The sequence below is a fragment of the Zootoca vivipara genome, chromosome 8 (genome assembly GCF_965207765.1).
Source record: "Zootoca vivipara chromosome 8, rZooViv2.hap1.1, whole genome shotgun sequence".
Classification (NCBI taxonomy): Eukaryota; Metazoa; Chordata; class Lepidosauria; order Squamata; family Lacertidae; genus Zootoca; species Zootoca vivipara.
The window spans coordinates 87,414,641-87,542,068 of NC_142591.1; the positions used below are offsets into that span (position 1 = coordinate 87,414,641).

At 53.0% G+C, this 127,428-nt stretch overlaps 7 protein-coding genes and 1 long non-coding RNA gene across 14 annotated transcripts; 2 read left to right on the plus strand and 6 right to left on the minus strand.

Annotated features, from left to right (window-relative positions):
* Positions 1-640: 640 nt before the first annotated feature.
* Positions 641-6,397, minus strand: MAF1 (MAF1 negative regulator of RNA polymerase III). Its single transcript, XM_035124649.3, has 8 exons — positions 6,056-6,397; positions 4,715-4,859; positions 4,466-4,594; positions 3,778-3,943; positions 2,906-3,027; positions 2,487-2,606; positions 2,220-2,345; positions 641-1,991 (listed from the first exon to the last, which is right to left on the minus strand). Exons 2-8 carry the CDS (start codon positions 4,795-4,797, stop codon positions 1,970-1,972), a joined length of 768 nt encoding a protein of 255 aa, XP_034980540.1. The 5' UTR covers positions 4,798-4,859; positions 6,056-6,397; the 3' UTR covers positions 641-1,969.
* A 2,519-nt stretch (positions 6,398-8,916) lies between these two features.
* SHARPIN (SHANK associated RH domain interactor) lies at positions 8,917-25,518 on the plus strand. 2 transcript variants are annotated; one of them, XM_060278206.2, is made up of 14 exons: positions 8,917-9,184; positions 11,537-11,711; positions 12,428-12,538; positions 13,763-13,904; positions 14,060-14,150; positions 14,310-14,586; positions 15,706-15,830; positions 16,091-16,264; positions 21,991-22,151; positions 22,249-22,360; positions 22,665-22,844; positions 23,881-23,979; positions 24,290-24,433; positions 24,897-25,518. In XM_060278206.2, the coding sequence occupies exons 1-14, from the start codon at positions 8,948-8,950 to the stop codon at positions 24,975-24,977; spliced, it is 2,109 nt and encodes a 702-aa protein (XP_060134189.2). In that variant the 5' UTR covers positions 8,917-8,947; the 3' UTR covers positions 24,978-25,518. The 2 variants fall into 2 exon arrangements, 1 of the variants encoding a protein (XP_060134189.2); XR_015951620.1 differs by lacking the exon at positions 22,249-22,360.
* A 111-nt stretch (positions 25,519-25,629) lies between these two features.
* Positions 25,630-31,137, minus strand: CYC1 (cytochrome c1). The gene is made up of 7 exons (XM_035124648.3): positions 31,025-31,137; positions 28,340-28,533; positions 27,109-27,235; positions 26,668-26,825; positions 26,399-26,559; positions 26,204-26,304; positions 25,630-25,961 (listed from the first exon to the last, which is right to left on the minus strand). The coding sequence occupies exons 1-7, from the start codon at positions 31,112-31,114 to the stop codon at positions 25,857-25,859; spliced, it is 936 nt and encodes a 311-aa protein (XP_034980539.1). The 5' UTR covers positions 31,115-31,137; the 3' UTR covers positions 25,630-25,856.
* Positions 31,138-33,742: 2,605 nt separating this feature from the next.
* On the minus strand, positions 33,743-47,588 carry GPAA1 (glycosylphosphatidylinositol anchor attachment 1). 3 transcript variants are annotated; one of them, XM_035124615.3, is made up of 13 exons: positions 47,461-47,588; positions 47,045-47,141; positions 46,157-46,336; positions 41,739-41,850; positions 41,485-41,632; positions 40,951-41,052; positions 40,381-40,577; positions 39,941-40,137; positions 39,252-39,405; positions 38,252-38,347; positions 37,539-37,738; positions 37,157-37,327; positions 33,743-34,564 (listed from the first exon to the last, which is right to left on the minus strand). In XM_035124615.3, exons 2-13 carry the CDS (start codon positions 47,116-47,118, stop codon positions 34,321-34,323), a joined length of 1,875 nt encoding a protein of 624 aa, XP_034980506.2. In that variant the 5' UTR covers positions 47,119-47,141; positions 47,461-47,588; the 3' UTR covers positions 33,743-34,320. The 3 variants fall into 3 exon arrangements, with proteins under 3 accessions (XP_034980506.2, XP_088532258.1, XP_060134190.2); XM_088676132.1 differs by lacking the exon at positions 47,461-47,588 and adding an exon at positions 47,242-47,431; XM_060278207.2 differs by lacking the exon at positions 47,461-47,588 and adding an exon at positions 47,253-47,392.
* A 2,642-nt stretch (positions 47,589-50,230) lies between these two features.
* EXOSC4 (exosome component 4) lies at positions 50,231-55,587 on the minus strand. Of its 2 annotated transcripts, none has more exons than XM_088676147.1 (3): positions 55,452-55,587; positions 53,529-53,735; positions 50,231-50,829 (listed from the first exon to the last, which is right to left on the minus strand). In XM_088676147.1, exons 1-3 carry the CDS (start codon positions 55,527-55,529, stop codon positions 50,470-50,472), a joined length of 645 nt encoding a protein of 214 aa, XP_088532273.1. In that variant the 5' UTR covers positions 55,530-55,587; the 3' UTR covers positions 50,231-50,469. The 2 variants fall into 2 exon arrangements, with proteins under 2 accessions (XP_088532273.1, XP_034980545.1); XM_035124654.3 differs by lacking the exon at positions 55,452-55,587 and adding an exon at positions 54,315-55,240.
* On the plus strand, positions 55,492-74,197 carry OPLAH (5-oxoprolinase, ATP-hydrolysing). The gene is made up of 26 exons (XM_035124612.3): positions 55,492-55,665; positions 56,627-56,818; positions 58,064-58,172; positions 58,301-58,424; positions 59,721-59,916; positions 60,112-60,277; positions 60,510-60,648; positions 61,205-61,272; positions 61,372-61,625; positions 62,160-62,272; positions 62,394-62,564; positions 62,765-62,902; positions 63,030-63,168; positions 64,374-64,486; positions 64,615-64,766; positions 64,946-65,106; positions 66,301-66,402; positions 66,657-66,831; positions 66,950-67,134; positions 68,315-68,461; positions 69,182-69,316; positions 70,882-71,031; positions 71,898-72,055; positions 72,557-72,717; positions 72,968-73,065; positions 73,242-74,197. The coding sequence occupies exons 1-26, from the start codon at positions 55,492-55,494 to the stop codon at positions 73,395-73,397; spliced, it is 3,876 nt and encodes a 1,291-aa protein (XP_034980503.2). The 3' UTR covers positions 73,398-74,197.
* Positions 74,198-86,286: 12,089 nt separating this feature from the next.
* On the minus strand, positions 86,287-90,944 carry LOC148684939 (uncharacterized). The gene is made up of 2 exons (XR_015951618.1): positions 86,840-90,944; positions 86,287-86,729 (listed from the first exon to the last, which is right to left on the minus strand). It is a non-coding gene; the product is annotated as an uncharacterized LOC148684939 (long non-coding RNA).
* Positions 90,945-94,317: 3,373 nt separating this feature from the next.
* On the minus strand, positions 94,318-106,350 carry LOC118089761 (sphingomyelin phosphodiesterase 5). Of its 3 annotated transcripts, XR_015951619.1 has the most exons (9): positions 101,774-101,904; positions 100,120-101,152; positions 97,659-97,731; positions 96,410-96,550; positions 96,216-96,305; positions 95,868-95,931; positions 95,348-95,498; positions 94,831-95,149; positions 94,318-94,794 (listed from the first exon to the last, which is right to left on the minus strand). XR_015951619.1 is itself a non-coding variant. In XM_035124633.3 (8 exons), the coding sequence occupies exons 2-8, from the start codon at positions 101,053-101,055 to the stop codon at positions 95,051-95,053; spliced, it is 1,554 nt and encodes a 517-aa protein (XP_034980524.1). In that variant the 5' UTR covers positions 101,056-101,152; positions 105,925-106,350; the 3' UTR covers positions 94,318-95,050. The 3 variants fall into 3 exon arrangements, 2 of the variants coding, with proteins under 2 accessions (XP_034980524.1, XP_060133517.1); XM_035124633.3 differs by lacking the exon at positions 101,774-101,904 and adding an exon at positions 105,925-106,350 and having other exon boundaries at positions 94,318-95,149; XM_060277534.2 differs by having other exon boundaries at positions 94,318-95,149.
* Between the last annotated feature and the right edge of the window lie 21,078 nt (positions 106,351-127,428).

Genomic DNA, 127,428 nt, shown 5'->3' on the forward strand with positions numbered 1-127,428 from the left:
ATAAATAACACACACACACAAACATACACACACACAAACCAGTTAGATTGAAGGCTTGAGTCAGCCCTTCCGGTCACCATCTAGGCTCAGTGAAGCGACAACTGCCCCACGTCCCTCTTCCAAGGTGTGAGCCAGGACTGGCTGCCCTTTGCATGTTGTTGGCAGGGTGGAGGAAGAGGCCACAGGGTACTGGCGCATGTGGATGATGTCACAACACCCCAAGCCATGAGCCACACTGTGGTCCAGACCCAGACCCCTGAAGTTGTGCCAGTTCAGGGGCAAGACTGCTATTTCTCAACCCTCCAAAACTGCCTGTCCACACATACAATTCACCACTGGGATATCAAGGCAGACTTACCAGGGACAGGGAGAGAATTCTAGAATTCATTTTGCTCTGTTGTTCTTTGCCTGCCCCAAAGGGAGTGAAAGAGGCTGGGCCAGAAATGCAAGAGCAGTCCTGAAGGATGAGGCTGGCCCACAGAAGCGCACAAAGCCCCACCTGTTGCGCTCACAGCTACAGCTTCCTGGGCAACAGATAAGTTCTGAGGGGGCTGTGGGGGGCAGTCACAAAGCAGACCCTTCCCCTCTGGCACCCTCTCCCCATCCAGATGCTCCTTCGAGGAAACAGAACGATGTCAAGTCGCAGAGAGAAAAACGTTTATAACTGCAACAATAAAATTGCTAGGCAACAGAGTTAAACAGGAGGTGGCAAACAGGCCAATGGATCTAAAGGGAATGAGGCAAAGGGGTGCTCCAAAATCACTTGCTGCCTAGCACAGGGGCAAGGGAAGCAGGGGGAAACAGCTGCGGGGAAGCCTCAAGGGGACCAAAGGCAGGCTCCTTCTCAACCCAACCTTTTGGCGGAGGGGTGGTGAACAGGGGACCAGGCCTGTTGTTCTGGGCAGGCTGCTCCAAATGGTGGGCCTGGAGTGATTTTGCCCAGATGAGAAGCCAAAGGATAGAGGCCCCTACAGCCATAGCCCTCTGGAATCAGACCACAAGACTGCAGAAAAGACGGCAAGACCCCCCCCCCCGAGGGAATCCAAGTCAGTGCAAGAGAAAGGGGGGAGCGAGAAAGGGGGGGCCACTTTCATGGCCCCATACTACGATGGCAAGGGAATGAGAGCAGCCCCCTTCTGCTCTGCCAGCGCCAATGTTCCTTCAGCTCTTGAGCAGAGGAGGTACCAAGTGCTCCCTCCTATCAACCTAGAAATGAGTTCGTTGGGCTATGGAGTGGAGCCTGAAAGGTGGAAGGAGGCTGGCATCAGAAAGTGCGCAGGGAGGGTGGGTGGGGGAGACACGAGCACAGAGGTTTGGGCCGGAATACAAAAATAAAACTCTATGAGCTCTTGGGGAAAAGCAAAGCAGCCAAACTACCAAGGTGCTCAAACCCCGACTTCTGCCAGTCCAGGACACTCGGCACCAATGTCTTTTGCAGTCAAAAACAAGGGAGGGGGAGATGCCACCATCAGGAAATCCAGCTTCTGCATGTTGTGCAGTCTTTAGCAGGTTGTAGCATCTGGAAGTCAGCAGAGGCCAACTCTGGGGCAAAAAGGGGCCCACAGACACTTGAAACTGACGGACAAATCTCCAGGGAGGGTCAGTCTGAGCGGGTCCAGCGTCCTGAGGAAAGAGAGGCACAGCCCCAAACCCAGACAGGTGCAGCCTCCTCACCATGGTGGCTGCTGCTGCTGCTGCTGCTGCAGATGAACGGAGGGCATTTGCTCTGACGCCACTTGGAACAGAAAAGTGCTTCTCGGGGGCTGGACAAAGTTTCCAGTGCTGCAGGGGTGCCAAAGCCTGCAGGCAGACAAAGGGACTGGCTGGCAGCATCCTTGGGAGTCTGGAGGCACCAGCTGGTCAGGCAGCAACCACAGGGCCAATAGGCAGAGCAACGCAACGCTGGGCTAGTCTGGGGGAACACGCTGGAGGAGCCGTCTTCAGAGGGGGCGCAAAAGAGCCCAAGAAGTCACATGCAGATCACTTGTCTCCTGCAGACAGGAAAGGAAGTCCTCAGCACCCCACAGCCTTTGTCTCCAGCCACAGGGAGAAGCAAAGCCCACCCAGCACCTCGCTCCCGGGAGGGGCCACCACCTGGGCTGCAGGCCACAAAGAGGTTGCTGCTGTCCCCAGCTGGGATCCCTAGGCCTTTTCAAGCTCTGGCCAACGCCAGTGGGGGAAGCGGGCACACAGGGGCTTCTTACACCAAGCCCCCTCACCTATCCTCCTCGATGCTGGCCCCGTCCTCGTCGCAGCGGCCGGCTGCCTCCTCCTCCTCCGCATCATCCTCGCTCAGATCCATGTTCAGCTCATTTCCCGCTTCGGGGTGAGGGTATGTGGAGCCACTGCAGAAAGAGAAGCCCACCACGTTATGGCTCCCGACGCCACAAGCTGCCCTTTGGACCAGGAAGGGGACCCAGGGAGCAGTGGGGGTGGGGAGGGATGGAGAAGGCCTCAAAACCTGCCATTTTGGCAGGGGCCCTGACCTGATGGAACGGCAGGTGAAAAAGACGATTCGCTTCAACCGCTTGTTGTAGAAGAAATAGTTGAAGGACCACAGGCTGCCCTCTTCTCCAAAGGGGTCCGAGTCCAGGTCCGGGTTGTAGCTACAGGGGCATAAAAAGTGGAATAATAATAATAATAATAATAATTTATTATTTATACCCCGCCCATCTGGTTGGGTTTCCCTAGCCACCCTGGGCAGCTTCCAACAGAATATTAACAATGCAATAAAACATGAAACATTAAAAACTTCCCTAAGCAGGGCTGCCTTCAGATGCCTTCTAAAAGTCAGATAGTTGTTTATTTCCTTGACATCTGATGGGAGGGTGTTCCACAGGGCAGGCTGCTAGCAAAGCAGCACCCACCCACCCCTTGGTGCCCGAGATCAGCACTGGGAGCCCACCTGTAGATGTCACACTCCGAGAGGCAGATCTCCTGGTCCACAGCGTCCCACAGGTGGGGCTTCAAGGCGCTGAAATCCTCCCGCACAGCAGAAAAGAGGCTGCAGTTCACAGCGTTGACGACCTGAAACAGACCCAGAGGGGAGCTTGGTGAGGGCCTGGTGCTGCAAAGAGAGAGGGGGCGCAGGTGTACGTTTGCCCCCCCACCATCCCTGCACCGTCCCCAGGCGGCTACAGCATGGCCCTGCAGCAGCTCACGTGTGGGAGGCTTCAGGTAGACAGAAAGGATGCAGCTCCCCCCAGTCCTAGACTAGGTGAAGGGGCCAGGGAAGCCCCAGCCTTGAGATGGACTGAAGGGGGGCATCCTCCAAGAGATGGACAGGTGGGGCCTGTCTAGGACAGCAGATGCAGGTTCCAGCAGGAGAGCTGGGTGGGATCCAGGGGCATCCAAGCTGGAAAAGGGACCAGATCTGCCAACGGATTCGCCTTATCCATCCCATACAGGTAAGCTTTAAGTAGCATGCACCACCAACCGCAGGGAGGGGTTTCATTACAGACGGATGTTTCCCCACCCCAAGCATCTCAGGGGCAAAAGATGCCCCTTCCTCTGTGGGAAGAGGGTAAAAAATGGGAGGGAGATGGAGCCTTTGGGTCAACGTGAAGGAAATCCTGCTCCACCTTCTCTAGAAGCCACTCCCTGGGACCCTGGCACTTTTCAATGCGGGGGGGGGGGGAGAAGCAGAATTAGCAGGCACCCACGCAAAAAGCAGTGCTGGAGAACTGCTATCATATGTGGGGCTATGAGACAAGGAGGGTCAAGAGATCTGCTGACTTGTGTGGCAGGCCAGATTATGGTAGCGGGGTGGGGACTTACCCAGTTGAGACTCGGCTCCCGGCTGAATTCGTGGCTCTTGGCAGCACTGAAGTCGTAGTCAGGACGGAAGGACTCGTTGAGGGTGGCTATCAGGTAGAAGAGGGTCTTCCGACTGCATTTGTCGCTGAGGGGGCCCTCCTCGTCGCCACTTTGGCTCTTGCTGAGCCTAGCACACAAGGGACAGGACTCGGTCTGTTACCTCCTCCTGGAGGAAGCCGTGGGCATCAGGCCGTGGGCCTTGGAATCTGCCATGCACTCCCCCCACTGCTAAGTTGCAGGAAGATCTGGGCAGCAGTGCGGAACGATCTCGACACAACAGCCTCAAAGCACCAGCTGAGAAAGGGCAGGGCCTGGGATGCTCCACAGAGAACAGAAGCAGCATTTCATGTAGCATTAAACCAAGAATGGGCGACTTGAGTGTTACTGGACTCCCAACTCCCATCGGCCCCAAAGGAGAACCTGGGAACAGGAAGTTCTGAGTTCCCCCTGGCAATATTTTTAATATTTTGTTGGAAGCTGCCCAGAGTGGCTGGAGAAACCCAGCCAGATTGGGGGGGGGATATAAATAATGAATTATTATTATAATTATAGGGTGAGACCCGCCTAGCCGAGAGAACTCTGATCCAGCCCACCGATGATGAGCCAGTTCTGCCTCCTCTGTGTGGGGTGAGGCAGGGACAGCACATACCTGCTGGGGCTGATCCCGGTGGTCTGAGGTGGGGACAGGGCCTCAAGCACGTGGGGCTGCCCTTCCTGGCAGAACTGCTTGAAGAGGTGCTTGTCGTCACCGGCCATCTTGCAAGAGTAGCTCTCAATCCTGAGGGAAGACAGGCAAGAGGAGGTGGGGGGTGTCTCTCAATTTGGAGAGGCCTCTGAGCTGCAGAAAGGCACCCTTGGGGGCCACATGACCCAGTTCAGGAGCTGCCTTGCCACTCACCTGCCAATGATGTGTGCATCTCCTGTTTCCACCGTCAACTGGGAGTTTAGGGCTTCAAAACTAGAGTTTTCCAACAGCTTCATTTTTTGTACCTCCTGGCGCTGGACTAAATTCTCAGTATTTACCGCTTCAAGGTTGGAACTTCCTGGCAGTGACAGAGAGAGAAGGGCCCGTTAACAGACACCTCTGAGGAACAGAAGACCTTGGGCTCTGCTGCTGCCCACCCACAAGGAGGCACTATACTCAAAGCATATCAAAAAAGCTGACAGGGAAGGAGGCCAGCACTGGCTCTGGAAGACCAGCAAGGCAGAGACTCATACAGGGATGCAGCTGACACCCCCCCCCAGCTCTAGTCAGCACCTGTGAAATACTTCAGTGGAAAAGGTGAGTGTCATTTCCTGACATTTCCTGTCTTGACCTCAACTCCCCAAATGCCACCCAACTCAGAGCTCACCATAATTCCACTTGGCCTCTTGATCTCTAAGTTAACTAAAATAACAGTCTCTGTGGAGGAGGCAGCTGGAAAATTATCAGAGGGGAACAGTGAGGTTAAGAAGCAAGCGGATGTGGTGCAGCTGGATGTGACAGCATTAAAAGAGGAGAGAGAAAAGTTACATGATCAAACGGTGACCCTAGAAATGTTTCCAAAGAATCCTCCTTGAGATTTTGTGGGGTCCCTGCTGTTTTTATTTTCTAAGGAAAATGTGGTTTACGAGAAACGTTCTCCGGTGCTAGCGAGCATTTACTTTGCGCTCCCCCACCTTCGGGAAAATTCCCGCGGACGCTCATGCATAGCCTGGGTGAGAGGCAAACACTAGTCCTAAAGTCACCTCTGGCTGGAATGGGAAAGAGGGTACACAGAAGAACGGGGGATTTAGAAGGGACCCCCAGAGTCATCTAGTCCAATCCCCGCGGTGCAGGAATCAGAAGACCGGCCAGGCCCCCCGATGAGCTTGGGTTGTTGCTTCAACCTCGGGGGAGGAACGCCCGCCCCGCCCTCGAGATTGGGGGGGGGGACTCCGACTCCCAGCCGCCCCAGGGAGGGCCCGGGAGCTGCGGCACAGCGCCGCCCTTCCCGCGAGGCCCGCCCCTCGCCCGCCCTCCGGCTCACCCCCCCCCCCCCGCGAAGGAGACGGGAAGCAAACACCACTTCCCGTCCTGCCCAGCGCCCCGCCGCCAAGCCTTTCTTCCCCAGGCCGGGCCTCCGAGAGACTCGGCTTCCCATGACGCCCCGCGGCACCAACGACGGCGCCTGCCGAGGCTGCCCCCGCGCGGGGCATGCCGGGAAGCGCAGTCCCGCCCCTCGAGGCCCTGACAGGCCCCCGGGGCCCCGTTACCCACCTGCCGCCGCCGCCGCTTTCCGGGCCTTCAGGGGTTGCGCGCCGTCGAGCAGCGCAGGCCGCGGGGGGAACTCGAACCGGGCGTCGCCGCCTCAGCCACCGCCGCCTCAGCCGCCGCCTCGGCCCCTCTCCGCCAGGCGGCCCTCAGGGGCCCCACCAACCCTGCCATGGCCCCGCTTGTTTGGCACGACGAGGCCTGCTAGTCGAGCGCCCGATTCTGAGTCGCCCTTCCGGCCTCCTTCCCTCCCTTCCTTCCTTCTGTCTTTCTTTCCTTCCTTCCTTCCTTCTTTCCTGCCAAGCGAAGCGACCGACTTGACTCTTCGGGCTTTGAGCAGAGGACGACAACAAGAGCGAGCGGCTCCGCCCCGCGCGGGCAGCGATTGGGCGCCAGCCAGTTTCGCCGTCTCTATTGGAGGAAACGGGTGCCCATCACTAGGGCTGACGCATCCCAGTGGCTCACCTACACGCTAATCAACGGCATGGGTCCAGCCCCACCCGTAGGGATAGAGCCGGGCTGTCATGGGCGGCCGCCTCAAGGCGCTGTTGAGCCGAGTGGGGAACAAAGAAGGGGCGGGGCAGCTGTCACTCAAGGGGAGGGGCCACGCCCCCTTTCCCTAAGGGCGGGGGAGGGCGCCGTCTCTCAGACACATACTATACTGTATTGCGCGTGTGTCTTGTTTGTTGTTGTTTAGTCGTCTAGTCGTGTCCGACTCTTCGTGACCCCATGGACCAGAGCACGCCAGGCACTCCTGTCTTGCACTGCCTCCCGCAGTTTGGTCAAACTCATGTTCGTAGCTTCGAGAACACTGTCCAACCATCTTGTCCTCTGTCGTCCCCATCTCCTTGTGCCCTCCATCTTTCCCAACATCAGGGTCTTTTCCAAGGATTCTTCTCTTCTCATGAGGTGGCCAAAGTATTGGAGCCTCAGCTTCACGATCTGTCCTTCCAGGGAGCACTCAGGGCTGATTTCCTTAAGAATGGATAGGTTTGATCTTCTTGCAGTCCATGGGACTCTCAAGAGTCTCCTCCAGCACCATAATTCAAAAGCATCAATTCTTCGGCGATCAGCCTTCTTTATGGTCCAGCTCTCACTTCCATACATCACTACTGGGAAAACCATAGCTTTAACTATACGGACCTTTGTCGGCAAGGTGATGTCTCTGCTTTTTAAGATGCTGTCTAGGTTTGTCATTGCTTTTCTCCCAAGAAGCAGGCGTCTTTTAATTTCGTGACTGCTGTCACCATCTGCAGTGATCAAGGAGCCCAAGAAAGTAAAATCTCTCACTGCCTCCATTTCTTCCCCTTCTATTTGCCAGGAGGTGATGGGACCAGCATGTGTCTAGCAGCAGAATTTGGATATGCTTTTCCAATGCAGCCGCAATTCTTTTCCTTTTGGGAACGCCAAGCATTTAATGCAATCTTCTAAATGACCAGGATTATTCATTTCATTTTTAAAATTGCTCGCTGCTTTTTCCATATGAAGCAGCCACAAGAAAGATGATAATAATTTAAAACCAAATCTAGAATATCTCCGCAAAACCAGCGCAAATTCATCGAAAGGAATAATAAAGCACAATTCTGCTCCAGATGGCTCACTAGTCCAAAAGCATTATAGAGTGACACAGCCCTAGCCACTGTATTGGGATACCAGAGAAGGAACATTAGGCTCGCATCCCTCAGGAGGGAGTTCTACAAAATTGGCACCACCACCACCGACAAGCCCATGGGTCTTGTCAGGGGTGAGTATGTGGCAGCAAGCCTCTGAGGAAGGATTTAGCATGGAAGTCGGCTCCCCTGGTAGAAGGCCATCCTTCAAGCCTGCGAGATGTGTCTATTGTGGGCAAACATATTGCGATCAGTTTTGGTTGCCCTCTTTCCTAGAAGTCATAGCAGTCAGTCACTTATTATTATTATTATTATTATTATTATTATTATTATTATTATATTTATACCCCACCCATCTGGCTGGGTTTCCCCAGCCACTCTGGGCGGCTTCCAACAGAAGTATTAAAATACAATAATTTATTAAACATTCAAAGCTTCCCTAAACAGGGCTGCCTATTAATAAACACGACAGGACACTAGAACTAGATCTCTCCTGTGGCAATTTGGATTGCAAACAAATGCAGGTGTTAAGTTCTTTCAGAGGGCTGTACTAACCAGAAAGCCCAGCTGCAGAGGGGTTCTTGGAGGTGACAGAAGTCTCCTTTGGTGTAACTCCCCAAACACGCTCCTTTGCCAATGGGCAGAAAAGTGTGGTGCTGGCGGAAGGAGCCTACTGTAGTGCAGAGGGGGCACAGCCCATGCTCCCTGTTGACAGTGCTGCTCCACACCAGCCTGAGAGCTTGGCACAAGGCCTGCCCTCCCAAGGGGGTAGCAGATTTTGCTCACAAGGTGCTAGCATAGCATCGTAGAATTGTAGGGTTGGAAGGGTTCCCAAGGGCCATCTAGGTAGCCTTGGACTACAACTCCCATCAGCCCCAGCCAGGAGGGCTGGGCGTTGAAATGCGGAAGGCAGGCGAGTTCTTTCCAGGCTGCAGCAACTCCAGGGGGTGGCCGCAACCATCTTTTAAGAAGCCCAAGTGCCGCATCGAACATGCTGTCCATATATATATATATATATAGGAAGGCCAGAGCCGGATTTAGGTTTGATGAGGCCCTAAGCTCCTGAAGGTAATGGGGCCCTTTATATGTCCTTTGTCAGCAACAAATTGTTGCTGTTTTTTGTGCTGAATATATGCTATATGGTAATTTATGGACCTAATTGGTCCAAAATATATCTCCTGGCCCGGAACCTTGGAGTCGGGCGGCAGTTTCCCTCCGGCGGCGGGGAAGCGGATGGAGCCGAGCCGGAAGCGTCCGCGCTCGGCTTCCGGTTCCGGGCGGCGACTCGATGGCGGCGGCGCCGGGCTGCTCGCCGTCCCCGTCGGGCCTGGTGCTGCTGGCCTCGGCGAAGGCCTGGGTGCCGCGCTCGCCGGATGCGCCCTCTCCGCCGCCGTCGGCCTTGTCCGCGGCCTCGCCGGGCGGCCGGGAAGCGCGGCGCCTCTTCCGGCTCCAGCTGAGCGCGGCGCCCGGCCCCGAGCGCTTTCGATTCGGCTTGAGGAGCGCGGCGGAGTCGGGAGGCGAAGGGGTGAGAGGGGACGGGGAGGGGAGGGGCTCCGGGTCTCGGGCGGAGGCAGCGACATCGTGGAGCGGGGAGGCAGCAGGATACCTTCGGGGAGGTTGCTCCGCGGGCGCCTTGGGCCGCCCTTGGCTTTGCGTCGCGCCTTCCTTCTCCAAGGAGCTCAACGGGGGCATATGGGCCTCCTCCTCCTCCTCCTCCTCCTCCTCCTCCTCCTCCTCTCATTACCCCAACAACAACCCTGCGAGGTAGGGATAGGCCGACTGGCCCCCAAGGTCACGCCCACTGAGCTCTGTGGCCCAACGGGAATTTGAACCCAGGCCCTGGTCCGACCCTCTGGCCCTGCCACACAGGCTTGTCTCGCCAGCTTCCCAGAGGCGGCTGCCTCCTCCTCCTCTTCCTCCTCCTCCTCCCTGCCTTTCTTCCTCACAGGCTGTTGAAGCTCAGGGGCCGGCAGCTGCCCCAACCCGTCAGACTGGAGTGGGTGCATTTCAGCTGCTGGAGGGGGCTGCCCAGCCATGGGGAAGCAACGCCAGGGGCAAAGCCCAGGCTGTTTGGGGCCTTTGGGCCGCTGTTGGCCTTTGCTGAAAAATGTCCCTCTTCTCTGAGTGGCGCTGACTGCTTTGCCTCTTTCACAAGAGGTGCCCAAGAGGCCGGCAAAGTCACCCCTTCTTTTACAAGATCTGTTTCTCCCCACCCACCCCGCATTTTACAGGATGTCTCAATGTATGAACAATGCTTAGAAAAAGAATTAGCTGCCTCCTAAGTGTTTGTTAATTAACAACAACAACAAACAACATCCAGGGATTTGATCATATGATATCCAGCTCATATAGCCAAGCAAGGATCATGGTAGCAACCTGTTTCCGTTTCCCTTGCACTTCCATTTGTTAAATGCACTGATTTATTGGATTAAGTAGAAAGGCCAGGTCCGTTCCTCAACATGCCTTGGTCCATTGTGTGCTTCAAGTATACCTGCTCATAAGGTAAAGCTAAAGGTAAAAGGACCCCTGACCATTAGGTCCAGTCACGAACGACTCTGGGGTTGCGGCGCTCATCTCGCTTTACTGTCCGAAGGAGCCGGCGTACAGCTTCTGGGTCATGTGGCCAGCATGACTAAGCTGTTTCTGGCGAGCCAGAGTAGTGCACGGAAACGCAGTTTACCTCCCCGCCAGAGCGGTACCTATTTATTTTCTTGCACTTTGATGTGACGGCTAGGTTGGCAGGAGCAGGGACCGAGCAACAGGAGCTCACCCTGTTGCGGGGATTCGAACCACCAACTTTCTGATTGGCAAGCCCTAGGCTCTATGGCTTAGACCACAGCGCCACCCGCGTCCCATAATGTACTATTCATTAAAAACAGTTACATCCCCACCTTTCCATCGCATACAGCAGTACCCAAAATGGCTTGCAGTCAACATGTTGAAGAGTCCTTGAGACGGTATTGGTGGTCCAGCTCAAGGCATACTTGGAGGAAACGGATTATCTGGACCCATTTAAGTCTGGCTTTGGGTCTGGGCACAGCACTGAAACTGCTTTGGTTAGTGGTGTTTGGGGATTGTGCCTCGTATACCTCCTTGTATACCTCCGTATACCCTGCCCACCATACACAGGCCTTGCACTCATCATGAGGGGCTGTAAACAAATAGGGCAGAACAGTAAGGGACAGGCAGGCTCCTCTTGCTTCTTCCAGTGAAGTTCTAAAGACATCCCCACCCTGAGGCAGTATCCAGTGTTCCTGCAAGAGACTTGGGTGTTTTTGAAAGAGGACTGGACAAATTAACAAAGGAGAGGGCTATCGATGGCTACTAGTCATCATGGCTAAGCTCTGCCTTTGCAGTCAGAGGCAGCCATGCTTCTGAATAGCAGGTGCTGGAAACCACAGGAGGGGACGGGGCTCTTGGGCTTGAATCCTGCTTGTGGCTTTCCTGCAGGCATCTAGTTGGCCACTGTAAGAACCAGATTTTGGACTAGATGGGCCATTGGCCCGATTCAGCAGGTTCTCCTTCTGTTCTTAGGAGTTCCACTTGTAGAATGGAACTTTCCCCTCCTCCCTCTCTCCCCTGCCGTCCACTAGACACCCTCAAAATCAGCTCTGGAGGGATGAGAGAACGTCTCGAGCAGCTTTGCACCGAGGGGGGAGAGGAAGGGGGGAAGTCCTGTTGTTCAAGGAGAGGTCCATCCTTTGAGCTATTTAACAGGGGAAACAGCTTTCAGCATGAGCACTGATGAGGGGGAGCCTGATGAGACTTGTCTGAAGAATGAAACGGGTGCTTTCACCCCTGTGTTGCTTGAGGTAAAGAGGCCTCAACAGGAGCTATAGGACTTTGCACTCGCCCACTAATGTTTTTCTACTCCTAGGGCCTTGTTGAGTACAACCTCAGAGACATTTGCTATGAGGTGAAGACTGCCACTTGTCATGAGCTGAAGTTCTTGGCCCGCCCAGACGACCCCCTTGTTTTCCACTTTGAAGATGAGCATGAGGCACAGAAGTGGTGGACAGTCGTCAGCAGCTCCCTCCAGGAGCTCCAGAAAGGTCAGCTCCTGCCCCAGAAGGCACTTACCATGCCAGGGTCCAGCTTGCAGCTTCTGGGAGCGAGAGAGGGCATGACTCTTCTACAAGCCATGGCCTGTCAGTTCTGAAGAGGTGGTCAGCAGAGGAGAGGCCTGCCCTCTCGATGCAATCAGATGCACCTGCCTTGATCTGTAGGGCCGTTAGTATAGCAAGAAGGTGGAGAAAATGGGTTGTTGTGGCTGAACAGCTCTGGCGTGGGGGAAACAATGTGCCTCTGTGCCGCCCCCAGGCTCTCGCATCCAGCTACCCACGTGAGCTGTGCCATAGTCTCCTTTTCCAGGGCTGATTCTGCTCCTAAGTAAGCTGTGCTATAGCCACCTGATGTCTAGCTGCATTTGCAATGCTGACCAAGAGTGATGAAACCTGGTGGGGCAGGAGGGTGGAGACAGACTTGCTGTGCCCTCGAGAAAACCCCTGAGGGAAACGGGTTACCGGTAATTCTGCATCTTTATTCTTTCGTAAACCCTCCTGCTTATTACTGTATTCTGAAGCATAATCATTTCCTGTGTCAATGGAGTAGTCTCTGAATAGGCTCTGGTGCTCGAATCCTGCTTGTGGGTTTCCCACTGGCATCTGATTGGCCACTGTGAGAACAGGATGCTGGACTAGATGGGCCATCAGCCTGATCCAGCAGGCTAGTTTTATCTTCTTATGTTCTGTGTCTTTTCTCTCCCCAGCTACTGAGAGAAGCGGTTTGCTGACAGGACGGCCTTCTCCCCTTCCCTTGGCACTTTTCAACTCTCTGTCAGACACCAATGTCTCTCTGCCCTTGGAGCTTGCCAGGAAAGGTGGGTGGCTGATGGCACAGGACAGTGTGCCCTTGAAGACGCATCATAAAAGCTACACAGCTGCCAGGAAATGTGATGTTTGCATACTTGAAATTTCCCTCTGCCTGTATCAGGTTAGGCATCTGGTTTTGTTGCACCGTGGTAATGAGGAATGGGGGCATTTCGTGACGTATTGTTGAGAAGGTGAATTGAGAGAGAACTTGGTTTCAGTAATTGCCCAAAATCTCCCCCATATTTCTATGGCTCAGAAGCCATTTTGGCAAGCAAGAGGTAAACAGAGGAATAAATAATATCTATTTAAAAAGCAAGCTATGTTTATACTTCCTGTTGAACCTTTCCTTCCCATTGATGGTAATCCACTGGGGTGGGGGTTTCATTTGGTGCCCATGCAAGTCTTCATTTATTGATTGCATTAAACGCACTTGGTTGGTTTTATTTCCTTTTCTGTTGACCTCTTCCCTGAGTGCCTGCTTGATCCACCCCCTCAGTGGTGAGGAGTTGCTGGAAATACCCAGGGGCCAGATGCAGTTAAGTAGGAGGCCGCATCCAATGCTTGGGTTGGAGGTTCCCCAGCCATGCTTTGGGGCTTGCCACCAGAGCAGCATATATGCCCTGAAAGAGCGGCTGCTTGAGCTGGATGAGGAAGAGGGGGCTGCCCTTGCAAGCCCCTCCAACTGCCCCAGCTTTTTTTCATTTTTTTAAAAAGGTAAAAAACCAACCAGTCAACATAAATGAAGAGAAGAGTGTCATTTATTGCAGGTCCCCTCCTCCCCATTTTATCCTCACAGGAACCCTTTGAGGTAGGCTAGTCTGAGGGTGGATGACTGGCCTAGGTCCACACCCAGTGAGCTTTGTGGCTGACTGGGGATTCGAACCCTGGCCTCCCAGGTCCTAGTCCAAGTTCTACTGGAACTGAAGACAACGAAAACCAATCCAATAGCTGCACGAGGCCTCTGTGTGACTAAGAAAAGAGCAGGGTGCAAATGCTCAAAATCAGAATAAGAGAAGAAAGCTTCTACAACTCACTTGAAAGGAAGTCTTGGGCCAGGTTTGGGGCAGGGGGTGGGGCTGCTTTGGAGAGCTCTTGCTCAACAGTAGGTGGCTCCCTAGGAGGATTTCCATCACAGACCTTAGAGAACGGGGGTGGGGGGGGGAGGCTTGCCTGAGACGGGTGGCGCAAAACTTGACCTGGCCAGCTCATGCCTGGCTTTGTCTCCTCCTCAGAGGACCTGGCGCTCCACCTGTCCACTGCTATTGAGCTCGGGGACGAGGAGGAGGCCATGCGCTGTGCCACGCTGCTCGCCCAGCAACACGCTGCTCTGCGGATCCTGCTGAAGGAGTCCTGCTACCCCACGAGCGAGATCAGGTATGAGAGGAGGGAGGGCTGGGCAGGGAGCAGGTGTCTTTGGAGAAGGCTGGGTTATTTGGGGCCGGTTCCCTGCACGCCTCCTCTTCTGAAGATGGCCGATTGCGGGACGTGCTGTGCTTGTCTCACTGGCCGATTGATTCCCTCCCTTTTAGCATGAAGGTGCAGGTGGAAGACGCCACTTGCTCGACGAGCATCACCACCCGGGTCCACACCTACACCACCATTGCAGGGCTCAGGCAGAAGGTAACCCGGGCACAGCTTTTCAGGGGCAGGGAGGCCGTCTTCTGGCTCCTTCCCTGGGGCAGCTTCTGGGGGGAAAGGGCCCACAACTGCCTGGCTGCTTGGCCTGCTGCGGAGGCCTTCAGAGCTAACTCCCACTGAGCCCGTCTCTGCTTCCCCCAGGTCTTCCAGGATTACGGATTCCACCCCAGCGTCCAGCGCTGGATTATTGGCCAGTGTCTCTGTGTGGCTGACCGAACCGTTGGCTCTTACGGGATCCAGAAGGACGGCGACACGGCCTTCCTCTACCTGCTCTCGGCAAAGGGCGCCCACCTCTCTGAGCAGCGCTTCAAGGAGGACAGGGACTGGGTGTTGTTGCAGCCGCCTCCCTCGCCCCTCGCAGACAACACAGACGCCAGGCACAAATGCAGCACCTTGCCCACCTGCCTGCCCAAGAAAAGTGAGCAGGCAGGGAGCGCTTTGGGGGATGGCGGGGGCTCCTTAGGAAAAAAGGGGAAGAGCTTGCATCTGGCTAGAAGCAGGGGGTTCATTTCGGGACCCTCAGAACCTCTCTGGAAGGAGGTTACACCTCTCCCCAACAGCTTGTCTGCCTGCAAGTCAAGGCAATTTAAATCAGGAAGACAAAAGGCCACATTCAGTTACTAAAGTCCAGCTCCTCATTTATTCATATCTTTCCTACTCTGTGGTGCAAATCTGACCACTAATTTACAACTAAATGACAGATGGTTAACGTTTCATCCTTACATAGAATCATAGAATCGTAGAGTTGGAAGAGACCACAAGGGTCATCCAGTCCAACCCCCTGCCAAGCAGGAAACACCATCAAAGCATTCTTGACATATGCCTGTCAAGCCTCTGCTTAAAGACCTCCAAAGAAGGAGACTCCACCACACTCCTTGGTAGCAAATTCCACTGCCGAACAGCTCTTACTGTCGCCAAGCTTTGCATCTCTTTGTTACATCTGGATACATAGCTTGTGACAGTGTGTGGTTAACGGTCTAATCCTAAAACGGTATAAATCCATAAATGATGCTAATAGGAATCTTTCCCCTTTGTGCTGGGGAGGGGCTTAGGCTTGGCTGAGGGAGGGAGGGACATAGGAACTTGTGTGCTGAGCACTCTTCGCTCCTCCCTCTTCTTGTCCCTGGTGCTCTTTCTTGTTTTGCTCTGCCTTGGCCCACCCCCCCCCCACCCCGTCACCCCAAAAAGAGGAAACAAACAGCAACAAAAATGACCTTCCTGTGACCACTAGGTGGCAGTCAGGCTTGATGGCTTCTGGGAGTCGGGAGGACTTTATTTCCTGAAAAGGAAACGGATATGATTTTTGTTAGAGTGCAAATTTGCATACCAGTTTTTCATGTTCCTAAAAAAGCCTCCTTTAATGTATCTGGAAGAGTTTAGAGGTTAACCATAGGGACAACATTTATTTGTTTAAACAAAGCTTGTGAACAATCATTAATCAGACTGATCAATATTAACCTGGCTTTTGTTTAAGAGAAACTTTGCAATAGTGACGTTCTTAGACCTCCTTCTTCTAAGCCTTCTTTTTCTGTTGCAGGTGTGAAAAATTCTAACAGGAAGAGGGATGTGGGCGAGAGCAGCCACTTCCTGGGGAAATTCCTCCCTGGCCACTCTCGAGCCCCTCCGCCCCCGGCTGCCGCCCCTCCTCCCTCTCCTGTGCCGGTACGTACTCCCTCTGCTAAGTGGCAAAACTCAAGGCAGCCGTCTCCCCATAGATACGCCCCCCCCCTCTCTTTCCCAGTCCCTGGGCTTCCCATTCCCCTGGGCTCCCTGTAGTCTGCTCAAGAAAGGGGCCAGAGCGCCTTCTGGGGTGGGCCTCATCGCGTGGCTGCATCCTGGCCCACGGCCTCTTGGACAGGGGCTATCCTTGCAGGCGCCACGTCTAGCAGCCTCCTCTTCCTGCTCCTCGTCTCCCATTGCAGACTGGCTGGTCTTGCCCCACCTGCACCTTCATCAACAAGCCCACCCGGCCCGGCTGTGAGATGTGCAGCACAGACCGGCCTGCCAACTATGTGGTTCCCGGGAGCTACAGGCCGGATGAGGTGGAGCTGTGGCGGATGCAGCAGGAGAAGGAGGGCATCTTGCAGTACCAGAAGGTAGGTGTCTGGGTGTAGCTCCCTTCCTGTGCCTCACAGGCTGCTGGAGAAGCTCCCTGCAGGGGTCTGAAGCTCCCAGCTTTGTTGGCTCTCTTCTCCAGCTCCCTCTCCTTATTCAGCTCCTTAAGAACCCCAGAAGTCTCCTGCCAAGGGGAGCCTGTCCAGCTCAGCCAGCTGTTGCCCTAGTGGACAACCAGCTGCCTCTTCTGGGAAGCCCACAGGCAGGATCTGAAGGCGGCAGCAACACTCTCCCCACTTGCGATTCCTCCCAGCACCTGGTGTTATTCTGAGGGCAGGAAACATCGTCCTTGTGGCTGGTAGCAATCCAGGAAGCCAGCTTCCCAACTGTGTTCTGGAGGCTTTCAAAAGGATTCCCCATTTGAGAGGCACTTGCCGTTTCAAATTTCCTCGTAGAGTCTTCATGCAGATTCTTCTTAATTCTGGCATTTCTAGTTAGATGATGATGATGATGATGGTAAGTTCAGCTTATTAAATTTATTGATCACTTCACACAACCAAAGAGCTATTTACAAGAGAGGTGCTATAAATTTACATAATAAGAAATATGCTTTAAAAAGTGTTCATCCAAAATCACTTAAGTTCTGCACTGGCCAGAAGCCATTGTGGTTTACAAGTGGAGTATAAATTACGGAATAAAACTGCTGAATGGGGTGGAAGCAGGGTGGAAATGAACACGTCCTGCTTCCGAGGCTGCAGGTGCCTGGAGTCCACTTCCAGGAGGCCTGGTTCCCCCTTCCCCTCTGTCATGGCCGACGTCACACCTTTGAGTTTAAACATCTTTGGGCACAATCTCTGCCTGCAAAGGGAGGGAGGAAAAAGCCCCATGTCAGTATCTCCCCCTCCCTCCCCATGAAGTGGTCTCCCAACGTCATGGTGACGTCAGCTGGTTGACAGATGGGGAGCTAAGGGTCTAGCATACTGGCCAACTCCTGCTCCCCAACTATGTAGCTGATGTTTATATAATAATAATAATAAATAATTTAGTTCTTGCTTGATTCATTTTCTGAAATAATGAGATACTAATTATGATTTGGTTGACCCTTTTAATGTTTCGCCGGTGGTATTTTTTTAGTGCATTGTTTTCATCACATTCTAAGTACAGTAAATAGGCAAAACATGTTGTAGAGTGCACCAGAAAAATAGAATTTCAAAATCTCTTGGGCTCTGCCCTTCACCTCCTGTGCTTTCTAGGGAGGTTGGGCCTGGCCTGGCCTGGCCTGAGGGAGGGAGGGCTGCAGTCCATTCTGGGGTGGGTGTGGGTGAGGGGGAAGGTGCAGGAGGCTCCAGGCAGCAATCTCTGGCGGCAGCAGCAGTGGTGGCGGCAGCACCTGACGACTCTCTTCTCTTCTTTCTTCTTTCTCTTGTGGCAGGAAAAAGGAAGGAGAGAAGACGGTTCCGCTGTGCCCTGTGCCCACAGCCTGGGAACCCCGGACGACTTTATCCACCTCTCCTCGGAGTTCTCATAGCCACCTCAGAGCTGGGCCGCCATCGCCACCACTGCCTCTCCCAGCCTCGCAGGGGGGATATGTCTTAGTCCCGGCTGCAGCACCAAGGGCTGCCAAGATGAGCCAAGCGGACAGTGAAGCACAAGGGGCATGGCAGGGCAGGGGCGGGCTTCTGTGGCTGCCCCCCCACCTTCCCCTTCTGAGAACAAGCAGCTGAGAGTCTTTGCTGCCTGCTGGCCCTTGGCGGCTTCACTGGCTGGCCGGCCTTTGAGCAAGCTGGGGGGTGCAAAGCCATATGGGGGTGTGTGGGCTTTGAGAGCCCCCTGTGACGGCAGCGAGAGCTGCGTCCCACCTGAGCAGCTTTGGGGGCGCAGCCATGCAATGCTTGTGGGTTTGCCTAGCCTCCCCCCTTGCCTCTCCATTCCACCTGGGTCTTGGAACTCAGCCCTCTTCCTGGCTCAACTGGCAGCAGCCCAGAGCCCCCCTGCCTCTCTCTCTCGCTCATGGAAGACTGGAGCTGTGTGAGCCTTGGAGGTTGGAGCCACGAGAGCCCCTGCAGTGGGGCCGCCGCCTGAATCCCATGAGCTGTTCATAGGTTGTGATCCCCACCATGGAAAGGTGTTTTTGTGTGTGTGCTGCTTGCCCAGTGGAGGCAGTCGATCTGCGTTCTTTAACGCTGTGCAACCCACGGAGCCTGTTGCCCTGCGGGGGCTTCCTTCCTTTTTGCCCCCTGGTGCCTTCCTCCCTCAGTTGCCTTTGGCTCTCCTCCGCTCTGTCCTCAGGCCTGCACAGCCAGGGGGTCGTTGCTGCTTGCCGGGAGCCTCCCGGCTGCTGGCGTTGCGCTCCTAGCTCCGCTGGGGCCTGCGTTGAAGGTCTCTCCCCCCACTCCGCCCCCCCATGGAGGCTGCTCTCCCCGTGTGCCTTTGACCAGGAGAAGCCATGGCCTGCCTGGCCTCGCTGCTGGAGGCAGAAATGCCCCAAAGGTCAGGCAGCGTTTGAACCCCAAGGCCAGGCTCTGCCTTGGGGACTTGCTTATGCTGAAGCTGGACTAGAAAGAGAGACCCTCTGCGTTGCCCAGGACCTCTGCCGTGATAGCACTTTGAAAGAGAAATGCTGTAAACCCTCATCTCAAGGTGGTTGTTTCTCAGTGGGCCAGGGGGGGTTTCCACTTGAGCGTCGGGGGTCTGCCCCAGCTCCTGCTCGCCCCAGCCAGCAGATCTTGGAGGAGGTGGCTCCCCTCGCCGTGGGGCAGGTGTTGCTGCCCTGGCCGCTGATGGGACAGCAAACACCCTTCTCTCTCTCTCTGTACTGAACACTGATTATTCAGCAGCAGAAGTTTTGGGACCTGTTTTGAAATGGCTTGATTTCTGCATAACGTGTTTGTAAATTTGATTTCTTTTTTAAAAAAAATGAATTGGAGAGCAAATCCTTTGTTCTATTAAACGATTCATTTGGGCTTGACAGTCCACCCTGGTACTTCTCTGTAGCGTCATTGATGGGGAAAGGGGACAGGGGCTCTTCAGGGGGTATGCATGTGGGTGGGGGGGATGAGAGAGGGGGGTGGCTGAGGGGTCTCTGCTGTGAGCTGCCCCTCAAGAGAACTTCGGCGAGGCTCTCTTTGCCACAGGTGGCCCTTTTGCCTGCAAAGGAGTTGCTACAGCCACTTTAAGGGTTGGAGCAGCCTCATTGCCCCCCCCCCCAGCTGATTTCATGGGTGTCTCATGTCTGGGGAACTGCAGGAGGTTTGCATTCCTTGCTTTAGTGGGGTACATAAAAACAAGCCACCAAAAATGGGACAGCAAAAGAATAAAAATGTATCATAAAACTGAAGACTACCTTAAAATGTTTGCTGGAACAAGGAAGTCTTAGCCATGTGCCTAATTTCAACTAGCAGGGAGTTCCACAGGTTCAGGCCCGCTGCACGGAAGGGGCAGGAATTAAGTTGTTGCATGGACAAGGAGGTCTGCTTGCACATGGAGTTTTTTTTCCTCGCTTCACATCCCTCACCTGCTAAATCTCTGAAGGTTGGGTGATACCCCAGAATGGGTTCAGCAGCCCTACAGAGGCGTGAGGGGAGAAGTCCTGCTGTGCAAGCAGACCCCCACACCTACCGGTAGCACTACACTGAATTCCACCCAGGGTTTTATTCTGTTGCAGCTTTTAAATCTTTGCGAAGTTCTGCATATTAAATATTTTATGAATTGCTTTGAGACATTTTGCAAAAAGTGAGGCACAATTAAACAAGCATAGAGGAGGAGGAGCGAGGCAGCCAAAAGCTCCTTCCATTGCAGGGGGTTGGACTAGATGACCCTTGGGTTCCAACTCGCTCAGTTCCTTAATTCTGTGAATGCTGCTGTGATGTGCTTGCCAGACATCTCAGGATCCCGATTCCCCAAGAGTTGGGAGAATGAAAGCAGGAAAAAGCTGTCCTTCCCCTCTGTCGTTTCTAGAGCAGAGAGCCTCTTGGAATGTAAACAAGCCCTAGAATAAAATTGCAGGACAATAAAGCACACCATTGGAAAGATCCTGCAGGTGCCCTGGTCAGGGGCGGGTCTTCCGCAGGTGGTTAGGTCACCCCTTTGACCAAGTCTCACTTCGCCTTGCCCCCCCCCAAAAAATAGGCATGCAGTTGCTGGACTGCCTTAGACGGGGTGTAGCAAAAGGGCTCCTGAGATCAGGCACCCAAAGTCTGCATTATCTTCCAACATTCTTGCTGCTCTTCAGAAGGTGATGCTTTGGGACACCTCTTTGGGATCACCACCTTCCTTTTATGCCTCTTCCCAGAGTGTTTGTTCCAGAGTCTTGTATCCTACTTTTCCCATCAGGCTTTTTGGGGGCGGGCGGGCATTTTCACTCCATTTCTGTCACGGACCAGCGGCTGGATGCAGAGGAGTGGTGCGAGGCACCAGCCGAGGAACCCCCAGGGGAAGAAGGCTCAGAGCCCAGGAACTGGTGGTTGGACAACGATGCCTGGTCAGAGGGAACAGGCTGGGAGGTGAAGAGGCAACCGGGTTTAGTGAGCAGGAAGAGGCTGTGGCAGAGGGCAGTCCAGACTCAGAGGCAGGAGACAGAGGGGAGACCAGCTGCTGAAGAATCCAGGCGGTCTCTCCCTCCTGCGGCAACCAGCTCCCTTCCCTGCTGGTCTCCCAGAACATGCAGAGAAATGAAAAGGGCAGAGGAGGAGAGCTGCCACAGTCCATGGGCAGGGGGGGCAGCTGCCCCCCTAGAAGCAGGGCCGGCGGCGCTGCCGGCGGGGATGGTGGGCAGAGGCGGAGGCGGAGCACAGCCCGGCAGAGCGCGAGTTCGGCGTTCTCGCCCACTGCACTGCGCCCTCCCTCCAGCTCCCCGTTGCGCCCTCCGGCAAGACCAAGCGCGGCGGGGAACCAGAGAGTGCAACGGGAAGCTGGAGGGCGCGGCGGGCAGGAATGTCGAACTCGCGCTCCGCTGGGCTGTGCTCCGCCTCCGCCTCTGCCCACCAGCCCCGCCAGCAGCGCCGCTCTCACCCATGGCTGCGCGCTCCACCTGGGCTCTGTAGCCCCGCCCATGTTCCCACTTTGTGGCCCCTCCCCTCCCATGCCTTGGGCCCCCCTTGCCCCCCCTAGTTTTGATCCTGGGTACGCCCCTGCCACAGTCTCCGCTTGCTTGAAACAAACTCTGGAGAGGAGGGGACTTAGGCAGCTGCGGGAAGGCAGGGGGCCTCCAGTCCTTGCAACTGCCTTATTGGGGCAAGACCTACTGGGAACAGTTGCTGGGATCACTGGGCCTGAACTGTTTTGGTTCCTTTGATTAAAGAGTTAACTTCAACTATACTGGTGGGCTTTTTAAATTGCTGGCTCTGGCTCATGATAATATCTTTATGCACCAGGCAAAAATGTTCCTCTTTCACTGTTAAAACAATCTGCGGCCTTTTAAATGTGCTTGGGGGTGGGCAGGTTGGGTTTTTTTCCCCTTATTATGTTACGCATTTTGCATTTTTATGTTGTAAACCACCCTCTGATCTTTGGAGGAAAATAACAACAACAACAACAACAACAACAACAACAACAACAACAACAATAATAATAGGGCTTCTGCCCCTTTTTGCAGAGTTAGGAGGGTCTCCAACGAGTTACAGCTGACCCTCCAAATCTCACCCGGCAGGCCATGCAAGAGAGCCTGGGTGGTGGGTGTGCCCAGGCCGAGCCCCCTACCCACCTTTAACCAGGGCACTCTGGCCTGGCTGCTGGGCAACCACCACCTGCCCCTATTTGCCCCCTCCAGGCCCAGGAGCAAGAGCGGCTGCAGAACTTCCAGCAGTTGCAGCAGCTGGATGAGGCGGCGCTGGTGCCCAACCGGGAGGAGATCGAGTGCCGCATCTGCTACCTGAATGTGGAGCCTGGCGAGGGCGTCTTGCTTCGGGAGTGCCTGCACAGCTTCTGCAGGTAACCTGGCCTGCCTGGTGCGGGAGGGACCGGGGGTGGGGGTGGGGGAAGGGTGCTGTGACCTGACCCCCCCCTGCCACCCCTCCTCCATTTCTAGGGACTGCCTGCGCCAACTGATCAACTGCAGCGAGGAGCCCCAGGTGGCCTGTCCCTTCCGGGACGACTCCTACGCCTGCAGCAGCCACCTCCAGGACAGGGAGATCCGGGCGGTGAGTCCGCAGGGGTCAGGGATCCCTAGCTCCCCCTTGCCCTGCCACGGTCCTTCATCGAGAGCGTTTGGAGGTGCAAAGTGGCATTTTGAGCAGGCCAGCTCCGGCTGGCAGACAGCTCCGGAGGTCTTTTTTGTAGAGCTGTCCTCCTGCAGACGGAGGGAGTGGAGGAGGCTGCCATGGCCCGAAGCTCCTTTGATTTCCACCCCCTTCCGGCTACAGAAGCCAGGGGGTGCCCCAAGGCCAGCCCATGCCCTGCCCTCCCTATCTCAGGCGCTCTAAGTCAGCTCCCTGGTCTCCGCAGCTGGTGTCGTGGGACGAGTACGAGCGCTTCCTGGAGCGGAGGCTGGCCGTGGCCGAGAGCAGGGCCCAGAACAGCTACCATTGCCAGACGGCCGACTGCCTGGGCTGGTGCATCTACGAGGACGACGTCAACGAGTTCCGCTGCCCCATCTGCCGGGCCCTCAACTGCCTCGTCTGCAAGGTGAGCCCGGTCAAGGGGCAGCACTGGGCCCTCGGCTCCCCACCTCTGCTGGGACTGGCTCAGGGGCTGGAGGAAAGAATGAACGAGAAGTGCAGGCAGTCCTGCATTGCAGGGGGTTGGACTAGATGATCCTTGGGAGTCCCTTCCAACTCTACAGTTCTGTGATTCTGATGGGGCTAGGATGTTAATCAGCAGGAGTCCTGCAGGTGGCCAGAGCACAGGGCCCCCCTCCCCCCCCATTTTGCCTTTTGAGCTGTCAGCAGCCTCCAGGCTGCCTGTTTTCTAGTGTCTTTCAGAAACACTGGAGGGTAGAAATGTCCTTGAAGGAATCAAGTTACTTGATGTACTTCCTCTGCGTTCTGGCCCCCTGGGGGAAGGGAGGCAGGATGATGGTGAGGGTGCTCCTGGGCACCAGAGGGCAAAGGTGGTGGTCATGGTAGGGGGCAGCCTGGGTCGACACATGCAAAGGGGAAGGGCAAGGCCCCTTTGGGATGTTTCACCACGTAAAAAGAGAATCTACTGGATCAGGCCAATGGCCCACCTAGTCCAGTCTCCTGCTCTCAAGAGTGGACAAGCAGGTGCTCCAAAGGGAAACAGGCAAGCAGGATTTGAGCACAAGAGCAACTCTCCCCTCCTGCGGTTTCCAGAATCTGGTCTTCAGAAGCATCGCTGCCTCTGCCTGGAGGCTGAGCAGAGCCTCCTGGCTTGGGAGCCACCCACAGACAGTCCTGCCCTCCATGAATTTCCCCAATCCTCTTGGGGGTGCGAGTTCCACAGTTTATCTAGGCGCTGCCAAGCTCTCCATCTCCAGGTTGTGGCAGCTTTTGACTTTCAGAGAGGGACACTCAAAAATGGTGCCGACCCGTGCGAGGCGATGGCCGCTCTGCCGTCGGTATGCGTCGGCTTGGCTTAGGACGCCTCGGCCACTCGGGGGGGAGGGGGTCCTGGGGCTGCTGTTGACCCTGTCAATTTGAGCAGCAGAAAGGAACCCTTCGCAGGGATGCCAAGGGTTTGATTCTCTCCCCTCCACCCCCAGGCCATCCACGAGGGCATGAACTGCAAGCAGTACCAGGACAAGCTGCAGTTCCAGGCTCACAACGATGCCGCTGCCCGCGAGACCAGCAACATGCTGAAGGTGAGCTGGCCAGGAAGGGGCTGTATTTCACGGCCGGGGGGGGGGGGGGGCTGCTGTGCTTCTTCCCATCCCAATGAAACATTCAAAGCCCAAGTTCCTTGGCATGGTTTAGGCACTGGCACAGAACACAGAGCCGGGATACCTCAGAGGGATCAATGCCAGGGGTGGGTGTGTGGGTGTAAGATGGGGAGCAGCTCCAAGGGACTGGACTGACAGTCTCCCCAGAGGGCATTACAGAGGGTTGGACTACATGACTGGGGGAGCCCTTCCCCTCTGGATCTATGGCCACCCTCTCTCTTGTCTCCGCCAGACGCTGGTGCAGCTAGGAGAGGCCATGCACTGTCCTGTCTGCCACATTGTGGTGCAGAAGAAGGGGGGCTGCGACTGGCTCCGCTGCCCTGTCTGCCAGACGGAGATCTGCTGGGTGACCAAGGGGCCGCGCTGGGGGCCTGGGGTAAGTAAGCATGGGAGGAAGGGAGCGGGCTCAGGATGGAAGCTGGCGCGGGGTCTGGCACACCAGGAAGGAAGCAGGGTTGGGCAGAAGGAGGGATGAGAGCCAGGCTTTGCCTCCAGAAGAGACCAACGGGGCCTGGACGAAAAACCAGGCTGGCTGGTTAGCTGCTCCCAATGTTCACAGGGGGTGGGGGTGGCCCAGAGGGTATCCCAGCAGAGAGATAAATGGAGGGAGCGAGGGGTGCCAGAGGATAGGAAGTTTTAAGCGAAGTCTCAGGTGGAGGTGGACTGTGGACTGGAAGAGCCCAGCGGAAGCAAGTCTGAGGCCAGCAATGACCTGCCTTGCAGACGTCGGGAGACAGGCTCCTTGGGACCAGATCATTAGGAAGCTCCACTCCGCGGAACTCACTCCAGGCTGGGCCGCAGGTCTCCCCCTTGATGTGCTTTGTCCTCCTCCCTGGCAGGGTCCCGGGGACACCAGCGGAGGCTGCCAGTGCAACGTGCATGGGGAAAAGTGCCACCCCAATTGCCAGAACTGCCACTGAGCGCCTGCCCAAGGGGCAACATCAGATGCTGCCAGGACTCCCATCGGCAAGGAAGGAGCCTCTGCACCAGGAGATGAGAAGCTGGCTGGCCTTGGGGAGAGGTCTCAGCATGGCTGGCTGCTCCCTCCTTTGGCTTTCCTCCCCGGACTTTAGAGGATGCAGCAGATGAAAGACCCACCCCCCCACCCACCCATTGTGGCTGCAAGCAGATGCTCTGCCCCCCACTCCCTGCACTGACCTCAGAGGGGCAGAAGGGCTGTATTGGCCCTGCCCTGCTTCCACCCCACTGTGCCTTGGAACCCCAACCCTCACCACCCCTTTTGCACTACCAGAATCTCACTCCGTGGCGAAGGAGACTGGGCTCCCCAAAGGGCTCCCACCCCTGGAAGCCCCCTTGCCTCAACTGACAGCCCCCGGCGTAGAGTGCTCAGCTTTGGGGGAGCAACATCAGCACCCAGGAAGGGGGAAAGTGTCCAGGAAGTATGCTGCTGCACAGGAGGGGACAAAAAACCCCTTCAATAAAAAAGAAAAGTAAAAACGCGGGGCATGCGCAGGAGATTTTTTTTTCCCCTGGGGGGTGGGGGTGGAGCAGCCACTCAAGACAATCCATACAATGTACCACCTGGATTTCAACACAGACACCAGCTGCTTATTTCTGGTTGAAGAAACGCGTTTTATTGGGTTCCTGCCACCCCTTGCACCCAGGGTCCTCCTCTTCCCAAGGCTTTGTGGGGGACTGGATGGATGGAGACATTAAATAACAGCAAATGCATGGAGCAGAGCACCTGTCCGCCTGCCAGTCTGTACATACATTCCCAGGGCAGGAGAGGCAGCGCAGCTCAGGCATCAGAGAGAGGTCTGCCCCACCGGCAGCATGGGTCACTTGGGGGGCCGGTAGGCAATCTTCCTGCTCTTTAGAACGGACCATCTGTGCCGCTTCAAGTAGTAGGTGAGGGGCAACAGCAGACCCATAATCAGCGCCATCTGGGGGGGGGGAAGAGAGACAGCCCGGGGGGGGGCATGAAGTCACTTTTCTACAGAGAGACTTCAGGAGATGTCCAGGAAAGGAACCACTGGAGCCCCCACCCCCTGGCCTTCCTAGGAGAGCAGCACACAGGCGGAAGGGAGCAGTTTCAGCAGGCATGTTAGTGTGTCACCAGACCTCCCACTGGCTCGCTCTCTGAGGGCAGCCAAGCTCCTGCCACATGGAGGGCTCCCAGACCCACCTTCAGACCCATCCGCTTGCGGTGGTCGTGCTCCGGCTCTGCCGCCCACCGCAAGAAGGTGCAGACGTCCTTGGCGATCTGCGACATGGTGGCTGGAGTGCCTGCACAGGAGGGCAGAGGTTTCGTTCATTCCTTTTTATTCCGCTGCGAGGCTCCACAACCAGCCCAAGGGGAGTCCTGCCCGGCCCCACTTACCATCCTCAAACTCCAGGATCTCGTTGTAGATCGGGGGTGCCATGCCAATCGCCTCCCCAGGGAAGAAGGGGTTGTAATAAAGCCCCTCTCGTATGCTCACACCACCGGGTGGATCACAGTAGCCAGTGAGGAGGGAAAACACGTAGTCCTCACCTCCGTGCCTGGAACAGAAGGGCAAGGGAGGCTCAAAACCACCAACCGCCAGGAATAGCACAAAACCATGCCAACGGCCACCCGCCTCACTCCAGTCCTGGTTTGGGCATCGTTACCTGGCATTGACGATGTAGCTGAGGTCGGGGGGCACCGCCCCGTTGTTTGCAGCTCGTGCTGCTTCGGGATTTGGGTAGGGCTTGGGAAAGTAATCCGAGAGCTTTCCAGGCCGCGTGAACATCTCGCCATCCTCATTGGGTCCATCCTGCACCTCAGTCTAATGCGGGACAGGCCAAACTTGAGTGCAAGAATCCCAAGCCGCCCCAGAGGGCCAAGCTACCCACCCACCCAAGAATGACTTCTCCCTCCCCCCCTTCCAGTATGATTTGGTCTCCCCCCCCCCCAACACCACCAACCAAGCCGTCCATAAAGCCAGGCAGCCCAGGAGAGCCCCCGAGTCAGGGACCAGCTGTGCAAGGGGCTCCAGGACATAGCTTTGCCAGCCACAGCAACCCCAGCCCCCCCACTTCCCTGTGCCCCCCCCAAAGCTCAAATCCTACCTCTTCAGCCAGGGCCTTGGCTTCCTCTTCAGTGTGGCTGACACCAATAAGGTTGCGAAAGGCCAGGTATTCCATGCTGTGGCAAGCGGAACACACCTGCTTGTACACCTGGTAGCCACGCCGGACGCTGGAGACAAGCCAAAGAAGGTTCTGGTGTGTTTCTAGCCCCCCTTCTAGTTATGACCCTCCTGTGACAGCTTACAACTAATACAATATATCAAACAGTATCTTTTTAAAAAGAAAAACCAAACTTGGAAGTCAAACAATTAAAGATAGCAGCAGCCAATAGAGAGGATGAACGCAGGCAAGAGTTTTCCTTCCTTGGAGGTGGATGGGACACTCTGGGGCAACTCCCCCAGCAGGCAGGGAGGAAGCATCTTCTGGGAGCAAAGGCAACGGCGCCTACGCAAGGGAATGGGAAGTGTTGCACCCACTGCTGAAAATAGGGCACAGCCAGTGCCCAGGTGGGTGAAGAAAGGCGAGAGCACAAAGCAAGGCAGGGCATGAGCGCGTGGACTTGAGGAAAGCGACGATGGGGTCACCGTAACAGGGAAGAAAGCAGCCTTTGCTTCCTGCTTGGGGAGAGAGAGGGTGGGAGACGGCAGGGAAGCGGCTCCAGCATCCTCACCAAGAGGCAACTACACTGGTCCCTCGGTTTACGAACTTAATCCGTTCCGGAAGTCTGTTCTTAAACTGAAACCATTCTTAAACTGAGGCACACTTTCCCTAATGAGGCCTCCCGCCCCTGGTCCCTTCCACCGCCCGGCTTCCGTTCGTAAACCGAGGTAAAGTTGGCAAACCGGGACACAACTTCTGGTTTTGCAGAGTTCGTAAACCAAATAGTTTGTAAACAGGGCTGTTCTTAAACAGAGGTTCCACTGTACAGGAGGCCTTGGTGGTCAAGGAAGGCCAAGGAGGTGGCAGATCCTGGCAACTGTCAGCTGCTGGAAGGGCGTTGACAGAGAGGAGACTTAGTTCTTATCTGTACATCTCGGGATGGGAAGAGGAAGCAGAGCATGGGGGCGGGGAGAGGGGAGGAGCTTGTGCTTGACATGAGCCATCCGGCCGAGAAACCAAGACAGGGCCATGGGCACAGGGCAACCACTGGCATAGCTAACACCACACACCTCCAATGCCTACCTAGCAGGCTGCAAAGGGGAAGAGATGCACCAGTTCCCATAAATCTCTCCCTCTCTCCCCCCCCCCCCCGGCTGTTCTGCCCCATCCGCACCTGCTGTGATCCAGAGAAGACAGCATGCCGTTGTGACTCCAAGGGTAGTTGGGGGGGTGGAGCTCCAGCTCGCCGGCCTTCACTGCAGTGTGGAGAGCCAAGGCCAGGCCTGCTCCGCCTGCCGTCAGCACCCCCAGCGTGGTCAGGGCCACCTTCTTGCCTCGGGAGAGACCGGCCAAAGAGGTCAGGTTGGCCTGGGGGGAAAAGGACAGCAGAGTGAATTCGTGGGCAGCGACAACAGGCTCCTGTAGAGGACTTTTGCCTAGTATTCTTCTGTGAACCACCCTGAGACCTCCAGGGAAAGGGCAGTATATAAATTCTAATAATAATAATAATAATACAGTCGTACCTTGGAAGTTGAATGGAATCAGTTCCCGAAGTCTGTTCAACTTCCAAAACGTATGGAAACCAGAGTACGGCTTCTGATTGGCTGCAATCAGAAGCCACAGAAGCCGCGCCGGATGTTCAGCTTCCGAAAATCGTTTGGAAACCGGAACATCCACTTCCGGTTTTCAAACGTTTGGGAGACAAAACATACGAGTTCCAAGGCGTTAGGCAACCAAGCTACGACTGTAATAAAAATAAAAATACAAGCGGCCTCCCAAACACCACATCAGACGATCCATCCATCTAGTCTCATCGATTCTGCGAGGGGGGGGGGGGCGCGAATCAGGGTCTAAACTACCTGAATGAATGAATGGACTAGCAGCAGCTCCCCAGCCAAAGACCTCTGCTCCTTTTAGCTGGGAGATACTGGGAGACCAGAAACTGGGGCAATCTGCATGAAAAGCAGGCAATCCTCTACAAGCCAAGAACATGCCTTGTGGGGGTGGAGGAAAGGGGGCATGAAAGGCAGCCTGAAAATGTTATTACTGTATGGTTTTATACTTTTACATTGTTATAAACTGTTGTAATATATTTCTATGATACAGCACTATATATTTTTTAAAAATAAGTAAAATAAAATACCAAACCCTACGCCAAAGGATAAATGGACATAAATCTGACATCAGGAACCACAAGACAGAGAAACCAGTAGGAGAACACTTCAACCTCCCAGGACATTCTATACAAGATCTCAAAGCAGCTGTTTTATTACAGAGAAATTTCAGGAACAGACTGGAAAGAGAAGTTTCTGAATTGGAACTCATTACCAAGCTTAAAACCATGGAGCCACCTGGGATGAATAAAGACATGGGATTCTTATCTCATTATGCATGATCAAGCTTTCTTTAGCGCCTCTGCCCTTGCTCCCCCCCCCCAGGACTAATTGCAGTCATCAGCAGTCGTTAACAGCCATCTACAGGTTTACCACTCCCATCAGCCCATCACCCATCCCCACCACCCTCTCTCTATATATAAGGGTCTGACACTTCCATTTCCAGTGTATCTGAAGAAGTGTGCATGCACACGAAAGCTCATACCAAAATAAAAACTTAGTTGGTCTTCTGAATGCTACTGAAGGAATTCAGGTGCTACTGAAGGAATTTTTTTATTTTGCTTCGACTCAGACCAACACGGCTACCTACCTGTAACTAAAATAAAATAGGTAAGACTAGAGGATGAGCAGCGCTACAACCGTTAGGAGATGCCTCAAGGTTCCTGGGGAGGGGGTCCCTTGGCAAAGTCATCGTGTTGCATCCAGCACATACAGAGGGATGCTCGAGAAGAGCACACTGGAGATTAAGCACAAGAACAGCAAGCGAACCCCAAGCACACCCATCTAGGCTTTGTGGCCAGAACCGATGTGTTCTTCATGCAAAATGCAGAGGTGACAATGAGCTGTGGATCAACCTCTATTCCTGAAGCCTCTGCAGGTGCCCCAAATTGCCACCTCCGAAGGACACAAGCTGTACTTCAGGTGGTCACGGCAGGAATCCCAGAGAAGCTTCCACTCCCTACAGCCCTCCGGACCCAGCGGACCAGAGATCAGGACCCCCTTCTTGCCCTGCTTTGCGTGGTCCCTGTCCCCATGCCTGGCTGTCCAGCTCCCTCAGTCTGCTGTTCTCCAGTCGCATCCTGAGTAGGGCCGGATTTAGGTTTCTGGACCTGACAGGTATCTAAAGCCATTTGCACATGCAGAATGTAGGCACCTTATGTAAGAAATGAGCAAACCGGGAGCAGGCGAGCAGGCGGGGCCCGTGACTTACATCATAGGAGCCTGCACAACACAAAACACTGTTGCTGCATGTAGGTTTTATTTCGTTTTTTATCTTATATTTTTGCAAATGTACACCCAGTTTTTTTGGGGAGGGGCCCAAGAGAGTGGGCTAGAGCTTATACGTAAATCCGGCACTGATCCTGAGAACAAGGAAGGCCCTTGGCTCCGGCTGCACCGCTCCTTCTCCCAGGGCGGACAGGACGACCTCCGAAAGGCAGCTGCCCCCGGGGAGGAGGCATCGCCCAGGGCGAGGGAGCCCCAGACCTTCGGAGCCCCCCCCCCGCCCGGCGCGCAGGGAGGGAATGCTAGTCCCTTCCCAGGGAGAAAAGCGACCTGCGGAACTCCCCGCCACGGGAAGGAGAGCAGCTCGGGGTCCCCGCCCTCCGCCCGGGACGCCTCTTCCGGGGCCCCCGGGCGGGGGGCGGCGGGTGACCCCTCGGGGGACGCGGTGACCTTGGGCTCCTCCCGGCCGGGCGGGGCGGGGCCTCTCGGGGAGGAGGGGCGGGGCCGAGAGCGCGTCTTACCCGCGGGCGGGGCCCCCCGGGCAGGGGAGGCAGCAGGAGGCCCCCCCGGGATCGCGCCAAGCTCCGCGCCGCTGCCGCCGCCGCCGCCATCTTGCAGAGGAGCCGGTCAGCCCAGCCACCCACAAGGCACCGCGCGCCGGAAAAGGGGGCAGGCCGCCGTCACTTCCGGAGAGGGGAGGGGCTTCCCGGCCTCAGGCTCCTCCCCCGGGAGGAAAGAGGCGAAGAGAGCGGCGGGGGGGTCTCGGAAGGGAGGAATCAGAATAGGGAGGGATACCCAGGGGGCATCTAGTCCAGCCCCGGCCAGGCGCCCAGGACGGGTGGGCGTCCAGCCTCTGCTTCAAGGCCTCCCAGAAACGGAGCCCGTTCCGCCATCAGGCAGAAAGTTCTTCTTTCTTGCCACTTGCAAGCCACGGGTTCGAGTCCTGCCCTCCAGAGCAGGAGAAGCCAAGCAGGCTCCCTCTCCCGCGGGGCGGCCTTTGAGAGACTGGAAGGCGGCTCTCCTCGTCTCCGCTTTCCCAGGCTGAACCTACTAGCCAGCTTCTTCAACCGCTCCTCATCAGGCTGGGCCTCCAGACCCTTCCTCGTCTTGGTCGCCCTCCGAGCTGGTGGGAGAGCCATAGCGGATAAAAGGAAGCCCCTTTCCACGCCCTGCAGAGCTAAACTGTGGAACTCCCTCCCACGGGACGGGAGGAAGCCCCATGGCCACGAACTCGGATGCATTTAAGAGAAGACTAGGCAAATTCATGGGGGAGGCGATGGGTGGCTATCTTTTGTCTGCCCCGCTGGATGCCGTAATGCTGGAGGAGGAGGAGATGCTGCTCTTGCGGGTTTTGCATCGGGGCACCTGGTCGGCCACTGTGAGGACAGGAGGCTGGACTCGATGGGCCACCTTGGGCTGATCCAGCTGGTTCCTGTGCAAGGCCAGCTTGTCTATTGTTACCGGAAGTTTAGGCTGCGTATCACTCTTCATATGTGTAGCTCTATGGGAAGGGCGAAAGAATCCCCATAGAGCTATAAAGTCAAGAGAGGGCCTTCTCCTCCTGCAGATGGGACGCTTTCCTCGTCGTGGCTGGAAGCGGGAGGGGTGCCGGCCAACGCCAGCCCTGCAGTGCAGCCCGCTTTGAGTCTCGCCCAGCTCCCGCCCCTCCTCTTGCATAGCTGTCAAGTTCTCCCTTTTTTAAAGCTAAACTCCCTTATGCTGAATAGGCTTCCTCGCGAGGAAAGGGAAAACCTGACAGCTATGCTCTTGGCGAGGCTTCTCGGCGTCAAGCGGGAAATGCCAGTCGGGGGAGGAGCCGCTCTGCAGTGTCATCTCGTTGCGCTTTCTATGTCCCTTCTAGGAACGGCATGCTCCGTCGCTTTAACCCCTTAATGACCCTCGTAGGGGTGGAAAAGGAGCCCATCCAGCTGTCTTCTAGACTCAGCCCTTGGTCCATCCAGCTCAGTACTGCTGACACTGACCGGCAGCAATGGCTCTCCAGGGCTTCAAGCAGGAGCCTCTCACCTTCCCCAGCGCTTCCTTTTGTTGTACATGAAATGGGGGTCAGTATGTGCTGCATCTAAGCCTTGCCTTGCCGCCCCAACCCTCTGCTGCCGCATCTCAGGCTGGCAGAGGCCCAGGGAGAAATCCGCCCAGGAGCAGCTGAGGCTCTTGCCCAAGGGCCACCCGGCTCCTGTGCCTGGGACCTTAGGCTGAAGGGCAGGTGCTCATTCCTGGCCCAATTCAATGTGTGTAGTGGCTTCCTGTCTGTGAAATGTTCGGTTTTTATAGAGAGAATCTTGTATTTTTCTCTTGTGAACCACCCTGAAATCTACAGATGAAGGGCATTATACAACCTAATAATAATAAGTGCTGCCTGGAAGGACAGATCCTGAAGCTGAGGCTCCAATACTTTGGCCACCTCATGAGAAGAGAAGAATCCCTGGAAAAGGCCCTGATGTTGGGAAAGATGGAGGGCGCAAGGAGAAGGGGACGACAGAGGACGAGATGGTTGGACAGTGTTCTCGAAGCTACCAACATGAGTTTGACCAAACTGCGGGAGGCAGTGCAAGACAGGAGTGCCTGGCGTGCTATGGTCCATGGGGTCACGAAGAGTCGGACACGACTAAACAACAACAACAATAATAATCTGAAGAAGTGTGCATGCACACGAAAGCTCATACCAAAATAAAAACTTAGTTGGTCTTTAAGGTGCTACTGAAGGAATTTTTTTTATTTTACTTCGACCCAGACCAACACGGCTACCTACCTGTAACAATAATAATAATATATTTATGCCCCGCCCATCTGGCCGGGTTTCCCAAGCCACTCTGGGCGGCTTCCAACAAAACATAAAAATACAATCTATTAAGCATTAAAAGTTCCCTAATTAAAAGCTTTCATTAAAAATAACAAAATAAAATAAAAATCTCTAAGGTGTGTACAATGTAAAACCAACCAGTATCATTAGAACAAAACCCAGTATCATTACAACAAAAAGACAACATGAACCCAGTGAAACTGCAGCAGTATAGAAGCATGCCCTGTCACCTGGAGCTGATGGGAGTTGCAGTCCAGCGACATCTGCAGGGCCAAAGGTGGGACCAGCTGTTGCTTTGCTTTACTTTTTCATGCATCTTAAGCACAAGGTTATGGCTGATATTTTGAATTGTTAGTAGATGCCCCAAGAGCTGTGTTTCAAGTGAGGAGTCAGGATGAAAATAAGTGCAAGCACTGTATCAAAATCTTTTGTCTTTATTTTAATTTTAAGATTGTACACAGCCACTCTCCTAACCACCCCACCCCCACCCCCCAGTATCTTCTCGCATTGCTCACATCAGAGCTGGTTTTTGGCCCCGTGTGGTCCACGTGCAAGCTGAAGCCACCGAGAAAAGGACCAGCCACACTCCAGACCGGCCTCCTGCCCCTGAGATTCACACTCGTGCCTTAAGGCAGGGCCTTCTGGATACCACCACAAAAGAACCAGGATCCAGTTACCCCAGCCCAAGCTCCCCATCTCCTGCAAGCTCTGAGCAGCTGCCCAGCCCGCCCCATGCCCAGAACTATGAAGCGTGGCTTCAGCTGCCGCAGATGTCAGATTCCACAAGACCAGGATATTCCCCAAGCAGGCATCCCCTACAGAGTTCCAGTTGACGGCTTCAGGAGGCCTCACGCCCCTGCCCCTGAGTTTCACATTTCAGAAATCACAGTGGAACCCAGCAGGATGGAAGAGACACCTCTCCTGGCTGCCCCAGGGAAGTCCTGCCCAAAGAGGATTTGGCCAGGCCAGTTCAAGCATGGAGGCAGCGCCAGGGGGCTACTTCCAGAAAAGCACATTCCAGAGCAGAAGCCAGCAGGGGTAGACGAAGATGGCGATGAAGGGGAAGACGATGGAGCCGTAGAGGTGGTGGTCCAACAGCCCTTCCGCAATCGCCTGTAAGAAGCGCTGCCAGCCCTCCAGCAGGGAGATGGGGTACTCAATGAGCTCCTGGTACAGGAAGATGCAGAAGAGAAGTGTGGCTGCTGGCGTGACCAGGACCAGCAGCACAGCGTACAGGTACCTGGGGGGAGGAAACAGGGAAAGAAAGCTCTGGGCTCCTGTGCGGGCAGGATGTAGGGTGGGTTTTGTTGTCAGAATTTGCATACCACCCTTCATAGAATCATAGAATCCTAGAGTTGGAAGAGACCACAAGGGCCATCCAGTCCAACCCCCTGCCTTCTTGAACTGCGGTGCCCAGAACTGGACACAGTACTCCAGGTGAGGTCTGACCAGAGCAGAATACAGTGGTACTATTACTTCCCTTGATCTAGATGCTATACTCCTATTGATGCAGCCCAGAATTGCATTGGCTTTTTGAGCTGCTGCATCACACTGGTGACTCATGTAAAGTTTGTTGTCTACCAAGACTCCTAGATCCTTTTTACATGTACTGCTCTCAAGCCAGGTGTCACCCATCCTGTATTTGTGCCTTTCATTTTTTTTCCCCCAAGTGTAGTACTTTACATTTCTCTTTGTTAAAATTCATCTTGTTTGCTTTGGCCCAGTTCTCTAATCTGTTCGTCATTTTGAAGTGTGATCCTGTCCTCTGGGGTATTAGCCACACCTCCCAATTTGGTGTCGTCTGCAAACTTGCTCAGGATGCCCTCAAGCCCATCATCCAAGTCATTGATAAAGATGTTGAATAAGACTGGGCCCAAGACAGAACCCTGTGGCACCCCACTAGCCACCTATAGATCTGTAGATCTATAGATCTTGGGGCAGTTCACAATATAAAAACACAAGATAGAAACACAGAATACACAATAAAAACCTTTCCAAGTTGCACAGAACAACTCCATACCTCCCTGCTACTTCAAGATGAAAACCCAGATGCTACAGACTCGGTTGCTAGATTTTGCGCCGCCGTGATGGTTATTCGTCAAAGGATGGTTTGCGCCACAAACGAGGCCCCAAATGCAAGACCTGTGCTCCTTCATGCTCTCTCCCTGAGTCACTTTTAACTTTTCGTCCTCGTTTCTATCTGTTTAAGTTATGTATGGTGTAATTGGAGGGGCGCGGGTGGCGCTGTGGTCTAAACCACAGAGTCTAGGGCTTGCCGATCAGAAGGTCAGCAGTTCGAATCCCTGCGACGGGGTGAGCTCCCGGAAAGCACATCAAAGTGCAAGTAGATAAATAGGTATCACCTTTTAACTACTACTTTTTATCCCTTACCTCAGGGATGGCCAACAGGTCAATCGGGATCGACTGGCCGATCCCCGGGAGGTCCTAATCGATCGCTGTCGATCGTGGGCTCCTTTTCCTTTGCTTTTGCCTAAAAGCACCTGGCCCAACCCCCTCTCCCCTTGCTGCATTTTCTCCTTTTCTCTTGAAGGGAAGACGGAGTTTTAGCTGTGAGGCAGACTGCTTCCACAGCGATATTTTGGTGAGTGGCTAATCCCCCTCCCCCAAATTTTTTGCCACCCCCCCAATTGAACTTTATCCCCTGAACACCCACTAAAACGGAGCATTTCCCCCTCTAAAAAAGCTCAACAATTTTGACCTGAACCCCAATAAAACGGGGATAGATCACTTTACTGTGAGTAGATCACAGTCTCCTGGAAGATGGCCACCCCTGCCTTACCTGATTTAAGTTTTATGCATTCTATTTATCAGTATTTTTAATCTTATGCAAGTCTGTGACCAAAATAAAGTTTGATACCGATACTGAGGAACAAAAACAAAGCAATAACCCCCCTCCCCTTAAAGCAACCATTCCTTCTTCAGCCATGGACAGGGTTGAAGGACAGGACAAAGGGTCCGGGGCCACCTATTTGAAAAAGGGAGACGCTTGCTTTGGGGACACACTCTGCACCCCCAAACTCCGCAACACCCCTACAGAAGGATAATGGGGAGGACTCTATTCCTGCAAAGCACCTTTTGGACAAACCAGGCCTATTTGTATCTCCATTTTGAAACTAAGGCCAAACACATCGTCCAGATGTGGGCAGCTCTGCTTTGCATGTCCTGAGGAAGCCCAACATACAGAAAGAAATTGGGCTCTGCTAAGCATTTGCCTTCTTGCTTCTCCCTCTGGACAAACCCTTCGCTTTCCCCACAAAAAACTGGCCCAGAAGAGGGGGAACGCAGCCACTTCATTAGGCCAGGGATGGGGAGGCTGCAATTGTCCAATTGGTGCCGTCAGGCTACAACTGCCACCTTCCCCGAGGTGTTGGCTGCGGCTGAGGGCAGCTGCGAACTCCCAGCAACATTAGAATCCTAGAGTTGGAAGAGACCACAAGGGCCATCCAGTCCAACCCCCTGCCAAGCAGGAAACGCCATCAAAGCATTCTTGACATATGCCTGTCAAGCATCTGCTTAAAGACCTCCAAAGGAGGAGACTCCACCACACCCCCAGGAGTGCAAATTCCACTGTCGAACAGCTCTTACTGTCAGGAAGTTCTTCCTAATGTTGAGGTGGAATCTAAACATGAAAGGCCCGTGAAAGGCCTGCGCCTCCCTTTGATAGCTGGAGGGCAGAGCTCAGGGGGAGGAGGGGCAATCAGACACCCGTCATCTGCCCTGGGCAATTCTGGTGATCCCTGTCCTTTGCAGCCCACTTCTTGTGGGGTGGGGGCAGAGAGGGAAGCAGGAAGCAGCCCCACATCGTACGTACTTGGGCCCCGTGGGCTGGACAAGAGCAGCAACAGGCACCATGGTGACGGCCAGCAGAAAGCCCAGGGAGAAGTTGATGAGGGCTATGCAGCCCAGCTGCATGGCCAGGTAGAGGAGTGAGACCAGCTTCAGCGTCATCCAGCCACGGTCACTTCCCGAGCCCGTCAGGACCCTGTGGGGCAGAGACACAGAGCCAGTCTGCAGGCGGCACAACCACAGCCCCTTGAAAAGAAGAGCAACAGCAGCCTGGCCCTTGCCCCAGAGAGCGCTGGGCAATCAGGCACCCCTTTAAGCTCTACACGTCTCGCCCTCTCCACACAAGAGTCACACCGGAGGTCCACACCTGGCCTGGCCGCCTCCTCCCCTCCCTCCCTCCCCCTCACCTGTGCGTGTTGTGGGGCAACGCCAGTCCTGCCACGTAGATGGCAATGACCGTCAGCACCACAGCCTCTGACTCCGAGACGGGGAAGTGCTGCGTGGCCACCTGCTGCCCCAGGATGGGCACAAAGTAGAGGGCGAGCCCCGTGGCATGGCAGATCAGCAGCGGGGGTGCCAACGTCAGCAGGCTGGTGGGCTTGGGCTCCTGGGTGAGAGAGGAAGGCAGAGGGGTCAGGAGAAGGGCCCCCTCCCAGTATGGGAAGGACATACATTGCGGCAAAGGCCGGGGGGGGGGGGGAAACAACCCCACCCTTTTCCCAAAGAAGAACTCATTGTGCATTTGGGCATCTCTGCTGGAACAAGTGCAGCAGCTGCACCAAAAAGCAGGACTACTTTGACCCCCCCCCAGTATGCCTGGCCTAGGGTAGAAGAGGGGAGGGGGCTGTGTCCAGGGCACATCACATTTCCAAGCCATTCTCTTCCTCAACCAGCCATGTCTTTTTGAGGTGCTCTCTCTTTGCTGGCCATGCCATCCGTTGGAAGCAGACAAGCGGCACCCATGTTTTGTTGGGGGGGGGCAGGATTACAGGAATGGGCTGTGCAGGGCTCCAGGGTAACTGCAAGAGGTGAGAAATGCCCGTGCAGGTCCTTTCCCCCACGGAGTCCCTTCTCCGCCCCCTCCCCAGGACCACCGACACTCCCCGCCCCATCTTCTCACCTCCAGAGCAACAGGACTAGGACCTTGGTCTCCGTCGCAGAGCCGGTCATCTGGCTCCACGTCGTAGTGGCTCAGCTTCATCCACAGGTCCAGGGCGTGAAGAGGAAGGAGGAGTCAAGGGAAAGCCAGGACCTCAGAGGACGTGGAACTCCAGCGCAAGGCATCCCACCCCCTCACCCACATCCTAGGGGACACAAACCAGACACCCCCCTCCCCAAGTATTCAGAGGAGCCAAAGGGGGTGGGCTTCCAGGGTCTAGCTAAGGCGATGCCAGGGAACCTAACATCCCTCGGCCTCTTGTCAGAACACCTCTGGCATTTGCTGCAAGGGTGAAGCTCTGCTGAGATGAATGAATAGCAAAGGGAGACACACAGGGCAGAGCAAGGCAGGCCTCTGGTCCGCTGATCATGGCTGCGGCAAACAAGGGCTGCTCCTGAAGGGCTTGGCTGCCAGGCCTAGGGGCTAGCTACAATTGCTGCATGGAAGAGGGGAGTCCAGAGGGATGCAGCCAGTGTTTGCTGAAATTCTTCCTTCTGGCTCAGGAACAACATCGCACCATGACGCTGTCTGGCCGAAGGGTAGGATTGGCAGCCTGGCACTACTGTGGCCCCCACCCCTGAAGTCTCCTCAGGCCACCTTCCCAACAGGGGATGCCCCAGGCCCTATCAGCTTCTGCTCACTCTCACAGCTGGTCAGGGCAGAAGCTCCAGAGCCTGTCCTGTCCTGTCCACCCTCAGCCCAGAGGACCCTCCAGTTCAGCTCTCTGAGCTCCGTGGCCAGTTGGGCTCCCAGGGGCCTGGCCTTGGTGGCAGAGGGAGTCTCTCCTGAAGACAGACTCAGTTGCCTCGGGTGAGACCATCAGCCTGCCTGCTTCCTAGGGAGTCCTCCACTCTGCGGCCCCACAGTGGGAGTTTCTCCTCTGACCCTGCCCTGGATCCCAACGCAGAAGCAGCAAGAGACAGAACCGCCCCCCCCCGACCCCTTCAGAGGGGGAGGATATCTTGAGGACCAGGATGAGGATGAGGAACCCGAAGGCCGGCATGTAGAGCCCGATGGAGACGAAGCGGGAGAGCGATGGGAGCAGGTAGAAGAAGTAAGACTGGTGGAGGCGCTCCAGCAGGTTGTTCAGCTTCCGGAACATTCCCTCCAGGGTCCTGGGGAAGGCAAGCGGCGGGGTGAGAGGCAGAATTCTTCGCTTTGAAGGAGGAGAGGACTAGGGATGGCTACTGGCCAGGAGGGCTCGGCTCTGTATCCACAATCAGAGGCACAGAAAGCACAGGAAGGAAGAGAGCAGCTCCTGGGTTCGAATCCTGTTTGTGAGCTTCTTCCCATTGGGGCATCTGGTTGGCTACTGTGAGAACAGGAGGTTGGACTAGAGGGGCTCTTCTTTGGCCTGAACCAACAACCAGGCCCCGCTTACGCTCTCATGGAACCTCCAAGCCCAGAGGCAGTCCACCTGCGTTCCTAGGTTTTCAGGGGCATTCTGCCACTGGGAGAAGAGGATGCCAGACTAGATGGGCTCTTCTTTGGCCTGATCCAGTAACCACGCTCTTCTGATGTTCGCCTCCCCCTTCTGAGGCAGGTGGGGGCGTATCCCAACCCTTCTCAACTTCCACCCAAGCCGAAGTCTGCTCCTGCTCCCCAAACAGGGTCCCTCGCACCCATGCCCTGCCAAGGCCCCCTACTCACGTTCCAACCATGCCCATGTCAAACTTGTACTGGCGGAAGCTGTTGATGCCGCGCAGGGTGATGGCCTCAATGTGGTAGCGCAGAAAGAGCCCGTGGTCCCCCTGCGGCCGGCCAGAGCCCTGCTTGAGCACCATCAGGAGCATGGTCTGCAGAGAGTGGACGAAGGCCGGCAGGGAGTCCCAGTCGGAGCGCTGCAGCTGGAGGGCAGCGGAGAGGGGACTCAGGACATGACGACTCGGCCCAAAGCAGCTCCCTGCACTCAGAAACCCACCCCAGGGAAAGAGGCAAGGCAGCAGCCTCCCCTCCAGCCAGCTGGGGCCGCTTCCCTCGCAGGCACCGCAGCTGCCTTTGCCTAGGGGGCCCTGGGCAGGGCCCAAATGATCTCCCAGGGATAGCCCCCCCCCTCCAGCAGCCCCCCTGAGCCCCCCCTTCCCACCCACCTTGCCCTGAATGGTGCAGAGCAGCCCGTTCTTCTGGCAGAAGGAGTAGAAGAGGTGGACGAGGTCCAGGTTGGGCAGCTGCCCGTTCAGCCCCTCCACGGCCACATCAAAGCTGGTGATGACGTCGCTGCTCAGCTCCAGGGCAATGGCAGCCTGGATGGCTCCTGCCCGACCCAACATCCCCGACGAGTGCACCTCTGGGGGGTGGGGAGAGAAAGGATGGTCCCAGGTTGCTAAAGTAAAAGCCGATGAGGGGGGCGGCTGTTTGCATCATGGGGTTGGGGGCGCTGCCCTTCATTCCCAGAGGATGGGAGCCAGGGCAGGGCAGAAGCCCGGGGTGGGGGGTGGGGGGATGAGCCTTTGTTGCTGGATAACAGGACCCTGGAAGAGCTGGCTGGGTGAAGGGACGTTGCGGGTCTCGGCCAGGCCTAAGGGATGCAGGCAGAGAGACACAAGGCGGCCGCTCTGGAGAAACAAGAGGAGGGAGGAAGCAACTTCCCTCCCCCCCCAGCAGCTCCAAAGCAGGTGCTCCAGGCAAACTCCCCCAGTGCACACGCAGCGCCCTCTCACCTGTGACATTGACGTCATGATAAGCCTCCAGCCAGGCCTCCATCCCAATCAGATCGTGCTCATTCACCAGGAAGATGATGTCTTTGGCCCAATAGATCTGACCTAGGACAGAGGGGAAGCTCAGCAGCCCCCATGAACCACCTGGGCAGGCCCATCACTGGCACACATCACCCCCCAGCAACAGGCAGAGGTGGTTCTTCCCTCCCAGCCAGGGGAAGGGAAACCAGAAAGGGGCATCACGGGGAGGAGGCTGGATCCTACCTCCGTCTCGTTCTAGGAAATTTCAGGCATTACAGTTCTGGGCAGGGTGAGATACGGAAAACCCAGATTTTAAACTTGCACAAATTCAAACGAGCCTATTTGGCTTGGATTCCAGCTGGCTTGGATTGCACCCCTCCATTTCTTGGGAAACAAATCAAGGGGAACTGGGGACAACCCCCCCCTCCCCCCGACTTTCACAACTCTAGCTTAGGCGTGATCAGCTGAAGGAACTCTAAAGGCCTGGCAGCCAAAGGCCCACCCCTCCCAGCTCACCTCGGAAGTGGGAGGCCAGCGCCAGCATCAGCCCCACAGCCTGGTTGTTCTGCTGCCCCTCACTGCAGGGGACGCTTAGCACCAAGGACTCTGTACTAGCTGCCCGGGGAGCCCGCAGGATCCCATAGACATTGGTGCCCTTGACCATCTGCAAAGAGAAGGGCAGGCCCGAGGGTTCATCTCCCCAGCAGCGGAACAGCCGCACCCTGGCCCACCCGCCTGCCCCCGGAGGGGCCTGGAAGCCCGGCACCTACGTATCTCTCTCGCATCTCATCGGGGAAGGGCAGGGTGCGGGAGAAGGATTGCTTGTACACCTCCAGGCCCAGGTTCCACATGGTCTTCTCCAGCCAGGCCACTGGCATGCCCCTGGGGAAAGAGGAAGGGGCACCAGGGGCGGGTGAGGGCCCAGCTCTCCTCTTCTGCTCCACCAGCTTTTACAGCAATGCCCCCCTTGAGGAGGGAGGGGGTCTCGACCAGGTGGCAGAAGGGCCAGTTAGGCTGGCTGATTTATCCCACACTGTGTCACCACAGTATAAAAAGAGATACAATGAGATCATCTGCGCTATACAATAATAATAATAATAATAATTTTATTATTTATACCCCACCCATCTAGCTGGATTTCCCCAGCCACTCTGGGTGGCTCACAGCACATATCACAACATACTCAAACATCATTCCTTAAAAACTTCCCTAAACAGGGCTACCTTCAGATGTCTTCTAAAAGTCAGATAGTTGCTTATTTCCTTGACATCTGATGGGAGGGCGTTCCACAGGGAGGATGCCACTACTTTTTTTTATTAAAAAAATAATTTTTATTGGATTTTTACACAAACAAAACAAACAAGACATACAGTACATATTCTGTCCCTTCAAATACCCCCCACCCACGAGTCCACCTCTGCCACCTGTGGCACCCGCTGGTGTTGAGAATCAAAGGGGTCCATTATAAGACTGGGTTTGGCCTCCCCCCTCCCCCCTCCCCCCCTGCCACTGAGAGGACAAGGACGGAGGGGTTCTGGGGGCAGGTTTCCCCACAGCTGCTCCTTTAGACACAGTACCCATAAAAAATACAAATGAAAAAAAGCAAAAATTAAAAAATAAAAAAAAAATAAAAAAAGAAGACAGACAAAAATTTAAAAAACGTTCCCCATTCTTATATTCATCACATTGTAATTATGACTTCCTCAGATCTCCTCTTCCTGGTTTTCCTAACTTCTCTAATTAATTATGGCGTGTTTTCTAATCCAGTTCCAAATCTTATCCTTATATTATTGACTTAATCCTCCTCCTTCTTCATGCTGCCCCCCCACAAGTCCCCTCCTGCCACAAGAGGAACCTGCGAGGCGCAGCACTTCAAAGGTTCCATTTTTGTGTCTGGGCTTTCCTCCCCCCCCCTCTCCCCCCCAGAGCACCCTCTGCCACCAGGTGCTTCTGAGCAAAGAGAGGGGGAAGGAAGGATGCCACTACTGAGAAGGCCCTCTCCCTGCTACATTTCAGCACCTGTGTATTTTACAACATGTGCACATTTTGAAGAACCCTGTTCTCAACCTTCGAAATTTCTGCTTTTATAAAGGAAAAATCTTGCACTGTCTCCAGAAGAAATCCAGGCTTGGATGTGGGTGGCCCTCCAATGGAAGGGAACACTCATAGAATCATAGAATCATAGAGTTGGAAGAGACCACAAGGGCCATCCAGTCCAACCCCCTGCCAAGCAGGAAACACCATCAAAGCATTCCTGACAGATGGCTGTCAAGCCTCTGCTTAAAGACCTCCAAAGAAGGAGACTCCACCACACTCCTTGGCAGCAAATTCCACTGCCGAACAGCTCTTACTGTCAGGAAGTTCTTCCTAATGTTTAGGTGGAATTTTCTTTCTTGTAGTTTGAATCCGTTGCTCCGTGTCCGCTTCTCTGGAGCAGCAGAAAACAACCTTTCTCCCTCCTTTATATGACATCCTTTTATATATTTGAACATGGTTATCATATCACCCCTTAACCTTCTCTTCTCCAGGCTAAACATACCCAGCTCCCTAAGCCGTTCCTCATAAGGCATCGTTTCCAGGCCTTTGACCATTTTGGTTGCCCTCTTCTGGACACGTTCCAGCTTATCAGTATCCTTCTTGAACTGTGGTGCCCAGAACTGGACACAATACTCCAGGTGAGGTCTGACCAGAGCAGAATACAGTGGTACTATTACTTCCCTTGATCTAGATGCTATACTCCTATTGATGCAGCCCAGAATTGCATTGGCTTTTTTAGCTGCTGCATCACACTGCTGACTCATGTCAAGTTTGTGGTCAACCAAAACTCCTAGATCCTTTTCACATGTACTGCTCTCAAGCCAGGTGTCTCCCATCCTGTATTTGTGCCTTTCATTTTTTTTGCCCAAGTGTAGTACTTTACATTTCTCCTTGTTAAAATTCATCTTGTTTGCTTTGGCCCAGTTGTCTAATCTGTTAAGGTCATTCTGAAGTGTGATCCTGTCCTCTGGGGTGTTAGCCACCCCTCCCAACTTGGTGTCATCTGCAAACTTGCTCAGGATTCCCTCAAGCCCATCATCCAAGTCATTGATAAAGATGTTGAACAAGACTGGGCCCAAGACAGAACCCTGTGGCACCCCACTAGTCACTACTCTCCAGGATGAGGAGGAGCCATTGATGAGCACCCTTTGGGTTCGGTCAGTAAGCCAGCTACAAATCCACTGAATGGTAGCATTGTCTAGCCCACATTTTACCAGCTTCTTTACAAGAATATCATGGGGCACCTTGTCAAAGGCCTTGCTGAAATCAAGATAGGCTACATCCACAGCGTTCCCTTCATCTACCAGGCTTGTAATTCTGTCAAAAAATGAGATCAGATTAGTCTGACATGACTTATTTTTCAGGAACCCATGCTGACTTTTAGTGATCACAGAGTTTCTTTCTAGGTGCTCACAGACTGTTTGCTTAATGATCTGCTCTAGAATCTTTCCTGGTATTGATGTCAGGCTGACTGGGCGGTAATTGTTTGGGTCCTCTCTTTTCCCCTTTTTGAAAATAGGGACAACATTTGCCCTCCTCCAGTCTGCTGGAACTTCGCCTGTTTTCCAGGAATTTTCAAAGATTATTGCCAGTGGTTCTGAAATCGCCTCTGCCAGTTCTTTTAATACTCTTGGATGTAGTTCATCTGGCCCTGGAGACTTGAATACATCTAAACTAGCCAAGTATTCTTGTACTACCTCCTTACTTATTCTGGGCTGTGTTTCCCCTGCTGAATCATCTGCTCCATATTCTTCAGGTCGGGCGTTGTTTTCTTTCTTGGAGAAGACTGAGGCAAAGAAGGCATTGAGGAGTTCTGCCCTTTCTCTGTCCCCTGTTTGCATTTCACCATCTTCTCCTCTGAGTGACCCCACTGTTTCCTTGTTTTTCCTTTTGCTACGGACATACCCATAAAAGCCCTTTTTGTTGCTTTTAACCTCTCTGGCGAGCCTGAGTTCATTCTGTGCTTTAGCTTTTCTGACTTTGTCTCTACACGTGCTGGCTATATGTTTGAATTCCTCTCTGGAGATTTCCCCCCTTTTCCATTTTTTGTACATATCCCTTTTAAATCTTAACTCAGTCAAAAGTTCTTTAGATAGCCAGCCTGGCTTCTTTAGGCACCTTCCATGTTTCCGTCTCATTGGTATTGCCTGAAGTTGTGCTTTTAATATCTCCCTTTTAACAAACTCCCAACCATCATGAACTCCCTTCCCTTTTAGTATTACTGTCCATGGGATTTCACCCAGCGTTTCCCTAAGTTTTCTGAAGTCGGCTTTCTTAAAGTCTAGAATTTGGACCTTAGTATGCTTGGTTGCTCCTTTCTGCTGGATAATAAACTCCAGAAGAGCATGGTCACTCCCACCTAATGATCCTGCCACTTCTACCCCACTAACCAAGTCATCACTATTGGTTAGGACCAGATCTAAAATGGCTGATCCTCTTGTTGCTTCTCCCACTTTCTGGACAATGAAGTTGTCTGCAAGGCCAGTGAGGAATCTGTTCGACCTTATGCTCTTGGCTGAGTTTGACATCCAACAAATATCAGGATAGTTGAAATCCCCCATTACTACTATCTCACTTCCTTTGGAATGCTTGGCCATCTGTTCCAGGAAGGCATCATCTGTGTCCTCAGTTTGGCTTGGGGATCTATAGTAAACTCCCACAATGAGATCACTCAACACTGACCATTTATTCTTCACTATGTAAGAGTTTAAAGGGGAGGCAAGGCTTATCCGCGCCCCAGAAAAGTCTGCGCAGAATGCAGAACTACTGCCAATGTTAAGAGATTGCTCTTGCCTGGCTATGTACGAAGGAAGACAGTTGCCAAGGTGTGCCAAGCCCAAATTTCCACCGGGTGCAGAAAGGCCCTAAACTTCACTGGGGGCAAAACCGCTTCTTCCCTTTGATATCCCACTCCTGGCAGAACAGAAGACTTTTTCTTCTTGTAGAGTCAGAGAGTGTTGGGGTTTCTCTGAACCTGATGGGCAAGACCCTGGGTCAGCAATGTTGGGGGTGGCACCAAAATGCCCGCACTGAGCCACTGGGTTCACCTGGGGCCTGAGAGTGCCAGCCCCACGCACAGCCCCGGACGCACTGGGGGGGGCAGCCCAGGAGGTCCTCTGCACCCCACGGGGCTCCCAAGCCCCTCACTCACCCCGCCTTCTTCTTGTGGCCAGCAAACTCCCGGGTGTAGGACAGGGCACGCTCCCCGTGGACGAAATGCTCCTCCACCATGGTGGAGCCCATGGCGTTCTCCGACATGTAGATGCGCAGCGTGAAAGGGTGGAAGGCCAAGCCCAGGAACCAGCCTAGCCCCACCAGGAAGCTGATGATGCTGCGGAAAGAAAGAGAGGGAGGCCGTTGGGGGGGGCAGGAAGCTGCCTGGCCGCGGGGGGGGGGCATGTGGGCTTTGCCCCATGGGAGCCTCCAGAGGTCTTTTTCTTCTCCCCCCCCGATTTAAAATAAACTTTATTAAGATTTAAATTAAGATACATTCCATACATACTCAAGGACTACAATCATACCAAACAAACACAAATTCATATATAAATCATATATAAATCATAATATACAAAATCATATATAAATCATAATATACAAAATCATATAAATCATATAGTAATAAAAAGAAAAAAAAAGGAAATGCTACTAATAAAAAACTGTAACTTTCATCTCCAAATAATAATAATTAAAGCAATCATGGTGTGTTGAAAGTAATGATAATACTGTAACATAATATTCCAAAACATGAAGAGAAAGAGAAAAAAGAAAAAGAAAGAAAAAAGGAAAAGAAAAAAGGAAAGAATAATTAAAAAAAAGAAAAATATATACATTTAACTCTTCATTCGCGTCCAGAAACAATCAATAACAGTATCCTCTTATTCATCAAAAATCTCGATCTCGTATCTATATTTCTCCCACTAAAGACTCCCACTTATCTCTATTCTCAGATTTCTTTAAATATTGTTTCCTATTACTGCATTCCCAATTGAATGTAATTGAATAAATATCTCCAAGAGGTCTTGGGCACGATGCTACTCACCAGAGCGGGGTGTTGAGGCGCAGGAGGAGGCGGGAGAGGGCCCGCCGGCGGTAGGGGTCCGAGAGCAGCCCCATGGCCACGCAGAGCTCTCAGGGCCCTGTGGGGCAGAGAAGGGGGAGCAACGCCATTAATAAGCAGCACAACAATAACAACAATCTCCCCATTTCATTGGCGCTGCTCTCTCCTTGGGCTTGGACCTGGCAGGGACCTGGGTTCGAATCCCGCTCCCTCTTGGACGCCCCCCCCCCCCGGGCCTGGCCTGGCCTTCCTCGCAGGGCCGTTGTAGGGTCTCGAGGGGGCGAGGCCTGCGCTCCTCCTCGAGCCCCGAAGGCCCCCAGACAGGCAGAACGAGGCTCCCCCACCGCAAGGGGCGGGGCGAGGGGAGGTGGGCGGGGAAAGCCGGGCCCCGCACCCACCGTCCACGCGGGGCTCCTTCCGGGGCGGCCGAGCGCAGGGAAGCAGCGACAGGAGCCGGCCAGAGCGGCTCCCGGGGCCCTGGCGGAAGCGCGAGGGCGGCGAGGGGTCCGCCGGAAGTCCCGCCGCCCAGAACGGCCGCTCCAGCCCACGGCGGAGTCTATGCTCTCGTGGCGCTTCCGGGCCCAAGAAGGTCGCTCTCCCGAAGGGGAAGGAAATGAGAGATCCTCTAAGCATGTGCAGAGTGCACTTGGGCCCCCGCCAGACCCCCTCTCTCGCAGAAGGGCGCTGTGGTTCGTGCACTGCAGAGACCCGCTTCCAACTCTAACGATTCTGATTCTCCGCCTGGGGGATTTTAATTTAATTCAATTTAATTTCGCAGTCCTCCCCGGAGCTCGAGGCAGCTGTCTCCCGGCTCCCCTCAGTGTTACCCTCACAAGGCCAGCTGGAAGCCGGATCCTGCCCCTCCCCCGGGCCAGAAGGGGCCGCATGGAAAAGGCCCCCTCTGCTCCGCCTGGCCCTCGAGAAGGCGCTCTCCCTGCGCACCAGAATCCCTGTGGCCTCTGCGTCCCCTGTGGCTCCTGGTCTTCCTTCCAGGCTGCGTCCTGGGCCAAGTTTTGCAGGTCGGAGAGGGTGACTTGCTCAAAGGCAAGTCCAGGAAGCCCCCTCGGAGCTGCAGTCTGGAGCCCCAGGCCTCCCTCCCACCTTGTTTGATGGCGCAGCAGACAGGTCTTCTCCACAAGAGCAGCTCCTCTCAGGGACAGGCCCTTCCTGTCTCTCTCCAAGGACCGTCTGCCACCAACAGGGAGCCCCTGAACATCCATGGGCAGCTGTTTTCCTAGCCTGGGAATGAGCCCAACGCCTCCACTTTGCATGCCATGCTCAGTCCCTGCTGGCGTCTCCGGGTGGGGCTCAGAAAACTCCTGCCTGACACCCGAGATATCCACTTGGTAGAAGGGTTTCCTACATGCCCACTTTTTGCTCCCGATGCTCTCAAGGATATGTTGCCTCCAAGATCTTGGCTGGGAAATGTTGCATCTCACTCAGGCTTGGAGGCCTGGCTGGCATCATCCTGTGCAAAGAGCACATGGCATGAGCACTTGCCAACCTTGGTGAGCACTCGGTGTGGATGGGTTGTTTCTGGAGAGAACTGCAGTGGAAGTTATAGTATATACTTTGCTAGATCCCCTACTTGTGAGAAGATGTAAAAGGAGTGTGGAAGGACATTGCTAGGTTATTGTTAGCTTGAGTGACAGAAATTAACCAGGCATGTTTTGTGACTGACGCGGGTCCAACTGCGATGACCATGTGGAGATCTCTGGGTTCCAGGTTGGTGAAGGGGGAAAGCCAAATGTCTCTTCGAGAAGGATCTGAAATACTTTCCTTGAAGCTTGAATTTGTTTTGTTAGGGAATTTTATGGGGGGGGGCACCCAAACGAGGCTTCATTTGGGAATCAAGATTGGCACAAATGCCCTCAAGGGGACCCCATCTGATCCTACAACACCACTCTAGTATCTCCACCAACACAAACCCTGCAGGATCAAGCCCTGTGTAATAAAGGCTCCCTTTCCTACCCTTTCTCTGTTGCCTGAGACTCTATGTAACCATATTTCTTTATGAATGAATACCGTGTATCTGTATTTCTAAATGAAACCCCCTTTTGCGACTCTGTCCAAGGGCTCTCAGGGATGCAGGGAACAGCCATAATCCTTTAAGCGAGAGGTCACGTAGCCAGGGTGGTGCTCCTCTGCAAATCCATAATCCATTCAGGTACTATCTCCTGCCATTCCCGACCTGCTGAAGCCAGAGGCAATACACACACCTGGACCCATTGTTTTTCTCTGTCAGGTACTCAAGGATCCCCTCCCAGATACTTACTGGTACTTGCTTATCAATGTCCTGGGACATCGTGCATTGTTACCTCCTGTTTACCTGTATGCTAATGCCCCTTGCACCTTCCCCTTTTCTGACGTTTTACCCTGTCACAAGTGATGTATGTATGATGCTTTCGATGTGCATTATGGGATGGTGGTGGGAAGTTTTAAAAGTTCTTGCAGCCCTGTTCACGGTGTTCAGTCTGGCATTGAACCTGCTGCGCAGTAATAAACCTTGCTGTTTGCTCCGGATCATGGCTGGACTCCTTCCTTTTATACTCCGCAACGACCACAGGCCCTTGCCTGATGAGCTGGGTGGCTGAGCATTCTCGCACCCAGAATTTTGCCCTAACAGTTTTATGCTGGATTGTTTTATTTGATTTTTAATGTGTTGTATACCGCTTTGAGATTGGTTATTTAAAATATAAATAATAATATATAATATATAATAATAATAATAATATTAATAATAATAATAATATACCGGGGGGGGAGTGCCTAGGTATTTCATTGTGGCAACCGTAACCTAGGTTTAAGGCGCCATTTGGGCAAGTAGATTATATATCTGAGTTTCTAACACTGGTTAGCTCTGATAATGCAGGCATGCATTTCCTCTGATAGCGCAACTTAATTTCTATGCACATGTAAAGCTAAGATGAGGGAATGGCTCCATCTAAGCTGTGCAAAGTTACAGGCCTTTTCTGGCTCCCCCAGTGGCCAGAGTTGTTCTGGACAAGTCAAGCGTCACAACGGTGTGTGTGTTTGTTGAAGAAACACGCACAGAACCCCGAGTCAGGAGGGGGCAAGGCTCACCCGCTCTTAAATCTCAACCAGTCCTGAGTTGAGGCCAGAAAGGGAAGCCACGTGACGTGTGCTCAAGTGATCCATGCTCCGTACTTTCTTTGGAAGAATATTTAATTCTCTGACATGTAAAAAAGAAGCAAACCTGTACAAAAAGGCTTAGTGCAAGGCACCGCAGGCAATGCAAGGACACCCCCCACCCCCCGCATCTAGCTGCGCATTCCTCTCCCACAGAGAGCAGCTCAGTTCAGGGAGGAAGGGGGAGATTCTTGGCCGCATCCAGAGCTGGGGCCACCTGAGGAGGCATCTTTTACTGCTCTACGCCGGGACAGGGCTCACTTGCCCAGCAGAGCAGTGACCTCACGCAGATGCTCCCTCACCACCTGGTCCAGCACGGCATAGACATCCTTGCAGGCCTTGCTGGCGGCTTCCATGATGCGCTCCAGGTGGTCCTCGTGCAGCCGGGCGTTCATCTCCAGCAGCGCGATCTGCTCCGACTTGGGCAGCAGCGCCAGGGCCATCTGGGGGCCACCGGCCGCCTCCTCCACGTAGTTCAGGTCGGCCAGGGGCGTGTCCTCCAGGAAGCCGGCCGAGATGGCGCAGACGTAGTCCCGCATGGGGATGCCGGCGTCAATGACCGCCAGAGTAGCAGCGTTCACCGAGGCACAGTAGTTCCCGCCGTCCGCCTGCAGGATCTGGAAGGCACAGGAAAGGCTTCCTCAGGACCCAGTGGAAGGAGCCCCTCCCCCCCCAAGGCCCCCGGCCAGAGCCAGACCCTCAAGCACCCAGGACACCTGCGGCAAGGGCACCCACTTTGCACAGCTACGTCTTGGGGGAGCGAGCAAAGAGGCAAGGGGGTGGAGGAATCATAGAATCGTAGAGTTGGAAGAGACCACAAGGGCCATCCAGTCCAACCCCCTGCCGAGCAGGAAACACCATCAATTTGGCTTTGAAGTTTTAAATCCTCTTCCTTTCCTGTTTGGTTTATTTCTCAGAAATAGACTGTATCCTTCTATTACTACATTCCAATCATGAGACTCATCCCACCAGGTTTCAGTGATGCCTATTATGTCGTATTTAGTTTGCTGTCCCAAGAGCCAAGAGTTTTGTTTTTATTATTATTATTTGTAAAGTTGTTTATTTCCTTGGATGTTGTTTTATTTCTGGAGTGACAGTTTGAGGGGATTTTTTTGATAAGTAGTTGTCATGGTTTGGTTTAATGCTGAGGTTAAGTTGCACTGTGTGTTTTGTCTTTTTGTTGAGTTTATTATAAGACTTGACGGTAGACTACATTTTTTGTGTTTTCCTTTTTTGCGTAGATAATTAAGTTTTGTGGATTGCCAACTCTAGATCATGCTTCATATAGTTGTCCATGAGAGAAGCAATCTGTTTCTAGATGTATAGCGCAGCAGTTCAAAGTTTGTCCCTGGGATTTGTTTATAGTCATTGCAAATGCTAATCTTATTGGAAATTGTAATCTTCTAAATTGGAATGGTATATCTGATGGTATTATTGGTATTCGAGGAATGAGTACACCTTCATTTGTGAAAGGTCCTGTTATGATTGTTGCTTCAATAATGTTTGACATTAATTTTTTTTTTGGGGGGTAGTGTATGAAATGCATATCCAGGACAAAAAACACTATTACCTTAATCACACGGCTGTCCCAGAAGACTGGATCACTGCCTTTAACACACACTTTCTCCTCTCCCTAGATATGGAGCTTTTGAAAACAACAGCAATGTGAGTAGGAAGCTGGTTGGTTTTAAAAGAGGATTGTTCTCCAGCTCTCTGAGACTGGAATCCTAGACTCCCTCGCCTGTGAGTAAGTTCCATTTAACTTAATGGGCATTACTTCTGAGTAGGCAGGGATAAAATTGGTCTGTAAATCATCCTGCATGCTAGAAATAAGTTCATGAGGAGCAGAAGTTAATATTGATTACTTTTAATTATGGGGTACACATGTATGATTTGGACATTTTACGTTTTGGGCTTTATTATTTCTGTTTTTCTGGATTTTTAAATTTTGGAGGTAATCTTTTGTATTTAGGTTGGGTTTTTCTTTTTAAATTGTGCTGTTTGTGGGTGTTTTAGGTTCTGAAGTAGCTGTTTGTGGGCGAGTTACATTTTCTAAATTTTTTTGTTGGTTTAGGACAGGCATCCCCAAACTTCGGCCCTCCAGATGTTTTGGACTACAATTCCCATGATCCCTGACCACTGGCCCTGTTAGCTAGGGATCATGGGAGATGTAGGCAAAAACATCTGGAGGGTCGAAGTTTGGGGATGCCTGGTTTAGACTTGTCCGCCCCCCCCCCAATATTTCATTGCAACGTGAGGCTGCAAATGACGGTCAGCTGCAACTTGTTGCCTTGGGGCGTTAGAGACAGTGATTGGAGTCAGCAAATGGCTAAAATGTGCAGTAGATTGAGTTTGGAAATGGCGGGCAGACGTTTGAGGCCGTGGTGTGAGGCACCAGCGGTGGGAGGCAGCGGACTGCGGCACGGCAAAAATGGCGGGCAGGGGTTTGAGGCAGCGATGGCTGCGCGCGACCTGCCTTTGCAGAGTTGGCGACGCCGCTTTGTAGGTGGGAGCGCTCAATCAGGCTTTCTATTGGATACTGCTGGAGTTTTCAGAGCTTCTGGCTGTGACGTCTAATTTGGGCGCCATTTTTTGTGTTTAATCTTTTTAGGTGTGAAAGGTGTGGTTTTTTTGATATTTTTTAAATGTCAGATCCCTCCCTGATGGGCAAGGTACATTGTGCCCAAATTTGTTAATTACGGTTCAGTGGCTATGGTGAAAGGCTGTTACACCTGTGCGCGCGATGCCTACATTTTTATATATATAGATGGTGATGATAATAATTTATTTATTACTTATATGCCACCCATATTATATTATTATAATATAATAATTAGGATAATAACTATCCTATAATAATAACTAGGATAATAACTAGGAGAAGGGGACGTCAGAGGACAAGATGGTTGGACAGTGTTCTCGAAGCTACGAACATGAGTTTGACCAAACTGCGGGAGGCAGTGCAAGACAGGAGTGCCTGGCGTGCTATGGTCCATGGGGTCACGAAGAGTCGGACACGACTAAACGACTAAACAACAAAAAATTATATTATTATACTATTATTATTATTATTCTATTACTTATATGCCCCTCATCTGACTGGGTTGCCCCAGCCATTCTGGGCGGCTTCCAACAAATGGGAAGGATGGAGTCCTAATAAATTAGGGTGGGGGACACTGGGGTGGATTTGTGGAACCCCCAGTTTGCTACTCTCTTAAAGGATGCTGGAGTGGGGGGGGGCTGCACTGCCTCCTTCACTTGGGAACCCCCGTCTCCCCCAGGGGGGCCTTCCAGCCAGGCCGGTCTCGCGTCCCACCTGCACGTAGATGTCGATCTGCGAGCGCGGGTAGAGCTGCGTGAGGATGGCGGCGTCGAAGGTCTGCTTGAGCTGCAGGCTCATCTCGCCCGCCTGCCGGTCGCCGTGGGGCCGCCGTTTGCGCTCGCCGGTGCTGAAGGTGGCCAGGCTGAACTGGCAGTTGAGCAGCGCCTGGTCGGGCAGCGCTTTGCTGCGGGAGCCGCGCATCTGCCAGAGGGAGGAATCATAGAATCACAGAATCCTAGAGTTGGAAGAGACCACAAGGGCCATCCAGTCCAACCCCCTGCCAAGCAGGAAACACCATCAAAGCATTCCTGACAGATGGCTGTCAAGCCTCCGCTTAAAGACCTCCAAAGAAGGAGACTCCACCACACTCCTTGGCAGCAAATTCCACTGCCGAACAGCTCTTACTATCAGGAAGTTCTTCCTAATGTTTAGGTGGAATCTTCTTGTAGTTTGAATCCATTGCTCCGTGTCCGCTTCTCTGGAGCAGCAGAAAACAACCTTTCTCCCTCCTTTATATGACATCCTTTTATATATTTGAACATGGTTATCATATCACCCCTTAACCTTCTCTTCTCCAGGCTAAACATACCCAGCTCCCTAAGCCGTTCCTCATAAGGAGGAGAGAGGGAAGAAGTGGGGGGGGGCGCGCGCGACGGGGAGGGCGAGCAGCGCAGACCCCCGGCCAGGAGAGCTGCCCTGCGCCCGCCGGGCCCCTCCATCCATCCATCCATCCCCCATGGGCAGGCAGGCGCCCCCCTCCCTTACCCCCCCCCGGCCTACCTCGTGGGGCCCGTAGACGACGGCCAGCGCCTTGGTGTTGCCCTGCTCCAGGTAGGCGGAGCCATCGGCCTGCGCGAAGACGCCCAGGCGGGCGCGGATCTGGCGCAGCTCCCCGGCGCGCCGCCCGTCCACGCGGTAGCCCTGCTCCGACAGCAGCTCCAGCCCGGCCATGCCCCGAGGAGGCGGCAGCGAGAGCGAGAGCAGCAGCAGGAGGAGGAGGAAGAAGAAGAAGCCGGGCCCCGCTCCGCCCCTTCGGCGCCGGCCTCGCCCCCTGCGCCGCCTTCCTCCCGCCGCCGCCGCCACGCGGGGCGCTCTGCGCGGACTCGCAACCGGCGCGCCAAACGGCTCTCCAGTGTTGCGCCCCACCCCCCGGGAAGTGGCGATCAGGAATCAACCCGCCCCTTAGACTATATTTTAAAATTTTAGTCTGATGTTATATGATTTCAGTTTTGTTTTGCTTTGTATTTTTATATTATGTTCGTGGTTGAGAAGATCTGATGTATTCTTTTAAAATTTTGAAATAAAGATTTGTAAAAAAAAAAAAAAATTAACCCGGCCAGGAAACCGGGGTGGGGGGGTGAGGGCTGAGACTGGGGTCGCCGCCGGCGCCTGAAGTTTCTGCCGGGCGGGGGGCACGAACCGTCTTTCATGGCATCGACTCTCTTAGCCCGTCGGAGGGGAGCATTGAAGGGGCGCCTGGAGCCTCCTGGTCGTGGTTTCGCAGGAGGGGACGGGGATGGGGGTCTCCAAGGCAGAGGAGGGGGCCGCGACTCCGATGAGCCCGCATCCCGGGACCGCAATCGCATGTTCGACGGGGCGGAAGGCGCCCCTTGCCTCGGCAGTCGGCAGCGCCCCCTTCCCTTCCCTGACCGAACCCGTCCAACAAGTCAGGCGGGGCGCCGAATCGGCCCCTCCCGCGGCAGGAGGAGCTTCCAGAGCGGAGGTCTCCGCGAGGGGCGCCCCGTCGAGCCAGTCTTCCCGCTCCGCTGCCGACCGAGTCTCCTCCTCCGTCTCTGGACTCTGCCGTGGACCCCGTGAGGCGCTAAAGCCGGGCTGCGGGGACACCGGGCTTTCTGCACCCCTCCCTTGGCCGTCGTTGAGCCCTTCGATCCCCGTCGGCGGCGCTCCCACCCGCACCTTCTCCCCGCTACCCGTCCGAGGGGCGTCCCGTCGGGCCATGGCTGCGCCCGGCGCCGGCAACTTCCAGTTCTCCATCGACCGCGGCGGCACCTTCACGGACGTCTTCGCCCGCTGCCCCGGAGGGAAGGCGCGCGTGCTGAAGCTGCTCTCGGAGGACCCGGCCAACTACCGCGACGCCCCCACCGAGGGCATCCGGCGCGTCCTGGAGGAGGTGAGGCCGCTGCGGCTGCGGGCTGCGCAGGGCGAAGGGCCGGGAAAGCCCTCGGGGCGCGGGGCAAAGAGCCGCCCTGGCGCCTGGCAAGGACGCGCCTCCGGGTTGCCTCGCTCTGCCAAGAAAGCGGCAGCAGGAGGGAAGGATTCTGGCCAGGAGAGGAAGCAGGAGCTCTTATTACAAGCAGCCACCAAAAGCCTTATGCAACGATAGACGGCCCTTGAGAGGCCGGCCCCCGCAGCTGAAAGCCCCCCAGCTCTACTGTGAGGCTAGTTGAAGCCCCACAGCCCCAGGTAAAGGGAGGGGCTTCACAGAGGGCAACAAGGACGCCCAGCAGTTCTTCCAGCAGTTGGGGTGCCATTCCAGAAAAGGCCCTGCTCACCTGAGGGCACCCGGAGGAAGCCCCTGAAGCCCATCTCAGCTGCTGGACGGGGGTCTTAAAGAGGGGCTTTAAAGGCAACACTTGGATGGAGCTGGAGAACGGGGCCACGTGCATGCCCCCTGTTCGGTCTCCGCTGGTGGGGCTGGGAGTGTCCCTTGCCAGGCACCCTGGAGAGCCACCTGCTGCCAGTCACTGTAAGGCATTGGTGTCCCAGCTGCGTGTTCCCTGTGTGGGGAGCCGGAGCCATGGGTCTGGACAGCAGCACCCTGGGGGCAGAGCTTTGTGGGCAGGTGGGTGTCCTCCCCTGGCTGCTATGGTCCTCCTGGGGGGCGGGGAGCAGGGGCCCTTGCCGCCCTGGGGCTGGAGGGGGCTGGTTCTTTGTTTTGGAGAGCAGGAGTGTCCCTTAGGAGCTTGGTCCAAAAGAAGACAGGAGCACCTTCCAATTCATTATGTGCAAGGGCTCTGCCCTCCGGGAAAGGCTGTGCAAGAGCTTTTCCTGTCCTCTTGTCCCGTGTGTGTGTGTGTGTATGTGTGTTCAGCCTGGCAAGCCATGACAGACGCTTTGCTTCCCCCCCCCAGGAATGTGGCATCCCCTTCCCCAAAGACCAGCCCCTGGACACCTCGCGCATCGAGTGGATCCGCATGGGCACCACAGTGGCCACCAACGCCCTCCTGGAGCGCAAGGGGGAGCGCCTGGCGCTGCTCATCACCAAGGGCTTCAGGGACCTGCTCCAGATCGGCAACCAGGCGCGGCCGCACATCTTTGACCTGGTCAGTGCCAGGACTCTCCCCCTCCCTCTCCTTCCTCTCTGCCCAACGGGAGGAGAGGTGGCCAGCCGGTGCCAGCCGGTGCCACCTTCCTGGGCAGCCTGGAGGGGTGGGTGGGTGCTGTGCTGCCCTCGGGATTGGCTGGCAGCACTGGCTGGGCATGGAGGGGGGATGTGGGAACAGCCCGGAGGTGCCTCTGCAGAGCCAGCTGGGCAGCCAGCCAACTGGGAACGGGGGGGGGGGGGCTGGAGAAGGTGCTTTCCCCGGCAGGCTCGTGTGGGTGGGTGTGTGGAAGCAGCGGCAGCTGCCATGTGCTGGTGCCCCCCCCCCCTGCGTGCCTTGAGCATCTCCCTCCCTCCCTCCCTGCCACCCCAATCACTGCCACTCCCTCTAGTCTGTGCCCCCCCTCCCCAGGCGGCAAGTTTACTTGCTTCTCGGTGGAGCAGCACATTTTTCACGGCTGGGCTTGCCCTCAAATGCCCTAAATTCTTCTTGTGTCAATGGGGGGGGGCAGGAAACAGGATAGAATCATAGAATTGGAAGGGACCCCCAAGGGTCATCTAGCCCAATTTGACGGACGGCCATAGCCATAGGGGAAGGGCCATAACTCAGGAGCAGATCCCTGGCATCTCCAGGTGGGGTTGGGAGAGACCTCTGGAGAGGGGCTGCCGGCCAGAGTAGGCAACACTCAACTAGATGGACCAACAGCCTGACACAGTTTCCTATGCTCTTAGCTTGGTTGCTGACCGGGGTGTGTGTGTGTGTGTGTGTGTGTGTGTGTGTGTGTGTGTGTGTGTTCCTGCCAGCGCATGAAAGCTCTGCTCTGGCTGCTGATTTGCTCCTGAGCCAAGTTCAAGTTTCGCTTTTCATTTACAAAGCCATTCTGCGCTTGGGGCCAGCCTGCTTGAGGGGCTGCCTTGCCCACCCGGCCTCCTGCAAGCACAACCCGATGTGGCTCCAGGAAGGAGGCTGACCTATGCTTGCCAGCAGGGAGCAGCGGCGTCCGTCTGTGGCACCAAACCAAACATGTTTATGACGGCAGAGTCCCGTCCCCCCACAGATGGAGGAGGAGCCAGTGGTTGTGATCCCAGGTTTGCGGGGGTTGGACTAGATGACCCATGGTGCCCCTTCTGAATCCTCATTTCTGTGGTTCTGTGAAAGGGCTGCAGATCCCTTTCCCTGCGATGTCCGTCTCCTGATCTGCCTGTGACCCCCCCCCCTCCTCTGCCACCCCCTCCTTCTCTCCAGGCAGTCTCCATGCCAGATCTCCTGTACGAGGCTGTGCTGGAGGTGGACGAACGGCTGGTTCTCCATCGCGAGGGATGCCAGCTCTACGGCTCGGCCCCGAAAGTCACAGGTGGGAACCTTCATCTCACAGGTGGCTGCCTTCATCTGCCCCAGAGGGCTGGAAGCTCTGTGAGGAGGATGCAGGGAGGATCTCGCAGGCAGAGGTTCACCTGGCGGTTTTCTCCCCCCCCCCCCCAGGTTTGACAGGGGAATCCCTTGTGGTGCACCGGCCTTTGGACCTGGACGCCCTGCGAGGGCAGCTGAACGGGCTGTTGGCCCAGGGCATCCGCAGCCTGGCAGTGGTCCTTCTGCACTCCTACATGTGAGTTCTGCTCATAGCTGCCAAGTATCCCGTATCCGCCGGGAAAACCCCTTTTTTCTCACCGTTTCCCGGCGGTCTCCCGTTTGGCAGAGAATCCCGGCATTGTCCCTTAAATTCAATTCTTCCTGGCGGCCATTTTTTTGGTGCCACTTTGCCCTTCTATGGGCACCAGAAAATGGCGGCGCCGGAAGTCGCTTCCGCGCATGACCGGAAGTTGCGTGACGTGACTTCCGGTGGCGCTTCGCCCTTCTATGGGCATCAGAAAATGGCGGCGCCGGCGCTGGAAGTCGCTTTTACGTGTTTCCGGTCATGCGCGGAAGCGACTTCCGGCGCTGGCGCCGCCATTTTCTGGTGCCCATAGAAGGGCGAAGCGCCACCGGAAGTTGCGTCACGCAACTTCCGGTCGTGCGCGCGCTGCCGATCCCGGATCTTTACGATCCGGACTTGGCAGCTATGGTTCTGCTCCTGAGGTGGGAGGAAGTCTTGAGCTGTGGCTTGAGGCTGTGGGGCTGAGCCTAGGGGCAACCTATAAGAATATGGTAAAGGTAAAGGGACCCCTGACCATTAGGTCCAGTCGTGACGGACTCTGGGGTTGCGCGCTCATCTCGCATTATTGGCCGAGGGAGCCAGCGTATAGCTTCCAGGTCATGTGGCCAGCATGACAAAGCCGCTTCTGGCAAACCAGAGCAGCACATGGAAACGCCGTTTACCTTCCCGCTGTAGCGGTTCTTATTTATCTACTTGCATTTTGACGTGCTTTCGAACTGCTAGGTTGGCAGGAGCTGGGACTGAGCAACGGGAGCTCACCCCATCACAGGGATTCGACCCGCCGACCTTCTGATCAGCAAGCCCTAGGCTCAGTGGTTTAACCACAGCGCCACCTGGGTCCCTATCATAAGAATATGATAATAATTCATTATATACCAGAAGGAGCGTCTCCACCCCCATCGTTCTGCCTGGACACTGCCAGTTCCCTCACTGGGAGAAGCAAAGTTACAGGGAAATAGGCAGAGGGCCTTCTCGGTGGTGGCACCCACCCTGTTGGGAGCCGCCAGATGGAAACCTGTTGGGAGCCTTGCTGGAAACCAAGGAGCAGAGAGTTGCTCTTGGTTTCCCTGTGGTTGGCCACTGGGAAAGGAGGAGGCTGGCCTGGATGGGCCCCCTTTGGCCTGATCCAGACCAGAGCCCCCGAGGAAGCGACGGCCAAGACAGTTAGGCAGCTTCAGAAGAAAAGTGTTAGCGCCCTGCGGGGACAGAGGGTGAGCCGCGCTGAGCAGATATCTCTGCCTCCCGCAGGTGGCCAGAGCACGAGCAGCAAGTGGGGCAGCTGGCGAAGGAGCTGGGCTTCCAGCAGGTCTCCCTCTCCTCCCAGGTGATGCCCATGGTGCGGGCAGTGCCCCGGGGCTACACGGCCTGCGCAGACGCCTACCTCACGCCCTGCATCCACCACTACCTGAGCAGCTTCCGGGACGGCTTCGCTCAGCAGCTCCAGGTGGGAAGTGGGGAAGGACTTGTCCGGGGAGAGCTGGGTTCCAGTCCCGCCTCTGGAAAACGGAGAGGGGGGTCTGCTTTGCACCCGGTCTCCTTGGGGGAATCGCAGCAGAGGGGGTGAGGGGGCGCCCTGCAAGGGCACCCCCAGATGGGAGCTTGAGCCCAGACCCCCCTGCCCCCTGGCCTCTCTCCGCAGGGCGTGCCGGTCTTGTTCATGCGCTCCGACGGGGGTCTGACCCCCATGGAGGCCTTCAGCGGCTCCCGCGCCATCCTCTCCGGCCCAGCAGGGGGCGTCGTTGGCTACGCTGTCACCACCTACCGCCGGGCCGACAGACAGCCTGTCATTGGCTTTGACATGGGAGGTAAGGGGAACCGTGGGGCGTGGGGAGGACACCCGACCTAGACCCTTTTAAAATGCGGCTCTTTGGGGGTGGGGGCTATTGTTGGGTTATTGTTTTCATTTTGACTTTATATATCGTGATTTTTTCAGTGAGACCTGAGACCTCCGGGTATAGGGTGGTATATAAATTCAATCAATAAGAAAATAGCGAGGGGCTGTTCTGGCGGGTGCCTCACCTGGGGTCTCTCGCCTAGGCACCTCCACCGACGTGAGCCGCTACGCCGGGGAGTACGAGCACGTCTTTGAGGCCACAACTGCCGGGGTCAGCATCCAGGCCCCGCAGCTGGACATCAACACCGTGGCGGCCGGAGGGGGCTCACGGCTCTTCTTCAGGTCGGGCTCACAGCCCCCCACCCCGGGATCTGTGGGGTGCTGGTCCCTCTTCTGGCTGCTCGGAGGGCTTCCTGGCACTCTGTCTATCCAGTTGTCTCCGTCCCGTCGATGGGGTGGGCGTCCTTGTGACCCCGCAGCCCCTGCCTCCTTGGGGCCCACGCCCTGCCTCACTTGTTCCTGTCTCTCCCGCTCCCCCTGCCTTGAGTTCAGGGCCCCGAGTTAAACTGTGGAACTCCCAGCCACAGGAGGCCAGGAGGGCCACCAACCAGGATGAAAGAGGATTGGACAATTTCATGGAAGAGGAGGAGGGGCAAGTCACAGATAGCTCCTAGCCAGGAGGGCTCTTGGCTCCAATCCTGCTTGCCCCCTTGGGGCGACCGTGAGAGCAGGTTGCTGGACTGGATCGACCCCTTTGGCCTGATCCAGCAGGCTCTTCTCCTCTTCAGGCCTGGGCTGCTTCTCTCTTGCCAGCAGCTCCTTGCGCCCCCAACCCCCCTATTTGCCACAGGGGTCAATTAATCTCCTCCTCTCTCTTTTTCTTCTTCCTCCCCTCCAGGTCCGGGCTCTTTGTCGTTGGCCCGGAGTCTGCCGGGGCGCATCCTGGCCCCGCTTGCTACCGGAAGGGTGAGGTGGCCGTGTGGGGCAAGGGGGGGCGGTGGGTGGGTGGGGAATGGGGTGCTGGCAGTGGGGGCCTGACTGCGCCTCTCCTTCTGTGCCCCCCAGGGGGTCCCCTGACGGTGACGGACGCCAACCTGTGCCTGGGCCGCCTCCTGCCCAGCTACTTCCCCCACATCTTTGGACCCACAGAGAACCTTCCCCTCTCGCCAGAGGCCACCCTGAAGGCCTTTGAGGAGCTGGCCGCCAGAGTCAACGCCTTCCGGGGGGCCAGCCCCTCACTCAGCGTCGAAGAGGTGGCCATGGGCTTCATCCGTGTGGCCAACGAGGCCATGTGCAGACCCATCCGCGCCCTGACGCAGGTAGGGGCAGGAAGGGGCTCGTGCCAAGGCTCCTGCCTCCTGCTCTTGCCCAGGGGTAAAGAGGGGCTTTCTCCTGACCTGCTCAGGGAGCCCCTGAAGGGGCCACAGAGGCCGGGGGCAGCTGCCAGTTGGGAAGGCGGGAGAGCAGGCCGCTTGCGGATCGGGGCAGCAGCCTCGGCCTGCTTCCAGGGAAGGAAGGTTCAGTGGTTTCAGACGCAGCTCCTTAAGGATGGCTGATATCCCCTGATAATCTTTCCTTGTCACTTGAAGGCATGGGTTCGAGTCCTACCCTCCAGTAGATAAGGGGCTTGCTGCACCTTCCATGGGACGGCCCTTGAGATATGTGAAGAAGGGGGTCAGAGCTTCCCTTTCCCAAATCCTGCTGCATGGGGACCCTTTCCCTGGGCCCCCTGTGGGAGGTGGGGTGGGGGTGGGAGGAGAGTGCCAGCTCTCTCTCTCTCTCTCTCTCTCTCTCTCTCTCTCTCTCTCTCTCTGGGCTCCAACTGCCGCTCTGTCCTTCCTCTGTCCTGCCAGGCTCGAGGCCACGACACGTCCCGCCACATCCTGGCCTGCTTTGGCGGAGCTGGGGGGCAGCATGCCTGTGCCATCGCCCGGGCCTTGGGCATGAGCAAGGTCTTCATCCACAAGTAGGTGCCGAGGGGAGGGGGGGTCTCCAGCCCCAGGACCCCTCGCTTGACCTGGCAGAGGAAGACCGACCCTCCGCTCACTCACTCGCTCGGTCCCTCCCTTCCTTCCTCCTCCCGGCAGGCACAGCGGGATCCTGTCCGCCTTTGGCCTGGCCCTGGCGGACGTGGTCCACGAGACGCAGCAGCCGTGCTCCCTGGCCTACGGCCCCGAGGCTTTTGCCCAGCTGGACGAGAGAGTCGCCGCCCTGGAGGCCAAGTGCGTGCAGGCTCTGGAGGCCCAGGGCTTTGCCAGGTGAGCGCTGCCCCTGCAGGGCGGGACAGGTGGCTGGGGGGGGGAGAAGGCCGGGAAAGGCCCTGTGGGCCGCTGTGGGTAACCCGGCCCTCTGGGGAAGGCAGAGTCTTGGGCACTGCATGTGAGAGTGGGGGGGAGCTGGCCTTACATTTGGGGGGCCCCCAGCCGCTTGCTGACTGCCCTCCCCTTGGCCTCCCCAGATCCCAGATCAGCACAGAGCCCTTCCTGCACCTTCGCTACGAGCGGACGGACTGCGCCCTCATGTGCTCTGCCAAGGGCTACCCGGCCACCGCCCAGTCCTGCCGCAGCGGGGACTTTGGCGCCGCCTTTGCCACCAGGTCAGTGGGCTCCCCCTTCCGCCTGGCAGCGCAGCTCGGAAGCGGCCGGCTGGCCCTTTTCTGCAGGGGGGCGGGCGGGGAGGAGATGCAGGCGTTCAAACGCTGAGCCTGCGCTTTGCCCCCTCAGGTACCAGCAGGAGTTTGGCTTCACCATCCCCGGCCGAGCCATCCTGGTGGACGACGTGCGGGTGAGGGGCACGGCCAGCTCTGGGCTGGGCCAGGAAGAGCCGGTGCCGGCCAGTGAGCAGCCCCCCCGCCGGGAAAGGGTGAGGACCCCCCCTGCACCTCTTCCCCAGCCCCTGCCCCAGCCTGGCTGCTTGCCCTCGAGAGCCCCCTTCTGCTCCATGCATTTGTGCAATCCTCTTTGAAAGCCATCCCTTCCTCCTGTGGGAGGGAGTTCCGCAGTTTAACTCTGCGCTATGGCTCCTTCCCTCCCTGCTGGCCCAGGGGCTGATGGGAGCTGGAATCCAAAGCATCCGGGGGTTAGGGGATTTGAGGGAGGGAGCTGGACTCCCCCGACTGCTGGGTGCTCAGGTGCTTTTCGAACCTGCAATCTGATGAGAGTCCCATCCTGATTTCAAATGCCCTCTTTTGTCAGAAGGGGACACTTTTCTTTTAAGGTCACACCTTTCCTAATACAATATATAGCCTCAGCGGACCATTGCGGAGCTGTGGGGCAGGAAGAGGGGGAGCGCAAGGCCCCGTTTCTCTGGCAGGAGGAGGTCCTGGAGACATGGGTGACCTTTTTGCAATACAGACGTACCTCAGAAGTTGAACAGAATCCGTTCTGGAACTCTGTTTGACTTTCGAAAAGTTAGGAAACGAAGGCACGGCTTCCAATTGGTTCCTGGTTGCACAGATGTGCCGGAAACAATAGCGGTGTCCACAGCGGATGTTCGGCTTCCCAAAAAACATTTGGAAGCTGGAACACTCACTTCGGGAGCTGGAACATTCGACTCCCAAGGCATTCGGGAGCCGAGGTACGACTGTATCCAAATACAAAAGGCCAGCCTGGGGGAACAGGCAGGGACCCCCAGAGCCTGTGCTGGGGCTTTTGGAGAGGGGCCTGGTCCCCCCAGAAAGGCTGCCTGTGTTGGGACCCAGCTGCCAAAAGCTCGGGACTCTTGCGTTGGACTCTGCTAGTTCTGTCCTTCTTCCAATTCTGCCCTTTCCCTCCTGTCTCTCTCTGGGTGGGTCAGAAATAGAAAAGGAATATTTTTTGCCGCACCGCTCTTTGCTTCGGGGAAGCAGCTTAAATTCCTAGGCTTCCTTACTCCTCCTTTCCAAGGCTGAAAGTTGCTTTTCGCAGTGCAGCTCACCCTGGGACCCGGGGTGGAGGGCGGGCAATAAATTAGAATAATAGAATGACAGAGTTGGGACGGACCCTGAGGGGTCCTCTGGTCCAACCCCCTGCAATGCAGGAAGCTCAACCACAACAATTCAACCGACAGCCCCACTGTCTGCCCCCCAGGTGTCCCGCTGCTATTTTGAGGGTGGCTACCTGGACACCAGCGTCTACCTGCTGGAGGAGCTCACCTGGGGCCACTCCATCCCTGGTCCCAGCATCATTATTGACAAGAACAGGTGAGGGGGGGGGCTTCACCCCTGCCTTTGGCCCTGGCTGGCTGTGGGGCACCCAAGGTGTGGGCCGTTTCCAAAGAGGGGGGTTTGGGAAGAAGGAGCCAAGCTGCAACTTCTGTGCCCCCCCCCAGCACCATCCTTGTGGAGCCCTCCTGCACCGCCTCCATTACCCGACTCGGAGACATCTGCATCGCTGTGGGGTCCGGGGCGGAGTGCCCCGTCGGCCCCCAGATCGACCCCATCCAGCTCTCCATCTTCTCCCATCGCTTCATGAGCATCGCAGGTGAGTGAGGGGCGTGCTCTGCCTGGGGGGGGGGCTAGGGAAGAGGTGGAGAGCGGATGATAATGGTAATAATTTTATTATTTATCCCCCGCCCATCTGGCTGGGTTTCCCCAGCCACTCTTTGTGGCTCCCAAGAGAATATTAAAAACCCTGACCCTCTCCCCCTCCCCCCCCAACAGAGCAGATGGGGCGCATCCTGCAGCGCACGGCCATCTCCACCAACATCAAGGAGAGGCTGGATTTCTCTTGTGCCCTCTTTGGCCCCGATGGGGGGCTGGTCTCCAATGCGCCCCACATCCCTGTCCACCTGGGCGCCATGCAGGAGACGGTGCAGTTTCAGGTAAGCCTCGCCCCCCCCGCCCCCCTAAACTTCTACAACGTGACTCTACGAAGCTGCATCCAAGCCAGGGAGGGAGCCAAGGCCCCCGGCTCCCCCCTTCCTACCCCTACCCCTAGACATATTTTCATATACAGTGGAACCTCGAGTTGCGGACGTAATCCACCCCAGAGGCACGTCCGCAACTCGGAAGTGTTCGCATCCAGAAGTGCTGCGTCTGCACATGCGCGGGGCGTGATTTAGCACTTCTGCGCATGCACAAGCAGCGAAACCGAAAGTAACCATTCCGGTACTTCCGGGTTGCCGTGGGACGCAACTTGAAAAGACGTAACCTGAAGCGGACGCAACATGAGGCATGGCTGTATAGTCTTGAGTTGCCATGGCCTTCGGGCCCCAGTGCATCTCTCTGATTCATTTTTTTTTAATTTTATTAATATTTTTCAGATATATACATTTTACTTATTTTTCATTCATTTTGACATTTTAAAACTTGACTTTCTTCCCCCTCTTTCTGTGGTTCCTTAAATTTATTTTTAATATCTTCTGCATATCCAAATAAACTTGCTCATTTATTAAACCTCTCTCTCTCTCTCTCTCTCTCTCTCTCTATATATATATATATACATATACACACACACACACTTTTTTGTTTCAGGTTTTTACAATAATCCTGCCAGTGTTTTTTCTGTTCACAATTTATCTGTAAATATTCAATAAACCATTTCCATTCTTTTATAAAATGATTTCTTATTCTTCCGGTCAGTTTTGTCTTTCTGCATATTCCATTCTTCCTTTGCTGGGACTCCTTCTTCTTTCCATTTTTACCAAAAAATGGAAAAATGGAAAATGGCATTCTCTCTCTTATTCTTTATCCCCTTTGAATCCCACCATTCCTCCAAGGAGCTCAGTGTAGAGCAGCTGGTTCCCCAATGACGGCTGGGTGGGGATTTGAACCCAGTCCCTAGCCCAGCACCCTGACCACTAGGCCATACTGCCTGGATGGAGTGGGTGGGCTCTGCTGGTGGCCAGGCTTTGTCCAGAGTGCCAGAGCTCCGTCCTGCAGGCCAGGACTTGGGGGCCAGAGGAACTTTCCTTTTGGACCTGGGGAGCCCCTGGGAGCCCTCTTGACTCCGGGGATCAGCTGCCAATGAGGGGCTTCCCTCCCCCTGCCCTTTCTCTTTCCTGCTGCCCTTCCAGATCCGGAACCTGGGCTCCGACCTCCACGAGGGGGACGTTCTCCTGAGCAACCACCCGTGCGCGGGGGGCAGCCACCTGCCGGACCTGACCGTCATCACCCCTGTGAGTTGGGGGTCTCCCGGCAGGGGTGCAGCCTGGGCGGGCATCTCTGCCCTGGGAGACTGGGTGTGTGGCTTGGGCCCCTTCAGGACTGGGGAGGGTTGGGGTGCCCAGTGCCCTAGGAGCTGGGGGGTGGCGGTCCCAGGAGCTCCTCCCATTGCCCTGTGGAGCTGGCTCCTGCCCCCCCCTGCCCCCCGGCCCTGGCATATGCCCGCTCTCTGAGGGCCAAGCTTGTTCCATTCTTCTGTCCTTTGTAGGTCTTCTGGCCAGGAGAGGCCAGGCCGGTGTTCTTTGTGGCCAGCCGGGGCCACCATGCGGACATTGGGGGGATCACGCCGGGCTCCATGCCCCCCCACTCTCGCTGCCTCCAGGAGGAGGGGGCCGTCTTCATTTCCTTCAAGCTGGTCAAGGACGGCGTCTTCCAGGAGGAGGGTATGTGGGGGCCGCTGGATGAACCAAGGCAGGAGAGAATTAAGGGGGGGCCTTTGACCTTCCCTGCCCTGCCAGCTGTGCTGGGGGGCTCACCTGCCTCCCCCTGCTCCCCCCGCAGCCCTCACGGAGGCCCTGATGGCTCCCGCCCGCTTCCCCGGCAGCAGCGGGACACGCAACCTGCAGGACAACCTCTCTGACCTCCGCGCTCAGGTGGCAGCCAATCAGAAGGGGATCCAGCTGGTGAACGAGCTGATTGGTCAGTACGGCTTAGAAGTGGTGCAGGCCTACATGGCCCACATCCAGGTGAGCAGGAAGACTGCGTGGGGCCGGGTGGAGCGACTTTAAATCAGCCCTTGGAAATGAGGGAGATTTTTAGGAGTTGATAGCCTCTGGTTGTTGTTGGAAGGGACCCTGAAGGTCATCCAGCCCAACCCACTGCTGAACAACCTCCTTCCGAGATTCTGCAGTGTGTTTTCGTATGTGGATATTATTGTAAACTGGAGCCATCCTTTTCCTTTCTTTTCCTTTGCTGCCACCCTGGGCCAGCCAGGGTCTCTCCCCCCACCCCAAAAACCCAACAACCATGGTCCTCCTCTATAGATGTATATTGGTCTGCACCCCAAACCTCCACCTTAGAATCCTATTTTGTTGTTGTTTAGTTGTTTAGTCGTGTCCGACTCTTCGTGACCCCATGGACCATAGCACGCCAGGCACTCCTGTCTTCCACTGCCTCTCGCAGTTTGGTCAAACTCATGTTCGTAGCTTCGAGAACACTATCCAACCATCTCGCCCTCTGTCGTCCCCTTCTCCTAGTGCCCTCAATCTTTCACATCAGGGTCTTTTCCAGGGAGTCTTCTCTTCTCATGAGGTGGCCAAAGTATTGGAGCCTCAGCTTCAGGATCTGTCCTTCCAGGGAGCACACAGGGCTGATTTCCTTCAGAATGGATAGGTTTGATCTTCTTGCAGTCCATGGGACTCTCAAGAGTCTCCTCCAGCACCAGAATTCAAAAGCATCAATTCTTCGACGATCAGCCTTCTTTATGGTCCAGCTCTCACTTCCATACATCACTACTGGGAAAACCATAGCTTTAACTATACGGACCTCCTATTAGAATCCTATTAGAAGTGTGGAATAACCCCCTCAAGGTCTTCCTTAATCCACGGGGTTATAGGTGTATATAATTTCACGTATTTCAATCCAAAACTTTCCAGAGCAGCCCTCAGTGTAAAATGAAAAGCAAGAGCAATGTTACAGGTGCCAATAGACGGATGTCATAAAACACCCAAACGCCTCCCCAGTTCCTACGTGGGCGCAGGTTGGAGAGCGTGGTGGGCGGAGGAACCTTGGGTGGGCAGGTAGGCAGGCAGGGGGAGAGAGACCCACAGCGGAGGATGCCTTGGGAGAAGGAGAGCAAATGCCTGGATCTCCAGTTCCCAGCTCCCCCCCCCAAGTCTCTGCTGTCCTTTGTGCCTCCCCCTCCAGGCCAACGCAGAAGTGGCCGTGCAAGACATGCTGAAGGACTTTGCCGCCCGCCAGGGGGAGCCGGGACGCCCCTTGCAGGTGGAGGCCGAGGACTTCATGGACGATGGCTCCCCCATTCACCTGAAGGTGACGGTGGATCCCCAGCAGGTGAGCGCAGGTGGCTGGGGGGGGGGGCTGAAAGGACGTCACCGTTGGAATCTTGTATCTCCTCCCCTCCAGAAGGAGATGGCTGAGTTGGAAAAGGTTCAGGAAAGGGCAGCCAAAAAGATCAAGGAGGGGATGGATGGAAGAAAGAAAGAAAGAAAGAAAGAAAGAAAGAAAGAAAGAAAGAAAGAAAGAAAGAAAGAAAGGGGGCAGCCTTTGGGATCTTGTAGTTTAGAGAGAAGGGGAGCAATAGGAGTTTGTGAAATGATGAAGAGAGGAAAGCTTTTCTCTCCCGTAACGCTCAAACTTGTGGACATCCAGGGGAGACGAATGTTGGGACAGAGAAGAGAAAGTCCTTCGTGTAGCACAGAGTTAAGCGGAGGCAGTGGGACGGGTGGCCGGGACCCCTGTCTCTCCCCCTTTCTTTCTTTCTTTCTTTCTTTCTTTCTTTCTTTCTTTCTTTCTTTCTTTCTTTCTTTCTTTCTTTCTTTCTTTCTTTCCCCATCCACCTCTTTTAGGAAGAACTTCCTGACAGTAAGAGCTATTCGGCAGTGGAATTTGCTACCAAGGAGTGTGGTGGAGTCTCCTTCCTTGGAGGTCTTTAAGCAGAGGCTTGACAGGCATATGTCAGGAATGCTTTGATGGTGTTTCCTGCTCGGCAGGGGGCTGGACTGGATGGCCCTTGGGGTCTCTTCCAACTCTATGATTCTTCTCCCCCCGCAGGGCACAGCTGTCTTCGACTTCCAGGGCTCCGGCCACGAGGTCTACGGCAACTGCAATGCCCCTCGAGCCATCACCCTCTCGGCCCTCATCTACTGCCTGCGCTGCATGGTGGGCCAGGAGATCCCCCTCAACCAGGTAGGGCAGCAGGAGGAGGAGAGCGGCCCCTAGGGGAGCCAGGCAGGGGCCGGGGGATCCTGCCTCCCCCCAGCGGAAAGGAGTGGGGAGGACCCCTGCCCTCAGAGGAGCCTTCCGGCCCCAGGGGAGGGATGGCCCCTCTCAAAAGGCGGGGATCCTGAGCCCCTGGGGGGGAGGCAGTGTGGCCTAGTGTAAGAAACAAAACAAACCCCTAAAGTGAAACCAAAAACGGCAACACGTGACCAAATTCAAACGAACAGAATGTATTTAGAATGTACAGTAGTTTATTTGATGCACTGCCCTTGTCATTTATTGTACATTGGTTCGACCACCCGGGTGGTTGGAATCCGCATTGGTGAACACCCTTCCAGGATTCGAAGTGCCAACAGGGAGGCGCCCCTTGTGGAACATTGTGTATCGCACAACCACTCCGATACAGACTTATTGTTCGCAGTCCTGTGGATTAATCGTAAGACTACTTACTGGAGTAAGGAAGGATTATGAAAAATATTGACGTCAGCAAGAGTCCCAATTTATTTTCATGTTCAAAACTATGCACCCAGGGGGACTCAACTCAACTCAGATTTTGATTTGAATTGTTTCATCTAACGCCTTCGCTTGAGGCAGTTTGCAGTTCTGTACCTTTAAACATAATTCCTTTGTAATCGGCGGCACCACCTGGAGCTAGCTGTTTCTGCGCTGAAGAAGTTCTCACGAAACAGGGCAACATTCCGGACGCACTGTCCGACTAGTTCATCGAATACTTCCATTACTTTGGAACTTAGGAATACGACAAATTCTCTGGCTACTTTAACTACTTTGGAACTTTGCAATACAAAGCTTTTCTTTCTTTTTTTATAATATATTTATTAAGGTTTTTTCAAACAAATAAAAAACATTTAAAAAATACAAAGCAAAAAAGAACATACAAAACACAAAAAGTACAACAATACAAAAAATACAAAAAATATAAAAACAAAAATTCAAACTTATAACCCTAGTTGCTAATCTATTGACTTCCTCAATCCTCCTCCTTCTGCGATTCTTCACATATCTTCAATAGTAAAGTCTAAATCTTATATACTTTCTAGTTATTACTTTAATGTTACCTTGTTTCTATATCTTTTACATCTTAACCTTTTACTTTCTAACCAAATCTTTTTCTTAATTAATTGATCATCAATTTTCAGCTTGTATCTTATTGAATGACTTTCTGCCCTTTGGTTCCATTCATATCCGCAGGGATTCTCAAGAGACCTATGGGTATTGTTTTCATGTGAATTATATGATGTATATTTGACATTACGTATGTTGTAAATAGATTCTGTTCATTTGAATTTGGTCCTGTGTTGCCCTGTTTTTGGTTTCACTTTAGTGTGGCCTAGTGGTCAGAGGGCTGGACTAGGGCGAAAGGGCAGGGGGCGAGGAGCTTCCCCTCCCTGCCCACTGGCCCTGGTGGCTGCTGGGAGTTGGAGTCCATCCCTGCCTGGGGCCCCCATAGTCCACCCCCCCGTCTCCTTGGGGTTTGCCCTCTCAGGCAGGTCTCCCTCCCTCCCTCCCTGCAGGGTTGCCTGGCGCCTGTGCAGATCCTCATCCCCAAAGGCTCCCTCCTGGACCCCTCCCCAGACGCAGCCGTGGTGGGGGGCAACGTGCTGACCTCGCAGAGGGTGGTCGATGTCATCTTCCGGGCATTTGAGGCCTGTGCAGCTTCTCAGGTGAGTGGGGGGGGACAGGTGAGGGTGGGTCGAGCTGGGCTGGGCAAGGTGGGGGCTCTCCAGCCGAAAGGGGGGGAAGGGGCCCAGCCTTCAGCCGGCAGCAGGGAACCTGTGGCCTCTATTCCAGTGGAGCCAGACTCTGCTCAGGGAGGTAGGGGTGGGTGGGATCGTAGAATCGTAGGCTTGTAGAGTTGGAACGGATCCCAGGGGTCATCCAGTCCCACCCCCTGTAATGCAGGATCCACCAGTGTGAAGGGGGGGCTCTTCAGATGCAGCAACGATGAGCTTCTCTCCTTCTCTCTCCAGCTGGGCTGGGTGCCTTGAGACTTCTGGGGCCCTTCACGCTGCAGGGCTCTGCCTGTTGTGGCAGAGGGAGGTTGGGGGGGTGTTTCCTCACCCCAACATGGCTGTGGGTGCAGGAATGGGTTGAGCCCCCCCACCCCCCACAGCAGCGTCCCAAGCGGCTCTCTTGGTTTTCGTTTGCTTGGTGGATTATATCTCCCGGACGCTTCCCGTTGAAATGAACACCACGGCGGCTTGCAAGTACCGTAATAAATAAAATTATAGAACGTAATAGAACACCAAAAATATAATATAGAATCATCAGTGGAACAATTGTTAAGAAAGCAACAACTGAAAAATAAGCTAAACATCACGGTTAAAGGAAAAGCTGTACTTTCTTCACCCAGCAACCTTCCCTGCCCCCCCTCCGGCTGATGTGGGTGGGGAAGGGGAGGCCGAGCATGGCTCCCGTTTCCCATCATCCCCTGGGAAGAGTCTAGATGGGGAGAGAGGCGGTGGGGGGGGCTTGGCCCCTCAGAGGCTGGGGGGCAGTTTCCTGACGGCCCCGCCCTCCCCCCCCACAGGGCTGCATGAACAACGTCACCTTTGGCAACGAGAGCATCGGCTACTACGAGACGGTGGCTGGCGGGTGTGGGGCAGGGCCCCACTGGCACGGCCGCAGTGGAGTGCACAGCCACATGACCAACACCCGCATCACGGACCCCGAGATCTTGGAGAAACGGTGGGTGCTTTCTGGGAGGCTGGGGGGAGGGGGGACCAGGGTGGGCTCCGTCTCCTTTTCCGGGCATCTAGCTGAGCCCCTGGGAGGAGACGGGGCTGGGCCTTGTGCGGCTCACTCTGGGATTACCTGCAGTGCGGAATCAGAGAACTGCAGAGTTAGAAGGGACCCCCAAAGGTCCTCTAGTCTGACCCCCGCAAGGCAGGAGCCACAGCAAAGACCTGGGCTGTTGCTGTGCCCCTTTGGGGGGGGGTCCCGTTAGACAACCCCAATCCGACAGGTTGAGTCTGTGTGGCTCTGCAGCCACTTTTCACCAACCAGGCTCCCTCCGTACGTTTTTTGGCTTCAATTCCTGTGAGCTGTGGGAATTAGGGTTTGAAACCTTTGCAGGGTGGAGTGTGTGTCCCTCTGCAGCCCCTCACCTGTTTTTAGGGGGGCAGATTTTGTGGCATTTCCTGAATGACCCCCACCTCCCCACCACTTTCCCTCCCTCCCTCCCTCCAGGTATCCGGTGGTCCTGCGGTGTTTTGAACTGGCCCCAGGCACTGGGGGCACCGGGCGCTTCCAAGGGGGGGACGGTGTGCGCCGGGAACTGCAGTTCCGGGAGGAGATGGTGCTGTCGGTGCTGAGCGAGAGGCGGGCCTTCCGCCCCTACGGCCTGCAAGGTGAGGGGGCTCCCGGCTCCCCCTTCCCAATAGGCTGGCTTTGTGGGTGGGGGGGCAGAGAGGGGTACATTGTGGGTACGGGGAGCCTTGGAGGTGGGGAGGGGGAGTCTTGGCTGAATCTGGGGGGAGGGTTGTGTCGTGGGCAGAGAACAGAGGCACCATTCCCCCCCAAAAAAACCTCTCCCTGCCCTCTCAGTTTGGAGTCCCCCCCCACTGTAATGACTTTATTCCCCCACTCCATGGATTCCAGGGGGTGAGTCTGGCTCCCCAGGCCTCAACCTGCTGATTCGACAGGACGGCCACACCATCAACCTGGGCGGCAAGACGTCTGTGAAAGTGGGGCCTGGGGTAAGGATTTGGTCCGTGCATGTGCACACCCCTCCCTCTGCTCCTGGCTCTAGACCCCCAGACCCATCTCTTTTCCCCTGCTTCTCCGCCAGTGCCCCCCAAGGGGACCTTGACCCTAGCATGGAGGGCCTCCTCTGCCCCCCCACCCCAAACGTCTCCCTTCTCCTTCCCTTCAGGACGTCTTCCGCCTGCAGACCCCGGGTGGAGGGGGCTTCGGACCACCTGCCGCGCCCATGGGACCCCCCAAAGGGCAGGGAGCACCCCCCAGAGGCTGGCCCTTCCTGGAGCGAGGGAGCCTCTATGACTACCGCCTGGCCCAGGAGAGAGCGTGACGGGCCCCCCTCCTCCTCCTCCCACCGCCACCAGCACCCCCGCCTCACCTGTGGGTCTGCAGGGGGCATTCTCTGTCAGCCGTGGGGCAAAAGTGGGAGTTGAAAGGGTCCCTCCGTGGGGAGCAGGGGTTGCATGCAAAGGGCATTCGGCACTCGTTCTGCTCAGGGTAGACCCAATGAACTGAATGAGCCTAGGTTAGCCATGCCATGCACTTCAGAGGGGCTACTTCGAGTGTTGGAAGCCCCCCACTCCCCAGGTGAGGGGAGAATAGCTGCACCTGCCTCTCCCCTTCTTCCCACCAGGGGGCAGCAGGGCCTGAGGTTTGCTGCTGGGATGAAGGGGGGAAGAACGCTGCAGTTGCCCCCCACAAATGCCTCTCTTCCGTCTTTGGAAAGAGGTGGTGGTGGGGTTCTGGCTTGGCTGGGCTGGGCTTGCTCACTGCCCAGCCTTTCCTCCTCCAGCCTCACTGGCTGCCCCCCCCCCGCACCAGGAGGGCCAGCCCCACTTTGTCTGGGGGTCCTTCCCTGGCCAAGGCCTTTATATGCCCCTTCACTCTCTACCTGGTCCCAAGACGGGCTCCTCTCTCAAACTCCCCCACCACCACCGAAACCACTCCAGTGGCCAACTGTGGGGCCTTGTGGCCCCCCCCAATGCCTTGGGGCAGAGTGGGCAAATGGCCTCGGACCTCCCATGGGACGCCTTCTCCTCTCCTCTCCCGGGGAAGGGTTTTTTTTGGCTGGGATGATTCCGAGCTTCACTTCCAAGCTTGTGGGCTGAATAAAGCTGCAGCCAGCAAGTTCCCCCGTGTGTGTGTGTCGTTTTTTCAGCTGGGCCAGACCAGTTGTTGGGTTGGGGAGGGGGTGCTGCAGAAGGATCCTCGGCCCCTTCCCCCATGTTGTGCTGGGAGGGTCTTTCGTTCCTGCTCTTGACACCCCCAGATGGGGGCCAGGTTCTCCCAGGGGCTTCACCCTTGGAAGGAGGGGAGAAGAAGGTCAAGGCTAGCATTGCTCTCCCTGAAAAAAAGGGACCACAACACACTCAAATGGCCTGGAGCTGCTCAGGCCCAGCGTGGAAGCAGCACCAGAGGAGGGTCTTGGCCCCTTCTGCCCCAAGCAGCTCTCTCTGCGAAGCACCACAAGGGGGGGACGGGGACAAGTTCCTGCAGGAAGAACTCTTCCAATCTCCACTCTTGCCATGAGCACTTTCCTCCCAGACAGAGAGTAGCTGGTTGCATCGGATAATCCGGTTGCCCACCACCCCAAGTCTCCAGGCGATGAGAGCTGCCAGGGCTTCCAGCTGGAACGTGTCCAGAAGAGGGCAACCAAAATGGTCAAAGGCCTGGAAACGATGCCTTATGAGGAACGGCTTAGGGAGCTGGGTATGTTTAGCCTGGAGAAGAGAAGGTTAAGGGGTGACATGATAGCCATGTTCAAATATATGAAAGGATGTCATATAGAGGAGGGAGAAAGGTTGTTTTCTGCTGCTCCAGAGAAGCAGACACGGAGCAATGGATTCTAGCTACAAGAAAGAAGATTCCACCTAAACACTAGGAAGAACTTCCTGACAGTAAGAGCTGTTCGGCAGTGGCATTTGCTGCCAAGGAGTGTGGTGGAGTCTCCTTCTTTGGAGGTCTTTAAGCAGAGGCTTGACAGCCATCTGTCAGGAATGCTTTGATGGTGTTTCCTGCTTGGCAGGGGGTTGGACTGGATAGCCCTAGTAGTCTCTTCCAACTCTATGATTCTATGCTTACAAAGGACTCAGCTTCTTGGGAATGAAGACCACCGGAGGCCCACAGATCTGTGGTTTATTTCCTCATCTACACAGCCTGAGCCTAGTGACAGAGGGGCTCCCAGCATGAACACCCCAATAGATCTTGCTTCTCCATGAGTCCCTTGCATCTAGCACACAGCAAACAGAGCTCAGGGTCTCCAGCTCCCAGCTCAGCGCTCTCCCTCACATAGCCTGGCTCTTGTCCAGGATCCTACCTCGCAGCGAGGGGCAGGGGAGGAAAAGCCCCGCCATTAGCCTGGAGGGCCCCCTCACTTAGTGGAAGCTCTTGCATCCCAGCTCATCCTTTTGGGGTGCTGATGAGGACACTTACCTGGCCAGCTAAGGCCATGGTCTTACAATTTGAGGGTTTAGGGGTCCTGGGTGGAACTGAAGCTCTATCGGGAGCAGCTGCTGGATTGTTCCCTCACTGGGAAAACTCAAGATGTACGTGGGGAGGGGGAGACTCACCTTGACCTCTCCTCTCAAAGCTGCTTGTGTTGGGCATATCCTGTGTGCGCAGAGGAGCCTTGGAAGATTTGCTGTCTGTCTGGGATGGTCCTGCCAGAGAGACCCTCCCTGGGGCAGAGGATGCAGAGCTCAGGACAGTTAAGGATGATCAGAAGCCCCTCAGGGGTCTCTGGCGTTCCTGCATGAGGCATTGGTTGTGCTTTCGGCCGCCACGCTTGGAACTGACCACATTTATTTTGAAGGAAGGGGCTCCCCCTGCCCCGACAGTTTCCTTTGGGAGCAGGTGGGGAGGGGGTGGGTTTTCCAGGCTCCCTTCTCTCCGTAGACACATCCTCAAGGACATGCAGACGCCTTAAAGCTGTCCCCCCCCCCGGCTGTGCTGGATCTTAAGAGCAGCATCCAGACCAGGCCTGTGCTTGGCCCTCCCAGCCCCCCACCACCACCCAGGGGTGGGGGCAGAGGAAGGGGGGTGGGGCAGACCGTCCCGGATGTCTTTGCTGAGGGGGGTGGCATTTGGCGCACCACCCATCCATGAGTCCCAAGCCTACCCTGAGCCATCGGGGGAAGGGGGGATCTGTGCCGCTTTGCCATCAGCGCCACTCCCCCCTTCCCCCTTCATTTTGACAGCTTGGGAGAGGTTTGGGAGTCGCGGGTGGGCGGCGTGCCAAATGTCCATCATGGGCGGCTCACTCCACCCCTGACTGCAGGGCACACGCGCTGCTCTGGGCACCAAAACCGCACCCGCCCTGGGCAATGCGGGCATCTGCTCTGCCAGGGGCGCTGATTCAGAGGCTGGAGCTGGTAGGGAAGCCTCCCAGCTCCTCTTGTTTGCATTCCCCAGCTGCCTTGTAAATGGGCCTCTCTTCACTAGGGGGGTGTTTACTTTAGACGCTTCCACAGGCATTCTCCAAGGCGGAGAGATCTGTGTCCAGCAATTAGTCATTTCTCCGCATCCTTTGCCAGATGCTCATGTGCTCCTTTGTGAGGTTGTGAGGGGCGGGGGGGGGAAGGCGGGGGGGCAGCATTCCTTCCTTGCAGGTGGGATTTGCAAGGGCAGTTTCTGAGCAGAGCGGCCCACTCGAGGGCTTTGCTTTCCAGCAAATCTTGGAAAAGTTAACTTTCAAAAGACATGTCTTTCCTTTCGCCTCTTTTCACCTTCAGATGTCACTGCAGTATAACTTTTTGTTTTATTTCATTGGGTCACAACCACCTCCTTGTTCCCAAAACCTTGGTTGTAGATACAGGTAGGTAGCCGTGTTGGTCTGGGTCGAAGTAAAATTTAAAAAAATTCCTTCAGTAGCACCTTAAAGACCAACTAAGTTTTTATTTTGGTATGAGCTTTCGTGTGCATGCACACTTCATCAGATACAATGAAATAGGAGTCCCCAGGCACTTATGTAGAGAAGGGGTGGGGAGGGGGAGGGGAGGGGGAGGGGAGGGGGATCACTCAGAAGGGTGGTGGAAGTGGGTGATTGACTGACTGATAGCTGTTGATGACCGAAAACGACTGCAAATGGTTTTGCATGAAAAAGCAAGGGTTGAGATGGCTGAAGATCGCTTATCATGTATAATGAGATAAGAATCCGATATCTCTGTTCAAACCAGGTCCCTCCATGGTTTTGAGCTTGGTGATAAGTTGTAATTCAGCAACTTCTCTTTCCAGTCTATTTCTGAAATTCTTTTTCTGAAATTACAACTAATCACCAAGCTCAAAACCATGGAGGGACCTGGTTTGAACAGAGATATCGGATTCTTATCTCATTATACATGATAAGCGATCTTCAGCCATCTCAACCCTTGCTTTTTCATGCAAAACCATTTGCAGTCGTTTTCGGTCATCAACAGCTATCAGTCAGTCAATCACCCACTTCCACCACCCTTCTGAGTGATCCCCCTCCCCATCCCCACCCCTTCTCTACATAAGCGCCTGGGGACTCCTATTTCAGTGTATCTGAAGAAGTGTGCATACACACGAAAGCTCATACCAAAATAAAAACTTAGTTGGTCTTTAAGGTGCTACTGAAGGAATTTTTTTTTAATTTTACTTGGTTGTAGATTTTATGTATTAAACCCCGCCCTTTACCCCAAGGTCCCAGGGCAGGTTACAACTTTAAAACACAATATTAAGAAGAGTTTAAAACAACGTACAGTCACAAAAATAAGGTACCCCCCAACTGTCAGAAAGCCACAGCCAAGGGCTTCTAGAGGCAGCCACATGCGGCTTGGAATGCAGCGCCAGACTGGAGCCTCAGATCAGAAGTTGGTCGGTGGTTTGTCGGGATTTGCGTCCTGCCTGTCTATAGCGAGAAATGCAAGGCGACCTGTTCTATGATGGAGATAAAAATCTACCTGGAGAGAGAGGCAGGCTGACAGGGCCTTCCATTTTTCTGTGGGTCATTTCATGGGGCCTGGAGAGCCCCCCCCCCCAGCTCAGCCTGGGGAGCACAAGGGCTGCCTGCTTCCGGAGTCTGTCAGGCAGCGTGTGGGGAGGTAATGATGGGGTTTGCAAGGAGGCAGTTGGGTGGCTCTGTGTCACGGTGGCTGCAATGTGCCTCAAAAGGCTTCCTCCTGCGCTTGTGGGACGGCGTCTCCTGCTGCTTGCCAAGAGCTCTGCTGGATCACGGAGGATGCTGCTGAAGGAGCACGAGAAGAGTCTGCTGCAGCTGGATCAGGCCAAGGGGGACCCATCGTAGTGCAGCATCCTGTTCTTGCATGCTCACGGGAAGCCTCGGAGCATGGCGGAGCTCTTCCCACCTGTGATTCAGAGCAACAGACATTAGGGCAAATTCCTTTCTGTGGAAGAGAGGGCTCTCGGTGGCTCCTCGCTGGAAGGATCCTGCCAAGGACCCTGCATTTCAGGGGTGCCTGACATCAGCTCTTGAGCTGCAAACACTGGCTCTCTCTCTCCCTGCCTGCAAGCGTTAATTCCCCGTGGGGCACCCAGCCGTGCAGGTGAGGCTGTGTTCCAGGCTTCCTGACAGGAATGAAGTCTGCCTGGACACGCTGACCTCTGCAGCCAACTGGGCCTTGACTATCTCCACTTACTCAGCGATAAGGGAACAAGACGTGCCTCACTTACTGGAACAGGTTCTGCGGCCTGGGGAGGAATTTGCACGGACGGTTGGATTCAGGTGTAGCCGTTTCATGAGCAGTTGCACATTGGCAAATTGATTTCCCGCTTTGCAAAGGTGAGAGCCTGGCTTGGCCTTGCCTGGAGAGAGTCTATGAAGCTGGGAGGACCCTCGCTATGCTCAGCAACAATGGTCACCTCCAGCCTCTCCTGTGGGCTCCTCAATCATAGAATCCTAGAGTTGGAAGAGACCACAAGGGCCATCCAGTCCAACCCCCTGCCAAGCAGGAAACGCCATCAAAGCATTCCTGACATATGCCTGTCAAGCCTCTGCTTAAAGATCGCCAAAGAAGGAGACTCCACCACACTCCTTGGCAGCAAATTCCACTGTCAAACAGCTCTTACTGTCAGGAAGTTCTTCCTAATGTTTAGGTGGAATCTTCTTTCTTGTAGTTTGAATCCATTGCTCCGTGTCCGCTTCTCTGGAGCAGCAGAAATCAACCTTTCTCCCTCCTCTATATGACATCCTTTGATATATTTGAACATGGCTATCATATCACCCCTTAACCTTCTCTTCACCAGGCTAAACATACCCAGCTCCCTAAGCCGTTCCTCATGAGGCATCGTTTCCAGGCCTTTGACCATTTTGGTTGCCCTCCTCTGGACACGTTCCAGCTTGTCAGTATCCTTCTTGAACTGTGGTGCCCAGAACTGGACACCTTTCCTTGCTTTGGGGAAAGGCCACAGCTCAGGGCGGGGCAGATGCTCTGCATGCGGAAGGTCACCCCCAGGATCGCCAGGCAAGACTGGGAAGCGTCTGAGAGCCACCGACAATCAGCAAAGACCAGCCTTCCTCCCGCTGAGGCTGCTGGAGTGCAGAACACCAAGCAGTGGTCTGATGACCACCAGTGCTCCATTCAGGTGGCCCATGGTATTTCTCTCGTAATACTGTTTAAAGCAGTGGCTTAAAGCAGTATACTTGGCCCAGTATACTTGAAGGAGCATCTCCACCCCCATCGTTCAGCCCGGACACTGAGGTCCACCTCCGAGGGTCTTCTGCTGGTTCTCTCACTGCAATAAGTGAAGTTACAGGGAACCAGGCAGAGGGCCTTCTTGGTAGTGGCTCCCTCCCTGTGGAACGCCCTCCCATCAGATCAACTTCATCGGTTTTCTTTAATTGATTAAACTAACTTGTTTTCATTTCATTTTGAATAAATGTGCAATTACTGTTTTGAATTCTGTTGTGTTATTATCTTCCTTAGAGGCCCATGCAAACCTCTATTCTGAATACTGATACTGCTTTTTATAGGGTGTGTGGGCACTGAGGGTGAGCAAGGGAGCAATGGCCCCCTCAAAGTTTGGGAATCACTGGGTTGAAGTGCCTCACATGGCACATTCCGAGGGCAACAACAGGCAGGCGGACCATTGTGTGGTATGCCTGGACCCTCCGCAGTTTCCAAGTGGTCTAATTTTAGGGTGGGTGGGAACTGGTGGCACAGGCCTCCCTGAGCTGGATGGGGCCCCTGCCCCTGATTGGAGCCAAGGAGGATCCCTTGGGCATTGCCAACACCTAAATCAACTCCAGTGCGGCTGGTTCAGTCCTGCCTTGGGTCAACGGCAGTCAAGGTCGCATCAGCCTTCAGGGCAAAGGTGTACCTAGAGCTGCAAATGCTTTGTCAGCAAGAAAGTTTGCAAAATCCCCGACGCGCAATAAATCAGCTGGGATGGGTGCACCCCAGAGGCAGAAACCTGCCCTGCAAGATGCCAGCGAGGAACTGCTCGGGTGGTCTGAGGTGAGGCACGACAATAGGCATGGAGGAGAACATAGGTGCCAACTCCCTGGGTGCCCGAGCACCCACAAAATTCCTCATGAAGGTGCCGGGCACTCACAAATTTTGCGGCATGGCACCCATGGCCCCGGGCACCCATGGCCACAGGGCCAAGCTGGCACTTAGAATCATAGAGTTGGAAGAGACCACAAGGGCCATCCTGTCCAACCCCCTGCCAAGCAGGAAACACCATCAAAGCATTCTTGACAGCCTCTGCTTAAAGACCCCCAAAGAAGGAGACTCCACCACACTCCTTGGCAGCAAATTCCACTCCCGAACAGCTCTTACTGTCAGGAAGTTCTTCCTAATGTTTAGGTGGAATCTTCTTTCTTGTAGTTTGAATCCATTGCTCCGTGTCCGCTTCTCTGGAGCAGCAGAAAACAACGTTTCTCCCTCCTCCATATGACATCCTTTCATATATTTGAACATGGCTATCATATCACCCCTTAACCTTCTCTTCTCCAGGCTAAACATACCCAGCTCCCTAAGCCGTTCCTCATAAGGCATCGTTTCCAGGCCTTTGACCATTTTGGTTGCCCTCTTCTGGACACGTTCCAGCTTGTCAGGATCCTTCTTGAACTGTGGTGCCCAGAACTGGACACAGGACTCCAGGTGAGGTCTGACCAGAGCAGAATACAGTGGTACTATTACTTCCCTTAATCTAGACGCTATACTCCTATTGATGCAGCCCAGAATTGCATTGGCTTTTTGAGCTGCTGCATCACACTGTTGACTCATGTCACTTCTGGAGGAGAAGGCTATTGATGGCTGCCAACCACAACGGCTCTGCCCTGCCCTCCACAGTTGGAGACAGCGATGCTTCTGGAAACCTCAGGAGAGGAGGGGAGGGTGCTGCTCTTGTGCTCGGATCCTGCCTCCTGGCTTCCCCTTGGGGCATGAAAACAGGATATGATCCTGTATATGATCCCTCCTTCGGCCTCCTCCAGCAAGGCTCTTCTGATAGGTGGGGGCTGGCTCTGCTCCCATGGAGGCTCCCCGCTCCCCATTGCCAGGGGGGTTGACTGCAGTGGTCCCTCTGCTGGGACCAGCTCAGTTTTAGCCCCTGACTAAGGATGGCACCTTTGTCAGGAAGGGAATCAAGGTGAGTACTGTACAGAGTTGGCCCTTGCTCCAGGGTCCTCCTGCCCATCCTGAAGATCCAGCTCCCCGGCTGCAAACCTAGAGCAGGAGGAGGAGGAATGGAAGTGGCAGGAGAGGGGCAGCAGTTGATCAAGAGAAGAAAGGGAAAGGCATGGAAGAAGAAGAGGAAGCTTCTGGAAGAAGACTCCTCCTCCTGACAGTCCACAGTCCCCATTCCCCATCTGGTCTCTCTGCCTTGGAAATGGTGGCCCAGCCAGAGATTGGGTGGCCAGCCTCCCATTCAGGTTTGGCACTAGGGGCATAGCTGCCAAGTTTTCCTTTTTCTCGTGAGGAAGCCTATTCAGCATAAGGGAATTTCCCTTAAAAAAAGGGGAGAACTTGGCAGCTATGACTAGGGGGCTCCTGGTTGGTCCCAGCCAACAGCCCAGACATGACAAGATGCCTGCTGATCCCCTGGCCAGCCTCCCCTGCAGGACGAGGCAAGACTCTGTTCTAAGCAAAAATCTGCTCTTATTCCCTTATGGGGTACACAAGAGCCTTATTGGGTTCTCCATCGGTCGGAGAATATATAACAGAGGCCAACCAGAGAAGTTTGAGAAGCAAAGCCTTTATTTGCTGTTGCAACAGGGTCCTTCCCCTCACGCAGGAGAACAAGGAAGGAACCCAGAACAAAAGAGAACCTTCACTTTTATCAGTTTTCCCATCACCAAGAAACGCCCCCAATACATCATTCCTACATCACAGCTATGTAATCAATGTTGCTGTTGTTTAGTCGTTTAGTCGTGTCCGACTCTTCGTGACCCCATGGACCATAGCACGCCAGGCACTCCTGTCTTGCACTGCCTCCCGCAGTTTGGTCAAACTCATGTTCGTAGCTTCGAGAACACTGTCCAACCATCTTGTCCTCTGTCGTCCCCTTCTCCTAGTGCCCTCAATCTTTCCCAACATCAGGGTCTTTTCCAAGCATTCTTCTCTTCTCATGAGGTGGCCAAAGTATTGGAGCCTCAGCTTCACGATCTGTCCTTCCAGGGAGCACTCAGGACTGATTTCCTTCAGAATGGATAGGTTTGATCTTCTTGCAGTCCATGGGACTCTCAAGAGTCTCCTCCAGCACCATAATTCAAAAGCATCAATTCTTCGGCGATCAGCCTTCTTTATGGTCCAGCTCTCACTTCCATACATCACTACTGGGAAAACCATAGCTTTAACTATACGGACCTTTGTCGGCAAGGTGATGTCTCTGCTTTTTAAGATGCTGTCTAGGTTTGTCATTGCTTTTCTCCCAAGAAGCAGGCGTCTTTTAATTTCGTGACTGCTGTCACCATCTGCAGTGATCAAGGAGCCCAAGAAGGTAAAATCTCTCACTGCCTCCATTTCTTCCCCTTCTATTTGCCAGGAGGTGATGGGACCAGTGGCCATGATCTTGGTTTTTTTGATGTTGAGCTTCAGACCATATTTTGCGCTCTCCTCTTTCACCCTCATTAAAAGGTTCTTTAATTCCTCCTCACTTTCTGCCATCAAGGTTGTGTCATCTGCATATCTGAGGTTGTTGATATTTCTTCCGGCAATCTTAATTCCGGCTTGGGATTCATCTAGTCCAGCCTTTCGCATGATGAATTCTGCATATAAGTTAAATAAGCAGGGAGACAATATACAACCTTGTCGTACTCCTTTCCCAATTTTGAACCACTCAGTTGTTCCATATCCAGTTCTAACTGTAGCTTCTTGTCCCACATAGAGATTTCTCAGGAGACAGATGAGGTGATCAGGCACTCCCATTTCTTTAAGAACTTGCCATAGTTTGCTGTGGTCGACACAGTCAAAGGCTTTTGCATAGTCAATGAAGCAGAAGTAGACGTTTTTCTGGAACTCTCTAGCTTTCTCCATAATCCAGCGCATGTTTGCTATTTGGTCTCTGGTTCCTCTGCCCTTTCGAAATCCAGCTTGCACTTCTGGGAGTTCTCGGTCCACATACTGCCTAAGCCTGCCTTGTAGAATTTTAAGCATAACCTTGCTAGCGTGTGAAATGAGCGCAATTGTGCGGTAGTTGGAGCATTCTTTGGCACTGCCCTTCTTTGGAATTGGGATGTAGACTGATCTTCTCCAATCCTCTGGCCATTGCTGAGTTTTCCAAACTTGCTGGCATATTGGGTGTAGCACCTTAACAGCATCATCTTTTAAAATTTTAAATAGTTCAGCTGGAATATCATCACTTCCACTGGCCTTGTTATTAGCAGTGCTTTCTAAGGCCCATTTGACTTCACTCTCCAAGATGTCTGGCTCAAGGTCAGCAACCACACTACCTGGGGTGTACGAAACCTCCATGTCTTTCTGGTATAATTCTTCTGTGTATTCTTGCCACCTCTTCTTGATGTCTTCTGCTTCTGTTAGGTCCTTACCACTTTTGTCCTTGATTATGGTAATCTTTGTACGAAATGTTCCTTTCATATCTCCAATTTTCTTGAACAGATCTCTGGTTTTCCCCATTCTATTGTTTTCCTCTATTTCTTTGCATTGCTCATTTAAGAAGACCCTCTTGTCTCTCCTTGCTGTTTTTTGGAAATCTGCATTCAGTTTCCTGTATCTTTCCCTATCTCCCTTGCATTTTGCTTGCCTCCTCTCCTCCGCTATTTGTAAGGCCTCGTTGGACAGCCATTTTGCTTTCTTGCATTTCCTTTTCCTTGGGATGGTTTTCGTTGCTGCCTCCTGTATAATGTTACGAGCCTCCATCCATAGTTCATTAGGCACTCTGTCCACCAAATCTAAATCCTTAAACCTGTTCCTCACTTCCACTGTGTATTCATAAGGGATTTGATTTAGATTGTATCTTACTGGCCCAGTGGTTTTTCCTACTTTCTTCAGTTTAAGCTGGAATTTTGCTATAAGAAGCTGATGATCTGAGTTACAGTCAGCTCCAGGTCTTGTTTTTGCTGATTGTATAGAGCTTCTCCATCTTTGGCTGCAGAGAATATAATCAATCTGATTTCGATGCTGCCCATTTGGTGATATCCATGTGTAGAGTCGTCTCTTGTGTTGTTGGAAGAGAGTGTTTGTGATGACCAGCTTGTTCTCTTGACAGAACTCTATTAGCCTTTGCCCTGCTTCATTTTGAACTCCAAGGCCAAACTTGCCAGTTGTTCCTTTTATCTCTTGATTCCCTACTTTAGCATTCCAATCCCCTGTAATGAGAAGAACATCCTTCTTTGGTGTCATTTCTAGAAGGTGTTGTAGGTCTTCATAGAATTGGTCAATTTCACTTTCTTCAGCTCCGGTAGTTGGTGCATAAACTTGGATTACTGTGATGTTAAAAGGTCTGCCTTGGATTCGTATCGAGATCATTCTGTCATTTTTGAGATTGCATCCCATTACAGCTTTTGCCACTCTTTTGTTGACTATGAGGGCCACTCCATTTCTACTACAGGATTCTTGCCCACAGTAGTAGATATGATAGTCACCCGAACTGAATTCGCCCATTCCCTTCCATTTTAGTTCACTGATGCCCAGGATGTCGATATTTATTCTTGTCATCTCATTTTTGACCACATCCAGCTTACCTCCATTCATGGTTCTTACATTCCAGGTTCCTATGCAATATTTTTCTTTACAGCATCGGACTTTCCTTTCGCTTCCAGGCATATCCGCAACTGAGCGTCCTTTCGGCTTTGGCCCAGCCGCTTCATCAGCTCTGAATCTACTTGTACTTGTCCTCCGCTCTTCCTCAGTAGCATGTTGGACGCCTTCCGACCTGAGGGGCTCATCTTCCAGCGTCATAACTTTTATATGCCTGTTGTCTTTGTCCATGGAGTTTTCTTGGCAGGGATACTGGAGTGGCTTGCCAGTTCCTTCTCCAGGTGGATCACGTTTAGTCAAAACTCTCCACTATGACCTGTCCATCTTGGGTGGCCCTGCATGGCATAGCTCATAGCTTCTCTGAGTTATTCAAGCCCCTTCGCCACGACAAGGCATTGATCCATGAAGGGGATGTAATCAATACCTCACAAAAAAGGAGGGTTCAAGGTAGAAATCTGAGCACTTTTGACACCTCTCCTAGTCCTCCTATCACCCCTCCCAGGTGTGAATTCCTAAACACGAAGAGAAATTAACATTTTCATAAGAGTTGATCACTGTCTTTTGTTCAGAGGAGTCTTCCATTGTGAATGAGATACCATTGACAGGGAATTATGGCTCCCAAGTTGCTAGTCATGTGGAAATGTGTGCATATGCTGATCCTTAAGCCTTCCTTAAGGCAGGGTTGAGTCCAAGCGGGAGGGGTGCCGGGCCCGGGAGTGGAGCAGAGGCGAAGAAGGTGGTGTTGCGAGGGATTCTGGGTAACTGCAGCTGTCGGGTTCGGTCACCCCTCTCTGTTCATTAGTAATGGTGTTCTGCAACCCCCTTATAATTTTCTATAACAACCCTTTGGGACACCTCCATTAAATTAAATTAAACTGCAACTCAATTTAATAAGCAAATCCTTTGCAAGCCTACTCAGAAGTAAGGCTGATCTGTTTGACTGGAACTTAAGGATGCATAGGAGTATATAAGCACAGCACTGAAATGTGGAATGAAAGCGGCTCAGAGGCCATTAAAAATTAAATTGGAAAATGGCAAGTCTTTGAAAACTAAAAAAACCCTTTTCATTATGGAAATATGTTTCTTCAGTGTGGGAGAATATGAGTTTATTCAAACATCACCCAATCGAAGGGCCCAATCTGTATATAATATTAGTTTCGCTGTTTTAATTATTGAGTGACTATTATTTAATTATTTAGTGATGAAATAATTGGAATATAATCAATCCTGCAGTATTCATAAGATATACTAAACATATATGAACAATGTAAGCAACTCTTAGAGGATTCTCTTCAAAACATGAACAATAAAGCAGAAATCTATTAAGTATCTAGTGGTCATAAATTGAAGCAACATAGCAGAAAGTCATCCAATGAAAAACAAGCTAAAAGGCTTTGTTTTATGGTCTTCCAACGCTGCCAAAGTAGTCAACAAACTGTCGTAGTGTCGTGTTTCCGGATATCACCCACTGTTTCGTAAGAACTTCTTCAGCACAGCAATAGGAAGTAGAAGTGTTTCATAAACTGTAAAGAATTCATGAGACAATGTCCTGTAGCTACATAACAACTGAAAAGGTATAATACATGATAATGAAATACAAGTACAAAATACATATATGAGAATGAATACATACTTTGGAACAGCGCTCATAAACTTATGTAGTCACTGCTGCTAGACTACAAGCTTCGAAAAATATATGTAGCCGCCTTCAGATGGTGCAGATAACAAGGAGATAGTATTTAAAGGTACAGAGCTCAAAACAGCCTGAAACGAAGTGTAAGGGGGACTCCCTACAGGGAGCCAGCCCCCATCATCCCAACGCCCACCTTGCCAAGCACAGGGAGCAGCAGTGGGTCTGAAGCAGCCAGGGGGGAGGGGGGAGACTCGGAGGGAGAGAGAGGCCAGCGTGCGGAACCATGGGAAAGCTCAGGGGAGGAGAGATTTAGGCAAGGGCTCAAGGATGCTGGAGAGCCCTTCCACCGCCTTGACAGGGAGGAGACTGAGAGGGCATCGCGACGCAGGTCAAGGGGGAGGCGTTTTGGGGTGCCCTGACTACTTTGCTGGCGTAAGAACAGACGTACGCCATTGCCGGATTCTGATTCGGAACGAGAGCTCATGTTCTAAGCTGTCTCTGCACTGTAAATACTTTGCACAATAAAAGTCTTTAAAGACCAACTGGACTCAAGCGGAGTTACTCTAGAGTAGCCACGGCGACCACTCTGACACTAAGGAATCAAATAAAGCAATTCAGATCCAATTCAGCATCGAGTCCCCCTGGAGGCATGGTTTTAAACATGAAGATGAATCGGGACTCTTGCTGCCGTAACTGTCTCTCATAATCTTTTCTAATACTGATGGCCTTCTGATTCACCCGCAATACAGTGAATAACAAGTCTGTATCTGAATGGTTATGAGAAACAAAATGTTCTACAAGGGGTGCCTCCCTATTAGCATTACGAATGCGAGAACGATGTTCCCCGATGCTGACGCCAACTGCTCAAGTGCTAGAGCCAATGTACAATAGATTACAAGGGCAACGAATCAGGTAAACAACGTTTTTAGTCTGACAAGTACTGAAATGACGGATAATGAATCAAATTGGTTTTCTCATCATAAATTTCCTTAGTCTGTAAAGCAAATGGACAAGGTGAGCACCTGCCACACCTGTGATGCCACACCTTGTTCCTCCTTTCTTTCCCAATCTAAGATATTCATATATTCTTGAGATGTTTTTCTTTTTTATTAGTATTACAGTAACTCTTTTTCAGATCTCGATGTTTCTTTCGCTAATCCTTCTTTTAGATCTACTGCTAACCTTTGTCGCAGTTGAAAATATTGCAACCAATCTCTTAGCAAGCCCTTCATTTCCTCATAATTCTTCAGTCTTACTTCCTCCTTATCTATATCCAGCACTGATCTATAGGTGGGCCAGTTTCCTTCCATATTTTTCCTTTTTACAGTCATGGCTTCAGTGGGAGAAGTCATAGAATCATAGAATCATAGAGTTGGAAGAGACCACAAGGGCCATCCAGTCCAACCCCCTGCCAAGCAGGAAACACCATCAAAGCATTACTGACAGATGGCTGCCAAGCCTCTGCTTAAAGACCTCCAAAGAAGGAGACTCCACCACACTCCTTGGTAGCAAATTCCACTGCCGAACAGCTCTTACTGTCAGGAAGTTCTTCCTAATGTTTAGGTGGAATCTTCTTTCTTGAAGTTTGAATCCACTCCTCCGTGTCCGCTTCTCTGGAGCAGCAGAAAACAATCTTTCTCCCTCCTCCATATGACATCCTTTCATATATTTGAACATGGCTATCAAAGTCAAGTCCAAAGGGGTATCTTCGGTTCCATAATTCCCTTATGTTTAATCCATATGTTATACAATCATTTCCTTATTACATGTCCTAAGAATCCCTTTTATATGCCTGTTGTCTTTGTCCATGGAGTTCTTGAAGCTACAAACATGAGTTTGACCAAACTGTGGGAGGCAGTGCAAGACTGGAGTGCCTGGCGTGCTCTGGTCCATGGGGTCACAAAGAGTCGGACATGACTAAACAACAACAACAAGAATCCCTTATGTACTTTTACTTTGTCGTACATTAAGTACGCCTGCCATCCGTATCTGTTGTTATGGCCCTCTAGATCTAGCAGTTCTCTCTCCTCTAACCTAATCAAGTCTCTCATCCACACAAATCCAGCAGCCGCGCGGTGCAGTTCCAAATCTGGTAACGCGAACCCTCCTCTTTCTCTTTTGTCTATTAACAATTGATGTTTTATTCTTGGCTTTTTGCTGCTCCAAACAAACCTTGCTATATCCTTTCCCCATTCTTTAAAGCAGTTCCTACCTCCAAGAATGGATAGTGTTTGGAATAGAAACATCCTTTTGGGTAACACGTTCGTTTTTATTACTGAAATTCTTCCCCACAGGGAAAGATGTAATTTGTTCCATATTTCTTAAAATTTCTTTCCATACTTTATTATAGTTGTCCTCATAAAGATTTAAGTTGTTGAATAAGAGTAGTCAACCCAGAGGAAGTTAAAAATCCCCCGGTTTCCTCTGTTGCCCCAGGAGATGGGTCTCCTTCTGCAAACGCTGACTGGTGGCAAACGGTTTCCGTCCTCCTGGCACCTTAAAGGGTGCAGGACTTTTTCAGCTGTGACTGCGCTGTCTTCCTTGGGGAATTCTAGAGCAAAGACCAGTGAGACCAGAGACTCTGCTGCTCTGGGGAACTGCTTCTCATAGCAGCACCTGACAGGGCTGCCTGGGCTGGGAGTTAGTTAGTTAAACGGCCTCGGTCCAGTATACCTGAAGGAGCGTCTCCACCCCCATCGTTCTGCCCGGACACTGAGGTCCAGCTCCGAGGGCCTTCTTGCGGTTCCCTCATTGCGAGAAGCCAAGTTGCAGGGAACCAGGCAGAGGGCCTTCTCGGTGGTGGCGCCTGCCCTGTGGAATGCCCTCCCATCAGATGTCAAAAAGGAAAAGAGCTACCAGATTTTTAGAAGACATCTGAAGGCAGCCCTGCTTAGGGAGGCTTTTAATGTTTAAGAAATTAGTGTATGTTAATGTTTCTGTTGGAAGCCGCCCAGAGTGGCTAGGGAAACCCAGCCAGATGGGCGGGGTATAAATAATAAATTATTATTATTATTATTATTATTATTATTATTATTATTATTAGGATGCAGCAGCAGCTGCCTCTGGCATAGCAAGGCTCAGGCTCAGATGGTTTCCTGCTGAAGTGACTCAGAATTCTGCCCTGCCCCAGATCAGTGCCCACCTGGCATGGGGTGCCCACATTTTTCTCTGGCTTGCAAATGTACCAGGGGGTCCTGAAAACGGTTGGCCACCACCTGGGCCACAGAAATGATATCTGCTCAACAAACAGGAACGATATCTGCTCAACAACCCCCCCCCCCCGGTCATCCTCAGGATGTTATCGGAGCTCTTATATGAAAGGAAGCAGACCGCCAACCAAGACAGTTTCACACCAGGCGTTTGAGCCTAAGGAAAACCCACCCAGGCAAGTTTTTCTCTCTGCAATGATTCCATGGGGGGAACCTGAAAGGTCTGAGGAGGATGTCCCCAAATGTTGTGTGCTCCATCCCACGATCCATGCACATCTCCTGAGAGATGCTTGTGAGCAGGGCAAAATGCTGTGTCCCCCGTCCCCCGGCTCTCCCTCCCCAGTCCGCCTTCCAGGAGCCGGCAGCCTAGAGGTGCCAAGCAACAGTGGGATTTCTGCATCCCTTCCTCCCCCCGCCTGCACTCCTGGCGGGGGACACCACACCCAGCTCCTAGGCATGCCTCTGCTGCAGGTGATGGACCTTCTCCAGGAATCCTGGTTCATTTTGATTTTGGGCAGGTTGGCATCAGGAGTGGAGCAAGAGGCACAGAGAGGAGTATCTAAATCAGGGGTTCCCAAACTAAGGCCCGGGGGCCAGATGCGGCCCAATCACCTTCTAAATCCGGCCCGCGGATGGTCCGGGAATCAGCATGTTTTTACATGAGTAGAATGTGTCCTTTTATTTAAAATGCATCTCTGGGTTATTTGTGGGGCCTGCCTGGTGTTTTTACATGAGTAGAATGTGTCCTTTTATTTAAAATACATCTCTGAGTTATTTGTGGGGCCTAGGAATTCGTTCATTATTTTTTTTCAAAATATAGTCCGGGTCCCCCACAAGGTTTGAGGGACAGTGGACCGGCCCCCTGCTGATCTAAATGGTAGAGAAGGTGATGCCAGGCAGGCATGACGGAGGCAGGAAGGCAAGGCCAGACAGCAAGTGAAAAAGGGGTGGGGGAAGAAAGGATAGAAATATTCAAGAAAGTAGAGGGACTTCCGGTTCACCGCGCTGGAAAGAGGACGCAGAAGCTGCGAGCTCCGCGGCTTCTGGCTACTGCGGAGGGGGGGGAATCCGCGGGGGCACGCGGATCCCCGGTAGACCCTGGGTAGAGCGTCCCAGGGGCTGTTTTGCCTGGCGCTGCTCCTTAACGCGACTCCTCTGCTGCCCAGGGAGCTCGGCAGAGTCCCTGAGAGTCTGCGGAGTGGAAGTCGTGGGAGCCATTTTGGGCACTGTCAACACCTCCAGCAAGCGAAGCCCTGAGCCTTCAACCAGCCAGCGGTGGATTCCTTCCGATAAATTGCACGATTTGGAAAAGAACTCCGTGTGAGTAAAATTTTTGATTGGCAACATTAAGTAAAAAATAGGACACGGTGGGAGATTTTAAAGTTCGGAAGTTGGTCTCCCACATTGCTTTTTAAAGACGCAGCAATCTGATCCCTAACAAGGGAATTGAGAGGAAGCAACCAATTTGTCAGAAATCAGACTCTTAAAACCCTCCAGGAGACTGGATCTTGGTTCCTGGAAAGATCAGTGAATGGATTTAAAATTTCTGCTGACAGCATGATGGGACTATGTTAAATATTTGGATTAATGGAATAGCCAGAACTGGACTTAAAATGGTTTCCACTATGGAATTTGACTCCTGCCACATCCGGTCTTCCTATCTTCTGTTTTCCCACGGGATTTGAGAGGCAAGGACAATGGCAGCCACAACATCAATACAGGACTTTTATTGTCAAAGGATTTATATGGAACTTTTGAATATTAAAGATGTGCTCGACAAGAACAATATGCAGTGGCGACGAATAAATAAAAAACTTGAGGAGTTAAGTGACAACGTGTCAAACGACAAGGAAAAAGATGAGACCAGCGCCGAGGAATTTAAGGAAGAATTGAAAATGGTAGAAAATAATGACAATTTAGAAGATCTCCAAAGCTGCAAAGAAGAGGAGAAAGAAGGATGGCAAAATGCCCCACAAGTGGGAGATGTGGGGCAAGCTCAGGACTTGAAAGAATTCCTCAACGGTGAACCGGGGGGGGGGGTGTCCATGCACACCCAGTGAGAGAGGGAGTGCAGGGAAGTCTCTGGGAAAATGGGATGTCAGGATGGTGCTGGGGATTAGCAAGAAAGGTGGGGAAGCAACAGGCAGGTTTTAAAAAATATGGCTGGAAGTTTACGGAAAGGGTAGGAGTGGGTTTAAAAGTTATAATTAGGTTTTTAGGTTGGGTGTGATGGGAAAGTCCGACACTGGTCTGAATTAGGGAATTTGCTGAGACATCTGGGTAATCTGGGTCCAGGGGAAGGGGGGGAAGAATGAAGTATTAAAAATGGAATTTCGTTTCTGATAAAAAGTTAAGTTGGGGAAATGTAATTAATTGATATATGTATAAAAAAATTGAGTTTTGTTTTTTAGATAAAATTGAAAGGTGATAATTAGAGAGGAAATTTTAATTAAATTAAAAATAATTGGTATTATATGAAAACTGCTTTGTAAGGAATTTCAATAGGGAACCAATGAAGGGGGAACCGGGGGAGTCCAAATGTGATAATGTGATAATGATGATATAAGATTATTAGGGTTTTCTTCTTCTTCTTTTTTTGTATGGTTTTTTTCTGTTTTGTATTTCTTTTTTTCTTTTTCTTTTTGTTGTTGTTGTTGTTGTTGTGCTTATTTTTCCTTTTTCTCTTTTTTGTTCTTTTGTACTCGATGTATTTTTTTTTCTGTTTATGTGAAAAATGAATAAAGATAAATTTTTAAAAAAGAAATATTCGAGAAAGTAAAGAAGCAGAGGGGAAGGGATAGGGCCCTGCATGGAGGAGGAGGAGGGTGGCTTTGAGGAAAGAAGGAAGGAAGTGTGGGTGGGGGGACAAGGGGCTCAATGGTATCCTGTGCCCAAAGTGGACCTCCCAGAAACTTGAAGCTGGCTCCGCTCCCCTCCCTCAGCAAGACCAAAGGACCAGACTTGTCAGGAAGTAGAATCATAGAATCATAGAGTTGGAAGAGACCACAAGGGCCATCCAGTCCAACCCCCTGCCAAGCAGGAAACACCATCAAAGCATTCCTGACATATGCCTGTCAAGCCTCTGCTTAAAGACCTCCAAAGAAGGAAACTCCACCACACTCCTTGGTAGCAAATTCCACTGCCGAACAGCTCTTACTGTCAGGAAGTTCTTCCTAATGTTTAGGTGGAATCTTCTTTCTTGTAGTTTGAATCCATTGCTCTGTGTCCGCTTCTCTGGAGCAGCAGAAAACAACCTTTCTCCCTCCTCTATATGACATCCTTTCATATATTTGAACATGGCTATCATATCACCCCTTAACCTTCTCTTCTCCAGGCTAAACATACCTAGCTCCCTAAGCCGTTCCTCATAAGGCATCGTTTCCAGGCCTTTGACCATTTTGGTTGCCCTCTTCTGGACACGTTCCAGCTTGTCAGTATCCTTCTTGAACTGTGGTGCCCAGAACTGGACACAGTACTCCAGGTGAGGTCTGACCAGAGCAGAATACAGTGGTACTATTACTTCCCTTGATCTAGATGCTATATTCCTATTGATGCAGCCCAGAATTGCATTGGCTTTTTTAGCTGCTGCATCACACTGCTGACTCATGTCAAGTTTGTGGTCTACCAAGACTCCTAGGTCCTTTTCACATGTACTGCTCTCAAGCCAGGTGTCTCCCATCCTGTATTTGTGCCTCTTTTTTTGCCCAAGTGTAGTACTTTACATTTCTCCTTGTTAAAATTCAAGTAGACAGACCGCTTCCTCATGATAGCAGTGCAGAGCTGAGCGATACTCCAGGGTCCTCTAGTCTAGCCCCCTGCGAGGCAGGAATCTCAACCAAAGCGTCTGTGGCAGAGAAGGCAAAGGAGCCTCCCCCTGCAGGCAGCCTCCAGCCAAGGGTCTCCTGCCCTGCCTGGGTCAGCTGCTCACGCCATGAGACGCATAAGTCTCCTTCCACATGACCATGTGCAGCCACTGGGGCAGCTCTGCTCAAGACGGAAACGCAGGGCAGGCCGGCCATCTTGGCGGCAGTCAGAACCATCTCAGCAGAAGCCGTCTTAACCCAGTTGTCTGCCTGCTTTTTTTACAAACAGTTAAACCTGCAGTGCTCCAAGCGAATGTCAAAGGGATCTGCGCTTCTTTGGGACGGCAGCGAGTGCAGCCCGGCCTCAGGGCTCCACGGATCTCCAGGTGGCGAATCTTAGCCTGCACTTGGGAGCTGCTGGGTCTCTGGCCAGAGGCCACTCCAAAGCCACAGAAACGAGTCGAAGTTTATTGCACAGAAACGAGTCGAAGTTTATTGAAAGGTATGAAGGTGAGCAGGTGGGCACTCACTTTTGGCACAGAGGTGCTAAGAACTCCTTCTGCATTTCACAAAGCAGAAACTGTTGGGTGAAAACACAACCGTTTGGGGTGGGGAAACTTCAGCCCTGAAGCAGGCAATGACCAGCATGACATTCCCAGAGGTGTCATGCCCATGCCAGCCGGGTTCCCCTATTTCCGCCCACCTGAGTGGTGCTGCCACCCCCCAGGCACCACCCCTCGCGCTTGGTGGGGCCACCTTGAGTTGACAAAGGAGGGTCACCCCTCAAATTCCATGTGTCCCTTAGAGGGACGAGTCACAATCACGTCACTCAGGACATTTGTTTTTACGCCCCCGTTTGGTAAAACCCTCGAAAGCTTGCAAATGCTGAGGGTGTGGGGGCTATGGCCATTGCAGGCATGCCCTTGGGGCAGCAATGGGGTTCCTGAAGGTCGGCCTCAGATTGGCAGGCGGAAGCAGCCTGCCAGTGGAGCCCCTTCCCACATCTCCAGGTTGGCCTGAGGCCTCCTTTGCCCCAGGAAACCCTGCCCTGTAGAGAAGCTCATCTCTTCCTCGCCACTCAAACTGGGCCCAGGGCCTGATCCTGCCGCTGCTGAGCTCTGTGGAGGGGGTGTGTCTTCCTGCTCACAGATGCCTCCCCCCCCCCGGCTTCTGCCTCCCTGGCTTGGCGTGGGAAGAGTTCACACTTCCGGCTGTGTTGTCAGGCGAAGTTGCAGGCCCACTGGCAGGTGGTCTGAGAAGGTGGCCAGGCGAGTGATGAAGAAGAACTTCTCCAGAGCCTGGAAGCAAATGGGGGGGGGAGGCGGAGAGAGACCATGAGGGCAGGGCAGGTGTGGAGAGGAGGGCAAGCCCAGAGGCAGGAGCCCCTTGGGCAGGAGCGGCGTGCCAGGCTCCCCTCACCCCTGCCACACCCACCTCCTCAGTTCAGGAGCAAGAGAGCATTGAAGCCCCCCTCTGCCTGGGACCCCCCAGCTCACCGTTTTCAGCTCCAGGGGGTTGAGGTGTTCCCTGTAAAGGATGTAGTCAATGCGCCGCCCCTCGCTCGAGGTCACCGAGGGGTCGGGGGTCCCGTCGTCCGTGATGGGGCCGGCCAGGTACTTCCGCCGTCCCTTGGGCTGCCCCAGGGTTCTGCGAGGCAACGGAAAGACGTGTCCGGTGGGAAGGAGTGGGGGGGGAGTGGGAATTAGGGCAGCCCCTCCTCCTGCGGGGTCCAGCATTGGGGCACCTCCTGCTGAGAGTCCACTGCCAACACCCCCAGAAAAGCCCACCCAGCACCTTGCTCCCCCCCCTGCTCCTATTGGGAGGTGGCCCAGCTCAACATGGAAAAGACCATGTGCAAAGTCCCCCCCCCCCCGCAAAACAAAAATTTTATCCTGTCAATTTTGCCACTGCCCGCACCCCAGCAAAGGAAGAAAGAGCTGCCACTCCCAGCTCTGCCAAGTCCAGCAATCCTGCCACAGAAGTCACCCCCACCCCCACCCCACTTCAGCTCCTCACTTCTGCATGCGCTTTGGGGTCGACACAGACTTGCTATAGATCTTCAGGTAATTCATCAGGGTGCCTGGAAGGGGGGGGGGAGACAGCTGTCAGTTCAAGGTGTGGCACTTTTGCACTCTCCCCCCACCTGCTCATGCTTGGGGGGCTAGCTGGAAAGTTGGGAAGAGAAGAGGCCAGCAGCACAGCCCACCCCCAGCTGACTTGCCATGATGCCCCACTACCTGCCCCCCCCCCGAGAGAAAAACCCATCCTTGCACCACAGGGTGCCAGAGCTCAGGAAGTTCTGGCAGCAGCAGCCCCAGGCCAAGGTGGGGCAGGCATGCTGTGTGAGGGAGGGCACAGACCCACCGATAGCCCAAGGCTTGTCCTTCCGGGGTCCGATGCGGCACGGATCCGTGTAGACGTTGAAGATCTCATGCACTTGCTCCAGCGCATCCCCTGTGGAGAAAGGAGCGGGGAGGGAGGAGGGCAGGTGAGGGGGGATCCTCAGACACCCCCCCTTGCCTGCCCCCTCCAGGCACCCACCTGACCTCCCTGCGTACCTGTCGAGCAGTTGTCAAAGTTGAGGTCCCCGCAGTAGATGTCAAAGGCCACTACGTCCCCAGGCTGAGCGTTTGCGTCCTGGAATTGCTGCGCCCAAAGGAGACTCAGAGTCAGCTGGTCGTACCGGACCTGGGCGTCAGCTGGGAGAAAGTGGGAGGCGGTGTCAACACCCGGGCCTGCTCCTGCCAAGAGGGCACAGCAAGCATGGCGGAGGTGGAGAGTCCAGAGCTCCCCTGGAGAGGGCTGGCTGACCCTCCCTCTCCTGCCAGGGATGTTGGGAGAGCACAGCCTACCTTCCACTTGGCCAAGGAGGAGGCCAGGGGACAGACAGGGAGGGGCAAGCACACAAGACCCTAAGAGCCTGCTGGATCAGGCCTATGGTCCATCCAGACCAGCAACCAGGTGCCCCCACGGGAAACTAGGAAGCAGGATCCGAGCACAAGAGCGACTCTCCCTTCCTGCAGTTTCCAGCAACTGGTGAGGAGAAGTATTGCTGCCTCCAACTGTGGTGGCAGAGCAGAGCCTTCCTGGCTGGGAGCCGCCCCTTGCCTTCTCTTCCCCCATGAATCTGTCTACTCCTCTTTCATCCCTGCCTCCTGGGGGAGCGAGTGCCATAGTTGAAGGAGGACTTTCATCCATCCTGAATCTTCTTCTTCTTATTATTATTACTATTCATTGAATTTACACCCGCAGGTCTCAGGGCAGTTCAGGGCAGGATAAAACCAGAATATAAAAATCACAAAGTACATAATCAAAATAAAGACAACAACCCAACAACCCCCAACACATTTTAAAAGGGCATAGGATGTCGATCAAATCAACCAAAAGCCTGGTTAAAGAGGGACATTTTTGCCTGGTGCCTAAAGGTGTATAATGAAGGCGCCTGGCAAACTTCTTTAGGAAGAGCATTCCACAGATGGGGAGCCACTGCAGAGAAGGCCCCGTTCTTCTGTTGCCACCCTCCGAACCTCTTGAGGAGGGGGCACACAACGGAGGGCCTCAGAAGATGATCTCAAGGTCCAGGTCTTTGAGTTATTGCGGTCCTGAGCCGTAAGGCTTTATAGGTCAAAACCAGCACTTTGAATTGGGCCCAGAAACTAATGGGTAGCCAGTGCAGTCAGACCAGGATCAGTGTGAGATGCTCAAACCCTCTTCCAACAGGCAGCTTCATTGGATGCCCACAAGTTATGTTATATATAGTGTAATGTGAGAGAGGGAGAAGATACCCTCTCCCCACCCTACACTTACCTTCTGGAGCGTGCATGTGGGTGCAGTTCAGGTACCCCACAATCCTTTGCCCTTGAGAAGCTCCCAGTTGCACCTGAGACACAGAGGAAAAATGGCAGGCCAAGCATCACCAAGGGAAAGGCACTCCGGGGAGAAAACAGATTCCAGCAAGCAGCCCCAAGACCATCTTGGTCCATGCTCCAGCCCTCAGGAGACCCCCACCCCCACCCAGCCTCACTCCTTAGAGACCTCCTGGCGAACAATTGCCTCCTCTAAATGAGGGAAGAATCTGCAGAAGGCACAGGCAGCCCCCAGCCCCATGCTTCTGAGGACCCTCACTCAAATGCGCCTTGTGCTAACTCTGGGGCTGCTGTAAGGGAACCCCAAAGTCAGGAAACAGAACCGCTTTTTCTTTTGCAGCTTCCGCACATGCACCCATCCGCACCCTGGAGCAACTTCCTGATCAGGTTCAGCTTGGTCTTCCAGTTAATGTTTGCCAAGGGCTGGAGAGAGTGCAAATCTTGGACAAACAGAGTGATTTTCGATTTCGGGCAGGGAGGCAGGGAGGGATGTGGAGGGCAGGGCCAGGAAATCCTCAGACCAGGGGAGAATTTTTCCCCCTGGAATGGGTCTTTAGGGTGTGAGGTGGGGTGGGGGATGCTACCAGTTCCTGGTGTTTGGCTAGGAGACCCATTCTGGCTCTGCACCTCCCAAGGGCACCTGCTGAGCACAGAGATCCATCTCCCGGCAGGGGGGAGGATTGCCATGAAATCAGGAGAGCTCATTGCGGTTGCCCAGCTGCAAGAGAAAGCACGCTCAAGGACTCTCTCATCTTTGACTGCATGCACACCGTATGTTTGAAGCGCATGGCTTCACAACCGCAATCTGTTAAGGGTGTTGAGAACTGTAGCTCTGTGAGGGGGTAAACCACAGTTCCCAGAATTCTCTGTGCACGGGCGTACCCAGGATCAAAACTAGGGGGAGGCAAGAGAGGGGAAGAGAAAGGGAAGGAGGGAGGGAGGGAAGGAAGAGAGAGAAGGAAGGAAAGAAGGAAAGAAGGAAAGAAGGAAAGAAGGAAGGGGTGAGAGAGAGAGAGAAGGGAGGGAGGGAGAGGGGGGAAAAGGAAGAAAGAAAGAGGGGGGGAGGAAGGATGGAAGGAAGGATGGAGCTCCTGTCCGCCCCCCAGCTCAGGCTGCTCCTCCCCCATCCCACGTTCCTGTCGCTGGCTGCAGCTGCAGAGGGGGTGAAAACAGCCTGATTTCCATAACCCGCAGCGACTTTTCCCCTTCAGTTTTCGGAGGGAAAAAGTGCGGGTTATGGTCCGTAAAATACGGTAATTTTTTTTGCTTCTAGGGGGGGCAGCTGCCCCCCTGCCCCTTGCTGGGTACGCCCATGTCTCTTTGGGAAGCCATGTGCTTTAAATGCACCATGGTGGAGAGAAGCCCTCCCGCGGAGCCAAGGGAGGGAAGGAGGGCTGCTCCCCAGGCAATTCCTTGACTCCCTTGCCCCTCCTCCTCCCAGTTCTGGGTTCCCATGCTGACCAGAAAATGGCAGCAAAGTGACAAGCTCTCTTTGTAGGTGGCTGGCTGCACCTAAGCCAGCCACATCCCTGCTGCCATGGGAAGTACAGGAGCAGCAGCAAGGGCACAGTTACTGCCAACCTTCCTACGCAAAGACTCCTGCCAACGCAACAGCACCATCAAGGCCGCCCAGGGGGCAGCAGGCGCAGCAGCAGCAGCAGCCCTTCTGCACCCAGCTCGGCCCTCCAGAAGTGAAATGGCCCCTCCCATGTCATTTCCTTCTGTGCCAGCGGCATTGCTAGGGTTCAGCATTAGCTGTGGGTCCCACAATTGAGAAGCAGGAGTCCTGCTTTTAGGAGGGAGGGAGGGAGGGAGGGGAGAAGAGGCAGGCAGGTAGGCAGGCAGCAGGAGGGCTTCCCTCCTTGAGAGCAACATGGGGGGCTGCCTTATCAGAAGCCAAATGTAGGTCTGTCTAGCTCAGTGTAGAGGGGGAAGGAACCCCCAAGGGTCATCTAGTCCAAACCCAGACATCAAGCTTTTTGTATTAATTTACAAATCCCTGAACAACTAGGGTCCTGTCTGAACCCTCATATCCTAGCTTGGTTACTGAGATCATCTGGAGGGTCATTGGGGGAGTTGGCGAGGCTTGTTTGACAACGAGATACTGAGCCTTTAGTGTCATGGGCCCGGTCCTGTGGAACTCCCTGGCACTAGAGATTCAGCAGGCACCTTCCGTTTCAACTTTTAAATACCTGCTGAATTTTTTTCTATTCTGCCAGGTCTATGTAGGCAGTTGAGAGAACATCCCCCACAATGGTCTACTGATGTTTGTTTTTAATTCTTGTTTTTTATGCTTATGATATATTTCTATGACATAGCGGTATGGAAATATTGTTGTAAATAAACAAGCAAGCAAGCAAGCAAGCCAAGGAGCCCCGCCCCCCCGCCCGCCCGCCTCTCACCTGCACACAGAGCAGTCCTTTGGCAGAGAAGGCGTCCTCGCCAGTGCCGTTGGGGTAGCAGTGGTACTGCACAGCCAGGACTGGGTAGCGGCTGGCCAGGAAGAGCCCGCTGTTCAGGAGCTTCAAGGCTGAGCAGCCCACCAGCCCGAGGGTGCCCACATCATAGATGATGTGCTCATAGAAGGGGGCGAGGAAATGGCGCACCTGCCTTGAGGCCTGCTGGTCAAAGACCTCCTGCAGGCACACAAAGTCTGCGTAGAGGGGGAACTGGGTCGTGATCTCCGAGGGTGACGCAGCAGCCGCTCCTTCCTCTTCGAGGGGCATCTCAAGTACCACATCCCCGCTGAGCTGAGGGGAGCCCTGGCTAGACCGTGGGGGGCTGGCCTCCATGGCCCCGTACTTCCTCACGCCCGAGGGGCTGAAGCCGTTCTGGAAGTCCCCCCGGGGGCCTGGCTCATGAGACTGTGGGGAGCCGGAGGCCGCCTGCGCCAGCGCCTGACCGATGTGCTTGGCACGCCACTGCGTCCGCGACAGGTTGCTGAACTTGGCCAAGCCAACAGGAAGCAGGCAGAGGTTGCCGCTGACCACACTGAAGGTCTTTGCCGGGCCGGGGAGCACCCACTCGTCTGGCGGGGCCTGGCTTGGCGTGTGTTGGTAGGCGAAGGGGCGGCGGGCAGCCTGCAGGGGCAGCCACAGCAGGAAGGCCAGCAGCGAGAAAGGGGCAGAGAGGAGCAGCAGGGGCACCAAGACGACCCCCTTGCCCACCGCCTGCAGGGCGTAGGGGGGCCCATGCTGGTGTTCTTGCTTCTCCTGGGTGGTCTGCTGCAAGGCCAGCAACTGGTTGAGCAGCCAATAGCTGGGAAAGAGGATGTGCCGCAGCGCAGAGTCCATGGCCCCCAGGACGCGGTTGGAGTAGGGCGACTCTCGCAGACCCATCCTAGGGCCTTCCCAGGGGGGCTGCTCTGGGCCCCCAATGGATCCTGGGTGGCTGGCCTCTCGGTCACCAGGCCTCTTGGCTCTGGAGGGCCAGATCCTGTGGAAGAGAAGCGGTAGAAGTGAGAGGCTACTCTGGTTAAGGGAGGGGGGGTCTTGGGCTCAGTGATGTGGTCTGGCAGTTAGATTCTGCCTCCTCCCTAAACTCTAAAGGGAGCTGAATGAGGATGGAGTAATTTTGGGGGCGGGGAGGGTCCAACTAGAATTCAAGGCAGAATTGGAGGAGGAGAGGGGCTGCAGGGAGCAAACCAAACTGGCTCTCCTGTTCCTGCGCAGTCACCGTTTTTTCAACCCTACATTTGGAAAATGCCTTCTCCACATCAGCTCTTTTGGGGCAGTTGGAATACAACGAACATTGAAGGGGAAATCTCAAAATAGAGAAAATGCCGGAAGGGTGAAGAGCAGGTCAAGCCCCAAGGGCCTGATCGCGTGCCAGGGGTCGCTCGTCTTCAGGTGCGCCTTGCAGAGAAGGCTCTCCAGTTGATGGGGCTAAATGCTCTTTTAAGCTGCTGCAAAGAGGGAGAGAAGGTGCCCACGGGGGGAGAAGTTGCTGCTGTTGTACAGCCTCCACACCACACACCCACACCCCTCGGGCATCTGCCCCCTCCCCGGAAAGAGGGTCCCTCTGCTCCTTCCCGCGGCAGTTCCGCAGATGCCTCACCCGCCGCCTCTCCCCCCAGCCACCTCGGGCGGCTCCGGGGCGCGTTGAGCTCCGGCTCCGGGCGGCTCGCTCGCTCCGCGTCTAGAAGCGGAGTAGTCAGCGCGCCCCGCCGGACCGACGGCCGCCTCCCTCCCTCCCTCCCTCCCTCCCTCTGGGCGCGCCTCGCCTCGCCTCGCCTCGCCAGCAGGTGAGAAGAGCCAGGGCAGAGGAGCCAGGGCGAGCCGCCCGCCCCGAGACCCGCCCCGCCGGCCTCCCTGCCCGGCGACTGGGGGCGGCGCTGGCGGGCCGGTTAATGGTTAGCCAGCCTGTTGGGGCTTGGGAGGAAGGGACACTCCGGCTCCGGCTCCGGCTCCGGCTCGTCCAGTCCAGCCCCGTGCAATGCAGGGCGCGCAGCTCAAGCATCCCTGGCAGTTCGTGGCGGTTGAAGGGACCCGCCGAGCGCGAGGACGGGCGGGCGGGCGGGCGAGGGCTGGCCGGTAGAGACCCCGGCCCAAGGGAAGGGGATCGTTCTCATGGCTTTAGCGGGGGCGCCCACAGCCTGCACAGCCCCCTTAAGCAGGTGGGGGAGAGGAGCCCCCAGCCAGGGAAATCCATCCCCACTAAGCTTACTGCCTCGGGCGCCTCGGCTCTGCGGGCGCCGCCACCCCGGGCGGAGGCGCCCCCCCCCGCCCGCCTGCCTCCTTCGGGAGAGAGAACGAAGAGCGTGGGAGGGGAGGGGGGGGGCCCTGCCGACCAACAAGGCCTCCCCGGCCCATGTGCAAAGGCCCTGCCTGCCGCCACCCCACTTGCCCCACAGCGGGGCAGGTCCGGCTGTAACCCCCTCTGCTCTTCCAAAGCAGCCTAAATGCCTTTTTCACGAGAGGACGTTTCCCCTCTCTAGGGACCCCTGCCACTCCCCCCCCATCTACGCCAGTTCTGCCTCCTTTCCACTGGACACCCCTTTGCACCCACCACCATTGTATTAATTATATTCTATTTATTATATTAACAGTATAACATTTAAAAGTCCTTAAATTGAAGGCCTGATTGAAGTGGAATACTTCCATGGCGTAAGTGAAGAGGAATATCGGTATATTATTATTATTATTATTATTATTAATAATAATAATAATAATAATTTTTATTAATTTACCTTTAGCCCCCCTCGGCCATGGGTCTCCCAGGGTGAGCTTGGGCCAGTCCCCACCTCTCAGCAGAGGCAGATTTAGGGGAATGAATGTGCGCCACTTTGGCTGCCGTGGGTGCAGAGCCTCAGGGGCACCACAACTATGGGGCAGAATGGAAGGCAAGAGGTGGAGGGGCACCCAATATTGGCAGCACAAATGACGCCGCTGAAATTTGAGAGCCCAAAGTCCAACGCTGCTCACAGCCTAACCTACCTCACGGGGTTGTTGGGGATGAACAGTGGAGGGGGAGAACTACGCATGCTGCCACCTTGGAGAAAGAGGTGGCTCAGGAAATGAAAAGAGAAAAGTGGAGAGCGCTGAGCTAGAGGGACCAACAGCCTGGATCTAAGGCTGCTACTTGGAGGCTGTGCTGCAAACCTGCCCTGGGACCCCCCCCCTGCCCCTCAGGAGCCCCCTCTGCCACTGACGCACCAGCTGCCTGGAGTTTTTGAGGGTTAGTTGGGGGGGGGGAGTCAATGTGAAATGCTGCCTCATTTTAGGTGTCTCTTTCCCCCTCCCCCCATATAAGCCTCATGCGGGGCGCCCCTAAGAGAGTGGGCAATGCTGGTGGACCTGGGTTCAGATCCCTCCTGTGCTGTGCCGCAGAAATAACAGGGACCCGTTTGACAAGGTTGTGGGTTTGAGTGAGCAAAGCAATTTGGACACCACGAGGACAACAACGTCAACATCCTTGTCATTAGAATTCTCCTAATCATCCTAATTACCACAATTCCAGGGCACAGACAAGCCTGCCGAGTGCCTTTGAGAGCAAGCACACCTGAGCTTGTGCTGGTGGCTGGAGGCCAGAACATCCGCTGGGGAAACAGCAGCCCTTTTCCCGTTAGCATAGCTCCTTGGTGGGGCTGCCAGCTGAGTGGCTGTTGGATTCTGGAATGGAGGAGGGGAGGGGTGAGGTGCAAATGGGCCAGCAGAGCGAATCTTGCTGAAGCATTTGCACTGCGCCATCCTCGTCCCTCCATCCCAAGAGGCAGCAGCGGCTCAGCTGGAGAGAGGTCAGGTGAGCAGCGCAGGCCATCCTTCTCCCATGCTAAGAGCCTCCTCATAAGAAGAGGCTGGTTGCAGTTGGATCAGATCAAAGGAAGGGGGCGACCCACCTAATTCAGCACATCCTGTTTTCCACAATGGCCAACCAGACACCCCATTGAGGGAGGCCACCATTGAAGGAGTTGATCCCTTCCAACACTACAGGTCTACGATTCTATGAAAGAGGAGCACATGACGACCATAGAATGGGGTCATTGGGAGGGACCCAGCGGGCCATCTAGTCCAACCCCCTGCAATGCAGGAATCACAGCTAAGGGCTCGAAAGAAAATGTTGCTCATGGTGCAAAGGCACCATGGAGGTAAAGCAACAAACAAGATAAGAGAGATCGGCAGAATGGTTTCCTAGTGTGTCAAAAGGAAGAGGAAGAGATTAAGAATTACGGTAGGTCTGTTTATCAGCAGAGAAGATGAGATATAAAGATGCAAAGAGTACATGGAACTGTTTTTGTAATCAAGGAAGAGGATGTGGTCGCTAGAGGATTAACAGAATTACCACAGGTCACAAGATGGGCCAGACTTGGGAGCGAACACTGTGCATGCGTGTTTATAATTATTAGCAAACTGCTTTTTACATATGTCTCAAGGCCAGTGCTTTTTTTCCTTTTAAAAAAATGTTTAGGGGTACTCTCAATTTCCTACTATTGAAATACTGCCCCTCAATGAGGCAAACTTAGATTCACAAAATGTTTAGGGGTATGCGTCCCCCTGCGTACCCCCAGAAAAAAGCTCTGCTCAAGGCCACTGACAGATGTCCCACCAAAGTGACTATGTGACCATGGGACTCCCAACTCCCAGCAGCCCCAGCGGCCAGCCTCCCCCATCTCTGGGCTTCACAGAGAATCAGTGCAGGGAGAACCATTTGGGCCCCTCCTGCTGCAGGGGCTGCTTAGGAGTAAACCAGCACCGGCAAGGGCCAAAGGCTGAATGGAGGAGGAGTCACATTACACAATACCTCCACCTTCAAGCTATGACCAAACCCCTCTGGTTTTGAGCCCTGTTTCATTGAAAAGCAGTGGACTCTTCTTCATTGGAGGTAGAATCATAGAATCATAGAGTTGGAAGAGACCACAAGGGCCACCCAGTCCAACCCCCTGCCAAGCAGGAAACGCCATCAAAGCATTCTTGACATATGCCTGTCAAGCCTCTGCTTAAAGACCTCCAAAGAAGGAGACTCCACCACACTCCTTGGTAGCAAATTCCACTGCCGAACAGCTCTTACTGTCAGGAAGTTCTTCCTAATGTTGAGGTGGAATCTTCTTTCTTGAAGTTTGAATCCATTGCTCCGTGTCCGCTTCTCTGGAGCAGCAGAAAACAATCTTTCTCCCTCCTCCATATGACATCCTTTCATATATTTGAACATGGCTATCATATCACCCCTTAACCTTCTCTTCTCCAGGCTAAACATACCCAGCTCCCTAAGCCGTTTCTCATAAGGCATTGTTTCCAGGCCTTTGACCATTTTGGTTGCCCTCTTCTGGACACGTTCCAGCTTGTCAGTATCCTTCTTGAACTGTGGTGCCCAGAACTGGACACAGTATTCCAGACGAGGTCTGACCAGAGCAGAATACAGTGGTACTATTACTTCCCTTGATCTAGGTGCTATACTCCTATTGATGCAGCCCAGAATTGCATTGGCTTTTTTAGCTGCTGCATCACACTGCTGACTCATGTCAAGTCTGTGGTCTACCAAGACTCCAAGATCCTTTTTGGAGGATCCTTTCCTTGATGGTCCCTTCCAACTCCAGAATTCTATGCGTGCAGGTTCTTTTGGGATCTGAAGCCAGAAGGTGGCCCAGAAGGAGGTTCGGATGAGGCTGGAGGAACGAGCCTTTCCCCCCTGTGCCCTCCTGGGCATGGACAGACCTCCTCTGCCCAACTAGCGCGAGGGCAAAGGGAACGGCCCCAACCCAGAGCACTCACCTCTCTTCCGGATGCTTGTCCAAAATGGTCCAGGAGTAACTGGCTGGCTGCCGGTTGTGTCCAGCTGAGATCCTCCCCAAGAGGACCTGCGAGGAGAAGTGGGGAAGTGAGGCACAGCTGGGATCTAACCAGCCACTCTAGGTGCCTCTTGTCATGTGTTCTAAATAGCCGGGCACTCAGTCATGCCTCATTGTGACCCAGCCGCTTTGCCAGAGAGCTCCTGAAGGGCAGGCGCTTTGGGCAATCCAGCTCAGACCCAGCGGCTGACTAACAGGTCTTGCACCCGGACTTCCTTCAGCTTCCTGGTTTGATTGCAGATTAAATGCCGCAGAGCTACAAATTTGCAGGAGCCTGCCCAGAGGTAAAAGGTCTAATTATGGTCTCACGTGAGGAGGTGATGATGGCCGTGGTGATAAGGCACCTCATGCGCTGCAGCCGGAGTGCAGTGACAGGCAAGCGCAGGGGAGGGTTTTATACTCCCGGGAAAGAAGGTGTTCTCTCCAGGCAAGCCAGTGTTCTGCCAAGATTCAGATAATGAGATGCAGATTATTTAGGAGGGAGCACATCCCAGTCATAAACACATTTGCCTGGAAGCAGATGTCCCTCCCTCTTCCTCTTTCCTGGCATGGCACTGGGAAAGTCATCAGCATCAAACATGTGTTAGCAGAACTCCTTGCCACCACGCTCTGCTCCACTCCTGATGCCATGCTTAGGGTTTGTAGCTGGCAGAATAGCTGACACACACAAATATCCCCCCAGCCTTCCATAGGTACTTGCAAGTACAAGTTGTGTCACAGTCACACACACACACACACACAGAGAGAGAGAGACTTGGCTGTCTGCCATGCTGCCCCCAAGGCTGAGGAGGAGAGGCAGGCCCTCACCTGCTCACCTGAGAGTTGGGATGGTTCCAGGAGCAGCACGTTTTCCTAAATGTGGCAATATAAATGCAGGTGTTTATTGCATCTGCCCAGATGTTGCGCAAGCGCCTCCTGCTGCAAACGCTTTCAGGAGATCTCCCTGTGTTTGTGAGGTGATACTGTTGTGCATCACTGATAGGCAGTGGGAGGGCCAGGCAGGCTGCTCAGAGGCACTCCTCCCTCGAAGCAAGGTGATGACTCCACGGCCAGTCCCATCCCTAGTGTGCACATAGGTGCTGTGATGCTTGAGCCTCACTCACTCCAGCTCTGAGGAGCATGGCATCAGGACAGAGTGGGCGCACACAGCAAAGAAGCCCCTGCTTCCTTCCCCAGGAGCTCCAGGTGGGCTCCAGGTGTCCATGAACTTTGGGTCTGGGCTTCTGCATCCACCTTCCATCCAACGCCCATTCTTTTTGGTGTCACTTGCACAGTGGATCATGCCCGGCACCTACTCTCACCCTCACCCTTTTCTGGCAAGACTTCCAGCCAGGTAATCTCCCATTCCAGAAGAGAGTGTAGGCCAGTGGTGGGCAACCTTTTGAGCTTGGTGTGTCAAAATTCGCTAAAAAACTGAGCATAACTCAGTTGGTGTGTCACTTCGAGGAAAAAACCCATAATTTCACGATATTTATAGTTTAAATAACAAAAGTGTATAATTGTAATATATAACTGTATTTAATAAACAAAACAATTAATTATTTAACCAAACCAAACCAAAAACCCCTTGTTTATCACAAAGTGCCCAGAGTTGTTGAGCTTTTGGGGGGCAGCTACTGACCAAAGTTTTGGCGTTTTTTGGGGGGGGTGCAAAAGTTGCTTTGCTTTTTTTTGGGGGGTGCCCCAAAGCTGCTGCGCTTTTTGGGGGGGAAAGAGAACAGAAATAAATGACGAATAATACCTTCACTGGAACTAACACGCAGCACCGGCATAGTCTGCCAAAGCGCCAAAAGACCTAGCACAGAACGGGTTAAAAAATGAACGCTGTTCCACCCAATCATTGTCTGCCAAAGCGCCAGAAAAAACAGCACAGAAAGGGTTAAAAACAATCTCTGGCTACTAACAACAACAACAACAACAACAAAAGGATCCGGGATTTAACAGCGGAGACAAGCTGTAGCGGGAGGAGGAGCGGTAGAACAAACTGGGGGGGGGGGGACACACAACAACAACAGCGTGAATGGGCCGATGGGGCGCATGCCAGCAGTAAGGGCTCTGTGTGTCATGTCTGACACGCATGTCATAGGTTCGCCATCACTGGTGTAGGTGGTGTTATTGATTTGTGGATGAGGAATTCACCTCCCAATTTACTTGCTGGCAAAAAAGTTTGATGAGATATGAACCGAGGTTGTTTTCAGGCACTCTGCCTGTTCTTGCCACATTTATCCCACACCTGGCATTTAATGGGGAGTTAGGAAACAGGATTTGGCCCAACCAGCAGGGTCTGCTTGGATGTGGTTCTGGGAATCCAGTCTTCTTTGCCAATGTGGGCCCTGGGTGGGTTGCTGACCCCCAGGCACAGCTCCACGGAGGGCTAGGAGGATCTCAGAAGCAATTTCTATCAAGTCCGGGTTCCTAAGATTCATTTTTAAAAGGCTAAATATCACCTGACATGCACTCCTGGTTACCCACATTGGAATCTCTTTCCCTTCATGACTGACTCTACTAATGAATGGTAATTATTTAACATCTTCCTCAATTACTGTGACACAGTTGCCTCCATGTTGAACGTGCGGCATCCACCTTGCTAGGTCAACATGCTTTAGGGTCAGGTTGTGGATGCCAGAATCCTGGTGTGCCTTCTGGCCACTCAACATCTTCCTTTGGCCACCAAGTTTCATTGGATCAGCTTCCGTACCCGCTGACTTAACTAAGCACAGAAGAGCCTTCTTGGCAACGCCGACCCTGGGGAGGAGGGCAAGAGGTGCCCCTGTGAGTAGATGGCTGGGCTGGCAAACGGAATCTTGACTTCTTCATCCTCATTGGTGGGGCAGCATCCTGCGCTGTGCCTGAGGGCTGACTGAAGGGGGTGCAGAGCACACACTCTTCTCTCACTTGGCAGCATGTTTCCAGCCATTCTCTTGACCATGTGAAAAGCCTTGGGGAGTGTACATGGCAGGGCTTTTAAAAAGAAAAAAAGTAGAAGGGACGGAGAGTCAACAACCAGCCCACTTCTGCAAATTCCTAAGAAAGCTGCACCCCACAAAAAGTCCTTTGCAGCCAAAAACCAGTGACCTCCTGCGCAAGAAGAGAGTCACCTCTGTTGGATTTTAACTCAGGGCTCCTGTTGGTTTGAAACACTGACTCCAAAGGTCTCAGGAAGATCCTTCTTGTATAAGGAATGAAAATACATAGGGCCAATCCAGTGGGGCATTCCGCTGCGCAAGCGGAAAATGACTATCTAACGATAACATGGACCTTGTCCCCAGATCAGCCCCTGTACTTAAGAAATGTAAAGTCGCCAATGGAATGCCAGGTTTTAAAATTGGATCCAGGGAATATCCAGAAAATTACAGGCTAGTAACATCTATTCCAGGCAGGAAAATGATAATAAACTTATTATCAACAGAATTACCAAATGTGGAGAAGAGCATGCCTTGCTAAAGTGGAACCAGCATGGCTTCTGTGAGGGCCAGTCCTGTCTCTAGCCCCACATTGAGGAAAAGAGTCCTGCGTTTCAGGGGGTTGGACTAGATGACCCTCACAGTCCCTTCCAAGTCTACAATTCTATGATTCTGTCAGCTGGGCTCCCTTGCACAGGAGAGCTTCCCTGTGGATCTTGGCCAGAGTGTGCTCTTGACTTCCTTGTGGATTCTGAACTAGATTAAGATGTTTCAGGGGCTTTGCATGAGATTTGTGTGGTGGACTGAGGCAACATCCCCAGAAGCAAGTTCAAGTCTAACAGGAAGGCATAGCAGGCAAGTGAGACAATACAGTAACTTGAGCAACTTCTGAAGGAAGGGCAGCCGTGTTAGTCCACTGCATCAAAAGCAACAAATATGACAATGGGAAGGAACTTTTATGGCGTAAGCTTTCATGGGCGCTCCCTCAGGCATCAATGTTCAAATGCCAACGTGGCATCATATTATTGAGTTTTCTTTTCTTTTTTATAATACTTTATTAGATTTTATAAACACATTTAAAAAAAACATAACACATTAACAAAATAACACTACAAAACATAAAAATACAAAACAGCAAAAACAATAAACACATTTCATCTTATACCATCTTTTAAATCATTGTCTCTTTTGCTTCCCCAAGTCCCTTCTATCTGATTTTCATTTTAAAGTCATCTGTAACAGTTTCTAGCTCATTACTTTTTAAGTTCATCCTCATATTTTTCTTAATTCATCTTAATCACAATCTTATATTCATAACTCAATTTCCTGTTTTATAATCTTTTCCTTTTTTTCCCTAATGCCTTGACTTCGGTATTTCCCTAGATGATCAATCTTTTATTACTCAGAAATAATTCCCTAAATACACTTTGATTTTTTTCCAATCTTCCTCCATTCTCCCATCCGCCTGGTCTTGGAGTCTTCCTGTCAGTTCTGCTAATTCCATAAAGTCCAACATTTTCATTTGCCATTCATGTAAAGAGGGCAATTCTTCTTTCTTCCAATATTTCACAAGTAAGATCCTCACAGCTGTGGTGGTGTACATAAACAAATTAACATCTTTTTTTGGGATTTCATCCCCAACTATTCCAAGTAAAAAGGCCTCTGGTTTTTTCAAAAATGTGTTTTTGTATATCTTTTTCATTTCATTATAAATCATTTCCCAGAAGCCTTTTATCTCGGGGCATGTCCACCACATGTGATAGAATGAGCCATATTATTGAGTTTTCTTTTTAAGGGTTGCTTTGAATGTTCATACTTGAAGAAAAGCTTGAACATTCTTTGAGGATTTCAAAAACTGCTTGGTGCAAGCAGTTTTATGAGGATTATTGTTATTGTTACTCCCACATAGTGAGGACCACAGGGATTGTGTGTGTGTGTGTGTGTGTGTTTTGCTTGGTGTCTAAACATAGTGAGGCCGCCAGTTGAGCCCCTCTGTGGAGAACGTTTCACAAATGGGGAGCCACGGCAGAAGAGGCCTGTTCTCCTGTTGCCGCCCTCTGGACAAACATTTCGTGGACAGGGCACATGAAGAAGGGCCTCAGAGGATGATCTCAGGGTCCGGGTTGGTTCATATGGGGAGAAGCACTCCTTGAGCCATTTAAGTCTTTATAGGTCCAAACCAGCATGTTGAATTGGGTGTGGAAACTAAATGGCAGCCAGTGCAGCCAGGACAGGATCGGTGCAACATGCCCAAATTGTCTTGCCCCATTGAGCAACCTGGCTACTGAATTTCTGAACCATCTTCAGAGGCAGCACCATGTAGAATGCATTGCAGTAATCTAACCAAGGTTACCAGAGCGTAGACAGTACTCAGAAGTAAGCCCAGAACCAGAACATTTGCAGCACAAAAAGTTAGAGGGTTTAGCCAGCAACTATGGGAGATGCACAGATTGCAGCTGAAGGAGTACAACTGCCCCCAAACTGTTTTTTGGTGCGTATGGTATGGAAAGCACAATTGCCTGCTAGAGCCCCAATTGTCCTGTGAGCATAAACCACGAAGAATGAACAATGAGAAGGACATTCACAGGGAGGGGGGGCTTCATCTGCCCCTTCTACCCTCAGGACAAGAAGCCCTTTTGGTGGCAGTTGTGGGAGGAAGACAGGAGTGGTGGCTGGGTAGTGGCATCTTCGCCAGCTCCTCCTACTTCTTCTCCCTTCCCCTCCGGGCAAGATCTGTTTGTGGTCTCTGAATGGAAAGGGGACACTATCTGTCTGGATCCCCCACTAGTCTCTCCCTCAGATACCAATCACTTGATCCTGTGCATGTTTAAAGGAAGCCCCGCTAATCCAAGGGTGCTCTCTACCAAACAGGTGACTTCTACCCCTCCGCTTCTCATGGTGGGGCAGGAAGGGGGTGGACTGTGGAGAATGCAGAGGTCATGTGGGGGCTCTGTGGGTGTGTGGCTTTGAAGGGGTTTCCAGTTCTGTTATGACTCTGAAACAGCAGCAGCAGCAGCAGCAGCAGTGAAGAGCCCCAAAGCCTTTATAGCCCTGAATGCAGTCCTTCACCTGAACTGCACTCTGGACAATGGCCCTTATAGAACTGTAGAGCTGGAAGGGCTCCTAGGGGTCATCTAGTCCAACCCCCACAAAGCAAGTACAAAAATCCTCGCCATTCAAGCCACCCTTGCCGTCGGACCCAGGAGAAAGAGGCAAAGGATGCTGCACTCCAGTGAAGGGGAAGGGAGCAGGTGGTGAGGAGGGGGCCACATGCCCCGAGCCTGGTAAATATGTGCTGGATCCATGTGCCGGATCCTGATAAGGATCTGGTCCATGGTGCCAAAAAGGTTCCCCACCCCTGCTCTGCTCCTGGAGCCAGGGAGAAAGGAGGCAACAGCATTGGCTTCAAAGGAGCTGTTACGGTAACTTCGAGGTGTTGAGAGGAATGAGTCACAGCCTTGGCCAACCTCCCCCAAATCCCAGGAAAATCTCAGCAGCTGCGTGGCAAGCGCCTCCAGGACCCCCTGGAAGAAGGTGGGGAGAGAGTTGGGCTGGAGACTCGAGTTCAAGCCCAGCCCTTTTCAGACATGGAGCATGGAGCGTGTGGCTGTGGCTCTCTCCCAGCCTCAGGCCCTCATCTGCGCAATGAGAAGGACGGATTAAAGGGGACGAGGGCCCACGGCAGGAAAGCTGAAACAATAAACTGGACGTTGTCTTTGAGGCCTCTCTTCCCCAGTTCACTAGTTTGTTGTTGTTGTTTAGTCGCGTCCGACTCTTCGTGACCCCATGGACCAGAGCACGCCAGGCACTCCTGTCTTCCACTGCCTCCCGCAGTTTGGTCAGACTCATGTTCGTAGCTTCGAGAACACTGTCCAACCATCTTGTCCTCTGTCGTCCCCTTCTCCTAGTGCCCTCAATCTTTCCCAACATCAGGGTCTTTTCCAAGGATTCTTCTCTTCTCATGAGGTGGCCAAAGTTTTGGAGCCTCAGCTTCACAATCTGTCCTTCCAGGGAGCACTCAGGGCTGATTTCCTTAAGAATGGATAGGTTTGATCTTCTTGCAGTCCATGGGACTCTCAAGAGTCTCCTCCAGCACCATAAGTCAAAAGCATCAATTTTTCGGCGATCAGCCTTCTTTATGGTCCAGCTCTCACTTCCATACATACTAGTTATGATGGCTTATGCTCTGCCCTCCACAGCTGTGGCTGGGAACTGGGGGTGGGGGGTGGGGAAGAGTTGCTCTTGTGCTCCAATCTTGCTTGTGAGCTTGCCACTGGGGCCTGTTTGGCTTCTGCGAGAACAGGATGCTGGACTAGATGGGCCCCTTGGGATTGATCCAGCAGACTCACCTTATGTTCTTATGAGTTCTGGTTCAACTTCAACTAAAGGAAAGCAAAAGCTAAACCAAACCTGTGAATTACGTACCTACCTTAAGCAAGGGCTCCACCTGCTGCCATTTTTAAAGAAGCCAGTTAACTGCAGTACCTCCAGTGAAGCAGCTGGCCTTGCCTCAGTTTCCTGGCGTGTTATTCTGCCCATCCTGGTGCTGAAGGCAGCAATCCCAAGCAGAGATTTGGCCCCAAGAAAATTAGGTTTCAAAATCTCTGGTCACTGGATAAGAGGTTTTGTGGAGCCATTGATCTTGTGCCATTAATTCTTTTTTTCAAGCTGCCTTTAGGGGTAATTGCAATGGGCGCAATTTCAAAAACTTAAAGCTGAGTGCCATTTGGAAGGTACAGTAGATGGTGCATGTGGGTGCGTGTGGGTGTCACAATTTCAGGAGATAAAACAAGTTTTAGGAAGAGTTAAAAAAAGGTGTGCCAGGGGTCCCAGATTTTTCCCCTTCAGCAGGTAGTATAGAAACCAAGGTAGACAAAGATGATTGAATATGCAGAATTAGCGAGACTGACTAGCAGGATTCGAAACCAGAGGGAGACAAGGTTTCTAAGGGATTGGAGTAAATTTGTGGATTATATGGAAATGAACTGTAAAGGTTTGAAGACACTTGCAGGCTTGAAATAAATCCTACGAATTGATTTTAAAGATTAGATATAAAGGAACTGCGAGATAAGAATTGATTAGAAAACCTATTGAGGGGAGGGAGGGAAGTCAAATTTGGCGGAGTATGTTTTTGGTTAAGAATAATAAGAATTGTAAAAGAGTGATGTATGTATTTTGAATGTTTGTTTGTTTGTTTGTTTTGTATAATGTCTTAAATGTGTTTAATTGGAAAATCTAATAAATAATTATTAAAAAAGAAAAAAGAAAGAAACCAAGGTTCAGGAACGTTATGCAAAGCTGCCCTGAAATCTTGGGGGGAAATACTGGCTTCAAAATCAAATGGCCAATATGAAATGGTTGGGATTTATTGCTGAACCAAATCTACTGGGGCCATCATGGGCCAGAGAGACTGAGACCCTCTGGAGCAAAAATGGTCTCCTGCTTCTTGTAACCCTGTCCTCAGTGTTCAGTCTTGGCTTGAACCTGCTGCGCAGGAATAAACCTTGCTGTTTGGTGGCTGGACTCCTTCCTTTTCATTCCGCAGTGGACCGCGGGCTCATGCCCGACGAGGCAGGTGGCAGAGCAGCCTCGCACCCAGATTTTTCCCTAACACTTCCTAGGAATTAATTTTGTGTATAAAATATTCAAATTGTGGTTTGTACAACTTAAGTAATTTTGTGTATTTGAAAAATAACTTTTTCTTTTTAATTTCTTTTCTATTTCTATGTTTTTCTTTTATGTATTTTTTTACTTTCTTTTCTTCTCAGTATATACGGTTTAGGATTAATCTATTTTTTTTGTAAATTTCCAAAATGCAATAAAAATGAATAAAAAATAATAATTCTATCAATGTTTAACTTTTTTAAAAAAAATTAAATAAATTCCTGGACGAAGGTGGTCCTGACATATATAGAAAATTCTATCTGCGTTTATTTTCATTGTGGTTTTTTTTCTGTGGAGGAAGGTTCTCTCTTTCTCTCTGTATATAAAATTTTGACTTTTTATTATTCCCCCCCCCTTTTGTGCTCCGCCCACCTAATCTGTAGTCCGCCTTCAGCCGTTTCTCGGAGCGAAGGAAGAGTAGAAAGAAAGAAAGAAAGAAAGAAAGAAAGAAAGAAAGAAAGAAAGAAAGAAAGAGAAAGAGCTACCTCCTCCTTCTCCTCCTTTCCCCTCCTTGGCCCTGGCCCGCTTCTCTGGCCAAATGGCCAAGCCTTTTCCCTTCTCCCCCCTTGGCGCCTTTTCCCCGGGCCTCTCTAAGGGGATGTTTGGGGGGCAGCTCCTTGCCCTGGTGCCATGGTACCGTGGGGATTTGTGGGGGGCACCCCCCACCCTGCAAGGGCCCCCTCAGGCGGGTTTTCCCCAGAGCTCCCCATGGCAGATGGGGCCAGGGCCGACGTGGTGCAAAGATCCTTCCAGCGCCCCCCCCCCTTTCCAGAGTTGTCGGCCTTTTTTAGGAAAGGTTCCACAAAGTTGTTGACCCCTTTTTTTAGGGAGCTGCCACCACGCTTACGCATTATCTCTGCTTGGGAAAAGAAAACAGGAAACATAAACCTCAGTCAAAAAATTCCTTCAGTAGCACCTTAAAGACCAACTAAGTTTTTATTTTGGCATGAGCTTTCGTGTGCATGCACACTTCTTCAGATACACTTGAAACAGAAGTCAGACCCTTATGTATATACAGAGGGTGGGTGGTGGGTGGGTGGGAATGGATGATGGGCTGATGGGAGTGGTAAACCTGTAGATGGCTGTTAACGACTGCTGATGACTGCAATTGGTCCTGCACAAAGACATTTGGTCCTGAACAAAGACATTGGATTCTTATCTCATTATGCATGATCAAGCTTTCTTTAGCGCCTCTGCCCTTGCTTCCCCCCCCCCCCAGGACCAATTGCAGTCATCAGCAGTCGTTAACAGCCATCTACAGGTTTCCCACTCCCATCAGCCCATCACCCATTCCCCCACCCCCCCACCCTCTGAATATACATAAGGGACTGACTTGTTTCAAGTGTATCTGAAGAAGTGTGCATGCACACGAAAGCTCATCCCAAAATAAAAACTTAAGTTGGTCTCTAAGATGCTACTGAAGGATTTTATTTTGTTTCGACTCAGACCAACACGGCTACCTACCTGAAACCTCTTCAGACATATTTTCTCTTGATAGGTGGGGTGCCTTCTGTTACCTGTCCTTACAAAACTTGACCCCCCCCCCACTTTAAAACGTACAAAAAGTTAAAATGCTAAAATAGATTGAATTTCACATCCGCTTTATTGGATATTCCCTGTTTCTAGTATTATGAGAAGGATAAAAATCTCTCATTCCCACTCCCAATTACTTGCCTTTTTTCCCCTAAAAGTTATAATGCCCCAGATTTTTGTAACATCTCCTCATAGCCCAAAGAACAACAATGGGCACAGGAGGAGGTGCTGCTAAAAAAGATATATTAAAAAGCAAAACTTCTGAGGCCATTGGCCATAATAATTTTCACAACTTGCCGGACGGAAATCTGAACGAAAGAGAGTCACAAAAGGAAGAGGGGGTTAGGACCGGAGATCTTTTTATTGAGTGTTACACTTCAGAAAGATATTCCACCACAGTTAAGAGAAATCCTTTTATACTCGTTAGCAGCAGCACGGATTGTTATTGCCAAAAAATGGAAAGAAAAAGATGCCCCAAAAATTATAGAATGGCAAAATAAACTCCAGGAATTTGCCGAAATGGCACAATTAACGAATAGCCTGAGAGGAAAGGTTAAAGAAGAATTCGTGAAAAAATGGGATAGGTATAAAAAATACGTTATGAAATATAGTAAAAACCAAATACCAATGATAGCGTTTGAGTAGAAACAAAATAACAACAACAACAACAAAAAAGAGGTCACTAGTAGGAAAAAAAGGAGGATTAAAGCAATAGGAATGTGAAACCACTGGTAAAAAGAAATAGTACTGATTGTATATACATTCGACAAAGGAAAAAAGTATGCTGACGGAGATAACAGGAAGTCCTTTTAATTTGTATCATTATAATTCGCTATTCTCTTTTTTTTGTCTTTCTTTGTCTTTTTTTTCTTTTTGTGCGGTTTTTTTTCTCCGCTTTTTTTTCCTCCCCTACCTTTCTCCCTTTTGTTGAGAAAGGAGGGTTGAAGATGTGAATTGGAAAATGTAAAAATGTATAATTGTAAATGTTTGTATCTTGATGAAAGGAAAATAAATAAATATGATTCATGGAAAAAAAAAGGATTAAATGCTGAAGTCTAAAGCCTGGAGATAAAATGGAGATAAAAGATGGGGGGGGGGGAGAGAGGGAGAGAGAGAGAGAGAGAGAGAGAGAGAGAGAGAGAGAGAGAGAGAGAGAGAGAGAGAGAGAGAGAGAGAGAGAGAGAGAGAGAGAGAGAGAGAGAGAGAGAGAGAGAGAGAGAGAGACGTGGCAAGCTCTGTGGGGAGAATCCATGGGGTGGAGGGTTGAAGAAGGAAGGCAGAGCTTGCAGGAAAACCTCCTTCCCTGTCAACCGGCCGGGAAAGGAGCGAGCTGCAAGCGGAGCCAGTCCGGGAGGGAGAGGAGTCAGGCGGGGAGGGAGGGAGGGAGGGAGGGGGCGGGAGTCGCCGGGGCGCCCCCTAGAGGGGACCCCAAAGGGAAGGACGGCTCTGGATGGGGGGGGACGACGGGACGACGACGACGACTGGCTCTGCTGCTGCGCCCCCCCAGTCTCTCCCCTCAGATTTCACCCCCCCCAGACGCCCCTCGAGAACCTGACCCAGTGGGTCTGCAAAGGGGTTCATGGGGGGCAGCCCAAACAGGTGGGGCCCCCACAGAAGCTCCCCAGAACCTGGCCTGGCGTCTCGGGGGGGGGGGAAGAGAAGGGCAGCCGAGATGCCCCCGTCGCAACAAGGACCCCCCCCCTATGGTGCTCTTTTCCCGCCTTTTCCCGCAGCTCCCTTTCCAGAGGACGAGGCCTTTGCTGGAGGCGTAAGTTTTGAGGCCTTTTTGAGGGTTGTCTGTTATTTAAGATGGGTTCTTTCGAGGTGTCTATTGTGTTTTCACTGTTTTCTGAAGGGGGGGGCTAGAAATAAGTGGGGGGGCGGCCTGCCGGAGGGGGGGAGCCCCGAGGCCTCTTTGGCCAGAAGGAGCCCCGACCAGGCCGAGGCCTTTGCCTCCCTCTGGGCTCCTCTCTGGAAAGAGGCGCCGGAAAGGTCAGGGGAAGAAAGACCCTTTCTTCGGAGATTGAAAAGGAGGTCAAGATTAAACTTTCCTAGCAAGGTACAAGTAGGAAATAAAACGTTTTGTTCTCCATTGGCTGGATTATAGCTTGAGAACTTTCTCCCAACAGTTTCCTTCTAATGCCCGCCATGCAGAAAGGTATCAAAGGGGAGCAGACTTCCTCTTTATTCCCCCCCCTTTATCAAATTGATTTAAGCCAATCAATTAATGATCTCCTCAACTTTCAATCGGCTAATTGATTGTGTTTTTATATACTGTACCATTTTTTTTGGATATAAGACACCCCCTATTTTGGGGGACTCTGATTTAAGAAAATGGGGGGGGGGGATGGCCTCCGTGTATAAGACGCCCCCCCCATTTTTGACATTATATTAAAGGGGGAAAACCTGGTCTTATACACGGAAAATATAGGGGCCCCCTATGATAATTATGTATTATTTGTAGCCCCCCCCCAATCAGACTGGGTTTCCCCAGCCCAGTGGTTCCCAACAGGTGGTCCGGGGACCCCCAGGGGTCCGCGAGCTATGCCAGAGGGGTCCGCAAGATGCTATTAGAATAAAAAAATATATTAAATATATTTCGTATGATAACAGATTTTTTGTTTTGGCCGCTTCCTGCATGAGCAGAGTCTAGCGCAAAACTAGAATTAGATAGAGGCAGTAGTTCTGCTGTATGCCGCAAGGACTACAAGAAACTTGGAGATAAGGCAATGAAAAAGATCCTTCCATTTGCAACCACATATCGGTGTGAGCAAGCATTTTCTTCCATGTGTTTCATGAAAAACAAATATAGGAATCGGCTCGACATGCGGTCGGATTTCAGAGTGAAAGTTTCAAGTTTGGAACCTAATATTTCAGAAATAATGGACTCAAAGGACAGATTTAACTCAACTCATTAAGAACTGAAAATTAAAACTAACTGTTTACCGTACTGATGGAGTACTCTGTTGTAACTGTAAAAAACGTATAAATATAAAATATAAAAAGACTTAATTTGGCTCTCACTTTTTAATTTTAGGATTAGGAATTAATGGGGGTCCTTGTCACAATAGCGGCTCGATGAGGGGTCCTCGAGAAAATTTTGTTGGGAACCCCTGCCCCAGCCACTCTGGGCAGCTTCCAACAAATATAAAAACACAATAAAACCTCACACAAAGCTTGCATATACAGGGCTGCCTTTGGACACCCTCTAAAGATTACTGGATTTTTCCAGGTATAAGACTATATTTCCCCCAGTTTTTTTAAGTTTAAAATTGGGGGTCGTCTTATACACGGAATGTTGCGATTATTTATTTCTTAATTTTGGGCTCAAAAAATAGGGGTCATCTTATACACGGGGGCGTGTTATAGACAGAAAAATACGGCATATAGCGTCGGCGGCCTACTGGACGGCATCTTTTCAGCCAGCCACCATGTTGCTTTGGACTTTTGGTTCTGGGCTTGAGGCAGCTTTCCGCCATCCTAGGACTGTGGGGTTGGGGGTCCGTTTGTCGAAGGCCCCGAGGGGCCCTCGGAATGGCTTCCTCCCAGGCAACGGAAGGACTGTGGCGGCAGCGGGACCCCCCCCCCCACGGGATGGACTTTGCACAAGACGCTTTGCCAGGTGTTTCCAGATGGTTTATTGTGGCTGCAGTGGGATGACACCCCAGGAGGGGGACAGGCGGACGGTCACCAGATGAACAAGGGCTTCCCGTCCGTGGACGCCAGGAAACTGAGGCAGTCCAGCAGGGTCAGGCAGTCCGTCATCTTCTCCGGAGGCACGATCTGCTCAATCACCTGCCGCAGGTAGCTCGGGTTGTTGTAGACGTCTCCTTCGGGGCCTGACGCGTCTGGGCGCTCCCTCAGGATCCCGTAGGTGTTGACGATGTGCTCCGTGAACTTGGAGTGGAAGTTTGGGTCGTAGCCCTTTGGCTTCAGCATATTCATGATGGTGTCGTAGCGCTCCCCCATGGCTTGGCGCTCATCTGCTGACATTCGAGACAGGGGGTCATTGGCTGCCTGTGGGGAGAGAAGCAAGTGTTAGAAAAGAGGGTTTCTGAGCCTTGAGAGAAGCTGAGCCTCCCCAGCCGCCTTTATAGAGTTGCAGGTTTATGCAGCCAGGAGGGTCAAATGGAAAATACTCCTGCCGCTCCTGGCATCTTCAGAGGGGGGGAAGGCATCTTTGATTATTCTTTATGGCCAGTGCTGGCACCCTCCTTTGGTTTGGAGCTGCTACCCCGCATCAACACCAGCCAGTCAGTTTGACAGTTCAAACCCCAAAGTCAGAGAAAGTTGTAGGCACATGTTTCGAATAGGCAGCTACATTTCTCTTTCCTTTGTTGTTGGCATCCATCTCTCGGGAGACAATGGCTACTGCATTTACCGTAACACAGACATCACTAGGGCCTTATGTAAACCAAAAATTACCCTTAAGCTTAATCAAACAGGGGAAAAGACATTTATCATATTTTGTTGTTGTTTAGTCGTTTAGTTGTGTCCGACTCTTTGTGACTCCATGGACCAGAGCACGCCAGGCACTCCTGTCTTCCACTGCCTCCCACAGTTTGGTCAAACTCATGTTCGTAGCTTCGAGAACACTGTCCAACCATCTCGTCCTCTGTCGTCCCCTTCTCCTAGTGCCCTCCATCTTTCCCAGCATCAGGGTCTTTTCCAGGGAGTCTTCTCTTCTCATGAGGTGGCCAAAGTATTGGAGCCTCAGCTTCAGGATCTGTCCTTCCAGTGAGCACTCAGGGCTGATTTCCTTAAGAATGGATAGGTTTGATCTTCTTGCAGTCCATAGGACTCTCAAGAGTCTCCTCCAGCACTATAATTCAAAAGCATCAATTCTTCGGCGATCAGCCCTTCTTTATGGTCCAGCTCTCACTTCCATACATCACTACTGGGAAAACCATAGCTTTAACTATACGTACGGACCTTTGTCGGCAAGGTGATGTCTCTGCTTTTTAAGATGCTGTCTAGGTTTGTCATTGCTTTTCTCCCAAGAAGCAGGCGTCTTTTAATTTTATGACTGTTGTCACCATCTGCAGTGATCAAGGAGCCCAGGAAAGTAAAATCTCTCACTGCCTCCATTTCTTCCCCTTCTATTTGCCAGGAGGTGATGGGACCAGTGGCCATGATCTTAGTTTTTTTGCTGTTGAGCTTCAGACCGTATTTTGCGCTCTCCTCTTTCACCCTCATTAAAAGGTTCTTTAATTCCTCCTCACTTTCTGCCATCAAGGTTGTGTCATCAGCATATCTGAGGTTGTTGATATTTCTTCCAGGAATCTTAATTCCGGCTTGGGATTCATCCAGTCCAGCCTTTCGCAGTTTGCAACATTAAAAATATAGAAAACCATACACTAAAATTATAAAAAGGTTAAAAACAAGCACCAGGTAACCATTGTGGAAAGATACAGTGAACTGCCTGCATAGGCCTTGCGGAACTGAAAAGTTTTTGGCAGGCTTTTGCAGAATCTTTATTGACTGGGTTTATGGCACTAAAGACTTGGTTTCTCGTTGTCAAGTGAGCCATCACCAACTCGGGGAACAACCAACAACATTCCTGTAGATGATCTCAGTGATCAAGCTGGGATATAAAGGTTCAGGAAATCCCTGAGGTATCCTGGATCTAAGTTGTTCAGGGCTTTGTAAATTAATACCACCTTGAACTTGGCTCAATAGTAGATGGGACGTCAGTGCAGCTGTTTTAACAATGGTGTCACGTGTGCATAGAATCGTAGAGTTGGAAGGGACTGTAAGGGTCATCTAACCCATCCCCCTGCAATGCAGGAATCTCAACTAAAGCATTCAAGACAGGTGGCCATCCAGCCTCTGCTTATAAACCTTCAAGGAAGGAGAGTCCACAACCTCCCAAGGGAGACTGTTCGATTTCAAACAGCTCTTACTGTAAGAAAGCTCTTCCTGATGTTTAGTGGAAATCTCCTTTCTTATAATTTGAACCACTGGTTCAAGTCCTACCCTCTAGATCAGAAGAAAACAAGCTTGCTCCATATTCCATGTGACAGCCCTTGAGATAGGTGAAGCTGGCTATCACATCTCCTCTCAGTTTCCTCTTTTCCAGGCTAAACATACCCAGCTCCTTCAACCGTTCCTTATAAGGCTTGGTTTCAGACCCTTGATCAGGCATCTCCAAACTGCGGCCCTCCAGATGTTTTGGCCTACAACTCCCATGATCCCTAGCTAGCGGGACCAGTGGTCAGGGAAGATGGGAATTGTAGTCCAAAACATCTGGAGGGCCGAAGTTTGGAGATGCCTGCCCTTGATCATCTTGGTTGCCATCCTTTGCAACCACGTTCTTGACAAGAAGCTCCCATCAGCAATCTGACCGCAACATTCTTAACCCATTCTCCAACCAATAAATGTGCAGAGAAATGCAGATAGAATAATATACAAAAAGGCATTAATGGGAAGAACACATACAATTGCATTATATTGATTGGAGAAATCTGTTTGCAAAAACACATGTATTACACAAAATTGCGCATAAAAATGGATAAATCAGGATAAATGCATTTTAAGAAGAAGAAGAAGAAGAAGAGTTTGGATTTGATATCCCGCTTTATCACTACCCGAAGGAGTCTCAACGCGGCTAACATTCTCCTTTCCCTTCCTCCCCCACAACAAACACTCTGTGAGGTGAGTGGGGCTGAGAGACTTCAGAGAAGTGTGACTAGCCCAAGGTCACCCAGCAGCTGAATGTGGAGGAGCGGAGACACGAACCCGGTTCCCCAGATTAGGAGTCTACCGCTCTTAACCACTACACCACACTGGCTCTGATTAGTTTTTGTGAGGGCATTAAAAAATACTTTGCAGACTGATGCAGGTGGTGAATTGGACATCATAACGGAGAGAAGTGGGAATTGACGGGTTCTTCCTATAAACACAACTTTGAAAGGAGAAGAGGCCATGGCAGGAGTTGCAGTAAGGGAAACTTTTTAGCTTGAGGGCCACATTCCCTTCTAGGTTACTTTCTTTGGGGCGCATGTCAGTGGTGGACAGAGCCAGAGGCAAAAGTTGGCAGAGCAACAATGGTCATTTTTCCCTATAGAAACAAGTGGCTGCTTTCTATAGTCATTCATGTACCACTCTCTATCCTTCATCCAGGAAAGCCAGAGCCGTTATAAAGAGATCAAAGACACATATTCCATCCAGGCAAAAACACTCAAGGAGAGTGACCTCAGGAGCCCAGCAGCTCTACTGTCAAAATTGGGCTGGGATTGGCAGGCTCTGATGGAGGATGCAGAAGAAACGGGGGTGAGGGCTGGGGAGCCTGGGTTGGAGGAAGTGGGATCTCCTTTCCACCCTGACTTTGATCACTTTGGAAGGGTGAGCAAGGGTGTCGTCTCCCTTCCTGACATTCCTGTGGAGCAGGAAGACTCCGCGAAGGGCTTTGATCCAACTCACTGGAGGCTGGACAGGAGGCAGCAGTGACTGGCCAGGATCCTGAGCTGGAGGGTGTAGACTTGTTGCCTAGAAGCAGACACCGCCTTTGCAGATGGAGCAGACTCGCCCACTCCGATGGAGTGCACTCTTGCAGTCTCGATATTCCCGCACAAGGGAATCTTGTGAGTCTCCCACGCCAGTCCTGAACTCCTTGGCCTGCTCCTAAATTCCTGAACTGCGATGCTTGAGCATGGTGTCTGCTGCTGAGACTGTACCGTTACTTGCCTGGATAAAGGCGTCTTTCTCTCCTCTAGGTCTTGGGTAGGTCCTGGGGGGCCAAACAGAAAGGCCTCAAGGGCCATGTTTAGCCCCTAGGCCTGCGTCTTCCCATCTCTGAGCTGCAGCTTTCAGGGTTCCTGTCCCTCCATCTTCTTCACTCAACATGCTCCCTGTCTGTCAACACACCACAGCAGGGCTAGGACTGGGGAGTGGGGGCCAGGGGAATCTCCCCTCACCTGCTGGATTTTCTCAGGGATGCTGCTGACGGTGAAACCGTAGAGGCGGACCCGATCAGGGAAGATGCTGGAGAGAATCCTGCGATCCAGCTGGAAGGCAATCTCTCCAACGATGCGCTCCATGGTTACCAGTTTGGGATCTGTAAGGACCAAGGGGGGATTTCCAGTCAGTCCAGCAGGATACCGCAGTAGGCAGCAGATCTCCCAACTCCTCCTTGAGGGGGACACCCAACGAAGCGCTACATTTGCTCAGGGAAGCCTTAGGGCCAGGGCGGCCCCACTAGGACTGTCCCCAGACTGCACCCTCACTGGACCTCCTCCGTGCCCTCCTTGAGTGCTTTTGCCTGTGCAGGTTGTGTCCTTGAGGTGCCTCTGACTTGCCTGGATAGAGAAACGTGAAGTGTGTGTGTTTGTAGATATGCTGGTTGACATCCTCCAATGGCACAAAAGAATATAGGGTTTAGCCCTGTTGACAAAACTTGCATGTTATGAAAGAGATATTGAATGAAGTGCACTAAACAATATTTATTGAAAAATAGTTTGTTAATTATTGGAATGTAACATGCCAAGACGCTGTTCAACCTTATATTTTATTTTCACTCATATAATCATTAATATAATTTGACATTCTGCTGGAGATGCAGTCATAACTGAAGGCACCCAAAAAGTTATGTAACACTCCTTAAACCCCCGGAGACGCACTCCATTGTCTCTTGAGACAGACAAACGCCAATAAAAAAACCCTCCTTAAACCATAGCTGACCTTTGGATATGGATCCAAGATATTATGAAATCATATTGATATATTGTGAAAGCAGAAAGCAGATGTTTGCTGGTAGCTCAGCCCTCTCGCGAGAGGGGTGTTCCTGCCTCCGTCATACCCTGGCTGACTAATAGGGCCGGCCGGGAGGCGGGGCCTTCCCCGCGTTTAAATCAGGCCGGGGGCGGGAACATTGCCTCTCTCTACCTGGCACCGCGAGCGATCAGATCACCCACCCACCCGCCCTCTTGGTTAGGCAGGTTAGGCCGACGCTGCTATGGAGTCAGTCGGTTGCCTCGGTTGGCCGTGGGGCCGGGTAGGAATTTTTCCACTTGGATTAGCCAATCTGGTTTTTTCGCCTACCTCATAGCATTTCGTCACAACTTGGTTTGGCGGTTAGGCATTGGAAATTTGCATAACTAAAGAATGGGGGGCAGATTACGTCATCCTCTGCCCGAAATTGGAGATTTAATCCCGTTAAAGGGGTTCCGGGGGTGGTAGCTTTGTCCTGGGCCTACGGAGGTCAGGGCCTTAGGGCACCCCCCAACGTTGGCCTCAGGAGGTGTCTCAGTAGATATATATCACTGGGCTCCTTTCTGGTGGTTAATTTCTCCCAGACTGTAACACACGGGTTACAGTCGGATATAGTCGGTTAGGGTCCAATGCCTAAGCCAATACCGCTCAACATCCTTAACCAATAAAGTTGTGGCCTTTTCACCCACTTAAACTTACTTCACTGTGTCTTGTGCCTTATTTCTGGGGAGGGAGGGACATTGCCACACAATGCCATCAACTCTCAGGCATGAGGAAAAGCCCCAGGACAGTACAGAATTCCAACAGAAGTGCTAAAAGCTGCAATTGGTCTTACAGGAAAAAGCAAGGGGTGAGATGGCTAAATATAGCTTTGTCATGTATAATGAGATAAGAATCCAATGTCTCTATTCAGACCAGGTCTCTCCATGGTTTTACGTTTGGTTGTTGTTGTCGTTTAGTCATTTAGTCGTGTCCGACTCGTCGTGACCCCATGGACCATAGCATGCCAGGCACTCCTGTCTTGCACTGCCTCCCGCAGTTTGGTCACACTCATGTTCGTAGCTTTGAGAACACTGTCCAACCATCTCGTCCTCTGTCGTCCCCTTCTCCTAGTTTGGTAATAAGTTGCAATTCAGCAACTTCTCTTTCCAGTCTATTTCTGAAATTCTTTTGTCATAAGACAGCTACTTTGAGATCTTGTATAGAATGTCCTGGGAGACTGAAGTGTTCTCCTACTGGTTTCTCTGTCTTGTGATTCCTGATGTCAGATTTATGTCCATTCAGAAAGATATTCAGAAAGGTAGAAAACTGGACAGCCAGAGAGGGGAGCCATTTGAGTAGGCTCAGGTTGCTGGTATCAATGAAGATCTACCCTGTATTCCATAGATCCTTGTGGTTGCCAGCGGTGCCCTTACCAAGCACCTAGACAACCACCTCTACCTCCAGTCCTGGTAGAAGGAGAGGAAAAGTTCGAAGCAGAACAAATTCTAGACTCGCAAATGAGAAGGAAGAGGTTGCAATACTTGTGTGGGCCAGAAGAAAGATCATGGGATTATGCAGAACATGTTCATGCCCCGGACTTGCAAAGGGAGTTTTATAGAAGTCACCCCAGCAGACCAAAACCGAAGGCGTGGAGGGAAGGAGGAGGAGGAGGGCTCTGTAGAGGGGGTGATGTCAGGGACTAGACTGAAGACGAGGGCTGGAGATCACCCCCTCCTTCTCTGCTTCCCTCGGAGGAGGAATGGTGGCGATCATCCCCCCTTCTCCACTAGTTTCAAGAGAAGAGGGAGACACGATGGAATTGCAGCAGAACTCAGAGCAACTTAGTTATGAGGCATTAGGAGAAGGAGGGGTAGTGCTGACAGCAGAAATGTCCTTGGAAAGTATAGAAGAGCCACCATCCCCATCTACCTGTCGCACATTTAGAGTTCAAGAGCAAAGGGCTCAGAGACATTTGACCCCTGAGCCTACCCCTGCCCCCCCTACAGCCAAGGGCTGTTGCTGGGGAAAGAAGAGGAGGAGCTCAGAGTCAGCAACATCACTATGGAGTTAAGGACTGGATTCTTTGCCTTGCACCACGATGACTGAATGAAACCATAAATATGAACTTTTTTGTTTCTTCCTTCCTTTCTCTTTTATGCTACTAGGGGAGGAAAGATTCCCCCACGCCTGACAGCTACCGTATGTAGGAAATGCCCTAACTCTGCCTGAGTTCAATTGTGCTGTAACTGTTCAGCTCTTTGGGCTTGATGGTGTCTGTCTGTGGTAGAGCTATCAATGGAAAGTGACCACCTGTGAGAAGATCGGCTCACCATGCCCAGCCAGGGCCCGGAAACATCACACATTGCTTGCATAACAGAAACACATACATGTACACACTCACCCACCTCTGCTTGACTTGGTGCTGCTCATGGAGGTGGCTTGCCTGTCGGCACCTCGGCGCTCCTTTGGCCTCACAACCATTGGCTGGCTCTGGCTGAAGACCGGAGATGATCCTGTTGGGCTTTGAGAAGAGTCTGCTTGGCTTTGGCTCTGGTCAGTGAGTTGGTTTTGGTCCGTGGACGGGATCTCATACACCTTTCGATACAGGTCTGGGAAGAACATTAGCATGTGGAAAG

Excerpts from the sequence above, each read along its gene's own strand:
- OPLAH (XM_035124612.3), top strand. The coding sequence starts at position 55,492 with ATGGCTGCGCCCGGCGCCGGCAACTTCCAGTTCTCCATCGACCGCGGC. Across the intron at positions 60,649-61,204 it reads GGCTCACGGCTCTTCTTCAG|GTCCGGGCTCTTTGTCGTTG; the intron begins GTCGGGCTCACA and ends CCTCCCCTCCAG. Across the intron at positions 72,056-72,556 it reads CCCGAGATCTTGGAGAAACG|GTATCCGGTGGTCCTGCGGT; the intron begins GTGGGTGCTTTC and ends CCCTCCCTCCAG.
- LOC118089761 (XM_035124633.3), bottom strand. The coding sequence starts at position 101,055 with ATGGGTCTGCGAGAGTCGCCCTACTCCAACCGCGTCCTGGGGGCCATG. Across the intron at positions 97,732-100,119 it reads AAGGACTGCTCTGTGTGCAG|GTGCAACTGGGAGCTTCTCA; the intron begins GTGAGAGGCGGG and ends TCTGTGTCTCAG. Across the intron at positions 95,499-95,867 it reads ACCCCAAAGCGCATGCAGAA|AACCCTGGGGCAGCCCAAGG; the intron begins GTGAGGAGCTGA and ends GTTGCCTCGCAG.
- SHARPIN (XM_060278206.2), top strand. The coding sequence starts at position 8,948 with ATGGCGGCGGCGCCGGGCTGCTCGCCGTCCCCGTCGGGCCTGGTGCTG. Across the intron at positions 9,185-11,536 it reads CGGAGTCGGGAGGCGAAGGG|GGCCTTGTTGAGTACAACCT; the intron begins GTGAGAGGGGAC and ends TTCTACTCCTAG. Across the intron at positions 11,712-12,427 it reads CCTCCAGGAGCTCCAGAAAG|CTACTGAGAGAAGCGGTTTG; the intron begins GTCAGCTCCTGC and ends TTCTCTCCCCAG.
- EXOSC4 (XM_035124654.3), bottom strand. The coding sequence starts at position 54,485 with ATGGCCGGGCTGGAGCTGCTGTCGGAGCAGGGCTACCGCGTGGACGGG. Across the intron at positions 53,736-54,314 it reads TCGTCTACGGGCCCCACGAG|ATGCGCGGCTCCCGCAGCAA; the intron begins GTAGGCCGGGGG and ends TCCCTCTGGCAG. Across the intron at positions 50,830-53,528 it reads AGATCGACATCTACGTGCAG|ATCCTGCAGGCGGACGGCGG; the intron begins GTGGGACGCGAG and ends TGTGCCTTCCAG.
- MAF1 (XM_035124649.3), bottom strand. The coding sequence starts at position 4,797 with ATGAAGCTGTTGGAAAACTCTAGTTTTGAAGCCCTAAACTCCCAGTTG. Across the intron at positions 4,595-4,714 it reads GATGCACACATCATTGGCAG|GATTGAGAGCTACTCTTGCA; the intron begins GTGAGTGGCAAG and ends GTCTTCCCTCAG. Across the intron at positions 3,944-4,465 it reads ACCGGGATCAGCCCCAGCAG|GCTCAGCAAGAGCCAAAGTG; the intron begins GTATGTGCTGTC and ends CTTGTGTGCTAG.
- GPAA1 (XM_035124615.3), bottom strand. The coding sequence starts at position 47,118 with ATGGGGCTGCTCTCGGACCCCTACCGCCGGCGGGCCCTCTCCCGCCTC. Across the intron at positions 37,739-38,251 it reads CTAGTCCTGTTGCTCTGGAG|GAGCCCAAGCCCACCAGCCT; the intron begins GTGAGAAGATGG and ends TCTCTCACCCAG. Across the intron at positions 34,565-37,156 it reads GTCCAGCCCACGGGGCCCAA|GTACCTGTACGCTGTGCTGC; the intron begins GTACGTACGATG and ends TCCTCCCCCCAG.
- CYC1 (XM_035124648.3), bottom strand. The coding sequence starts at position 31,114 with ATGGCGGCGGCGGCGGCAGCGGCGCGGAGCTTGGCGCGATCCCGGGGG. Across the intron at positions 26,560-26,667 it reads AGCTACATCGTCAATGCCAG|GCACGGAGGTGAGGACTACG; the intron begins GTAACGATGCCC and ends CTTCTGTTCCAG. Across the intron at positions 25,962-26,203 it reads GCAAGCGGATGGGTCTGAAG|ATGGCGCTGATTATGGGTCT; the intron begins GTGGGTCTGGGA and ends CCCCCCCCCCAG.